Below are 115,393 nucleotides of genomic sequence, written 5' to 3' on the forward strand. Positions count from 1 at the left end.
TTACTCAGGAAGCATTGACTAGGCTTAGAGATTCAATGATCCTACTGAAGAAGCATTGTCTGGTCTTAGTGATTTAGTGACCCTGCTCAGGAAGCATTGTCTGGACTTAGGGATTTAGTGACCCTTCTCAGGAAGCACTCTCAGGCTTAGTGATTCAGTGACCTTGCGCAGGAAGCATTCCCTGGGCTTTGAGTCAGTGAACCTACTCAGGAAGCATTGCTCAAGAAGCATTGTCTGGGTTTAGTGATTCAGTGATCCTGCTCAGGAAGTATTGTCTTGACTTACTGATTCAATGTCCCAGAGCAGAAAGCATTGTCTAAGCTTCTTAATTCATTGACCATGCACAGGAAGCATTGCCTGGGCTTAGGGATTTATGGACCCTGCTCAAAAAGCAAGGCTTGGTCTTAATGATTCAGTGACCCTGCTAAAGAAGGATCGTCTAGGCTTAGTCATTCAGTGACCTTCATCAGGAAGCATTGGTCTGGGCTTAGTAATTAAGTGAACCTCCTCAGGAAATATTGTATGGGCATATTGACTCAGTGACCCTGCTCAAGAAGCATTTTCTGTGCTTAGGGATTCAGTTACCCTGCTCAAGAAGCATTGCTTGGGCTTAGTGATTCAGTGACCCTGCTCAGGAAGCATTCTCTGGGCTTATTGATTCAGTGACCCTGCTCAAGAAGCACTGTCTGGTCTTAGTGATTCAGTGATCTTGCTCAGGAGCATTGTCTCGTCTTAGTAATTCAGTGACCCTGCTAAAGAAGGATCGTCTAGGCTTAGTCATTCAGTGACCTTCATCAGGAAGCATTGTCTGGGCTTAGTGATGAAGTCACCCTGCTCAGAAAGCATTGTCTGGGATTAATGATTCAGTGACCCTGCGCAATAAGCTTTGCCAATGCTTAGTGATGCTACTCAGGAAGCATTGTAGAAGCTTAGAGATTCAATGATCCTGCTGAAGAAGGATTGTCTAGTCTATTCTGTGACCTTGCTCAGGAAGCATGGCCTGGGCTTAGTAATTCATTGATCCTGCTCAGGAAGCATTATTTGGGCTTAATAATTCAGCGACCCTGCTCAAGAAGCATTGTTTGGGCTTATTGATTCAGGGACCCTGCTCAAGAAGCTTAGTCTAGGCTTAGTCATTCATTGAACTTGATCAGGAAGCATTGTCCTAGCTTAGTGATTAAGTAACACTGCTCAAAAAGTATTGTATGGGCTTATTGACTCAGTGACCCTGCTCAGGAGGCATTGTCTGGACTTAGAGATTCAACTACCCTGCTCAAGGTGCATTGTCTTGGCTTAGTAATTCAGTGACCTTGCTCAGGAAGCATTGTCTGAGTATACTGATTCAGTGACCCTGCTCAAGAAGCATTGTCAAGGCTTAGTGATTCAGTGACCTTGCTCAGGAAGCATTGTCTTGGCTTTTTGATTAAGTGACCCTGCTCAGGAAGCATTGTATGTGATTAGAGATTTCTTAACCCTCTTCAAGAAGCAATGTCTGGGCTAAGAGATTCAGTGACCCTCTTCAAAAAGCATTGTCTGGGAATATTGATTCAGTGACCCTCCTCAAAAACCATTGTCTGGGCTTAGTGATTCAGTGACTCTACTCAGGAAGCAATGTCTTGGATTTTTGATTTACTGACCTTGCTCAGGAAGCATTGTCTGGGCTTAATGATTCAGTGACCCTTCCCAAGAAGCATTTCCATGGCTTAATGATTTACAGACCCTGCTCAGGAAGCATTGTCTGGGATGAGTGATTCAGTGACCCTACTCAGGAAGCACTTACTCATTCAGTGGCCTTGCTCAAAAAGCATTGCCTGGGCTTAATGATTCAGTAACCTCCTCAGAAAGCATTGTCTGGGCTTAGTGACTCAGTGACCCTCCTCAAGAAGCATTGTCTGTGCTTAGAGATTCAGAGTTCCTCCTCAAGAAGCATTGCCTGGGCTTATAGTTGCAGTGACCCTGTTGAAAAATCATTGTCTAGGTTTAATGATTTAGTGACCTTGCTCAGGAAGCATTGTCTGGGATTAGTGATTTAGTGAACCTGTTCAGGAAGCATTGTCTGGACTTAGGGATTTAGTGACCCTTCTCAGGAAGCACTCTCAGGCTTAGTGATTCAGTGACCTTGCGCAGGAAGCATTCTCTGGGCTTAGTGAATCAGTGAACCTACTCAAGAAGCACTGTCTTTTCTTAGAGATTCAGTGATCTTGCTCAGGAGCATTGTCTCGTCTTAGTAATTCAGTGACCCTGCTAAAGAAGGATCGTCTAGGCTTAGTCATTCAGTGACCTTCATCAGGAAGCATTGTCTGGGCTTAGTGATGAAGTCACCCTGCTCAGAAAGCATTGTCTGGGATTAATGATTCAGTGACCCTGCGCAAAAAGCTTTGCCAATGCTTAGTGATGCTACTCAGGAAGCATTGTAGAAGCTTAGAGATTCAATGATCCTGCTGAAGAAGGATTGTCTAGTCTATTCTGTGACCTTGCTCACGAAGCATGGCCTGGGCTTAGTAATTCATTGATCCTGCTCAGGAAGCATTATTTGGGCTTAATAATTCAGCGACCCTGCTCAAGAAGCATTGTTTGGGCTTATTGATTCAGGGACCCTGCTCAAGAAGCTTAGTCTAGGCTTAGTCATTCATTGAACTTGATCAGGAAGCATTGTCCTAGCTTAGTGATTAAGTAACACTGCTCAAAAAGTATTGTATGGGCTTATTGACTCAGTGACCCTGCTCAGGAGGCATTGTCTGGACTTAGAGATTCAACTACCCTGCTCAAGGTGCATTGTCTTGGCTTAGTAATTCAGCAAGAAATTGCAAGTAAGAAGCATTGTCTGAGTATACTGATTCAGTGACCCTGCTCAAGAAGCATTGTCAAGGCTTAGTGATTCAGTGACCTTGCTCAGGAAGCATTGTCTTGGCTTTTTGATTAAGTGACCCTGCTCAGGAAGCATTGTATATGATTAGAGATTTCTTAACCCTCTTCAAGAAGCAATGTCTGGGCTAAGAGATTCAGTGACCCTCTTCAAAAAGCATTGTCTGGGAATATTGATTCAGTGACCCTCCTCAAAAACCATTGTCTGGGCTTAGTGATTCAGTGACTCTGCTCAGGAAGCATTGTCTTGGCTTTTTGATTCAGTGACCCTGCTCACCTTGCTAATAAATTGGCCTGGGCTTAATGATTCAGTGACCCTGCTCAAGAAGCATTGTCTTGGCTTTTTGATTTACTGACCTTGCTCAGGAAGCATTGTCTGGGCTTAGTGATTCAGTGACCCTTCTCAAGAAGATTGCCTAGGCTTACTGATTCAGTGGCCCTGCTCAGGAAGCATTGTCTGGGCTTAGTGATTCAGTGACCCTACTCAGGAAGCATTGTCTGGACTTAGTGACTCAGTGACCCTTCTCAAGAAGCATTGTCTGGCTTAGAGATTCAGTGGCCCTGCTCAAGAAGCATTGCCTGGGCTTAATGATTCAGTGACCCTGCTCAGAAAGCATTGTCTAGGCTTAATGATTCAGTGACCCTGCTCAGGAAGCATTGTCTGGGTTTAGTGATTCAGTGACCCTGCTCAAGAAGCATTGTCAAGGCTTAGTGATTCAGTGACCTTGCTCAGGAAGCATTGTCTGGGCTTAGTGATTCAATGACCCTGCTCAGGAAGCATTGTCAAGGCTTAATGATTCAGTGACGTTGCTCAGGAAGCATTGCCTAGGCTTAGAGATTCAGTGACCCTACTCAAGAAGCATTGTCTGGGCTTAGTGATTCATTGACCCTGCTCAGGAAGCATTGTCAGGGCTTATTGATTCAGTGACCCTGCTCAGGAAGCAATGTCTGGGATTTTTGATTCAGTGACCTTGCTCAAGAAGAAATTGTTTGGGCTTAATGATTCAGTGACCAATCCCAAGAAGCATTGTCTAGGCTTATTGATTTAGTGACCCTGCTCAAGAAGCATTCTGGCTTAATGATTCAGAGACCTTGCTGAGGAAGCATTGCCGGGGCTTAGTGATTCAGTGACCCTGCTCAAGAAGCATTGCCTGGGCTTAGTGATTCAGTGATCCTGCTCAAGAAGCATTGTCTGGTCTTAGTGATTTAGTGAACCTGTTCAGGAAGCATTGCCTGGGCATATGGATTCAGTGACCCTGCTCAGGAAGCATTGTTTGAGCTTAGTGATTCAGTGACCTTGCTGAGGAAGCATTGCCTGTCCTTAGAGATTCAGGGACCCTGCTCAAGAAGCTTAGTCTAGGCTTAGTCATTCATTGAACTTGATTAGGAAGCATTGTCTTAGCTTAGTGCTTAAGTAACACTGCTCAGGAAGTATTGTATGGTCTTATTGACTCAGTGACCCTGCTCAGGAGGCATTGTCTGGACTTAAAGATTCAGCTACCCTGCTCAAGGTGCAATGTCTGGGCTTATTGATTCAGTGACCTTGCTCAGGAAGCATTGTCTGAGTATACTGATTCAGTGACCTTTCTGAGGAAGCATTAATTGGGCTTAATGATTCAGAGAACCTGCTCAAGAGGTATTATTTGTCCTTAGTTAGTGACCCTACTCAAGCATTGTCTGGGCTTAGTAGATTCCTCCTAATGCTCAAGAATCTTTGTCTGGCCTTAGTGATTCCATTACTCTGCTCAGGAAGCATTGCCTGAGCTTAGTGATTCGGTGACTCTACTCAGTATCACTGTCTGGGCTTAGAGATTCAGTGATCCTGCATGGGAAGCATAGTCTGGGCTTAGTAATTCAGAAACCCAGCTCAGAAAGCATTGGCTTGGCTTTTTGACTAAGCGACCCTGCTCAGGAAGCATTGTATATGATTAGAGATTTCGTACCCTTCCTCAAGAAGCATTGTCTGGGCTAAGAGATTCAGTGACCCTCTTCAAAAAGCATTGTCTGGGCTTAGTGATTCAATGATATTGCTCCTGAAGCATTGTCTTGGCTTAGTGATTCAGTGACCCTGCTCCGGAAGCATTGTCTGGGATGAGTGATTCAGTGACCCTGCTCAGGAAGCATTGCCTTGGCTTAGTGATTCAGTGACCCTGCTCAGGAAGCAATGTCTTGGCTTTTTCATTCAGTGACCTTGCTCAAGAATAAATTGTTTGGGCTTAACAATTCAGTGACCCTTCCCAAGAAGCATTGCCTAGGCTTAGTGATTTACAGTCCCTGCTCCAGAAGCATTTCTGCTCCCTGCTCCAGTGTTTAGAGATTCTGTGACCCTCTTCAAAAAGCATTGTCTGGGAATATTGATTCAGTGACCCTCTTCAAAAACCATTGGCTGTGCTTAGTGATTCAGTGACCTTGCTCCTGAAGCATTATCTCGGCTTAGTGATTCAATGACCCTCCCCAGGAAACTTTGTCAAGGCTTAATGATTCAGTGACGTTACTCAGGAAGCATTGACTAGGCTTAGAGATTCAATGATCCTACTGAAGAAGTATTGTCTGGTCTTAGTGATTTAGTGACCCTGCTCAGGAAGTATTGTCTGGTCTTAGTGATTTAGTGACCCTTCTCAGGGTGCACTCTCAGGCTTAGTGATTCAGTGACCTTGCGCAGGAAGCATTCCCTGGGCTTAGTGAGTCAGTGAACCTACTCAGGAAGCATTGCTCAAGAAGCATTGTCTGGGTTTAGTGATTCAGTGATCCTGCTCAGGAAGTATTGTCTTGACCTTCTGATTCAATGTCCCAGAGCAGAAAGCATTGTCTAAGCTTCTTAATTCATTGACCATGCACAGGAAGCATTGCCTGGGCTTAGGGGTTTATGGACCCTGCTCAAAAAGCAAGGCTTGGTCTTAATGATTCAGTGACCCTGCTAAAGAAGGATCGTCTAGGCTTAGTCATTCAGTGACCTTCATCAGGAAGCATGGTCTGGGCTTAGTAATTAAGTGAACCTCCTCAGGAAATATTGTATGGCCATATTGACTCAGTGACCCTGCTCAAGAAGCATTTTCTGTGCTTAGAGATTCAGTGACCCTGCTCAAGTAGCATTGCCTGGGCTTAGTGATTCATTGATCCTCCTCAGGAAACATTGTCTAGCCTTATTGATCCAATGACCTTGCTCAGGAAGCATTGCCTGGGCATATGGATTCAGTGACCCTGCTCACGAAGCATTGTTTGAGCTTAGTGATTCAGTGACCTTGCTGAGGAAGCATTGTCTGGACTTAGGGATTTAGTGACCCTTCTTAGGAAGCACTCTCTGGCTTAATGATTCAGTGACCTTGCTGAGCAAGCATTGCCAGAGCTTAGAGATTCAGTGACCCTGCTCAAGTAGCATTGCCTGGGCTTAGTGATTCATTGATCCTCCTCAGGAAACATTGTCTAGCCTTATTGATCTAATGACCTTGCTCAGGAAGCATTGCCTGGGCATATAGATTCAGTGACCCTGCTCACGAAGCATTGTTTGAGCTTAGTGATTCAGTGACCTTGCTCCTGAAGCATTATCTCGGCTTAATGATTCAATGACCCTGCCCAGGAAGCTTTGTCAAGGCTTAGTGATTCAGTGACGTTACTCAAGAAGCATTGACTAGGCTTAGAGATTCAATGATCCTACTGAAGAAGCATTGTCTGGTCTTAATGATTCTGTGACCTTGCTCAGGAAGCATTGTCTGGGCTTAATGACTCAGTGTCCCTTCTCAAGAAGCATTGTCTGTGTTTAGAGATTCTGTGACCCTCTTCAAAAAGCATTGTCTGAGAATATTGATTCAGTGACCCTCTTCAAAAACCATTGGCTGTGCTTAGTGATTCAGTGACCTTGCTCCTGAAGCATTATCTCGGCTTAGTGATTCATTGATCCTCCTCAGGAAACATTGTCTAGCCTTATTGATCCAATGACCTTGCTCAGGAAGCATTGCCTGGGAATATGGATTCAGTGACCCTGCTCACGAAGCATTGTTTGAGCTTAGTGATTCAGTGACCTTGCTGAGGAAGCATTGTCTGGACTTAGGGATTTAGTGACCCTTCTTAGGAAGCACTCTCTGGCTTAATGATTCAGTGACCTTGCTGAGCAAGCATTGCCAGAGCTTAGAGATTCAGTGACCCTGCTCAAGTAGCATTGCCTGGGCTTAGTGATTCATTGATCCTCCTCAGGAAACATTGTTTGAGCTTAGTGATTCAGTGACCTTGCTCCTGAAGCATTATCTCGGCTTAATGATTCAATGACCCTGCCCAGGAAGCTTTGTCAAGGCTTAGTGATTCAGTGACGTTACTCAAGAAGCATTGACTAGGCTTAGAGATTCAATGATCCTACTGAAGAAGCATTGTCTGGTCTTAGTGATTCTGTGACCTTGCTCAGGAAGCATTGTCTGGGCTTAATGACTCAGTGTCCCTTCTCAAGAAGCATTGTCTGTGTTTAGAGATTCTGTGACCCTCTTCAAAAAGCATTGTCTGGGAATATTGATTCAGTGACCCTCTTCAAAAACCATTGGCTGTGCTTAGTGATTCAGTGACCTTGCTCCTGAAGCATTATCTCGGCTTAGTGATTCAATGACCCTGCCCAGGAAGCTTTGTCAAGGCTTAGTGATTCAGTGACGTTACTCAGGAAGCATTGACTAGGCTTAGAGATTCAATGATCCTACAGAAGAAGCATTGTCTGGTCTTAGTGATTCTGTGACCTTGCTCAGGAAGCATTGTCTGGGCTTAATGACTCAGTGTCCCTTCTCAAGAAGCATTGTCTGTGTTTAGAGATTCAGTGACCCTCTTCAAAAACCATTGGCTGTGCTTAGTGATTCAGTGACCTTGTTCCTGAAGCATTATCTCGGCTTAGTGATTCAATGACCCTGCCCAGGAAGCTTTGTCAAGGCTTAGTGATTCAGTGGCGTTACTCAGGAAGCATTGTCTAGGCTTAGAGATTCAATGATCCTACTGAAGAAGGATTGTCTAGTCTTAGTGATTCAGTGACCTTGCTCAGGAAGCATGGCCAGGGCATAATGATTCAGTGATCCTGCTCAGAAAGCAATGTCTTGGATTTTTGATTTACTGACCTTTTCCAAGAAGAAATTGTTTGGGCTTAATGATTCAGTAACCAATCCCAAGACGCATTGTCTAGGCATATTGATTTACTGACCCTGCTTAAGAAGCATTTCTAGGCTTAGTGGTTTAGTTACCTTGCTCAGGAAGCATTGCCGGGGATTAGTGATTCAGAGAGCCTGCTCAGGAAGCATTGCCAGGGATTAGTGATTCAGAGAGCCTGCTCAGGAAGCATTGTCTGGTCTTAGTGATTTAGTGAACCTGCTCAGGAAGCATTGTCTGGACTTTGGGATTTAGTGACCCTTCTTAGGAAGCACTCTCAGGCTTAGTGATTCAGTGACCTTGCGCAGGAAGCATTCCCTGGGTTTGAGTCAGTGAACCTACTCAGGAAGCATTGCTCAGAAGCATCATCTGGGTTTAGTGATTCAGTGATCCTGCTCAGGAAGTATTGTCTTGACTTACTGATTCAATGTCCCAGAGCAGAAAGCATTGTCTAAGCTTCTTAATTCTTTGACCATGCACAGGAAACATTGCCTGGGCTTAGGGATTTAGGGACCCTGCTCAAAAAGCAAGGCTTGGTCTTAATGATTCAGTGACCCTGCTAAAGAAGGATCGTCTAGGCTTAGTCATTCAGTGACCTTCATCAGGAAGATTGGTCTGGGCTTAGAAATTAAGTGAACCTCCTCAGGAAATATTGTATGGGCAGATTGACTCAGTGACCCTGCTCAAGAAGCACTGTCTGGTCTTAGAGATTCAGTGATCTTGCTCAGGAGCATTGTCTCGTCTTAATAATTCAGTGACCCTGCTAAAGAAGGATCGTCTAGGCTTAGTCATTCAGTGACCTTCATCAGGAAGCATTGTCTGGGCTTAGTGATGAAGTCACCCTGCTCAGAAAGCATTGTCTGGGATTAATGATTCAGTGACCCTGCGCAAGAAGCTTTGCCAATGCTTAGTGATGCTACTCAGGAAGCATTGTAGAGGCTTAGAGATTCAATGATCCTGCTGAAGAAGGATTGTCTAGTCTATTCTGTGACCTTGCTCACGAAGCATGGCCTGGGCTTAGTAATTCATTGATCCTGCTCAGGAAGCATTATTTGGGCTTAATAATTCAGCGACCCTGCTCAAGAAGCATTGTTTGGGCTTATTGATTCAGGGACCCTGCTCAAGAAGCTTAGTCTAGGCTTAGTCATTCATTGAACTTGATCAGGAAGCATTGTCCTAGCTTAGTGATTAAGTAACACTGCTCAAAAAGTATTGTATGGGCTTATTGACTCAGTGACCCTGCTCAGGAGGCATTGTCTGGATTTAGAGATTCAACTACCCTGCTCAAGGTGCATTGTCTTGGCTTAGTAATTCAGCAAGAAATTGCAAGTAAGAAGCATTGTCTGAGTATACTGATTCAGTGACCCTGCTCAAGAAGCATTGTCAAGGCTTAATGATTCAGTGACTTTGCTCAGGAAGCATTGTCTTGGCTTTTTGATTAAGTGACCCTGCTCAGGAAGCATTATATATGATTAGAGATTTCTTAACCCTCTTCAAGAAGCAATGTCTGGGCTAACAGATTCAGTGACCCTCCTCAAAAACCATTGTCTGGGCTTAGTGATTCAGTGACTCTACTCAGGAAGCAATGTCTTGGATTTTTCATTTACTGACCTTGCTCAAGAATAAATTGTTTGGGCTTAATGATTCAGTGACCCTTCCCAAGAAGCATTGCCTTGGCTTAGTGATTTACAGACCCTGCTCAGGAAGCATTGTCTGGGATTAGTGATTCAGTGACCCTGCTCAAGAAGCATTGTCTGGACTTAGTGATTCAGTGACCCTGCTCAGGACGCATTGTCTGGACTTAGGGATTTAGTGACCCTTCTCAGGAAGCACTCTCTGGCTTCATGATTCAGTGACCTTGCTGAGCAAGCATTGCCAGAGCTTAGAGATTCAGTGACCCTGCTCAAGTAGCACTGCCTGGGCTTAGTGATTCATTGATCCTCCTCAGGAAACATTGTCTAGCCTTATTGATCCAATGACCTTGCTCAGGAAGCATTGTCTGAGTATACTGATTCAGTGACCTTTCTGAGGAAGCATTAACTGGGCTTAATGATTCAGAGAACCTGCTCAAGAGGCATTGTCTGTACTTAGTGATTGAGTGACCCTACTCAAGAATCTTTGTCTGGCCTTAGTGATTCCATGACCCTGCTCAGGAAGCATTGCCTGAGCTTAGTAATTCGGTGACTCTTCTCAGTATCACTGTCTGGGCTTAGAGATTCAGTGATCCTGCATGGGAAGCATAGTCTGGGTTTAGTAATTCAGAAACCCAGCTCAGAAAGCATTGGCTTGGCTTTTTGACTAAGCGACCCTGCTCAGGAAACATTGTATATGATTAGAGATTTCTTAACCTTCCTTATGAAGCATTGTCTGGGCTAAGAGATTCAGTGACCCTCTTCAAAAAGCATTGTCTGGGAATACTGATTCAGTGACCCTCCTCAAAAACCATTGTCTGGGCTTAGTGATTCAGTAATATTGCTCCTGAAGCATTGTCTCGGCTTATGGATTCAGTGACCCTGCCCAAGAAGCTTTGACCTTGCTAAGGAGGCATGGCCTGGGCATAATGATTCAGTGACCCTGCTCAGAAAGCAATGTCTTGGATTTTTCATTTACTGACCTTGCTCAAGAATAAATTGTTTGGGCTTAACGATTCAGTGACCCTTCCCAAGAAGCATTGCTTAGGCTTAATGATTTACAGACCCTGCTCCGGAAACATTGTCTGGGATTAGTGATTCAGTGACCCTACTCAGGAAGCATTGGATTGACTTAGGGACTCAGTGACTCTTCTCAGGAAGCAATATCTGGCTTATTCATTCAGTGGCCTTGCTCAAAAAGCATTGTCTGGGCTTAATGATTCAGTGAACCTGCTCAGAAAGCATTGTCTGGGCTTAGTGACCCTCCTCAAGAAGCACTGTCTGTGCTTATAGTTGCAGTGACCCTGTTGAAAAACCATTGTCTAAGTTTAGTGATTTAGTGACCTTGCTGAGCAAACATTGCCTGAGCTTACAGATTCAGTGACCCTGCTCAAGTAGCATTGCCTGGGCTTAGTGATTCATTGATCCTCCTGAGGAAGCATTGGCTTGGCTTAGTGATTCAGTGACCCTGGTCAGAAACATTGTCTAGCCTTATTGATCCAATGACCTTGCTCAGGAAGCATTGCCTGGCCTTAGAGATTCAGTGACACTGCTCAGGAAGCATTGTCTGGACTTAGGGATTTAGTGACCCTTCTCAGGAAGCACTCTCTGGCTTCATGATTCAGTGACCTTGCTGAGCAAGCATTGCCAGAGCTTAGAGATTCAGTGACCCTGCTCAAGTAGCATTGCCTGGGCTTAGTGATTCATTGATCCTCCTCAGGAATCATTGTCTAGCCTTATTGATTCAGTGACCCTGCTCAAGTAGCATTGCCTGGGCTTAGTGATTCATTGATCCTCCTCAGGAATCATTGCCTGACCTTAGAGATTCAGGGACCCTGCTCAAGAAGCTTAGTCTAGGCTTAGTCATTCATTGAACTTGATTAGGAAGCATTGTCTTAGCTTAGTGCTTAAGTAACACTGCTCACGAAGTATTGTATGGTCTTATTGACTCAGTGACCCTACTCAGGAGGCATTGTCTGGACTTAAAGATTCAGCTACCCTACTCAAGGTGCATTGTCTGGGCTTAGTGATTCAGTGACCTTGCTGAGGAAGTATTAATTGGGCTTAATGATTCAGAAAACCTGCTCAAGAGGCATTGTCTGTACTTAGTGATTGAGTGGCCCTACTCAAGAATCTTTGTCTGGCCTTAGTGTTTCCATGACCCTGCTCAGGAAGCATTGCCTGAGCTTAGTGATCAGTTACCCTGCTCAGGAAGCATTGTCTGGACTTAGGGATTTAGTGACCCTTCTCAGGAAGCACTTTCTGGCTTAATGATTCAGTGACCTTGCTGAGCAAGCATGCCTGAGCTTAGAGATTCAGTGACCCTGCTCAAGTATCATTGCCTGGGCTTAGTGATTCAGTGACCCTGCTCAGAAACATTGCCTGAGCTTAGTGATTCAGTGACCCTGCTCAGAAAGTATTCTCTAGGCTTAGTGATTCGGTGACTCTATTCAGTATCACTGTCTGGGCTTAGAGATTCAGTGATCCTGCATGGGAAGCATAGTCTGGGCTTAGTAATTCAGAAACCCAGCTCAGAAAGCATTGGCTTGGTTTTTTTGACTAAGTGACCCTGCTCAGGAAGCATTGTATTGGCTTAGAGATTCAGTGACTTTGCTGAAGAAACATTGCCTGGGCTTAGTGAATCAATGACCCTTCTCTGTAAGCATTGTTTGGGCTTAGAGATTCAGTGATCTTGCTCAGGAAGCATTACCTGGGCTTAATAATTCAGTGACCGTCCTCAGAACCATTGTCTGGGCTTAGTGATTCAGTGACTTTGCTGAAGAAACATTGCCTGGGCTTAGTGAATCAATGACCCTTCTCTGTAAGCATTGTTTGGGCTTAGAGATTCAGTGATCTTGCTCAGGAAGCATTACCTGGGCTTAATAATTCAGTGACCCTGCTCAAGAAGGATCGTCTACGCTTACTCATTCATTGACCTTCATCAAGAAGCATTGTCTGTCTTAGTGATTAAGTCACCCTGCTCAAAAAGCATTGTCTGTTCTTACTGTCTCAGTGGCCCTGCTCAGGAAGCATTGGCTGGGATTAGAGATTCAGTGACCCTCCTTAAGAAGAATTGTCTGGGTTTATGATTCAGTGACCCTGTTCAAAAAGCATTGTCTGGGCTTAGTGATTCAGTGACACTCCTCAAAAACCATTGTCTGAGCTTAGTGATTCTGTGACTCTACTCGAGAAGTATTGTCTGGGCTTATTAATTCAGTGACCCTGCAAAAATAAGGTTAATCTAAGCTTAGTCATTCAGTGACTTCATCAGGAAGCATTGTCTGGGATTAAAGATTAAGTTACCCTCCTGAAAAGAATTGTTTGGGCATATTGGTTCAGTGACCCTTCTCAAAAAACATCGTCTGGGCTTAGATTCAGTAAACTTGCTCCTGAAGCATTGTCTGGGCTTATTGATTCCGTGACCCTGCTCAAGAAGTATTGTCAAGGGTTAGTGATTCTGTGACCTTGCTCGGGAAGTATTGTCATGGATTAGACATTCAGTTACCCTCCTCAAGAAGCATTATCTGGGTAAGAGATTCAATGACTGTTCAAAAAGCATTGTCTGGGCTTAGTGATTCAGTAACCTTGCTCCTGAAGCATTGTCTCGGCTTAGATTTAGTGACCTTGCTCAATAAGCATTGTCTGGGCTTATTGATTCAGTGACCCTGCTCAAGAAGTATTGTCAAGGCTTAGTGATTTAGTAACCTTGCTCTGGAAGCATCAAGAAGCATTGTCCGGGTTTAGAGTTTCAGTGACCCTGTTCAAAAAGCATTGTCTGGGCATATGGATTCAGTGACACTCCTCAAAAACCATTGTCTGAGCTCAGTGACCTTGCTCCTGAAGCATTCTCTCAGTTTAGTGATTCTACTCAAGAAGCATTGTCTGGGCTTATTAATTCAGTAACCCTGCAAAAGAAGGATCATCTATGCTTAGTCAAGAAGCATTGTCTGGGTTTAAACGCCCCCCCCCCCCCCCCCCCCAGTGACCCCCTTCAAAAAGCATTGTCTGGGAATATTGATTCAGTGACCCTCCTCAAAAACCATTGTCTGGGCTTAGTGATTCAGTGATATTGCTCCTGAAGCATTGTCTGGGCTTATTAATTCAGTGACCCTGCCCAAGAAGCATTGTCTGGACCTAGTGCTGAAGTCACCCTGCTCAGAAAGCATGGCCTGGGCATAATGATTCAGTGACCCTGCTCAGAAAGCAATGTCTTGGATTTTTCATTTACTGACCTTGCTCAAGAATAAATTGTTTGGGCTTAACGATTCAATGACCCTTCCCAAGAAGCATTAAGTCACCCTGCTCAGAAATCATTGTCTGGGCTTACTGACTCAGTGACCCTGCTCAGGAAGCATAATCTGGGATTAAAGATTCTGTTACCCTCCAAAAGCATTGTCTGGGTTTAGAGATTCAGTGACTCTTCAAAAAGCATTGTCTAGGCATATTGATTCACTGACCCTTCTCAGAAAACATTGTCTAGGCTTAGTGATTCTGTTCAAAACATTCTCTGGGCTTATTGCTCAGTGACCCCGCTCAAGAAGTATTGTTTAGGCTTAGTGATTCAGTGACGCTACTCAGGAAGCATTGTCTTTGCTTATTTCTTCAGTGACCTTGCCTAGGAAGCATTGCCTGGGCTTAGGGATTCAGTGACCCTGCTCAAGAAGTATTGTTTGGGCTTAGTAATTCAGTGACCTGCTAGGAAGCATTTTCTGGCCTTAGAGATTCAGGGACCCTGCTCCAGAAGCATTGTTTGGTTTAGTGATTCAGCGACCCTGTTCAAGAAGCATCGTCTAGGCTTAGTGATTCAGTGACGCTACTCAGGAAGCATTGTCTTTGCTTAGTGCTTCAGTGACTTGCCTAGGAAGCATTGTCTGGGCTTAGTGATTCAGTGACCCCTGCTGTAGAAACATTGTCAAAACTTAGTGATTCCGTGATTTTGCTCAGGAAGCATTGTCTGGGCTTAATGACTCAGTGACCCTACTCAGGAAGCATTGACTGGGCTTATTGATTCAGTGACCCTGCTCAGAAGCATTACCTGGGCTAAGTGATTCAGTGACAATTCTCAGGAAGCACTGTCTGGGCTTAGAGATTCAGTGATCTTGCTCAGGAAGGTGTGTCTGGGCTTAATAATTGAGTGACCCTGCTAAAAAGGATAATCTAGGCTTAGTCATTCAGTGGCCTTCATCAGGAAGCATTGTCTGGGCTTAGTGATTAAGTCACCATGCTCAGGAAGCACTGTCTGGGCTTACTGACTCAGTGACATTGCTCAGAAAGCATTGTTTGGGCTTAGTGATTCAGTGACTCTACACAACACATTGTCTGGGCTTAGAGACTCAGTGTCCTTGCTCAAGAAACATTGTCTGGGCTTAGTAATTCAGTGACCCTGCTCAGGAAGCATTGTCTAGGATGAGTAATTCAGGAAATATTGTCTGAACTTAATGATTAAGTGACCCTCCACAGGAAGCATTTTCTAGGCTCAGTTATTCAGTGACCTTGCTCAGGAAGCACTGTCTCGGCTTAGAGACTCAGCGTCCCTGCTGAAGAAACATTGTCTGGCATTATTAATTCAGCGACCCTGCTCAGTAAACATTGTCTGGGCTTAGTGATTCAGTGACCGTACTGAGGCAACACTGTATTGGCTTAGAGAGTCTGTTACCCTGATCAAGAACCATTGTCTTGACTTATTGATTCAGTGACCCTGCTCAGGAAGCATTGCCTGGGCTTAGTGATTCAGTGACCCTTCTCATGCAACACTGTCTTGGGTTAGAGACTGAGTAACCCTGCACAACAAACTTTGTCTGGGCTTAATAATTCAGAGACCCTGCTCAGGAAGCATTGGCTGGGCTTAGATAGTCAGTTATCTTTTTAAGGAGAATTGTCTGGGCTAGTGATTCAGTGACCCTTCTCCAGAATTATTATCTGGGCTTACTGATTCAGTGACCCTGTCCAAGGAGAATTGTCTATGTTCAGTTCTTCAGTGATCTGTCCGGAGTCATAAAATCGGAGGCACTTTTTTTACACAGAGAATTGTGAGGGTCTGGAATCAACTCCCCACTAATGTTGTTGAAGCTGACACCCTGGGATCCTTCAAGAAGCTGCTTGATGAGATTCTGGGATCAATAAGCTACTAACAACCAAACGAGCAAGATGGGCCAAATGGCCTCCTCTCGTTTGTAAACTTTCTTATGTTCTAAGTGCGTCACTAACTGCTCATCCCTCAGCTCTTTAGAGAGATTTGCTGCAGCTGACTCATGCTATTCTCCTGTCTGGTCATCTGGGGCGAGACAAGACCAAAGCTAGGTTTGTGTCACGGTTCTATTGGCTGGGGCTAGATGGTGACGTCAGGCGTTTTTGCGAACGTTGTGGGGAATGTCAAATGGCCAGCCCTAGAGCCATCCAACGAGCCCTATTGGTGCCCTTGCCACTAGTGGAAGCTCAGTTTGAACATATTGGAATGGATATAGTTGGACTGCTAGAGTGCAGTGCTGCAGGATACACTCACCTATTGGTCATCTTGGATTACGTTATCCAGAGGCTATTCCCCTCCGCTCTGCGTCTGCTAAATCTGTTGCCAATGAGCTAATGACCGTTTTTCTCTCGGGTAGGGATCCCCAAAGAAATACTGACTGACCAAGGCACCAACTTTATGTTCTGGCTAGTCTGCGGAACACGTACACTTTTGGGGATTAAGACAATTAGGATCTCACTTTTTCACCCCCAGACCGAGGGTCTTGTGGAGCGCTTTAATGACCCTCAAAAACATGTTGCACAGATTCATTGACAGTGACGTGCACTACCGGGACCAGCTGATTCCTCCCCTTTGCTATCAGAGAGGTACTCCAGGCTTCTACGGGGTTTTTGCCAATCGAGTTGCTGTATGGGCAGAGACCCCAGGGTGTACTTGATTTGGTCAGAGAGATGTGGGAGGAACAGCAGGACAATTCGACCAATACTATCCGGTATGTGTTGGACCTGCGCAAACTTCTTCAGTCTGTGGGAAAGTGGGCACATGACAATTTGCAGCAGGCTCAATGCAGACAGGAGACCCAATATAACGGGGGGGGCCTCGTTATGCACGTTTCAGCTGGGGGATAAAGTACTTCTGTCATTACCCAGCTCCGAGTCCAAACTTCTGGCGAAGTGACAAGGACCTTAGGAGGTTACACGCCAGATTGGGATGGTGGATTATGAGATTTGACACCTGGAGCAATGGAGAGTAATGCACACTTATCATATAAACCTCTTGAAGCCCTGGTTGCAACAGGAGGCTTTGATAGTGGCGCAAGCAGATGACATCACAGACCTGGGACCTGATCTTTCCGTGTTGGCGGAAATAGGGTCGGTACAGATTGCAGGTAATCTGGCACTAACACAGAAATGTCAGGCTCGGGCGCTGGTGGCAGAGTTCCTGATGTGTTTTCAGCCATCCTGGGGCAGACTCGAATACCCACCATCACATTGAAATTGAGCCAGGGCCACTAGTTTGCTTCTTACCGCATACCTGAGCGAAAAAAAGCAGGTGATAAAAGTGGAGATTAACGAAATGCTTAGACTGGGTGTAATAGTGGAGTCCCAAAGAGACTGGAACAGTCCCATTCGATTTTGCATTGATTTAGGGGCAAATTGGAAGTTTGATGCTTATCCTATGCCCCGGGTAGATGAGTTGCTGGAGCAGCTAGGCACGGCTCAGTTTATGACAACACTGGATTTAACGAAGGGGTACTGGCAGATACCCCTGACCCCAGAATCCATAGAGAGGATGGCGTTTTCGACTCACTTCGGGTTGTACCAATTTAGGACCATGCCCTTTGGGTTGCATGGAGCACCAGCCACTTTCCAGCAGATGCTGGATCGCATTTTGCAGCCGCTGCTTACATAGATGACATGGTTATCCACAGTCAGGATTGGCAGTCATCTGTGTAAGGTAGTGGCGGTGCTGCAATCCTTGTGGGAGGCTGGGCTCACTGCTAACCCAAAGAAATGTGCCATTGGGAAGAGTGAGTCTGAGTATTTGGGGTATCAAGTAGGGAGTGGCCAGATCAGACCGCTGATTGCTAAGGTGAAAGCCTTGGCTGACTGGCCGGTCCCTACAACCAAAACCCAGATGCGCTTTCTTGGGACTAGCAGGCTATTACAGGAAGTTCATCCCGAACTTCGCCACGCTTACTACTCCCTTGACAGACTTTACCTGGAAGGATGCCCCAAATATTCTTCAGTGGACGGAGCTATGCCAGAAGGCCTTTCTCGCTCTGAAGCGAAGGCTGTGTAGCAAGCCAGTGCTGTGCAGTCCTGATTTCAGTAGGCGGTTCACCCTGCAGACGGATGCGTCAGAGACTCAGGGCAGTGTTGTCTCAGGAGATACGGGGAAGCGAGCACCCAGTCCTGTACATCAGAAGGAGTGTCTCGTGGTAAAATGGGCGATCAAGTCACTCCGGTACTACCTCTTGGGGCAACACTGTCTGGCGCATGAATGGTACTGCAGGTAGGGGGTAGGAGTCTCATAGATCTGCCTGTCGGGCATGGCAGTGACACGGAGAGGTGGGGAAAGGGTGTGTGGCTTTCCCTCTCGGAGTGGCTGAGAGGCGGGCCTTCTGGGATTATGCTGTGTTCCCTCAGGCTGCCCATGTAGACAAATATGAGCCAGCAGAAGCAATATGAATAGACCAAGCGCAGAAAACCAGAACATAACGAGAAAAAGAGAAAATTATTTTTGCAGTGGGGAAAAACTTGGGCAGACCACGATTATTGCATAGGGTAGTGAGGGAATGGATGAGCGTAGGATGGAGACCCTGGCTGTGTGGGTAGCGACGGTCGAGGTACACGCTGCTGAGTGCAGCACCTTTGTTTTGTAGTTTTATTTTCCTTTTTTTTTGCCTTTTGTCCTTTGTGATTATTATGTTCAGGGCACTTGCAAGTACACCTGCATTGGACTGTGTACCTGTATTGGTATAACCGTGAAGTGAGGATTAAAAAAGGAACACAATAAAACTGGGCACCTGTGCAGTGTTTCCAATTACATCTTTCTACCTCCCGTGTCAGTGAATACCTACACCCTTCCCACACGTAAAGACATCTTCTCTGTATTTCAATAACTGCAGCAGGATGTTTGTGTGTGCTTGTGCTGTATCCTCCCCTAGGACAGTATTCAAAACAAAAGGATTCCTCTGGAGAACGCCATGGAGCCAGGGCTCAGACCTCCTTTCTTTCCCTGGTCTTCTCCTTCCCCCTCAGTTTCAAATAATGAAGCACTAATCCTGCAGTTTGACATTCTATGATCTGCAAGTCTTTCACAGAATTAGCACAATGTTTTTTTTTTTGCTGCAACAATGCTGTGATATAACAAATGTTGTCAGACCGAACCCTAGCTGTGCTCAACGATCACCTTAAACGGAAACACCAGAATTTCATAGAATTTGGAATCCGCCACTGAGCAACAGACAAAATGAAAACACAACTATATTTTTTGTATTTAAATTGTTTGCATTTGTTGGAAAACATGGATCGAGAATTGATTAGGGGTTTGCTACGCATGTGGACTGGCAGAGCTATACTGGTGTTTTTTTCTGAAAAGAGACTAATATTGCAGATAGCACTGTTTGGTTCAAATTGCATGTACTGCTAACCATTGATAGAGACGATGCGTCTACAAACTCTTGCCCAACAATGACTGCAAGCTAACGAGATAACAATGCTGTGGACTAGAAGGGAACAGGCTCTAAAGACTTCAGAGAGATCAAAAGAGATAATCCCACTGGCATCAACGGGGGTCGCAAGGAGATAACAAAAGGCAGATGTATGGACCTTTTGTCTCCAGGAGTGTGAAGAATGCACTGAGTTCAGAGGTTGTCACACTAGACTACACACACACATTAACACTCACACAATAAATTAAATTACCTTTGCAATTGGTTAAGTGTCAGAGAAAGGGGAGGTGGACCATCTATACAGAAGGGTATTTAATGTCATGCAAACATTGTAATGTTGAGTATTGTTTGTCCTGTACCTGGGACCAGACTCCCTGCATATTTCAATAAACCTGGCAACTGATTGAAGAAAAGGACTCTGTGCATTTTCTTGAATCTACTTACTCACCATCTATTTTTTAAGTTACTTCAGCATTTTATTAAGTTATTTCTGAGCAACACCTCTCACAAGTTAAAAAGGTTTGTACTGCATAAAACTGAGTTTATAGTCAAATGCAAACTGAAACTGCTACAAGCTAAGAGATTGGTGAAGAAAGGAATTTGTGTTCAATGAGTAGAGTGTGGGTTCTGTGCTGTCAGGAGTGCTCCTCTCACCTAAAAGGGAATGAACCCAACGAGTCCTCTTATCAATGAGCAGTTTGAATCTTTCTATCAAAGTTAAGAAACACAGTGTAATCCGGGAGACATGAAGCTGTGCACTGCACGTACAATAATATCCGTATCGATACAGCAGCTGCTTTGTGGCAAGGCAGGATCCCGTCGGCATGGTGTGGCCAACACACACACCACCTGCTATAATTACAGCACAACTACAGGAGCTATTTGAAGAGATAGAAAGTTATAACGTTGCTAAAGGTTTGGTTATCACTCCTACTGCACCATTTGGTTTGAAATTATTTTAGTTCTGCTTCCCTGAGTTTGGGACTGTATATATCCCCCATAACTTCCTCCGGCTGTAGGTAATAGTCGTCTGCTTGGTGGCAAGCCTCTACCACAGAGGGAAGAAGCTTGTGTGTGCAGCTGGAACTCCAGTGAGGGTATGAAAACAAACTGGACAGTGAGCCCAGCACACTCTGCTTCTGAAAACTGGTTGAATGCAGTAAGCAGACACTGCATGCTTCTCAATTGAATAGAAACACTCAACACACTGCGACTGGCTCTTTTTCAAATTGGTCAGATGGAATGGTTTATTTATATTCATCGTAGCATAAAAACAAACAAGATTAACACAGACAGTGAACCAAGGCCTCCCACACAGCATGCAAACCACCCCAGCTTAACATGTGAACATGGACTCTGTTTTTTGGTCCTTTTATTTATTTATTTTAAGAAACCCCATGTTCTTAATGAAATTTTTTTCCCCCAGTTTGTTTATTTATTATTTTTATTTTGAGCATAGTAAAAGGGCTGGCTGACGTACATTTTTCTTTGATATGTGGACAACTCAGTAAGTCTGTGTCGAAGAAGGCAGGAGAGAGAAATGAGCCACAAACACAACAATAATAACGGCAACAATAATAATTAAAAAAAAAATAATAATAAAATAAATCCATACAGGAAATAAAAAGGGCCGTGTCCCAATCGGACAGCAATGCAATACCGCAGTGGTGTCTGCGGTCTGGAGGCACTTTTGCACACAGCGTATCGACCACAAGGACTTTGGCAGCAGGAGGGGATGAAGCATGCTGGAACTGGAGATTTTACACAAGGAGAGGGGGTGGGGCTCATCATATACAGTAGAATTCATTTAGGCAACACATATTCGTACTGAACATGGAAGAAAAGGTGCCAGCCCCTCTCTCCCCTCGAGAGAGAGTGGGATATAGAGTTCAGGAGGCTTCATCAAAGAGGCTGCTTGGAGAGGCTGCTTGGATTTCTCCTCCTGAGTTCGAGCAGCCCCCCCCCTCCCTCTCGCTCTGGCTCCCACCTCACAGGTACAGCTCCTTGGCCTGGATGTGCTGCATCTTCTCCCTCAGGACTCGAAAGCTGGGCCGGACCAGCGGGTCCAGGATCCAACACTGCTTCATGATGTCGTACACCACGGGGGAGCAGCCATCTGGAGCATCCATCTTATAGCCCTTCTCCACCCGTGGGACCACGTCCTTGAGGGCCTGTAGGGGTAGAACACAGGTGAGTGGAGCTGAGATCTGCTCTTACTGCTGAGATGTACATCACAGCTCAGTGGGGCTGTGATCAGCTCTTACTCTGAAGTGCACATCACAGCTGAGTGGGGCTGTGATCAGCTCTTACTGTTGAGATGGATATTTTTCATACAGCATGGGCTCCCTCTACTGGCCACAGTGAAACACTACCCATAAAACTCTCTTGCTTGTACTGAAATGGGGAAACAAGGTTTAGTGGCACTGACAATACAGGCCATAGTTTGAAGTTCAATGGCAAACTGTGTGAAAGGAATACAATTATTGTATGGTAAAAAAAAAAACCAATAACCCACATCTTTATTTTTTGCCGTTGCACTTGAGATTTGTGGACATGGCACAGATACTCACAATCCTGGGGTAAGGCACTCGGCCGAAGGAGTAGATCTCCCACAGAAGAATTCCATAAAAAAAAAAAAAACCAATAACGGTGTGGAAATAAAAAACGCGTTGCACTTGAGATTTGTGGACATGGCACAGATACTCACAATCCTGGGGTAAGGCACTCGGCCGAAGGAGTAGATCTCCCACAGAAGAATTCCATAGCTCCACACGTCAGACTTTGTGGAGAATTTCTGCAATACAAACAGGGAAAGAGTTCAGTTATGGGGCGGGAGAGAGGGATAACCTTGCTGTGTTTGTTTACTGCCCAGTCCCTCAGCTCTAACCACTAGACCACACTGCCTCCCAGTCCCTCAGCAGTAACACCGGACCACACTGCCTCCCAGTCCCTCAGCAGTAACACCAGCAACACTGCCTCCCAGTCCCTCAGCAGTAACACCAGCAACATTGCCTCCCAGTCCCTCAGCAGTAACACCAGCAACACTGCCTCCCAGTCCCTCAGCAGTAACACCGGACCACACTGCCTCCCAGTCCCTCAGCAGTAACACCAGCCACACTGCCTCCCAGTCCCTCAGCAGTAACACCAGCCACACTGCCTCCCAGTCCCTCAGCAGTAACACCAGCCACACTGCCTCCCAGTCCCTCAGCAGTAACACCAGCCACACTGCCTCCCAGTCCCTCAGCAGTAACACCAGCCACACTGCCTCCCAGTCCCTCAGCAGTAACACCAGCAACATTGCCTCCCAGTCCCTCAGCAGTAACACCAGCCACACTGTCAAGGCTTGAATTTCATTTTTGTGTGCTGGGGAGATATGCTGCAGCCAATGGGGGGGGGGGGGGGATTCCAAAATTTGCTTTAAAATAAGCTGCTTTCAGGAGACTCAACAGCTGTTCATCACTGTGAGACGAGCACTCACTATTGCTTTTGCCATTGCCTGACATGAAGTTTTTGGTGCAGCAGAAGAAAGAGGTACTTTAACCAGCACTCCATTTCTTTTTTTAACTCTTACACTTTTTTTGCCTGTTTTTCACTATTTTCATTTATGTTTGTGTAACTACTGGATAGTTTGTACTGCATGCATGTAACATCAAACAAATGGCCACAAAATTTCCTTTCACATTATGTAAGCTACAACAGGAAGACATACTACATGTGGTAGAGATGAGAATATATGTAAAAACAATTAAATAAAAAAAATCATGTTTGTTCACTATACAGTGGATTGCAGAAGGATTCACCCCCTACCAATAATGTCAAATTTTGTTGAATTATAAATAATGTGTGCGCAGTATTTCAAACAAACTTTTTATTCAAAGCTGTAGTGGTTAAACTGAACATTGTTTATGAAGGAGTTTAAATGTCAGCAAAACCAGCAAAGGAAATGTACACAATGCCCCTTAAGCCCCTTAAGTCAGTACTTGGTAGAAGCACCTTTTGCAGCAATTACTGCTATGAGTCTTTTTGTATACGTCTCTACTAGCTTTGCACAGTAGGATGGTGAAAGTTTTGCCCATTCGTCACAGGAAAATTGCTACAGCTCTGACAAGTTTGTTGGGGATCGTCGATGGACTGCAAATCTTCAAGTCTCGCCATAAACTTTCAATTGGATTCAAGTCAGGACTTTGACTGGGCCACTCAAGAACATTAATTCTCTTTGTTCAACCACACTAGTGTGGCTTTGGCTTTGTGCAATTGTCCTGCTGAAATGTGAATTTCCTCCCTCAGAGTCTTGGCTGACTCAAACAGGTTTCCTCAAGGATTTGCCTGTACTTTGCACCATCCATTCTCTCCTCTATCCTGACAAGCTTCCCAGTCCCTGCTGAAGAGAAGCATCCCCATAACATGATGCTGCCACCACCATCTTGACATGTCGTATTTATTTATTTTTTTAAACTGTTTACTTATACTGCAGTGTACTGAGTATCTATAATGCTTCAAGATAGCAGCCAAGAATCATGTACGATAGAATAAAGTCTTGCTTAAATTCTTTTTATTTTAACCAGATTGTTGTAGCATTTGAGGCATTCTAAATTGGCTGAAAAATACAGTAGCTTGGTGTCTTAAAATATCTCTGTGGGATTTTCCCGCACGGAAAGTTGCAGATAAGCGCAAGCAACTTGAAAAATGCAATTCCCACGATCCTGCGCTGAAATTCAAGCCCTGCTGTCTCCAAGTCTCTCAGCTTTAACCTCTAGACCACCCTGTCTCCCAGTCTCTCAGCTCTAACTACCAGACCACACTGCCTCCCAGTCCCTCAGCTCTAACCACCAGACCACACTGCCTCCCAGTCCCTCAGCTTTAACCTCTAGACCACACTGCCTCCCAGTCCCTCAGCACTAACTGCCAGACCACACTGCCTCCCAGACCCAGCAGGAGCACTAGACCACACTGCCTCCCAGTGTCTCAGCTCTAACCACCAGACCACACTGCCTACCAGTCACTCAGCTCTAACCTCTGACCACACTGCCTCCCAGTCCCTCAGCGCTAACACGACACTGCCTCCCAGTCCCTAGCAGGAGCACTAGACCACACTACCTCCCAGTCCCTCAGCTCTAACCACCAGACCACACTGCCTAATTGTCCCTCAGCTCTAACCTCTAGACCACACTGCCTCCCAGTCCCTCAGCACTAACCGCCAGACGACACTGCCTCCCAGTTCCTAAAGGAGCACTAGACCACACTGCCTCCCAGTCCTTCAGCAGTAGCACTAGACCACACTGCCTCCCAATCCCTAAGCAGGAGCACTAGACCATCCTGCCTCACAGTCCTCGTCACCTTTTCCCGCAGTGCCTCCGGGGATGTCCACTTGACGGGCAGCTTGCCCATGTCCTGGATGGAAGAGGCCTCTTTGGTCAGTCCAAAGTCGCTCACTTTGGCGATGTTGTCCTCAGAGACGAGGACATTGCGTGCCGCCAGGTCTCGGTGGACAAAGTTGTTGGCCTCCAGGTATTCCATGGCTTCGCACACGTCGCTGGGGGACAGGGAGAACGTTATATACCTGTTCTACTAGCCAGTATTATTCAAAAACAAGACCCACCCTTAAGGTCACTTTGAGAAATAAAAGCACAATAAAGCTGTAGTTTAGAATACAGTACTAAATAAAAATGCATTTTTAGAGTTAGCAGTGATGTAATCAATGCAATAATTAGCACACACTGGTGTATGTGAACTTTCACACTGTAAACTGTATCACTATTACATTCCAATAGTACCAGTGCTTCATTTCTGTTTTATTGGATTGTTGTCATTGTTTGAGCCCCTCTGAAGTGATATTAAAGGGGTTACATTGTTCACACAACCCTGCAGTATTTTTGTATCCGATCAATTCTTATAAGCACCTGCTGTATAGAGCTGCTGTTTTTCAATTGGAGCTAAAAACCTGTTCAATATCTGAAGACTTGACACCTTAAGATGGCTGCTCCATTTAGAGGAAGTTGCAATACTCACAGCGAGAACTTCAGCAGACAGTCTGCACCCAGCACAGACCTCCCTCTAGACCGCAGGTAATCCACCAGACTGCCCTGCAGGGGAATAGCATTGAGACGAGACACACAAAGTGAACGACTGAGAACCAGCAGCACACTCACAAAGAAGCCCCAGTGACAAGATCACATTAACTGAGAACCAGCAGCATATTCACAAAGAGACACCAGTGACAAGATCACATTAACTGAGAACCAGCAGCATATTCACAAAGAGACACCAGTGACAAGATCACAATAACCAGGGGGAGAGTTTAGGCTTCACCACCTATGGGGAATTCACAAAACACCAAATATTTTATTTATTTATTTTTTATATAAATTTAGAGTGACCAATTATTATTTTTACTTCTTTTCCCCACAATTTGGAATGTACAGAGAGTCCCCACACAACACAGACATTCTGAGGGCATGTTAGCATCCTCTGATCTCACAGGCTTAAAGCCAGAATCACTTTTACAGAGCAATCCAGAGCAGAGGTGGGTGGGCTACCGATCCTGAAGAACAGAGACCAGCCCAGTGTATGGCCAGTAGGGTTCACTGTTGTGTGATGAGGAGAAGCAGTCTCTGACGGTTTCCCATCCCCACCCCGGGAGCAACAAAGTTCGGCCTCTTTGCACAGCCTGGATGCAAAATAGCGCCGTCCAAGCTGTGTGACTTATCCTGCGCTCCCAGTGGCAGCACTTTAACTGCATGAGACACTCGGGGACCCCAAAACATCAAATATTTTAAGATCAATGTAAACTTTGATCTAAATAGAGGAATTTCAAAAAGACTTTATAAACTCTAGGTGTGAAGAATGCACTTCTCTACACCCAGCACACCTGTCTGAAGGGAGTACTGCCTTGTATAAGCAATAGATTACAGCACCGTACCTATTGAGTTAGGACAGCTAGAGTATTGTCATCTGGAACATGTACATATTCAGTCCTGCCCTTCCCTGCCTTAGCGATGCACTGGAACTATTTAGAGACCTTCCTTACCTTGGCCATGTACTCTGTAACTATGAAGAGACCGCCCTTCTCCTCCACTATCACCCCCAGGAGCTGCACCAGGTTATTGTGTCGGAGTTGCCTAGAAGTCAGAGGGAGCACAGTTAGTGCAGAGACACACAGTCAGTACAGAGACACACAGCCAGTGCAGAGTGTAGGAACAATTCAATAATTTATAATTTTATATCTCTGTTGATTAGTTCTGTTACTAACAATATTTAAATTGATGTGTTCTAAAGCGAGAGTATTTACTATGAACACACATTCACGCGTAGACACAAGGAATGGTTAATCAATAGTGGCATTTTATAAAGTACACAAATAATAAACAGAAGTCAGAAAATTAAAAAGTAAATCTTTGCCTCTAAGCACAAAACACAATTCCAAAGCTCTCTCTACATTCATGCTTGACTAACCAGCAATTGAAATATGACACCGCCTGTCTACACACAAGCAGCAGTTTCAACAGCAAGCAAAAGCTGCAACGTAGCTAGTCCTCGCTCACACACACACACCCACATCCAATGCACAGAGTACATCTGAGATAATGCAGAATATATCACATTAAGCTTATTAATGGTATACAGATTAAGTACATGGCAAGATTACTTTTAAAAAACTTCATATAACAATATGAGGTAGATTACTTATAGTTACTTCATCAAGTTTCACTAAAAGTTATTTCACACGCAAAGTGTGCAAACTAAATAATTAACACTTCAATACGACTTGAATATGTTACAATTAATTCATTTAGTTCCATGAAAGGAAAATGCAACTGGAATTATACTCAAAGATTCCTTGAAGCCTAGACTTTTGGTCTGCTGGTTTGGAAACTCAGTCTGTTGAAGTGTCCAATACAAAACTCTCCTCTCTGCAACAAAGTCTTCAGTCCCATGTTGGCTCAAAAACTTGGCAACAAGGTTTCAGTTCTCGATAGAATCAACAAACAGCTACAACAAAGCCTCCAGTCCTCCAGCTATTGGGATCAATATTCTACTAACAACCAAACGAGCAAGATGGGCCGAATGGCCTCCTCTCGTTTGTAAACTTTCTTATGTTCTTATGTTCTTATGATAACAGTCGCTGTAAGTTTTATGGCAGTCTTCTCGCAGGGCCTCAATCTCGTTGCTTGTAGCAGTTGACTCGCTTGCAGATTGCTTCCTCGTCTTGGGTCCAGAGAGTCCCGTCTTGGTTCCATTTTTAGGCAGAGTCCCGGAGTCACAGCTTTGCTTAGCAGAGTGACATCACCTTGTTCAGCATTCGATGTGGAGCGCAACATGTACAATTCCGCTTTGATTTTTATAGTCTTTTTTACTCTGCTGATTGGACCCTGGCAAACATTAAGTCATGGTACAAGCTGGAATCACTAGTTCTAGTGATGGAAGATAAAGTTACCACTATTGTGATATATAATTCTCTGGCTGATTAATAGCTTTTAAGCTGTTATGTTGGAGAGTTTTTAATGTCTTATGTTTAAGATGTTTTTCTCAGTCTGAGCTTAATGCTCATGGTTTTCAGAGAAACTCTTAATCACTCAAAAAACAGACAATCTTTTATAATCTTTCTGTTCTTCCTCCATTTAGAAAATGTCATTTACACATGCTGCATAAATAATACATAGTGAATAAAAAAGTCAGTGAATAAAAACATGCAAAGCTTTGAGCACAGGGACATTATTTGCTTCAAAACTAAAAACAAACATAAAAAGGATTAATTAGACTACTAATACAGTGTTGCTATGTTTACTTTAAGCCATCTCCATGAAAAGCTTTAAAAAAAAAAAAAAAAAAAAATCAAAACAAACAGTAAATAATCTTCAACTGGTGTCTTTTTTCTTAACTTTTGAAGTCCCGCCTTCCTAGTTCTGCTTTCTTAATATTACACAGTACTCTGCGCTCTTTCTTGATGTTGCCAACACAACCAATAAGAAGCTTGGTTTGAGTACTGCTCAGGCTATTTTAAACAAATAAGCTTTGCATTTATGAAGCTTGCCTTGTTTAATTCAAATGCATTTAAAAACTACAAAAACACGTTGCCAGTGTTGGCCAACATGCTCACTATCATATAAACACATTGCACAAAAAGAGTAAAACACTAACTGGTGTACTGAATCGTCACTGCTACACACGCACCAAAAGGCTGATTGCTACAACACTTGCTTTCTGTTTCCATTGCAGATGCTATAACTGTTGCCAATGTCATTACTCTTGTGCCTACTTTTAATATTTATTTATTTAGTGAGGCGGTTAATTGATCAGGTTGGATAAGTGTCTTACTATACGTCTTGCATAGTAACCATGACCCTATCTGCACTCTGTAAGGAGTTATAAGCAAGAGTGGTCATGTCGGCCATCTTGGATTGACAAAAACTCACAATTTCAATAACTTTTGATACTCTCATGTTTCATAAGATCCCTGGAAAATTTCAGCTCAATCAGTCCAGCGCTTCTGGAGGAGTTGCACTTTAAAAATGTAGAATTCAAAAATGCCGGCTATGGGTCATGTTGTAGCACTAGCTCCATGAATGCAGCATAAGTAATTTGCTGCCTGCTGCTCTTAATTGAGTATCAGAATACCTGGCCAGGTTAATTTAATTATCTGTTCAACTGCTAAATAAGTAATTTTGTTCTCATTTTTAAAGTGGGCCTTTCAGATTCCATAAGGTAAAATTAGGTGAAGCTATTTCAATTTACTGTTAAATTTTGGTAAGGGGTTTATCTCTACTGGACTTTGTTTTAACTGAATGATCTTTTCCTTAATTTCCACATGGAAATTCGAATTAGATTCCAGTGTTTTGCTAATTGCCTTGGCAAAGGTCTTATTGGGCTTGATTTATTATTAAGTCTAAGTATCTTAATTGGTGGCTCTTTAAATAGCATTATTACTGCCTGGTGGGGAGAGTGGTTCCTTTTTTGCTGGGGTGATTCTTTTTTGGGTGTGGTTTTTGTGGATGCAGAGTGTTTGAAGAGGGAGGTTGCCGGTCTGTAAAGCAGAAATCAGGAAGCAATAATCTTTTGGTTATTAGAAACAGTGTATTTTCTCTAATCTGCCATTTTTCCAGTTTAAAAGTAACCAGTTATCTAATCTCCTGCCAAATTGAAACTATCCACATCATTCAAATTGTTTATTTGGAGTCTAAGAACAACAACAGCGACTAATCCATTTATTATCCAAATCATCGCCTTTTGTCTCCTTACCTGGTTGGAAACTCCAAGCATTACAGGACCAAGGAAGAACTGGGTGAGATCCCTTAATGGGGAGGAATCTTATTTTTTGCTACTGGATTATTTGGGCTGTTCTGACTGTTTTGGATTATTATCATTTTTGTTTATTTATTGTGGATTAACGAGCACCCAGCACAGAAGTCTCATTTTTGTTTTATTTTCTATAAGGACTCCGATGGACTTTACGAGTGGTAAACACTTTAAACAACATTGGTTATGTTAGGCTGTACATTACAGAAAGCTTTGATCTGTCCTATATGACTGGTATTAATGCATGTTCTGGTAAACATGTTGTATGGTTCAAATGCTGTCTGATTAAAAGTCATGTACACCAAATGTTTGATACATCTGTCTACAAGTATAATAATCCACACATATTCAATAATATCTGTTATTTGAATTCTGGTGTTGCCTTCTGGTTTAATTGTCTTCCTGTTTTCTATTTTTGTTGTAAACAATCCTTACTTACCCAGCAATTTTTCTTGGTTCTGTGGCGCAATCTTACTGCTTTGGAGAGTTATATTGTTCAGGGTAGTTTATTTGTATTTCCGTCACAAAATACTAGTTATTGGACGTTGCTTGAGGATTGGGTTTGTTACAACGTCACGTGATGTGTAATTGCACACCCCTCCTCAACATATGTGAGAAGTTTGAGGGCAATAACATCAATGGTTTTGTTGTTTTAGTGTCTTCAAAACGAGTTACTAAAAATACAAAATTCAATATGGCTGCCAAACTAGCCATTGCCATGTCACCATACCAAACTGCAAGCAATTTCGTGCAACGGTTTTCGTTTTATGGGCTGTTAAAATCATTGGCAGATAAGAAAAAACAAGTGCTAATACTATCATAAGAGGTCAAAGGTCATGGGCAACGACTGTTTTTGATAGAACATATGGGTTCCTATATGTGTTCCATTGTAACAGAGGCCCTATCTGGATTCTATAAGGAGTTATTGACTATTTTCAGTTTTGACCTCTGCCATAAACATGCCTGCCCTTAACAAAAAGTTTTTCTTTGAATAACTTAGATTAACCATTTATAAACATGTACAGAAAGTTTCAGAGCTCTAGCATAAGTAGTTTCAGAGTTTTCAAAATGACCAAAATTTTGCAAAAATCCAACATAGCCGCCAAACCATGTGACCTATGTGCTCCATTTTGGAGGAGCAAATTTTCAGGATCAACTTCCCATAGGTATCTACCAATGTTCCAAACGGCGAGTCTCTGTGTCTAATGGTTTTCATTTTATGGGCTGTTAAATTTACCATTGCATCGGAAGGAAACAAAATAATAATCTTTTGAAGAACAATAGGCTTCCAGCCATTCTGCTTGGAAGCCTAATAATAATAATAACTAGAACTGCAGGCACTTTTTCGGCTCCCAAGCCCCACTATCGGTACCTGTCTAAGACTGTTTAGTTCTCAATGAGCCAAGTTTAAAATCAGCAACTTCACCTGTTCCGCAGAAGATGATTTTGAAAGTTTTGTTTTTTTTCAAAAATGCGTGAGGCAGCCATCTGTTTAATGCAAGTTTAAGTCAGTTGTATTACATTGTCAAGGATGATGCTTGTCAACTTTTGAGTTAGTCAAGTAAACAGTTTGACAACAAGGCAGTTTTAAATTTGAGGCTTAAACATACACCCGGAGGCCATCTTGTTTTATAAAACATAACCATTTTGACATACTGACATTCCACGGTTACTGGGACAATAACTACAAAGTTTGGAGTTTGTTGGTCAAACAGTGTTCAAATAGCAGCAGTTTGCTGTTAAGGGCGTGTTTCAATAAGATTGTGGCAGCCATTTTGACATAAAAATGTATCGCAGAAACTTCTGCTTCGCAAAATTGATGCGGGTTTGGATGGTGTTGATATATGCCAAGTTTCAGATCAATCGCTTCACCGGTTTCCAAGAAGATTTTGAAAGGTTTTATCAAAAAATGCATCATGGCGCCAACTGCAAAGGAAGCAGCAGCAACATTTTTTCAGCATCTGACAGCCAATGAATCCAGCTTGTTACCTGCCACGTCAGAACCTGATCAGTCACACTGCTTCAAAGCAGCAGCAGTTTAAAGTTTTGGGAAGAAATAAAAAAAAAAAAAAAATCTTAATAGGCTTCCTAGCCTTTGGCTTGGAAGCCTAATAATACTTTAAGTGAATGCATTGTATTGCTTTATTATTTCTAAAAATCTGATGTGAAAAATTTGTGAAAAATGAATTAGAATTATTAAAGCCTATGAGCCACTGAATATTACTTTATATGTATTACATATAGTCTCAATCTTGACTAGAAATTTTGGTCTTGACTACACTGATTGAAAAACTAAAAGAAACATAATAAATTCATCAGGACTCACGTCATGACGGAGGCCTCAGCGATGAAGGCCTGGGCGGTGGCATCGTGCTTGATGCACTTCACAGCCACCTTATTCCCTCTGTAGTCTCCCAGCATCACATCTGAATCAAGAGAAAAAACACTCAACCACCTCCTATATCCAAGTACTGTTTCACATTGAAATAGAATTTGTGCCTTTTTACATTTTCCAGTTTAGCTTCTGAGCCTTACTGAAAGGCGGGAGGCCATGTCTTCAAGCTCACTGTTTAGAGAGGGAGTTGCTACAGAACACTCAGAGCAGATACATTCAAGGGCTAATAAGTACTTCAATAGGGATGTTGGATTCTGTTTCATTTCCTAAACTTAACATATTGTGAATTTTTAAAACTAAACATTTCTTGTCATAAACAATAACATCAGTGTTATTATTTATGACAAAAGTATACATATTGAATAAATAACCTGACACTGCACACACCCTACTGTATAAACACTGGAGCTGCCCTCTGGAAACAGGCATGCAGATCTTTAACACTGATTAAACGTTTAGGAAAACTGCAATCCCCACGTAAACACACACACAATTTTGTGTACAGCAGGGCACCCACCTCCGAACTCCCCTTTCCCTATGGGCTGCAACAGCTTGAGATCCTTTCTAACGAGAGCCCAGCCACCTGAAAGGGAGACAGCGAGTGTGTGGATTAACGCCGCAGTTCAGTGTGTACACATTACAAGGACGCAAACATCAGTGTTTGTATGGCAGTTTGAGAAGTTGGGGTACATATGAGACACAATAATGGGTACAAATTCTAAATAAATGTGAAGAGGTATGTCGGTAATGAAAATATCCTAGCCATACTGTAGATATAAAATTAGAGCCATCGGCATTATGATAAAGTAGACCATGCAGGATCCTAGCCTTAATGTAGATATACAATTAGAGCCATCTACATCATGATAAAGTAGACCGTGCAGGATCCTAGCCATACTATAGATATAGAATTAGAGTAATCTGAATCATGATAAAGTAGACTACTGCAGGGCTCCAGACTGTGACTAAAATGGTCGCAAATGTAACAGAAAAATGGTTTTGGGAACTGTTTTTTCAGGGTTAAGTGCCATTGGTGACTGTAACACAAACATGCTGCCTCCTTTTAAAAGCATGTGCCAATAATTATGAACGAGTTATGACACTGGTCTCTATCTATCTATCTATCTACATATATATAAAAACCACAGCATATCACGTTTTAATAAACTGAAGTGCGAGAAGAACGTTAACAATCTGATCGAATACAAATGCCTGTAATTGCAGAGGTGCTAAATTAACACCAACAGAATACACTAACCCCAGTTTCATGCAACAGTTGGGATGGTGACCAAACATGTGCAAGTCCTGCTGTGTAAAAATGTAGCTTCAAATGAACAGTTGCAATCAAGAAATTACATTTATGTGTTGCACACATGCCATTAACACAATGCCCTGGAAACTAAAAATAAAGAATAATTTTAACGAAGGGCTGTAATGCAGCAAAAAACTAAGTAAACAAAAAAGGAAATGAAAAGATTACCATATCAAGCTGTAAAGTTTCCTTTGTGAACTCCAATAAAACAACCTTATCTTTCAGCAGTCAAACCATAGAACATATTCCCCAACCAACACAAACACAATTTTAGCATCTGCTACATCGTCTTTAGCAACTGCCAAATATCCCAGATATAACACATTTAGTTACATTGTTTACTGTCAAGAGTTTAAGAATTATTTAATTCCTGAGTTAGTTTTAATTCCTTCAGCCAAAGAAACAGGCATGGTAATTTAAGATGCTACCATAATGAAAAACAATAAAGTAGCGTGAGTTTTGTACTAAAACAGGGTTGGCAGTTGCAGAGAAAGGTTTCTCTCAACTGACCATTTTAAGAAAGGTGAAAGAAGACCGCACATAAAAATACTTAGGACTAAATAGGAAGTGTACTGCTGAGGAAAAAAAAGACAGTAAAATTAAATGTAGCTCTCAGATTGTGCTGATGAAAATACCTGCAATATATGACAATGTGCTTCCTGTGGTGTATTTAATATCGTAAATAAAATAACTCACTCCAATTTAAATTTGTTTTACTGAAAAATAAACACTATCAAAAGAGCTGTATGTGTTACATGCTGTCAAATGAGGAGTTCACTGAGCACGGGCGCTGCAGCATGCTATTTCCATATTACAACTGCAAATAATGTAAGGTGTAGTCACAAATTCTATACACAATACTTGCAAAATATTTAAAATAAACATAAGAACATAAAGTTTACAAACGAGAGGAGGCCATTCGGCCCATTTTGCTCGTTCATCAAGGATCCCAGGGTGTCAGCTTCAACAACATTACTGGGGAGTTGCTTCCAGACCCTCACGATTCTCTGTGTAAAAAAGTGCCTCCTATTTTCTGTTCTGAACGCCCCTTTGTCTAATCTCCATTTGTGACGCCTAGTCCTTGTTTCTTTTTTCAGGTCGAAAAAGTCCCTTGGGTCGACTTTGTCAATACCTTTTAGAATTTTGAATGCTTGAATTAGGTCGCCGCGTAGTCTTCTTTGTTCAAGACTGAACAGATTCAATTCTTTTAGCCTGTCTGCATATGACATGCCTTTCAAACCTAGAATAATTCTGGTCACTCTTCTTTGCACTCTTTCTAGAGCAGCAATATCCTTTTTGTAGCGAGGTGACCAGAAAACCACAATATTCAAGATGAGGTCTTACCAATGCATTGTACAGTTTTAACATTACTTCTCAATTTAAATTCAACACTTTTCACTACATGCAGAGTTCATTGCAGTGATGCTGCATAAGAACATAAGAACATAAGAAAGTTTACAAACGAGAGGAGGCCATTCGGCCCATCTTGCTCGTTTGGTTGTTAGTAGCTTATTGATCCCAAAATCTCATCAAGCAGCTTCTTGAAGGATCCCAGGGTGTCAGCTTCAACAACATTACTGGGGAGTTGATTCCAGACCCTCACAATTCTCTGTGTAAAAAAGTGTCTCCTATTTTCTGTTCTGAATGCCCCTTTTTCTAAACTCCATTTGTGACCCCTGGTCCTTGTTTCTTTTTTCAGGCTGAAAAAGTCCCTTGGGTCGACACTGTCAATACCTTTTAGAATTTTGAATGCTTGAATTAGGTCGCCACGTAGTCTTCTTTGTTCAAGACTGAACAGATTCAATTCTTTTAGCCTGTCTGCATATGACATGCCTTTTAAGCCCGGAATAATTCTGGTCGCTCTTCTTTGCACTCTTTCTAGAGCAGCAATATCTTTTTTATAGCGAGGTGACCAGAACTGCACACAATATTCAAGATGAGGTCTTACAAGTGCATTGTACAGTTTTAACATTACTTCCCTTGATTTAAATTCAACACTTTTCACAATGTATCCGAGCATCTTATTAGCCTTTTTTATAGCTTCCCCACATTGTCTAGATGAAGACATTTCTGAGTCAACAAAAACTCCTAGGTCTTTTTCATAGATTCCTTCTCCAATTTCAATATCTCCCATATGATATTTATAATGTACATTTTTATTTCCTGCGTGCAGTACCTTACACTTTTCTCTATTAAATGTCATTTGCCATGTATCTGCCCAGTTCTGAATCTTGTCTAGATCATTTTGAATGACCTTTGCTGCTGCAACAGTGTTTGCCACTCCTCCTACTTTTGTGTCGTCTGCAAATTTAACAAGTTTGCTTACTATACCAGAATCTAAATCATTAATGTAGATTAGGAATAGCAGAGGACCTAATACTGATCCCTGTGGTACACCGCTGGTTACCACACTCCATTCTGAGGTTTTTCCTCTAATCAGTACTTTCTGTTTTCTACATGTTAACCACTCCCTAATCCATGTACATGCGTTTCCTTGAATCCCAACTGCGTTCAGTTTGAGAATTAATCTTTTGTGCGGGACTTTGTCAAAAGCTTTCTGGAAATCTAAATAAACCATGTCATATGCTTTGCAATTATCCATTATCGATGTTGCATCCTCAAAAAAAATAGGTTAACCATTCAGCAAGAGGCAACATACAGGGGAGTACAGACATTAGTTTTAATATCACTTTGGGATCTTAGCAAGTTGTTGCATTTTAAGAAGTTGAATATTATAGTAACCAACTTGCTCCTGAAGTGGCAGCCAGCAAATGGGTTTGGCGACCAAGGCAAAAAGCTTGTCTGCAGCCCTGCACTGTGACCTCCAGTCACCAGGAACATGGAGAAAGGTAAAGGTTACATAAGTGTGCATGCAGAGATGGACAGACAGCTCTATAAACAGCCAGATTCAGACACTCTCAATAACAGAACTACTGGATAAGCCATTCTATAGATGCATGTCAAAGTTAGACAAGGGAAAGAGAACAAGCACACCCGTATATCTGCAGATTCCAACACACACAGTAACTTATAGCTAAAGAATATCTGCCAAGATTCAAGTGGATCTTTAGTTCCTCTGGTACATACAGGAGACTCCACAATACCCATGTCTGGGGATAATGACACGCTGACAGTATATACAGCAGACTCCACAATACCCCTGTCAGGGAATAATGACACGCTGACGGTACACGGTTGTTACACAATGACAGATTCAATTAATCATAGCTACAAAATAATTCCATGATCCATTAGCTATACGGCTCTCAATAATGCAGTACTGGAAGAAACATCTGTTTAGTAAATATTTATTTGAGGTTAAAGACAGTTCTTAGTTCCTATGCCTCTCTCAGGATCTCTTTTACATTCGCACTTCTTGGGTCATTCCACCTCAGCAGTGTCTTCTGGATCTTTGCATGTTACTGGCTGAAAGCATGTCAGTCAATAGGGTGAGCAGCTGGCTGGTTAATGACAATTATGAAGTCATTAAAGGGGTGGGGACAATTTCATTTTCCAGGTGAAATGACCAACGAAGTGCTACACTAAGTGAAAGCACGGTTTGCAAACAGATTTCTTCCTCCAATTGTAGTACCAGATATAATGGCTTAAAATGAAATGATCTTTTTCTTTCAAAACTGCACATTTGAGACCTATAAAATGAATCGAAGTGCAGAACAGGTTAGAATGATCAAATTATTGTGGTGATACAGTCATGTGAAAAGAAAACCCTCTTCAGCTGTGTTAATAAACATGGTCTGCTACAAACAGGATATCCTGCACGCTGCACTGCTTTCCGCATCAGTACAGAAAATGATACCACAGATGTCGTTACTGGGGTATTTTTAAACGGGATCTGGTCATTTTCAGGGTTGAAACTCACCACACTACATTAATGGCAACTGCATCAGTAAGTTTTTACGGAACAAAAACTGAAAGAATATACAGGCTGATTTCAAAGCCAGCAGACAAGTCAGATATGGGTTTCTGCATTAATTAACACACGTGTTCCTGTTGTTGCTGTGAGTTACCGTGTGTACACCGACCTATATAAAACAAAACGTAGATGAAAATGTATTCTGCTGTACGTACATGGGCAATTCCACAAGTAGGTCACCCCAAAGGTTAATTTTTAAAAATCACCCTATCATGGTGAAATTACACTAATTTTACAAGAAATGCAGCTCACCCTCCTCTAGCTCCTCCAATTGAGGTTCCTCTAGCTCCTCGGGAGTCCCCGAGGCAGCAAGGTACAAGGAGTCATCCTGCACTGTCTCTAGTGCTGCAACAGCCGCTGGCACCACAGGGGGAGTAAGTGCTTTTAACATCTGGCTCTGGGCTGAGATGGCTTCCCACATGCGATCCATTTGGGCCTTAATAGCTGGTCACTTTGGAATGGCGGAGGGTAGCCTTCTTACGTCTCTGGGGGGAATGGGGGGAGGAGGAGGACTAGGTCAATGACGAAGACCGAGAGGGGCTTCTGCCTCTGTACTGTCATTTCCTGCTGCCACCGGTGGCGCTGACCACCGCGGTGAGGAAGACAGGTTCTGCAAAACGTTTGCTCCTGCGCTCGACCGATTGTCTGGAAAGCAGTGCACAGAACTCACACGTGGAGCAATTGTGTAAAGCTTGGTTGGCATGCTCAGCACCAGACACCGCACACATTCCTCATGCTTACCTCTGAAGGGATAAGCTTCTTGCAGGTTGTGCAAGCACGTAAGCCAGGCACTGTTACAGCAAGACTGTAGTTATGCGGATGATATTAACAGGCACGGTATAAAATACAGTACACTGCTACAGTGTGCTACAGTGCACTGTATAGTGCCATACACTAAAAAGCACAGACCAACCTGGTGAGGGCCACTGTATGGTATACACACTACAGCGCACGGTACGGTACAAGGGACACAGTACGTTGCGCGGTATGTTGCATGGTATGTTGCACATACAGTGTGGTACGGATGCACGGTACACAATACTTTGCACTGTGCGGTACGGTACGGTGTATGGTTGGTACTGGCAGGGCTAAACGCAAACTGTGAGTGATCAAGGCAGCAATCCTGGGATGCAATGCAAGAACCTGAGAGCGCCTGCTTACAGCTTTTCTCCCACTGACAAGCCTTCACAAAACGGTGCCGAAACTGGTCACAAGTAAAACTCTAACTGTTGGGCTAGAGCCTGTAAGTTAGTCTGTGCAGTCCGAGAGCCCTTCCAGGAGCGCAAGCTTGTACAATAAGCCGCGCGCACGGTACCTGGAAGGAATCGGTGTAGAAGGGTGAAAAACACAAATACAGCAATTTCAACCGCAACATATTTAACAATGTAGTTGAAAATTGCAATATGCCTGTAAAAAGATGAATAAAACTCCAAAGGGAGTTAAGGTAGAAAAGAGATATTAACTGATGTAAATAATACCGTGTTACCGATCTGCGAGTGCAGGGCAGGCAAGCTGAAAAAGAAAATGGCGTTGAGTGCCGTCCTGCAAGTAGCTTGTCTCCTGTGGGGGTGGAGACAGGCGTGCTGAAGTTGCGGGTGTAGATGCAGCTTTTGTAGAAGTGTTCAGTGGAATCAGGTGTAATAAGTTAACCCATGTGTAATGGAATACGTTTCGTACTTGAAAGGGAACTGACTTACTCACATCTTTGGTGTCATTTTGTTCATTACCAAGCTTTGTAGCTGAGGTGTTTTTACAGTTGTAAAATGCCTTTTGGACATTCTGAAAGGCTGTTCCTCGTGCGGTAACTTCACTAGCAGTGTGGTGAAAAAAAGCTTGCTCTATGTAACGTAGTAATGCTAGCCCCGCAATATCTTTTTCACAATAGTCAGGATTGTTTTGATATTTGTATTCAGTGCCCTTTATCAAAAATTAGTGTTGCGTCGTGGTTTTCGATTCATCAGGAGAAAGTCTGCTCATCTGGGAAGCGGTAAATAAAGCACTAGGCCTGGTCGTGCATATTTATAAACCAGTTAATTCCCGGGAAGCTGTGTACACCTTGGAGAAGAAGATAACAAGAATGACAGGCTAGTGAGTTCATCAAACACCCAATTACATGTTTCTGACTGAAGTGGAAACAACGATGAATCGATCAAACACCCAATCACATTTCTGATTAAACTGGAAACAACGATGAATCGATCAAACACCCAATCGTGTTTCTGACTGAAGTGGAAACAACGATGAATCGATGGAAGCGACAACGTGGGAGAAGTACAGGCGTGGAAAAGTGCAGAGCAGTTTAGAAGCAGTAAGGAGAAATTACATCTTTAATTGCTTTAATCAGAAAACACAGGACATTGGGCAAACACTGCAGCTCAAAGTCAAACAGCCGCGTGTGTTTTTCTGATAACAAACAAGCTGAAACTCGGAGCAGCTGATTCAAATTCAGCAGAACAACGTAGCTATAAACGAGGCAGTCTTCCCAGCAACAGCGAGTGGAAGCAACAGCGTGGGAGAAGTACAGGCGTGGAAAAGGGCAGAGCAGTTTAGAAGCAGTTGGAAAGCAGGTTGACGGCTGCAGAAGAAACTAAACTTCAAAAAAAAAAAAACCCATCAACATGGTCTTCAAGCCAGTAATCTGTGACACCTGCCTGATGTGGGAAATCCAAGAAAACCCAGCGGAGCTAAACCAAGTGTGCGTAAAGTGCCGCGCGATCCAGGACTTGCATAAACTAGTAAGTATGCTAGAAATGAAGCTGGAAGAAGTGAGACAGCAACAGGATCTTGAGAAGCTGGCACACCCACAATTCATGGAAGTCTGCATCACCCCCTCCTCCTCCTCTTCTGTCCTGCCTGTATAGGAAAGACAGGCAGGACAGAAGAGGAGGAGGGGTAGTGCTATACATAAGAAACAGTCTTGAAGCCCAGGGGTTAAACCTGGACAAAGAAAATAAAGCCGAATCAATATGGGTCAGAATAACGGACAAAAATTCAAAGGGCATAATAATAACAGCATGCTATAGACCGCCAGATTCAGACAGTGAGCAAAATAATCTCTTATACAATGACATTAGAAATGCGTGTAGCAAAGGAGAAGCCATACTAATGGGGGATTTCAACTTCCCCCATACACAATGGGAAAACCCGGTGGGTAGCACGAAGGATGAAATTGAAATGGTGGAAATGACAAATGACTGCTTCCTAACACAATTTGTCTAGGCACCGACTAGAGGGGAGACATGCCCTGATTTAGTCTTTTCAAATAACGAAGACAAAATAACTAAAACAGAGGTCAGAGAACCACTGGCAAACTCAGACCACAACATGGTCTTATTTGAAGTGTTTTTTAAAACCCCAAAAGTAATGACTAAAGCTAAGGTTTACAATTTTAGAAAAGCAAACTATGAAGGTATGAAACAGAGACTAACAGAAGTAGATTGGAGTAAAATAGAGAAAACATCCACAGAAGAAGGATGGTTGTTCTTCAAAAATGTAATACTAGAGGCGCAAAACAATTACATTCCTAAAGTAGACAAATCTAAATGTAAAACTAAATTGCCAAAATGGCTTAATAGATCAATTAAAAAAAATATTCAGCGAAAAAAGGCACTTTACAGAGCATCAAAAAAGGACCAAAAAGAAAGTACGCAGAAAGAGTACACAGAACTGCAAACGCAAGTCAAAAAGGAAGTTAGAAAGGCCAAGAGAGAAATAGAAATGAACAATTTCTAAAATTGTAAACCTTAGCTTTAGTCATTGCTAAGGGGGCTAAAACCAATTCCAAAATGTTTTTCCAATATTACAACAGCAAGAGAACATTCAAAGAGGAGGTTAAATGTTTAAGAGATACAAATGGCAAAATCGTAGATGAAGAAAAAAAAATAGCAAATACATTAAATGATTACTTTTCACAAGTTTTTACAAAGGAGGATACTGACAACATGCCCCACATGTCATCCAGTTCCTATCCAGTTATAAATAGCTTTAGCATAACTGAGGCAGAAGTGTTAAAGGGACTAGGAGCTCTTAAAATAAACAAATCTCCTGGGCCGGATGAGATCCTCCCAGTAGTACTCAAAGAAATGAAAGAAGTAATTTCCAAACCGCTAACCAAGATCATGCAGCAGTCTCTTGACACAGGGGTGGTACCGACAGACTGGAAAATTGCAAAAGTAATACCAATCCACAAAAAAGGAAACAAAACTGAACCAGGTAACTACAGACCAGTAAGCCTGACTTCTATTATATGCAAACTTATGGAAACTATAATAAGATCCAAAATGGAAAATTACCTATATGGTAACAGGGTCCTGGGAGACAGTCAACATGGTTTTAAGAAAGGGAGATCGTGTCTAACTAACCTGCTTGATTTTTTTGAGGATGCAACATAGATAATGGATAATTGCAAAGCATATGACATGGTTTATTTAGATTTCCAGAAAGCTTTTGACAAAGTCCCGCACAAAAGATTAATTCTCAAACTGAACGCAGTTGGGATTCAAGGAAACGCATGTACATGGATTACGGAGTGGTTAACATGTAGAAAACAGAAAGTACTGATTAGAGGAAAAACCTCAGAATGGAGTGTGGTAACCAGCGGTGTACCACAGGGATCAGTATTAGGTCCTCTGCTATTCCTAATCTACATTAATGATTTAGATTCTGGTATAGTAAGCAAACTTGTTAAATTTGCAGACGACACAAAAGTAGGAGGAGTGGCAAACACTGTTGTAGCAGCAAAGGTCATTCAAAATGATCTAGACAAGATTCAGAACTGGGCAGACACATGGCAAATGACATTTAATAGAGAAAAGTGTAAGGTACTGCATGCAGGAAATAAAAATGTACATTATAAATATAATATGGGAGATACTGAAATTGGAGAAGGAATCTATGGAAAAGACCTAGGAGTTTTTGTTGCCTCAGAAATGTCTTCATCTAGACAATGTGGGGAAGCTATAAAAAAGGCTAACAAGATGCTCGGATACATTGTGAAAAGTGTTGAATTTAAATCAAGGGAAGTAATGTTAAAACTGTACAATGCACTAGTAAGACCTCATCTTGAATATTGTGTGCAGTTCTGGTCACCTCGCTATAAAAAATATATTGCTGCTCTAGAAAGAGTGCAAAGAAGAGCGACCAGAATTATTCCGGGCTTAAAAGGCATGTCATATGCAGACAGGCTAAAATAATTGAATCTGTTCAGTCTTGAACAAAGACGACTACGCAGCAACCTAATTCAAGCATTCAAAATACTAAAAGGTACTGACAAGGTCGACCTGAAAAAAGAAACAAGGACCAGGCGTCACAAATGGAGATTAGACAGATGGGCATTCAGAACAGAAAATAGGAGGCACTTTTTTTTTTTTTTACACAAAGAATCGTGAGGGTCTGGAATCAACTTCCCAGTAATGTTGTTGAAGCTGACACCCTGGGATCCTTCAAGAAGCTGCTTGATGAGGCTGAATGGCCTCCTCTCGTTTGTAACCTTTCTTATTTTCTTATGATCAAACACCCAATCACATGTTTCTGACTGAAATGGATGCCGAAGTTTTCCCTGGTCTACACTGGTTTATAACTGGGCTTGCTCCTTTTAGAGTAACCTGTTTAAATTTTGAGCTGATTTGGGTTCTTTACTGAAAAATCACACAACCTGTTCATTGCTGCAGGGGCTTTGCTATCGAAATGCAATCATTTTCAACATAATTCTTTGCTTCTGACCAGCAGCTGACCAAATGCAGCCGGAATGGAGATATCCAAGCTGAGTAAAATCACAGAAATGTAAACATGTGTCAATCATACCTTTCAATCACACTTTCCTATTGGTGATTCTGCATTGCAGCGTCTCCGCCCCACTCAATCACGACATGTCATCAGCTCAGCTAGTCAGAAACGACTCAGACTGAACGTGTCATACCTGCTGTATTATTAACAGGCTTCAACGTGTTCCAATGAAAAACCCCAATCACATACTCAGAGTATATTACAGTATTCTATGAGTATAAATGTCAAAATGTCCAAAAAATTTTGATGAAGTTGTGAAAGACTATAGACGTATGTCCAGCAGAGACACAGTAAGGCATGTGTTTGGTTGCAAGTTTTTCTTCAGACTGACAGTCCGGGTGGCCGCTGACTGCAGACACAGGAATCAGGAAGCAGAGGTGTTTCTACAACAAGGACTTACTTCTGGAGAATTCGTCTTGAGCAGCCACTGTCCCTTCCATGAGTTTGGGTTTGATCAGTTTAGTACACAGTCCATCTGCATCTGTGGTGTAATGCTGGAGACAAAGACAAACAGCAGGGAATGCTTTATGATTACCTACTTCACCTGGAAGCCCAACACAATTACAAAGCCATGTGTTTGTACTTGTACTACATCAAATAATGAATACAGAAATAATTAAACACCTGGAATTATGAATTTCCTTATTTGAAATTAGAACCAAAAACAAACATTAAATAAATATTACAAAGAAGTTAAAATAAATAAATAAATAAATAAAAATCATACAAGTTGCTCAAAACTTCTACAACTGTAAAATGTACTGAAGCTAAGGAACGGGAGGGGAGGGGGGTTAGTATTTACAATGATTAAAATGTACTGACAGGTTGGATCTGGACCAAATGGAGAGAGAGGGTGAGAGGGGAGAGGGGCAGGAGGGGGACCCAAGACCTTACGGCTCAGAGGGGACTCACTCTCATTCCCCATTACATGAATTAAAGAACTTTGTTAACCAGAAAATGTAATGTTAAACACTGTAATTAGTAGTTTCCAGAGTCATTACTTGTGATTAGCATTTAGTAAAATACAAGAGCCATGGTCATACATACACAAATTAGAGATATCACCAGTATCACGAACAAGCAAAATCTCCTCTGTATCTAGAAAGTGCTCAGCGCTCCCTCCATATTTCACTATTCCATAACTCAGAAATTGGTCAATTCAGTCAGGCCTGTTAACAGTTAATTGTACAAGTACTATGCTTTGCTTTAGAAGCTAGTTCTTCCAAGATTTTCCAATGGTTATACTCTGCATTTACCATAGTTTACACTAGTTCCCATGTTTGATATACATCTCTCTGGGCTTTACAATGCTTTATAATTATTTCCCATGCTTTAATACACCCTGCTATGGTTTTACTATGGGAAATTTCAATAAGAGAAACCCATCCACTCATTTCAAAACCTTTATTGACAGAGGCATTCAAGATAAGAATCTGGATATGAATCTGCATTATTGGCTGTGTCACAGTTGAGAGGAATAGAAGGGCGTGGACCTATCGTTCGTGTGTTAGTGACAGAGAGCACATTAGCCCTTAAGAGGCGTACTGTATTAATGTGCAAAGCTAGTGGAACATGTGGTCTGATCATCAGTTAGAAACCACAGCCATGCAGATTGCACCTTTTTGACAGCACATCCGCAGACTACACAAATACAAGGCTCAGCTCACTGTCTCAGCAATGCTAACCCTTCAGTACACCCAGTTCCCCTTTCCTTTGCAGGCTATCTCTCTTTGTTGATTTGTAAACCAGAAGTCTTCAGTGTTTACTGCTAGAACTCATATGTTAAGATGGAAAAAAAAGAGATCCCAAAAAGCTTGGAAAGTTGTCTCTTCAACCCCATGACATCTTTGAGGTTAGGGTTAGAGACACTGAATGGGTGTGTGGGTTCTGATAAATACTTTTCAATAACATTATTTTTCATTTTTATTTTGGATTTTAATGGTAACAAAGTGATACACTGCAGACATATGCTTTCAAATGAAATTATCAAAACTATCCGATTTATTATTATTAATATTATTATATGAAAATGAAGTCAATTGTGTATGAAGAGAAATAAAAACTAACAAAATTAGCAAAAGTTCACCCAAAACTTTAAAAATCTTAGGTAAAACAAAGAAAAAAATAAACGATAAAAAGTTGTGTACAATTCTACTTATAGATTATGTTTGTTCAGTTACTACTGTTATTTGTTAGAATTAAACACACACAGAATATTTAGGTTGCTATTAGATGTGTGATTTTATTGTGTTGTGTAAAACACAGCTAATGTGTTACTGTAGCTTCAATTAGGAGAACGACGCATACTGTGATGTTGCTGCTCACCGCTTGTGTTTTCCAATGATCTTCTTCAGATCAGGATTGGTTTAGTGAATGCTCTGCATCGCAAGACAACCCCTTGAATCGGACACACACATACAGGTACACGCACAGCGAGAGGCACAGCGTTTGTAATCTCTCGCTCTCACCTCGACGAGCTGCATGAGGTTATCGAAGTACTCCTCCTCGTCGATTGACAGCTTGCCGTCGTGGTAGATGATGCGGTAGTGCTCCACCTTGCCCTCACAGCTCACGCACAACGTGTAGTCTCCGGGGTAGTTGGTGCTCTCGCGGACCAGGAAGAGGCCGATCTCGGGGGGATAGAGGAGCCGCTCTGCCTGCTCCCGTGGGATCTTCCCATGGAACCAGCTGCAGAGAAACACAGACACACACACACACACCTATCAATCCATACACAGAACAAGAGCTGCAGAGGAACACACACACACACACACACACACACCTATCCATCCATACACAGAACAAGAGCTGCAGAGAAACACACACACACCTATCAATCCATACACAGAACAAGAGCTGCAGAGAAACACACACACACCTATCAATCCATACACAGAACAAGAGCTGCAGAGAAACACACACACCTATCAATCCATACACAGAACAAGAGCTGCAGAGAAACACACGCACACCTATCAATCCATACACAGAACAAGAGCTTGCAGTGGAACACACACACACACCTATCAATCCATACACAGAACAAGAGCTTGCAGTGGAACACATGTACACACACACACCTATCAATCCATACACAGGACAAGAGCTGCAGAGGAACACACACACACCTATCAATCCATATATAGGACAAGAGCTTGCAGTGGAACACATGTAGACACACACACCTATCAATCCATACACAGGACAAGAGCTTGCAGTGGAACACACACACTCCCTTATCAATCCATACACAGGGAAAGAGCATCAGAGACACACACACACACACACACACACACACACACACACACACACACACACACACACACACACACACACACACACACACACACACACACACACACACACACACACACACACACACACACACACACACACACACACACACACACACACACACACACACACACACACACACACACACACACACACACACACACACTTATCAATCCATACACAGGGAAAGAGCATCAGAGAAACACACACACGCCTACCAATCCATACACAGGACAAGAGCTACAAGGAACACACACACAATCAATCCATACACAGGACATGAATAACACAGACACAAACGTCTATCAATCCATACATAGGACATTTGATATAATAATGCAATATTAAACAATAGAACTGTATCCCATTGCTAAGCTGCGTTTGCTGTGCTCCAGATGTGCTGCTAGTGCCAAGTGGACATCCCATGATGGTGTGACTGGTCTTCTAAACACAGTGTACTGTGATCTATTGTTTTTTCTCCAACACCGAACACCTCCTACAAATTCATATTCAGATTATTATTAACATCTTTATTATTTAAAGCACCACTACATTTTGAGTATATGTATTTTCATGTGTGTAGTTTCTGGGTTCTTTCACTTTTTATGGCGTACAATGCAGAAATGTCTTTGCATGTTGTATGGTGGTCAAGTTGGGTCACGACTGCTATTGCACCCGTGCCTCTGATCGGGTTAAACTGTACCGTGACCAACTTTGGGTAAAGTTTTTGCTGTCACACAGTTGACTATGTTCACAAGCACACTGCTGAAGAGCACATGAAGTCTCATTCTGAAGAGAAGGCAGTTGGTCAAACTTCATTAAAACACAGGAAATAAGTGATTGCACCAACTGTTATTTTAACCAGGGGTGCACTTTCTCATACAAGCTGTATTGTATTCTTCATTTTAAATCAACTACTTTTTATTTCCCCATGCACATTAGATGAGTGGGGTGGTCTTTTTATTTAACCAGAATGCCAGTGCATTCTAATGAAGCACTGCAATTGAATTTGTCTTTGTTGTTCAAGCAGCACCAGATGTGCTCTGGGGTTTCACAGCTTTAAGTGTATCCATTTCATTAGATTGCATCTGCTTTCCTTCTCTGCGGCTTTCTAATTCACTTTCAGCTTGACATGCTTGTAGCGCTGGGACAAATATGCCACAAGCTCAACACATGTATGGAATTTATTTTTTTTTCATATAAAAGAACTGAATCAAAAACATATTTTGCAAAGAAAAGTGTGAATTAAAGGCCAGTCTACTGCACAGAACATTAAGAGTTCATTTGAAGGGGGACCAGGCTAATTTTTTTTCTTTTTTCTCTCACACAGTATGAATTACACTTTTTTTTCCCCAGCTAATTAAAGAAAGAATACTCTTACAGTATTTGTTTCAATTTTGAAAGACTATCCGAAGATGAAAACCTCACTCAACTTTGCTTCCAGTGTTTCCAAATGTCTCTAGCAAACAGCACTAAAGATGCAGTGAGAGAGCAATAAGGACAAGTGTCTCCAGCAAACAGCACTGCTCAGGCAGTGCTTGATCAAGAAGGACAAGTGTCTCCAGCAAACAGCACTGCTCAGGTAGTGAGATCAAGAAGGCAGAGGAAGAGATGCAACCAGAAACTGGAACATTTAGATTCTGGGATTCCTAACGCACTAAAATATAGAAATGGCCCACCTGCAACTACAGGAAGTTTCTTAGCCTAAGATTGTGAAATGAACAGGCTGCGATGTGATTCCAGATGTGAAAGTGGTCACATCAGGACAGAAGAGGGTGTGCGTTTGACTCCAAATCCTCTACCCTCACGAAGATCACAAGAGCTGTATTTAGAACTGACAAAATCCATTGTGGCGACTGAATGATTTTAAATGATCTTATCGGAAACTTTTTGATGCAAGCTTCAAATAAACCCTTGAAGTCACAATTCATACAAGTTACAAAGTTCAAGGGTTAGTTAGGGTTGAGTGCAGGGTGTCTCTTATTGTATAAGACATGTTATCTTGCATAGTTTGGGGTCCTAGCTGCTCAAACTGTGTGACAACATGCATCATGATTCAATAGGACTTGTGTCACGTGAACAAAGACAACATGATCAATTACCATTCTGCATTATTCAAATATCATGTTTTAATATTCAAATGTTCTTTATTATTGAATTAGTTGAAAACAAAATAATCATTTGTACTATATTACTGTATTTACTAGATCATTTGCAAGATGTTTTTGAAGCAGAGAAACACCCTTCTGTACAGTATAAAGCACATTCTTTATTTCAGACCTTAATAATGCACTGGTTTCCCTTCCATGATATTCTTTCTGATAGTCATTTCCAAATCCAAGTATATGAACGAATACAAAAGTGTTCTCTTTTGCAGTTCAAGCAGTGTTTGATGGCCAGCAAGTAGCTCTGCAGTGATTTGTTTCCCAGTACAAGCCCCGAATACAAGAGAGCACCACCCATGGTACTCACGGCATGAGGCTGAGCTTGCTCCCTGATTTCACTCCTTCCCTTTTCTGCACGTAGTTCGCTGGGATGATGCCTTCCCGCCCCACAGTGTTTTTCGCTTTGTACCAGTTTGGGTCCTACAATAAAATATCAGAGAGGAAAAAATGTCAACTAAAAAAGAATATTAATAACAATAAAAAAAATTAATCAAGCAGAGAAGACTGATAAAGGAAGTAGCCGGAGTACAGACCCTCTTTTCAGTAGGTCATAAATGCTCACACAGAGTTGAAGCTGCACCACTGCTCCCTGAGAGGGGCAGGATATTTAGGATAGATTCTACAAACTCCCACTACATATTAACCACTTGCAAATCTGAGGGCTTCAGTTGATGAAAATGTGTCCTTTTTATTTTTTTTTATTAATTCTTACACCAACCAAGAGCCAAAACCAGGCCTCGAAACCCACCTAATATCATTTCTCTTGTTATCACCACACTGAACTGTCCCGGCCAGAATATAATGAAAAATGAGTGGGTACCGTCACACTCCAGTTAATAACTCATATTCATCAGATGACTGACACCACCCCACTTCACTTTGATGTAGAAAATAATTCCTTTACAAATGTACATGCAAGTAAGTTGTAGTAAAGCATGAAGATTATGCGAATAGAAATTGTATTCATTGCCATTTCAACACGCCTTTGTGTTTTAATGTGACGATCTCATGTTAATCCCACCCTCTGCATTGTCGAAATGCTTCACACAATATTCCAACTTCCATGCCATGTAGGACCAATAGCAATATCAGAGCATAAGAACAATAATATCTGAGCATAAAACAACTGAGACGTGGTTATACTAAAGCAATACAACAATATCTGAGAATAAAACAGCTGAGACATGGCTATACTAAAGTATACTACAAAGACAAATCTACCCCTTTAGTATGTCGTTAGCCAATCAGAGGGCTCCCTCAAATCATTCAGTTGCATAATGCTTATTTTGCCTAGTTCTGGGTGAACTCCTAATAAAAGCACCTCCTGGGACTGTCCCACGTATTGCACTGACCTTTTGAAGTGCTATTATAATGGCTGGACTGTGATAATACAAATAGATTGAAGTTTAAGAAGCAGTTTAAAGCACCCCAGTGTATTGGCTGTAAAGGTGCAGCCTTGTTATTGCCCATGCCCCTGGTTACCTTGGTGACTTCGATGATAGTTAAGACGTCTCCTTTGCTGAACGGCAGGTCCTGCTCGGCATCGCCCTGGAAGTTGTACTTGGCTATGCATTCTGTGCCAGCAGGCCATGTTGTCTGTGGACGAAGAGAGCACAATACAGTCACTACGGGGAGCTGGAGAGACAGGTCCCAGCAAACTGGAACAAAACAGGCTCAACTACATAACCTTTATTTAGACTAGGCCAAAAAAACAAGTGAGGAAAAAATGTTTGATAAACTGTTTTGAGGCTGAAATACTTTGTAGCAATACTAAAATAATCTAGTTTGACAAATGTTTCAAGTAGAAGTCCTTATTAGGGGTGCGTCGATAAGATTTGCCTGGGCCGATATCGATAATAACAGATAGTGCAGGTAAGCAACTGTAAACTACTAGAACACATAGTACCTATATTTAAACTGTTTTATAATTCGAAATGTTACAAAATAAACAGGTATTGTTTAAGAATAACTTTTACAACAGTCACACAAACAATAACTTTGCATTTGTACTAAAAGTTAATACTGTGACATTAACTTTTATGACAAACATTGTGTATTCCACCTATACTACGCAATGTCAACTACAACAACGTTTGTTAAATTCTTATTTTAAGCATATACAGATTAAAAATGCAGTACAACTGAAATTTAAATGGTTCAGTTAACCAAAAAAAAGTCATAAAAATCTTATATATCCTGTTGCAAAAGTCAGTCAAACTTGAATTTATTACTTAAAGATGGCACAGTAACAAGGTCCTTTTAATAATAATAATAATAATAATAATAATAATAATAATAATAACTTAAACCATCAATGTTATTTAGGATTCAACCTCAAAAATACATTAAAAAAAAAAAAAAAAAGCATCAGAATAATATTCTACTTCCAGTTCTTCGTTGGACTTAATGCAGCATTAAGTCGGTTCCGATGCACACCACTAAGCGATCCTACTGTTGTCTTCAGATTTTTGTAAAAAATTAAAAACACTTGCTGCTCTTTTGAGACATATTTACTGTGGTTGATCGCACGCTATACAGCACTGCAAGGAAAATTACTTCTCAGTATTCTTGCGTCACTAGTAAGCGCGCCAAAGCAAATGTTAAATTCTGTACTGGAAGAAATTCAAGCACGACTATTGGTGTACATTATCGACTAAAACAACAAAAACTACCGATAGGCGATTGTGATTTTTTTCCCTTATAATCGGTGCCATGCTGACAGGCTACCGATTATCGGTGCACCCCTAATCTTTACCAATGTCTTCTATAAAGACTTCTAGATGTACATTTATTAAATGACTGCAATGGTACAGTTGTTCCGGCCAGTCACTGTGCTAGTTTTTATTTATTTACTGTACTTATATAGTGCTTTTATGCAAAAGTATCGCAAAGCGCTATACAGTACTGTGACAGGGTAGGCTGAGTGTGTTCCTGCTTTCTGGCCTGACATCACCAGAGACAGTACTGCAGGGCAAAAAGACATGGCATGCACGGTTTATTTAAATAACAAAATAAAAGGTTTTAACAAGAAAACTGCTCACAGACCAAAAAGTTTAAACAAAATAAATCACAAACACACACAATACAATCCTAGGTCAGGCTGGGCAGTTGCTGTCACTGTTCCTAGAATGTTTGATTTATTTTTGATTTCCTCTCTTCTCTCGCTCTCCTGTACTCCCACCCCGAGTGCAGAGAGCTGCTGGCTTATATGCAGGTGACCAATTCGGGAGATGGCCATCTTCTGCACAAGTTTATTAATATGGATGGGGCTTCCCATCCACGCTGCAACACAATACCAAAAACAAACCACACAGCTATGCTGTCCCATATACTTTCAAACAAATATAAACAAACAACAACATGGCTTTCGCCATCATTTATATACAATAAATAAATCATAAACACAAAATACTAAACTGCACGGGGCGGAGGGGTACCCGTTCTAAAATAAACAAATAAATGTACAGGGCTCCTTTCCCTGTTACAAGTACATAGCAGAAAAAAAGAACAAACCACAATACATTTGTATAGCATGTCACACATATAACTGCCACAATCAGACCATATAAATAACATTTAAATAACAGTATACAGTACACAATACAAAAGCATCAATTTTAAAGTTACACTAAAACCCACTAAGATAAGAAAGCCATTTTATAAAAGTGCCTTTTTAGTCTTAACTTAAAACTGTATGGCCCCAACTTCCCTGACAAACGAAGGCGAGCATTCCATAATTTAGGGGCTCTACAAGAAAAAGCCCTCCCTCCTCCTGTGTTGCTTTTGTTGCCCTAGGAATAACCAGCAGCCCTGCATCCTGTGATCTCAGAGTGCGGTTTGGAAGATACAGGGTCAGTAACTCCTGCAAATAACTAGGTGCTAATCCATTCAGGGCCTTGTAAGTTAACAGTAAAATCTTAAAATCAATTCCATACTGCACAGGGAGCCAGTGTAAAGAGGCCAAAATAGGGGTAAAATGTCCACTTTTTCTGGTTTTAGTCATAATTCTTGCGGTGGTATTCTGAACAAACTGGTAAAACTGGCTTGCTCCTTTTGCATATTTGAAGACAAGCCAAAACACTGCAGATTGCGGGGCTTTCTAAGGTAAATGCCTGTGAACACAGGGTGTATTATTCAAACAAGATGCATTTCTGATAAACTCTCACCCTGCACCCTACATGACTGGAATTACAAGAACTCTGACATTAACAGAGGCTGCCAGGTCTTCAATGCAGTCCCTTTTACAAAGGTTGTCTGTGAATCAGGCAGGGCCCCACCTGTGTGTGTAACACAAACAATAGAACAGGACTGAGGAGTAAGACACAGTTTTAGTGCAGCTCATTTTTTCTTGCGGAGTCAAAGTCTGTTTTATCTTTACTAATATTTGTATGCTACCTCTATGATTGCTGTTACATTAAGTATGTCATGCAGCAGCATTTAGAAGTACGTATTCCTATTTAAAATACTTCTAAGAAGTCACCCTTTGATATTTTAATTGATTCCTTTCCAATTTCCAAAACAGGTTTTTAAATGTTTCTGTAGATCAATACTTTTGCTGTAATTCTTAATATCTATGAAATATTTGTATATTTTTGTATTATCAGTGGCATTCAACAATGCCTTCTGAATGAATAGCATTAGAATGAAAATGCTTTGAAATGGTAAAAAGTAGTAAACTGGTGTATCAGATAACACCGTGTAACACATTTATTTATTTATTTTTTTGGTTCCTGGGTAGTAAGTGTTATTTCCTAATTGCTTATGCCTTTTTGCTTTTGTGACCAGGACAGTGATATTTTGAAATTTACCTATTTTCCAGAACATTCCAGCTAGATTCAGTGCTGAGTAAACTTGGAGTAACTTCTAGAACTTTCCAGTAATATAAATAGTAGTATAAATACAGGGGCCTTAAGCCCACAAGTTCAGTTTAGTTCCAGCTGCCTAAGTGGATACATATCTGCATTTTTCTGAGATGGCATCAAGAGGCTGCAATGGTGGCATTCCTGATGGGTCTCCAAGGCGGTTTTATCAAGTTTCCCAGCTATCTTGCCTTTGGGACAGCAGGGACACCAAGGCGCACTACCACAGGCGGGACTGGCCACAGCGGACCGAGTTCTCTGTGGGGAGGAACAACGTCAAGTGGGAGCCACTGGTGGACCCCCAGAAGATGCTGATGCCACCACTGCACATCAAATTGGGCCTTATGAAACAATTTGTCAGAGCTCTAGATAAGGAGTAGGTAGCCTTCAAGTACCTTCAAGACTTCTTCCCTAAGCTGTCTGAGGCAAAGGTCAAAGCCGGCGTCTTCGTCGGACTACAGATAAAGAAGAATTCCCCAAGAAGCTCACTAGTAAGGAGAAAGCGGCTTGGAACAGCTTTGTCGCAGTGGTTCGGGGCTTCCTGGGCAATCACAAGGCCGAAAACTATGTGCAGCTGGTTGAGACTCTGGTGAAGAACTACGGCACAATGGGCTGTAGGATGTCCCTCAAAGTCCATATCCTTGATGCTCATCTTGATAAATTCAAGGAGAACATGGGAGCGTACTCAGAGGAGCAAGGTGAGCGCTTCCACCAGGATATACTGGACTTTGAACGCCGCTACCAAGGACAGTATAACGAGAACATGATGGGAAACTACATTTGGGGGCTGATTCGTGAAAGTGATTTACATTATAATCGTAAATCTCGAAAAACTACTCACTTCTAAATCTTTTGTAGTCATTTTTGTATTACTTTAGTATAAATACATGTTAATTTGGATTCATATGTTGTTTTTTTCTGACTTTATGTGAACGAAGACACACAAATTCGCTCGTTTTCTCATTGGAAATAGGTAAATTTCAAAATATCACGGTCCTAATCACAAAAGCAAAGTTTGTGGGGAATAATAGCCATTTTCTATACTTTTGAGGCATAAGCAATTAGGAAATAACACTTACTACCCAGGAACAAAAATTGTGTTAAATAGTGTTATATACAAACTTACGGAAACTAGATCCAAAATGGAAAATTACCTATATGGTAACAGTGTCCTGGGGGGCAGTCAACATGGCTTTAGGAAAGGGAGATCGTGTCAAACTAACCTGCTTGATTTTTTTGAGGATGCAACATCAATAATGGATAATTGCAAAGCATATGACATGGTTTATTTAGATTTCCAGAAAGCTTTTGACAAAGTCCCACATAAAAGATTAATTCTCAAACTGAACGCAGTTGGGATTCAAGGAAACACATGTACATGGTTTAGGGAGTGGTTAACATGTAGAAAACAGAAAGTACTGATTAGAGAAGAAACCTCAGAATGGAGTGTGGTAACCAGTGGAGTACCACAGGGATCAGTATTAGGTCCTCTGCTATTCCTAATCTACATTAATGATTTAGACTCTGGTATAGTAAGCAAACTTGTTAAATTTGCAGACGACACAAAAATAGGAGTGGTGGCAAACACTGTAGCAGCAAAGGTCATTCAAAATGATCTAGACAAGATTCACAACTAGGCAGACACATGGCAAATGACAGTTAAATGACACGCAGGAAATAAAAATGTGCATTATAAATATCATACGGGACCTTACACAAATAACACCAGAAGGGTAATAACAGTTACATGGTAATGCATTTAACAATATTGGAATTTGACAATAAGTAATACAACACAACGATAATAATTCAGCTTTCCCCTACCATATTTCTCACTGATAATTTACCCTCTCTCAGTCAAAATGACAAGTTTCTCAGTATCTAGAAAGCTTAGAGGGAATGCTGCTTATTGGATCATTTGCAAACATTTTGGATGATGATAAAGTTAGCAGTGGTACTTCTGCATATAAGGCTGTTTTGTTTTTTTTTTGTTTGAGGAATTCCCTTTTTCTGTTCAGAGTTGCCCAAAGTTATGTGCACCACTTCATGTAGGAAAATGAGTGGCATTCATATGTGTGTGTGAGAAAGGGGGCTATAAAGGGCTGATCTTTCCTTCCCAGTGTCATTGTGCCAGTGCTCATACCTGAATCCCAGACATGGTGAAGTTGATTGGGAAGTGGGTTCCTCCTCACGCCAGTCACAAGTCACCTGGTACCATCAGAGCTGAAAGACAGAAGCAACATGGTCAACACATCTGGAGACAAAGAGATGTGTGACACTGTCACACTACTAGACAGAGAAAGAAGGCATCCACAGACACACAGGTAACTGTGTCACAACACCTGGTATGCTAACAGTCACACTACTACACAGCTAAGAAGTACTAAAAAAAAACTAAGACGTCTACAGTTGATATAATTTTGTTATCGCAAAGTTCGGTGGTTCCTAGGCTACACTTTATTAAAAATGTCTAATTAATGAATGATATTAGTGGCAGCAGCACAATTTCTCTTCAAAATATCTGGCTCATTTTAAGGCTGCGTATAAATGCATTAGTAAGACCTCATCTTGAATATTGTGTTCAGTTCTGGTCACCTCGCTAAAAAAAGGATATTGCTGCTCTAGAAAGAGTGCAAAGAAGAGCGACCAGAATTATTCCGGGTTTAAAAGGCATGTCATATGCAGACAGGCTAAAAGAATTTAATCTGTTCAGTCTTGAACAAAGAAGACTATGCGGCGACCTAACTCAAGCATTCAAAATTCTAAAAGGTATTGACAATGTCGACCTGAAAAAAGAAACAAGGACCAGTGGTCACAAATGGAGATTAGACAAAAGGGCATTCAGAACAGAAAATAGGAGACACTTTTTTACACAGAGAATCGTGAGGGTCTGGAATCAACTCCCCAGTAATGTTGTTGAAGCTGACACCCTGGGATCCTTCAAGAAGCTGCTTGATGAGATTCTGGGATCAATATGCTACTAACAACCAAACGAGCAAGATGGGCTGAATAGCCTCCTCTCGTTTGAAAACTTTCTTATGTTCTTATAATCCATTGATTATACTATTCTGGTACAGTTACAGTACTCAACACTGGGCAAAATTACAAATTTACTGTACATGCGCCTTTCTTCAACTTTTCCATGACTTGAGAATTTCGCTTTTCCCCAGAAATATTCTGAAGATTTTCAAGCACCCTCAATTGGGACAATTCTCAGCACCATGCCGTACATTTAAAAAATAGCAACGTTCACTTAATGCAGTACCTGGTGTAACAGATAGGTGGCACCCTAATAGCAGACCCTGCCTTCTGGCCAGTGAAATGGTAGAGTTGCCGCTCAGCTCCATAATCCCTCACACTAAGAGACTTTGAGCCATTAGCTGTCTTTGTGTTGAGGGACTTCAGTGATGTAATGAGGCAAGTCATATTTACAATGCGCTGCTTTAATAACAGGTACAGTACCACCGTTTAGTTCATTGAAAGAGACTGAATGACTGTACTGGCAGTATACTGTACAAACTTAAACACCTGAAAAGCAGCACTGGTGCTCACTGAAACACAGCATGAAGCGCAATACATGATACACTAGATGAGTGATTCCATATACATTCTGTATTTTATTATTTTAATTAGATGTGATCTAACGGCGACACACTGACTTTTAGATATACATACATCTTTTCTGATTTTTATGTTGCTATTCATATCTTAAAATTACCCCTGAAACTGTCCCTTTTCATAAATCCTATTTTTCAATAATAAAAAAATTAAATAAATAATTTATATTGGTTATTACATAATTTACTTTAGTGGGATTAATTACTATTGACTGAAAAAGTTGTAGGTGATCTAAACTGTTACTTTCTAGCAGGGTTTTTTGTCCCTAGCTTTTTATAATATCCCCAGAAACATTTGTGATTGTCGTGGGAACCAGAAGTTATGTAAGAATAAACATGTCGCCACATGACAAAGGTCAAAGACTTCCTGCAAGATCCCCCACACACCTCTAACATGTCTAGAATGTGTTTCAAATTCTGAAACCTTTCTATTTTTTTTTATTTTTTATTTTTTTAACTATTTGGTTATAAAATGTGTTTCATATACAGACTAGTTGAACAGTCCACTGTTTATCATGATTTATCTATAGTCAGGCCCCATGAAGAAACCTAACTTGTCAAATTCAGAGATGCAGGAGGTACTGACAGCTGCTTAAAGAGTAGAATATATACATGCTGGTGACTGGATGGAAGTTCTTAAGAACATAAGAAAGTTTACAAACGAGAGGATATTCGGCCCATCTTGCTTGTTTGGTCGGTTGTTAGTAGCTTTTTGAAACTTCTTGAAGGATCACAGGGTGTCACAGGGTGTCAGCTTCAACAACACTACTGGGGAGTTGGTTCCAGACCCTCACAATTCTCTGTGTAAAAAAGTGCCTCCTATTTTCTGTTCTGAATTCCCCGTTGTCTAATCTCCATTTGTGACCCATGGTCCTTGTTTCTTTTTTCAGGTCGAAAATACCTTTTAGAATTTTGAATGCTTGAATGCTTTTTTTGTTGTTTTTTTTCCACAACACTGTTTCACTCTGTGGTTTACTCCCGTATTTCTCAATTCCTGTGAAATCTTTTTGGTAGACTTTATTGTTTCGGACAGTACGAGTCAACCCCGCCCCCAGCCTTACTTAGCACTGAGCCAGTACCAGATATCTTGCGAGGTCAGAGTTGCACAGTTCCGGCTCTTGGCTTTGCTCGACAAATTGACAAGTCTGAAACTAGCCGTACCACGAGGGCTCGGCTAGAGAGGGCTAGTGTGAAACTAGCCGTACCGTGAGGGCTCAGCTCGGCTCGGCTCCAGTGTGCACATGTGAAACTAGCTGTAACGTGAGAGCTTGGCTCGGCTCCAGTGTGCAAGTGTGAAACTACCCGTATTGTGAGGGCTCGGCTCGGCTCCAGTGTGCAAGTGTGAAACTAGCCGTACCATGAGCGCTCTGCTTGGCTCCAGTGTGCTAGTGTGAAAAGGCTATCTGTAGTGTGGTAGTGCTAGCTTTTCTTGTATAATGACCGATTTCACATTGCCTGGAAGTTAGTGTGTTGTGTTCTTTTTGTTTCCTCCTGAATCATGGAAACTTAAGCTTTCTGTTCATTCATTGTTATATTTACAACCAGAAATGAGTGTTCAATACACAGGTGTGCCCAATGCACAGTGTTGTTGCATAGTTTGTGGGGCTTGTATTAAAATACAATGTTTTTACGAGCGCAGTGATAAAGGTTTCTTTGATTTTATTTGTTTAGTTAACACAGAAACTAATGTTAAAAGTTATAATGGGGTAAAGCCAGATTAAAAAAAAAAAAAAAAAAAAGATATTCATAAATCAAAATGAACTTGTATTAAAAATGTATTTTCTTTCTACATTGGTTAATACAGATATGTGAACTAGATTGCACTCAGCTTTGTATGGATAGGATTTCAGCAAACAAACATACAATGATAAAACAGCATTATTTTAATAATGCAATAACCACAAACCAATTGACAACACACATGCTGGATTGACCTTTCTTCCCAGAGCGAAGAGTCCTGTAATAGGATGAGGAAGACGTAGCTACATATGAAGAGCTTGGGATTGGAAATATACAACTTGAATACATTTTAACAACTGATAGTTTATTGCAGTGTTACAATAGGATAAATATACACAAAAGTTGCTTGAAATGTATTTAGTGGCACAAATGGCCATGTTCGTATCGAGCCATACAACAGCATTTTTTAAAATGGCTGTATCAAAAGAGATGCAAAGGAAATGCATAAATGAGGCAAATAACACACATTCCACAGAGCAGTTGTTCTTTCTCTACAAAGTCATTTATTGTCATCTCTCTGGGTTGGTTTTACTGTCATAAGGTACAATCTTATTAAAAATGAAGGAATATTTGTTCATTCAAACATGAAAACCTCCCATTTGTCCAGGAACTATTGCCAATGAGAGTCTCTGTGATCCCAGCCCCGTATGGGCCATTTTACCTCATAAGCGCCGCACAGCTGAATATTGTAAATACATGGGCAAAGATGTTTAAGTACCAACACTCTAATTATTTCAATATTACTGATTTGGAATAAATGTTTTGACACCAGATGTTGACACCAGCCTGGATTCTCCATATTGGCAAATTGCCCACTCACAGTAACTGAATGGCATGGGCAATTGCCCACAGTGGAACACATCTTTCCAGTTCTGAACCTGCTAGACTTAACTAAAGAGACTGAAGAGCAGACAGCCTTCCAAGTACTGAGCAACTGAAACAACTACCCAGAAGCAATGGTCCCCTGGACTTGTGTAAAATACGGATACATGCTGTGACAATAGTTTCTACTTCTTCTTACTCTACTTACTCTACTTCTTTTCCTCTGAAGGGTTTCCTGAGTTTAAGGGGTTTGCACTAACCTAACACACTCAAGTTAATACCATTTATGGGCACAGGCATAAATTAATCTTACTTGGCCGTTTGTGGGCACGCGGACAAACACTGCCTTCCTGCGAATATACAGTGTGTGTGTCTATATATATTAACAGTCTTGCGCAGGGAAAGCACAAAAAAGGTCTTCTTCTGAATATGAAGAAAACTGTATTCAGGTCCACAGTGCCCGACGTCGATCTGAGAATAGAAGGCGAAAGGGTCGAAAGGGTGGCACAATTCGAACTCCTCGGCTCAGTGTTAACGGACAATGGCGATATCAAACCAGAGATCACCAGGCAGTTTGCCAAGGGGATACAAGCCATATTAGGCTTGACGAAACTCTGGAAGGACCAAAAAAATATCCACACAGACAAAAGCGAGGCTAGTGAGATCTAGTTCACCCAATAGCAACCTACGTGAGCGAGAGTTGGACGACAACCAAGACTCTAAGAAGGAAAATCCAGGCATCCGAAATGTGGTGCTGGAGGAGAATGCTCAGAGTCCTGTGGAACGAAAAGAGACCCAACGTAGAAATTCTTCAGCAAGCAGGAAATCCGATACCTCTGGATGGAACAATCATAAGGCAGAAACTGGTCTACCTCGGGCATATTACAAGGGGCAATCAACTAGAAAATGGGATGGGAATGGGAAAAGAGGTCGTGGAAGGCCCAAAACGAGATGGCTACAGGAAGCCAAGGAAGCCCTGAATATGAGTCTCCAAGAAATCCTACAAGCCACGAGGAAAGGTGGCACGGACTCTGTCATAAGGTCGCTATATATATATATATATATATATATATATATATATATATATATATATATATATATATATATATATATATACACATACACATATATACACACATATATACACACACACTACCAGTCAAAAGTTTGAGTACACTTGCTGGAAACTAGGTTTTATTCATAATTGACAATGTTTTTACATCGTATACTTTTCTGTAAATACTTGAAAATGAAAACACATGTTACAATATACAAAACAAAACATAAGGAGTACCAAAGCAATGTTCAAGAAAATGGAAAATTGTCTCTAAATCTTGGATTCCTCAAAATAGCCACCCTTTGCCTTAATAACAGCCTCACAAACACAAGGCATTCGGTTAACAGTTTCAGCAGGAAATCACCCGACATGTTTTCTCAGCTCTTCTGTAGCAATTCCCAGAGATGTAGGGCACTTGTGGGTAGATTTGCTTTGACTCTTCTGTCCAGTTCGTCCTATAAAAGTTCTATGGGTATTGAGGTCTGGAGACTGAGCGGGCCAGGTCATTAGAGACTGAGTTGTCCTTCACTTTCCTTCTTCTCCAGATAGTTCTTGCACAACTTTGAGGTGTGTTTCGGGTCATTATCTTGCTGAAGAATGAAGGACTGCCCAACTAGCTGCAATCCTGATGGCATGGCATGCCTCTGAAGTATGCTGTGATAGCCATGCTGGTTGAGCTTGCCATGGATTTGGCAAAGATCACCAACTCTGTCACCAGCAAAGCAACCCCAGACCATGACACTGCCTCCTCCATGCTTGACAGTGGGAACCACACATGCAGAACTCATGCGCTCACCCTCTCTGCGTCTTACAAATACTTGGCGATTGGACCCAAATATTTCAAATTTTCACTTATCAGTCCATAAGACCGACTTCCATTCCTCAAACGTTCAGTTTCTGTGTTTTTTGGCCCAGACGTCTCTTCCTCTTATTCTGCACTCTTAGCAATGGTTTCTTTGCAGCAATTCTTCCAGTTAGGCCAGCTTCACGCAATCTCCTCTGAACAGTTGATGTTGAAACACCTGTACTTCTAGTAGCATTTAGCTGAGCTTGTAAATCAACTACGTGTTTCTCTTCTCTGGTGAAATTAAATACATAGAGAGAAAATTTAATTCTAAATACTGAAATATATTATTTTTCTCAACAAGTCGGTGAAATTCAGAGCTTACTAACATAAACACTCCGCCTCTGCTCACGAATAATTGGACAGCTGTCAGATCTTTCACTTTCCCATTGGCTACTCACTCACCTTCAATTTTCATGCAGAATACTGTGAACGGCCTTTGTTTGCTTATAATTGGACAGCTGCATAAAACTTGGCAGATATCTGACTCTCCTAATGGTTAAACTTACTGCCAGTACCTGCAACTGAAACAGACAGTTTGTGTTTCACCCAGCTAACTTATGATTGGGCTACCACAGAGAAAATGTAGATATTCAATTGACTGATCGTATCACAGAGTACATACTAGCCCAGCATAAGCGAGCAGCACTGTCAATAGACTGCTTTGACGCTTTTGCTGGAAAACGCGTTTAAAGCTTTATTTATTTTCCGACACTCTGACCGCCAGAAATGTGTTCAGGACCCATAATTTAAGAACAGCTGCCGCGGGCATCACTGATGATCACTTCCTTAGGCTGTTTATACAAACAGCAGTCCCTGGTCTCTGAGGAGGAATGTAGCAGTGGTAAGCCTTCCGTCATGTAAATGTCGGGAATGCGCAACACTGGTTTATCCTGGTCAAAGCTGGTAGTGTAACTGGGCACACTGGTTCACAAGACTGCAGTGGAGGTCAAAGATCTGGTTAATGGTAGCAAAAACAGTCCTGTTTATTGTAATGAAAGATGGGAGTTTGTTCAATTCAAAAGGTGTTGCTTCCCCGCAGACTTTGCTAATAGGGCCGTTTTCTTTTTCAACAAGTTCATAATTAACATATTTTCTACAGTGGCTCTCAAAAGTATTCAACTGCCTTGGACTTTTTCACCTTTTATTGTGTTACAACATGGAATCAGAATGGATTTAATTAGGAGTTGTTGCCACTGATCAACACAAAAAAGTCCATAATTTCAAAGTGAAAAATAAAATCTACAGATTGTTCAAAATTAATTACAAATATAAAACAAAAAATAATTGATTGCATAAGTATTCACTCCCTTTGCTATGACACACCTAAATAAGCTCAGGTGCAACCAACTGTCTTTAGAAATCACATAATTAGTTGAATGGAGTCCACCTGTGTGCAATTAAGGTGTTTCACATAATTTCAGGTTAAATACACCTGTCTCTGGGAGGTCCCACGGTTGGTTAGTACATTTCGTAACAAAAACTACATCATGAAGACGAAGGAACATTCAAAGCAAGTCCGGAATAAGGTTCTTCAAAAGCACCAATCACTGGTAGGATATAAGAACATTTCCAAGGCACTGAATATCCTCAAAAACCGAGTATCTGGGCAAGAAAGGCACTAGTCAGGGAGGCCACCAAGAGGCCTATGGCAACTCTAAAGGAGTTACAGTCTTCCATGGCTGAGCTGGGACACACTGTGCATACAGCAACAGTAGCTCTGGTACACAAAACTGGCCTTTAATGGGAGAGTGGCAAAAAGAAAGCCATTGTTGAAAAAGCTCACATCAAATCTCGGGTAGAGTTTGCCTCTACCTTTGTGCAGAAGGCATGTGGGAGACTCTGAGACCAAGTGGAAGAAGATTCTATGGCCTGATGAGACCAAAATAGAGCTTTTTGGCCTAAACGCTAAGCGCTATGTTTGGCGCAAGCCTAACACCGCACATCATCCAGAGAATACCATCTCTACCGTGAAGCATGGTGGTGGCAGCATCATGTTATGGGGATGCTTCTCTGCATCAGGGCCTGGAAAGCTTGTGAAGATAGAGGGCAAAATGGATGCAGCAAAGTACAGAGAAATCCTGGAGAAAAACCTGCTGAAGTATGCAAGAGACCTGGGACTTGGGAGAAGATTCATCTTCCGGCAGGACAATGACCCCAAACATATAGCCAAAGCCACACTGGAGTGGCTTAAAACAAAGGTAAATGTCATGCAGTGGCTCAGTCAAAGCCCGGACCTCAATCCAATTGAGAATATGTGGAAAGAGTTGAAAATTGCTGTTCTCCCCATCCAACTTGACGGAGGTTGAGCAATTTTGCAAAGAAGAATGGGCAAAATTTGCATTGTCCAGATGTGCAAAGCTGGTAGAGACTTATCCAAATAGACTCATTGTTGTAATTGCTGCTAAAGGTGCCTCTACCAAATATTGACTCAAGGGGGTGAATACTTATGCAATCAATTATTTTCTGTTTTGTATTTGTAATTAATTTTGAACAATTTGTAGAATTTATTTTTCACTTGACATTATGGACTTTAATTAAATCCATTTTGATTTAATGTTGTAACACAATAAAATGTGGAAAAGTCCAAGGGGGGTGAATACTTTTGAGAGCCACTGAATATTGAATGCCAACATCTATTTCACATGTCAAGTGCAGACAAGTCTACCTTTTAAACTGTAAACTACTAACACCCCTGCATGTTAACACAGCACTCAACCCTAACCTGCCCTAACCTAAATCCGGGTCCGAAACTGAGTGATCAGTTGCACAACCCAATTGCTCCTGAAATCGCGTGTTAGAACGAAATTGGAAGAGAAGACAAAAACTGATATTTTCTGGGATACTGCCAGCACCTTGCAAAGGAGCATACGGACAGCTGGAAATAATTAATCTAAACGCATGGCTGAAAACATGGTACACACAGGAAGGCTTCACCTATCCTGAACACTGGACCACATTCTACAACAAGGACTATCTATATAGGCGGGACAGACTGCACTTAAATAAAAAGGGAACCAATCTTCTTGGAGAAAAGATCCTCGAGGAAGTTCAGAAGCATTTAAACTAGAAAGGAAGGGGGGAGAAATCAAAAAAAAAAAAAAAAAAACAGAAGGGAGACATAATATTAATATAATATTTGTGGGTATACACTGTATAGGAAAGACAGGCAGAACAGAAGGGGTGAAGGGATAGCGCTATACATGAGAAACAGTCTTGAAGCCCAGGTGTTAAATCTGGACAAAGAAAACAACGTCGAATCAATATGGGTCAGAATAATGGACAAAAAGTCAAAGGTCATAATAATAAAAGCATGCTATAGACCGCCAAATTCAGACGCCAAGCAAAATAATCTGTTACACAATGACATTAGAAATACGTGTAGCAAAGGAGAAGCCATACTAATGGGGGATTTCAAAAATGGGAAAAACCATTGGGGAGCATGACAGATGAAACTGAAATGGTGGAAATGACAAAGACAATTTGTCAAGGCACCGACTAGAGGGGAGGCATGCCTTGATTTAGTCTTTTCAAATAACGAAGACAGAAAAACTAAAACAGAGGTCAGAGAACCACTGGCAAACTCAGACCACAACATGGTCTCATTTGAAGTGATTTTTAAAACCCAAAAAGTAATGACTAAATCTAAGGTTTACAATTTGAGAAAGGCAAACTATGAATTAATGAAACAGAGACTAATAGAAGTAGATTGGAGTAAAATAGAATTTTTTTTTTTCTTCCTGTCAGTGCAGACACACTGAGCAGAACAGACGTAAGGAATAAAAACAAATTTCAATGGTGTCTCGGATTGCAGCCAGCTCCACTCTACATGCACTCCACTGTGATAGAGCCTGCACTGCAGCCAGCATCACTCTACACAAGGATAGGCTTCTTCATTTTAAACAAAAATGTAATTGTGACATACTGACAACATCCATTTACCCACAGACAAGAATACATTCAATAATGGGTGCCAAAGAAGGTCCTCTGCAAGTTTCATCACAATTGGACAACACTATTCTACTATTTCCCCCAGTGAGCAAATCATTGAATGATGTTCCACTAGTTACCATTGTAGGAACCCATATTTTAGGGTATTTTAAAGGTAGAACAGACTATCATTTTGCTCAGATAGTAAATGACTAGCTCCCATACAGCTCATTCAGTCCCCTACTGCAGGGCGTGCTTTTGACTCCGTCCTGTGGCCAATGCCCGCAGCGGAGGTCCCACCCTGCTGTGTTATAATACAGTACATACAGCCCATTATCCCAGGCAGCAGTTGTCTCCACAAAGCCAGTATTGTGCAATCAGACCCCAGTCAAGGTTACAACCCAGCTGGCATTAAGATATGGAAATGGAACCTGTTCTGTATGCAAATCCCCCTTTTAGAAGTACAATGCTCTGGAAACAGCATGTTCTCTGTCTGCGCCTGACAGGCCCATTACCACGTGCTCTCTGCCCTCCTTGCAGCCTGCAGAGCCCACAGACTGGACTCCGAGTTCAGTCACAGCAGTGGGGGAGACCATGCACACGCACACGTACGTAGACACATTACATTTAGAGGGCTTTGAATACACAACTACAACTAGGAAAACAAAATGACGTCAACGACTGCCACAATTATCTCCTTATCTAATACAACAGTAGGTTGCTGCTTGTGAACATTAAAAAAGGGACATCAAAGGGATTCGCTTATCATACCGTGTGATTTATTATGTATGGTGACATGTAGCAATGTCCTTTATAAAAAAAAGATCTTTTTTAAAAACATTTTTTAAAAAGTGATGAGAATCCTTTATAACCGCAGAGATTTGCCCAATAAGTTAGGCGATTGGAGAAAATCGACTTCATCTAAATTAAAATAACAAAATCAAGAGATACACTGTAGAGGAGCTAGTCTATTGGTGAATTAGGAATCAGAAAAGGTGGCACAGCACTGAAAAGGGTGAAGCAATACTGCACAACCAAACAGATTCTTTACAGCAGCAGCACACTAACACAAGCAAACAGATCCTACTGTGCAGCAGCACAGTAATACATGCAAACAGATCCTCTAGGGCAGCAGCACAGTAAGCATGTTTCTTCTAGTGTGGAACTTGCAATATCATCTAGGTAAGTCATCCAGTACCTCAAATACTCATCAGGGACTGGTAACTAGTAACACTGACCAACTTACAGCACAAAGCTGGCTGTGACATGAAACTGCATAAACTGCGGAGATGTAAAGAAGTCTGTTTCTAACTTGAGACTATCTCTAATGGTTTTGAGCCTCAATGAATCTTTGCTACATTCAAGTCCAGGTTTTTTTTTTTTTTTGCACTTTGATGAATAGCTCTGGAGTAAAAACTATGAAAATGGTCTCCTGTTTACCCCAGATGACCTCATGATCCCATTTCCACAACTCCACTGTGTCTGTTTTCAATGAGTGCTCCGATTCATACAGGTATTGCAGGGCTGTGGTGTGTGAAAGTACTACTAAAGTAAAACTTTATCCAAACCTAGATTATCACAGATCCATTTTGTTATCAAACAGCCCCTTGGTAACCTGTCAGCCCTGCCCTCAACCTCTTATTTACATACAGCATCTTATATATTTAAAGGTAAAGGGGAACTGTAGTAGTAGTAGAGTACTGTATGTGTTCTCTGCTTTGATTGGGAAAGTCAAACAGTTTCAGTTACTGTACTCTATTATCTGAGCAATCTGATCATCCAAAACACCTCCTGGTCTGGATCAGTTTGGATAATAGCAGTTTTGCTGAACCATTAACTTTCACCCAGAAGTATCTGTAAAAGAGACTTCCTCAAATGGAAACTCTGCCAATTCAAAGTATTGCACCTCACAGTAAGAATGCAGTAACACTGCTAGAGCTGCACACAGTTCCCATGGCCTCAGCCTGACTCTACTCCAGCACTGAGATCCTCACTTTTCTGAATACCAGATACAAATTACTGTGTGTCGAGCCTCCAGGGAGCAGGACACACAGCCAGCGTGTACAGTACAGGGAGCGGGACGTACAGCCAGCGTGTACAGTACAGGGAGCCCCCAGGGAGCAAATGCACCGACGATAATCTCCAGGCCTCTCATCCTGTCCAGCCTTCAGGTTAGTATACAGGATTTCTCATATACGGAAATATTATCCTTTTTACATTAACAAAGCTTTTAATAGCAGTTTGCTACAGTAGTTGACTTTTACATGAATTAAATTGCCGACAGGAAAAAAAATTCCTTCACTCAATTTTTGTTAACAAAGTATCTCAGGGCTTAACAAATCTCTTGTGGAATGGTTTGTAAGCATGAAGAAAAATGAAATGTTTGAAAAAGATATGCATCATTGATATAGTTAGAGGCTAAAACATGTGGTGGTGAAAATTATTTTATTAGACAGCGGGAGTAATGCAACTTTACATAGAATCATAGTCTACTGTGTGTGTGCCTAATTTGGTTGCATATACGACCAAAACAAGCTGTTTGTGCAATCATCAATTTTGTTTTAGGCACACGTGTGCAACCAAATGCATTCACGACCCGATCAGAAATGTATTTACAAATACCAGCTCACTTGAAAAACCAAAAAAAAAGGTTTTCCAGATAAGTGTTTTTATTATTGAGTTTTCCCTTGGGATTGTAGTCCTTTGTTTAATTATTTGCATGTGCATTGCTAGCATGGATCTAAACTCCATATTCCACACAGCCCTGGTTTTACCAGTAAGTGTATGCTTTGACCAGTGTTCTGTACTCACAAGCCCATTTCACACACTGGCTTGCTCTACCTGGATCACTACACAATTTCACACTGTTTTTTGAAGAAGCAGGATCGACCTGGGTATCAGAAGCAAGTACACAAAAAAAAAAAAAAAAAAAAAAAAAAAAAAAAAAAAACATTTCTTCATCTCTGCTGCAATCTGGCTCATGGGGAGTCTCAATCAACATAAATATCGCTGAACAAAATACAACGAACTGACTGGCAAGTTCCTTGTAGAAGTGAAACCTTCACGCAGGCGTGGCTGTTTGTTAATTCATCTGCTTACAAACGGCCATCGTGTATTTTGTCTTGCCAAGGGTAGGGGAGTCAGGGAGAAAGGTGCTATGGTTTGCAAGACAGTTACAGGGCATTAAGAACCCAAAAACATTGTATAAAACCAAAAAATACATTAAAAATAGCTTTAATTTCTGGATGCTGCAGTTCAAAGTTGAAATGAGTTTCTCCATTTAAAACAACTGAACACACCTCTCAGTCTCTGCTTGAGTGGGGCACATGACTGAATGCTCCGAAAACGAGGAGCCAGTAACTGTAATGAGCCCCTCCTGTCAAGAGGAACACTCTCCCTACCAGCTGGACCAAAAAAATACCCAAACTGAAGCGAACTGAACGAGCGTGCTTTTCAAATGAAACAACCCCAGCAGATCTGTAAACCACGAGCATGCTTTTCAGATGAAACCCCAAACAGTTTACTTCCTCTGTGCAAAATACAGAGGAGACACAGGAAGGCTCCCTGATCAACAGGAAGACAGGCTAGTGAGAATGCTGCTGGTACAGGAGGTACTGGTAAGGTTGTTTTTAAAGGCTTGGTTATACGCTTTGCTGAAAGCACATGCCATACTGTACTTGCCTACCTGCTTTCAGATGGGCTGACAAAGCTGACAGATCTACTGGATGATGCAGCTTTCAGCTTCACATTGGTTTTCTTCACAGCAGTATTCCTTGTATTTCCAGTCCTACCAGTGATTTAAGAGCTACGAATCACACTTCCTTCCCTAAGTACAGTTTTTGTAAATTACAGTTGCAAGCATTGCTTTTTTTTAACCTGTTATGACATTTATACCTGCATTTTTCATTGGTGGTGTGAAAAGTTCTCTGCCCCACATTACACAGCACTCAATAATACATTCCTTTGTTAACAACCTACTTATTGTACAATACACAGTAAAATAAACTATGAACTTATGTACGTATTCAAGGCTTGAATTTCAGTGCGGGACTTTTTTATTCTGGTAAATTGACGTGCTTATTTAGGAACTCTACGATTTGACTGGGGAAAGATAACGTAGGGTTACTGGAGTTCACAAAAACCCCAGTAACCTTTTCACTTCCTTTTTAGCTTAATTATTGAGCTCATTGCTTTATTTAAATCGTTTTCTTTGTTAAGTTTTCAGGGCATTTTGTTAACACTAGAACAGCTATGGGACTAACGAGATTTAAAATGTAAACAAATTTGCTTACTGTCAATGCAATTGTCCGTTAAAAAGCAAGAAAGAAAATACCAAAAGAAAAAAAAAAAAAGGACACCCTCATTGCATTGAAACCTGTCAAAATGACTACCATGGCGGTTCTAGTGTTAATGCACGTCTATTTTTGTTTTTCGTTATTCTAGAACATAAGAAAGTTTACAAACAAGAGGAGACAGTTTGGCCCATCTTGCTCGTTTGGTTGTTAGTAGCTTATTGATGCCAGAATCTCATCAAGCAGCTTCTTGAAGGATCCCAGGGTTTCTTCAACAACATTACTGGGGAGTTGATTCCAGACCCTCACGATTCTGTGTAAAAAAGTGCCTCCTATTTTCTGTTCTGAATGCCCCCTTGTCTAATCTCCATTTGTGACCACTGGTCCTTGTTTCTTTTTTCAGGTCGACATTGTCAATACCTTTTAGAATTTTGAATGCTTGAATTAGGTCGCCGTGTAGGCTTCTTTGTTCAAGACTGAATAGATTCAATTCTTTTAGCCTCTGCATAACGGTACTGAAATGTGTTTTCTTAAATTATAAATTAAATAACAACAAAAAAGGAATATGCATAAAGAACATGGCCATACTGCTCTATTCCATACTTACAGTTTGTATAGTACAAGAGGATTTATTTATTTTGCAGACTACTTGAAAAAGAATTGAGACTAGTTAGCAGTATGTGTGTAAAGCAAGTAATTTAAATGTATTCAAAGAAATACAGATGCTTCGTATTTTGTAATTATGTACTGTTTCGAAGTACATTTAAATACCTGAATAAAATATGTAAATAAAGCAGGAGGAAAAAAGCTTGCAGTCCCCATTTTGACAGACTTAAATAAAGGTATCATGTTTTGCAACTACTGGATGGTAATATAAGGACCATTTCGTTAAGATTATTTTTTTCCACCTGTGTGCTAGTAATTTTTTTCATTCTTGCTAGAATCTTGCTCTTTTTTAAAGTCTGTAGCTTCCTTGTGTTGCAGACCATATTCCACAGTGCAAAAAAAAGACAACTTGTTATTTTTTCTTTTTATTCAGTTAAAAACAGTAATTGAAAAATAACAGCTACTATCATGATATCGTTTCATCCTTACCTTGAACACACAACTACAAACTGCAGTCCCTTACCTTGAACACACAACTACACTGGTGAATAGAACACTGGAATGAAGTTTTTTTTTTTTTTTTTTTTTTTTTTATGAAATTAACACTAGGCAGTCATTTTGGTGGTTTTTGGTTTTAAAATGTAATTTTCTCCAGTCGTGTAACACACATGGGTCTGCACATTCATGTACCTTTCTGTCCGTATGTATTAAATATTCTCACAAAGCATGAAACACGGGAGTGCAGAAATAAAGGAGATATATTACATTATACCTAAAAGCCCCGGGAGCAGTCACATTGAAGCCCACACAGAAAACAATTGTACAGTAATCCCTCGCCAACCGCGGAATTTATGTATACTTAGTTTTCCTTTTGTATACCAATTTGCCAAACGTGGCATATAGATTAGTGTATACGTGGTTTTGCATGGAAACATGATGCATCTGCATTTGCTATCGCACTCCCATCTTGCCAGCATCTCCCCCTACCAGTACCAGCATCATCTCTTGTTTTGTTTCATGTACTAGTCATAGTAGTATGCGCATGCAGTCTCATTGCTCTGTGTTAACTTAGGGTATTTGTCACAGTCAACAGCACCCGGGCCTTCAACTCTAAGGATTCAAGGTAAATAAAACATTACTTTTTATTATGTTATAATTGTATTACTTTTTACATGTTACATTACCCAGTATGTTACAGTATTTGCATTGTTTTTATGTTACTGTGTTTTTCATTTGTGTTTAGTGAAGGAAAATGCAATTTAGATAGGCTTTGATAAGTGTAACCGCGGTCGTGGAGAACCTAACTGCTTATTTCCCATAAGCTCTAGTATTTACCAACCGCAGTTTTGCCAACCACGGGGGTTTTCAAGAATGTAACCCCCGCGGTCGGCGAGGGATTACTGTATTGCGATTAAACAGAACTATTATTTTTATTTACCAGTCCGCAAGGTGTTTCGCTGTAATTAGATTAGTCTCTACTCTCTGAGTGAATGACTGATAGTCTATTGCTTTTCAATCAGCCTTTTCAAAGGATGGCGCCTGCTTGCCAGCTGTGCTGTTTTGGTCAGTCGATTAGCACCATGACTAGTGAAAATAAATACCAGACCATAGAGTTTTACAATGCAAGATAATATGGAGTTGATGTTTTGGATCAAATGGCACGGAAGTATTCAGTGAAAGCTGGCTCCCGACGGTGGCCTGTTCAGGCGATTTACAATGTATTATTATCTATACTGATTGTGAACAGCCTTAGACTCAAGGTAAAGGAATACCATTTTGTCAAAAAAAAATAAATTACTTTTTTTTTTATAACTTCTTGTCTTGTGTGTTTCTGTAAAATGTTTTCTTCTAAGTTTATCTACATTGTTCAGTTGCTTCTGCGCATCTAATAATAAACTGATTGCTGTTGAAGTTAAAAATGTATTGCTATTGTTTCAGTTTTACAAATACATATACACACACCGATGTTTGTGGCGTACTCAAATTAAAAAAAAATTTAAAAAGAATTAGAACTGTTTCTCCTTTCGTTACACTGTTTACAGTGTTTTGAATACAGCTGTCAGAAAGACTGCTGCGGGGCTTCTAGGTATGAGTATACCTCCGGTCCTTCTAGTGTAGCTACAGCGTGCATACTTGTGGGTGTTTGAACCTGCTTTACTATTCCAGCACAAAAGTAAAACTGTTTACTGCACTACTTCAAGCAAACATTGCTGAAGTAAATAGTATAATGAAAACATGACTACAGACCAAATGAAAGCTGCAAACAGAGCATTTAGGGACCACAGGTGCACTGCTAACTGTACAAGCTTTTGGTCCCTTTCAAATATTTAGGCTATTAGTTTTTTTTTTTTTTTTTTTTTTAAAAAGAAGGATACGATTGATTACAAAACCATTCTCTGCAAATGTTAAGATTAACTGAACAAACATTTCCTGAAATGGAAAGCTATGTGTCAGGAGTCTGAAAGCCATCAAATTCAATAATATAGTACACTGCTGAGGATCTTTCTATGAAATCAGTGTTGATCTGAGGTCATCTGGTATAGGGAAAAAAGAGATGTACATTGTGTCCTTCTCAGAGCTGGTGGGGTACAGCATGGTGCTAATGTTGTACGTTAGCATGACATGGTTTTGTACCGAAAGATATCCTCATTATTAAAATGAGTCCTTGGGCTGCAGTGCTGCACTGTAATGCCATGAATAATTAAGAAAACATGCTGGCATTGAGAGTTATCTACATAACTTTCAATGAGACCCCTGGCCCATCACTCACTCTCATCCAACAATGGGGTGTGTACACTAGTGCTTATTATTATTAAAGGTGCCAAGTAATGACAGTGCTGGACAGCCGAGGGAGGAGTGTTTAGATTAGTGTTCAATATTATTAAGGTACAGGGTAACGACAGTGCTGGACAGCTGAGGGAGGAGCGTTTAGATTAGTGTTCAATATTATTAAGGTTTTGGGTAATGGCAGTGCTGGAGAGCTCAGAATGCGGTGCTGGTTCTCACTACTAAGGTACAGAGTAGTGCTGTAGAGCTCAGAATACAAGAGTTGGAATTCTAGAAAAAGCTGTTGTATTGCATCAGCGAGTGTTATAAAAAAAGTGAACCTTTTAATTGGGGTGAGGTTGCATATCAGCCTTGTATCAGAGACATTGCAGGGCAGACTAAAGCAGGTTGGTATCTTGACATTTACATCCTCTGCAGACAATTCAGATAATAATCAAGCAATGCTTGTGTTTGCACCGAAAAATGCAAAGCTGCAACTCTGAACTTAGCAAGGAAATGCATCAGTCTGTGCCTCAACCACAAGACCATGAAAATTAATTTCCTTTTTCATGTCTTCTTCACTGAAGCTTTGTTTGTTCTGAAGTTCCATATGAATATTCAGAATCAAGTCTTGGTTAAAGCCTGGACATTGCAGGGGTTTCACAGGACACCTCCAGGCATCGAGTGGAGTTCACATCACCCTAGACCAGTGGTTCCCAAACTTTATCTTATTTCGTACCCCCTTCCAGATTTACCAGCTGTCCACGTGCCCCTACCAGCAGACAGGGTTTATTTTAACCCCTTTAATGCCAAAGCATTGTATTAAATGTATACATTATAATACACATCTACACACATAACATACGACTATAATAATAATACATTTAATGTACGTTTTTAATTTTAATATACGTTTACTTAAAAACTTAAACAATGGCTTAATAATACTACTCACCATTAATGTGACGGAAGAGCTTGTTTGTTCAAGCATAGGCGCATAATGTTTGGCGTGATGGGGGATATCTTGAGTCGTAAGTTGTTTTCTACAGAAAGACGCTGACAATACTTTGATTTCACTGCAGTGAGTGACAAAAATCTGCTTTCACACAGGTAAGTTGTAGCAAACGGTATCAAAACTTTTACAGCCTTGTCCGACAATTCTTCCGTTTTGTCCCTGGTGTCAAGGTTTCGCTTCACAGGCTGAAAGTCTCTTATCAAGTCAGTAGTCGCCAGTACCAGCGCACTGAAATCACTGGCGAGACAAGACAACATTCATTAATTCGCTCATTGATCTTTTTTATTGTACCTGTCTTTAAATCATCTGTCCATTTGCACTGGCAGATATTGTTATTTTGTGTGAAATATACGAGTTCACTGAAAGAAGAAAAAAACAACTTTGTTCTCAAATTTGTTCTGTGGTTAGGCAACTGAAACCGCGCTGTACGATGACTGGCGGTGGAGAAGGCTCTGCACGTCATGTACGTCTCTGTGTTCTCATTGGTACATCTTGAATTAAATGAACTACCTCGTTTAGCAAATCCCGACAGAGTTTAGAAGCTTCATCTTAGAAGCCTATTAAGAAAATGAAAAAAAAAAAAAAAAAACGAAAAACATAATCCACCATTACACAATTTCTTCCACGTACCCCCCCAGAGATCTCTGGCGTACCCCTGGGGGTTAGCGTACCACAGTTTGGGAACCACTGCCCTAGACCAAACACAGAGTGGATTCCATACCATCTGACACCAAACAGAGTGCAGTCCATGCCACCCCCACACTAAACACAGAGTGGAGTCCAAACCATCCGACACCAAACAGAGTGGAGTCCACGCCACCCAACACCAAACACAGTGGAGTCCTTGCCATCCCACACCAAACACAGAGTGGAGTCCGTACCACCTGACAACAAACACAGAGTGCAAGCCATGCCATACAACACCAAACTGAGTGGAGTCCATCCCACACCACACAGAGTGCAGTCCATGCCACACCAAACACAGAGTGCAGTCCATGCCACGCCAAACACAGAGTGCAGTCCATGCCAACCCATACCAAGCAGGCCAACACAAGATCAGGTGTGGGACCTTCAGTTTTTTTTTTGAGTCCTGGACCCTCACTGGGAAACCGTTTTGGAGAGCCCTGAAGCACTTGGTGTAAACAATGGAAAATAAATAGAATACACTTGCAGTGAATATGTAAGCTTGGTGGGATTGAGCGCTTTGAATGCACATCCAATTTGCATGTGAGATAGAGATATATCTGTGTATGCACACGTGTGTGCATGCGTGCGTGCGTGATCAGAGAATGGAGGTGCTGGGAATGCTGTCGGAGAACACTTGATTTGCTGATTGTTTTTTCCTCTGTACTACAATTGTTTCATTTTTATCAAATGGGGTTTAGGGGTCAGAGTCTTCACTTATGGTTTTATGCAATCAGCAACTATTGCAGCACTTTGTGGCTTTTCTCCTGCAGCATGCCAACACCCCTCAACATCCGGGCACTCTGCATGCACGCACGCATACACATACACACACTACATCAACAACTGTACTCCAAGAAAAATACTATTATTTTTTAACAATATAAAAAAGATCCAATACTCTCTTGACACCTCCACCAACTCACACACTCAAACTTTCAGTTTGTTTTTTTGTGAAGAAATGTAAAGATAAGCTAAGCAGGGGTGTAATGGGCTAATTTGTCAAGGTTATTAGGTTGGAATGAAGCTCAGAAATCCCTAGTTTAAAGGTATTCACTTCGGTTCAGATAATTGTGCTCTGTGCCTTGTGCATATTGTCTGGTACAAAGCACACATATATATATATATATATATATATTAATTAGGGCTGTCAAGCAGTTACATTTACTGCGATTAATCTTGCAAAAACATTCTTAGTTAATCTCTGTTTTAATGGCATATTAAATTGATACAATTGCTACATCCACCTAATTTAAATTTGTTTTATTACTTATTATTATTATTATTATTATTCTGTAAATACAACTTAAAATGTATTGATTAAACCAACCAGGAAATATACCCATTGAAACCATGACCAAAATTTACTTGGGGCAATAATTTAGAAATTACAAATACAGCCAACACAATAAAACATGCAGTTCAGGCTGCATACAGAGATGAGAAAACATAACAAATAGGAGATCTGTTTTTACGTGACTGAACTTCAATTTTTTTTTTTTTTTTTTTTTTAAATACAAATATAAACATGTAGCTACAGTAAGCACTTCTAAGAAATTAACTTAATTGTGAAGAGAGCAGAAAAAAAAAACATTGTCACCATATCCAAAAACTGCAAACTAACAAGAAAATTGGCAGGCTTTATGCACTAAAAAATAAAGCCAAAACACAAAACCCCCCAAAAAATGCAAGCTACTCCAGTGGTGTAATTAGGCTTGGAAATGTGGGTGGGACGGGCAATGACCAAAGATCTGACCTTACAGGAAACAATTTACACTAAATCAATTAACCCTGAATAAACCAAGTGTGCGTAAAGTGCCGCGCGATCCAGGATTTGCATAAACTAGTAAGTATGCTAGAAATGGAGCTGGAAGAAGTGAGACAGCAACAGGATCTTGAGGAACTGGCACACCCACAATTCATGGAAGTCTGCATCACCCCTAACAGACTGAAAGCCACCAGGGAGATAGAAGGTCAGAACAGCTGGGTTCAGGTAGGCAGAAGCAGGGAAAAAAAGAAACTTCGTCAAACACAACCACCAGAAATCAAAACAACCAACAGATTTGAGTCACTTCAGAATTTTGATGAGCAGAACCAACAACAAGAGAATGAAAGGAACAACATCCAGGACCCTATTGACAGTGGTGACCAGACAGCAAAAAGAAGGGAGGTCATGATTGTTGGGAACTCCATATTGAGAAACACAGCAAGTTCAATTCGCAGTTTGGACCCCCTTACTACAACAGTGTGCTGCCTTCCGGGAGCCTCGGTCAAGCACATCACTGAAAACGTGGACAGGCTCCTAGAACGAACAGGAGACGACCCGGTAGTAGTCGTCCACATCGGTACAAACAACATTGGAAGAGACAGACCAAAATCCCTGCAAAACAAATTCAGAGAGCTAGGAAGGAAATTAAAAAAGAAAACCAAAACTGTGGTATTTTCTGGTATACTACCCGCACCTTGCAAAGGACCATATGGACAGCTGGAAATAATTAATCAAAACGAATGGCTGAAGACGTGGTGCACACGGGAAGGCTTCACCTATCTTGATCATTGGACCACATTCTACAACGAGGACTATCTGTATAGACGGGATGGACTGCATTTAAATAACAAGGGAACTAGTCTACTTGGAGAAAAGATCCTCGAGCAGGTTCGGAAGCATTTAAACTAGAAAGGAAGGGGGGAGAAATCAACAAAAAAACAGAAGGGAGACCGCATCAAAACAAGAACAACAACTCAGGTAAGACAACCATTAAATGTATTTATCTAAATGCTAGAAGTATCAGAAACAAAATTCTAGAACTTGAAGCTACTGCACTAACAGGTAACTATGATGTGATAGGTGTTACAGAAACTTGTTTATCTGAGAGTGATGGGGACGAATATAATATTTGTGGGTATACACTGTATAGGAAAGACAGGCAGGACAGAAGAGGAGGAGGGGTAGCGCTATACATAAGAAACAGTCTTGAAGCCCAGGTGTTAAACCTGGACAAAGAAAATAAAACCGAATCAATATGGGTCAGAATAACAGACAAAAATTCAAAAGGCATAATAATAGGAGCATGCTATAGACCGCCAGATTCAGACGGTGAGCAAAATAATCTGTTATACAATGACATTAGAAATGTGTGTAGCAAAGGAGAAGCCATACTAATGGGGGATTTCAACTTCCCCCAAATAAAATGGGAAAACCCGGTGGGTAGCGCGAAGGATGAAATAGAAATGGTGGAAATGACAAATGACTGCTTCCTAACACAATTTGTGAAGGCACCCACTAGAGGGGAGGCATGCCTTGATTTAGTCTTTTCAAATAACGAAGATAGAATAACTAAAACAGAGGTCAGAGAACTACTGGCAAACTCAGACCACAACATGGTCTCATTTGAAGTGTTTTTTAAATCCCCAAAAGTAAAGACTAAAGCTAAGGTTTACAATTTTAGAAAAGCAAACTATGAAGGTATGAAACAGAGACTAACAGAAGTAGATTGGAGTAAAATAGAGAAAACATCCACAGAAGAAGGATGGTTGTTCTTCAAAAATGTAGTACTAGAGGCGCAAAACAATTATATCCCTAAAGTAGACAAATCTAAATGTAAAACTAAATTGCCAAAATGGTTTAATAGATCAATTAAAAAAAATATTCAGCGAAAAAAGGCACTTTACAGAGCATCAAAAAAGGACCAAAAAGAAAGTACGCAGAAAGAGTACACAGAACTGCAAACGCAAGTCAAAAAGGAAGTTAGAAAGGCCAAGAGAGAAATAGAAATGAACATTGCTAAGGGAGCTAAAACCAATTCCAAAATGTTTTTCCAATATTACAACAGCAAGAGAACATTCAAAGAGGAGATTAAATGTTTAAGAGATACAAATGGCAAAATCGTAGAGGAAGAAAAAAAAATAGCAAATATATTAAATGATTACTTTTCACAAGTTTTTACAAAGGAAGATACTGACAACATGCCCCACATGTCATCCAGTTCCTATCCAGTTTTAAATAACTTTAGCATAACTGAGGCAGAAGTGTTAAAGGGACTAGGAGCTCTTAAAATAAACAAATCCCCTGGGCCGGATGAGATCCTCTCAGTAGTACTCAAAGAAATAAAAGAAGTAATTTACAAGCCGCTAACCAAGATCATGCAGCAGTCTCTTGACACAGGGGTGGTACCGACAGACTGGAAAATTGCAAACGTAATACCGATCCACAAAAAGGGAAACAAAACTGAACCAGGTAACTACAGACCAATAAGCCTGACTTCTATTATATGCAAACTTATGGAAACTATAATAAGATCCAAAATGGAAAATTACCTATATGGTAACAGGGTACTGGGAGACAGTCAACATGGTTTTAGGAAAGGGAGATCGTGCCTAACTAACTTGCTTGATTTTTTTGAGGATGCAACATCGATAATGGATAATTGCAAAGCATATGACATGGTTTATTTAGATTTCCAGAAAGCTTTTGACAAAGTCCCGCACAAAAGATTAATTCTCAAACTGAACGCAGTTGGGATTCAAGGAAACGCATGTACATGGATTAGGGAGTGGTTAACATGTAGAAAACAGAAAGTACTGATTAGAGGAAAAACCTCAGAATGGAGTGTGGTAACCAGCGGTGTACCACAGGGATCAGTATTAGGTCCTCTGCTATTCCTAATCTACATTAATGATTTAGATTCTGGTATAGTAAGCAAACTTGTTAAATTTGCAGACGACACAAAAGTAGGAGGAGTGGCAAACACTGTTGCAGCAGCAAAGGTCATTCAAAATGATCTAGACAAGATTCAGAACTGGGCAGACACATGGCAAATGACATTTAATAGAGAAAAGTGTAAGGTACTGCACGCAGGAAATAAAAATGTACATTATAAATATCATATGGGAGATATTGAAATTGGAGAAGGAATCTATGAAAAAGACCTAGGAGTTTTTGTTGACTCAGAAATGTCTTCATCTAGACAATGTGGGGAAGCTATAAAAAAGGCTAACAAGATGCTCGGATACATTGTGAAAAGTGTTGAATTTAAATCAAGGGAAGTAATGTTAAAACTGTACAATGCACTAGTAAGACCTCATCTTGAATATTGTGTTCAGTTCTGGTCACCTCGCTATAAAAAAGATATTGCTGCTCTAGAAAGAGTGCAAAGAAGAGCGACCAGAATTATTCCGGGCTTAAAAGGCATGTCATATGCAGACAGGCTAAAAGAATTGAATCTGTTCAGTCTTGAACAAAGAAGACTACGTGGCGACCTAATTCAAGCATTCAAAATTCTAAAAGGTATTGACAGTGTCGACCCAAGGGACTTTTTCAGCCTGAAAAAAGAAACAAGGACCAGGGGTCACAAATGGAGTTTAGAAAAAGGGGCATTCAGAACAAAAATAGGAGACACTTTTTTACACAGAGAATTGTGAGGGTCTGGAATCAACTCCCCAGTAATGTTGTTGAAGCTGACACCCTGGGATCCTTCAAGAAGCTGCTTGATGAGATTTTGGGATCAATAAGCTACTAACAACCAAACGAGCAAGATGGGCCGAATTGGCCTCCTCTCGTTTGTAAACTTTCTTATGTTCTTATGTTTTTATGTTCTTATGAATACATCACATTTCTCCTGTAAACTCATTTAAAATGTTTGAAGTACTTGAATGCACTTTAAAAAGCTACCGAGAAAACAGTAATATTGCATTGTAAGCAATCATTAAATAAAATGAAAGTTAGTAAATGACTTCCCATTACCTAGTTGGTAGGGATGGGAATTTTAAACGTTTAAAATGTACACACTCTAAAGAAGTGGTAAAACTTTTAATAATCTACTTCGACGTATAGCCGGTCACTTGACAAATGTCACCAAAAGAAATTGTTTTTGCACTGATTTTATAATTTATCATCAGTAGTCCGTTGCATACGATACCTCTCTAGGGTCACAGTGAGGGCAGATAGTATAAAAAGGAAGGGGTTTGGCAATTGCCTCCAAGTAGCTTTTCTAATTGGCGCAACAGAAAGATTGACACTGGGGCGGGTTTTATTCTCGGTTGATCTGGTGCTTCATTGGTCCATTGTGTGTGTTTATGCATGTAGTAGGTGTGGTATGGTATCAATTCCACAACAGGGATAAATAACGTTAATGACCAGTGTTTTTTTTTCAGAGTTTGTTCTATTACAATGGCATCTCTAAACAAAGGATGCCATGTTTGGAAGTATTTTGAGGAACAGACCAGAAAACCATGAAATGTAAATAATTATGCCAAAAAAAATTGCCATACCACAAAAATACTAGTTCAATGCTTCACAGTTTGAAATGAAAACATTCAGTATTATTGTGGATGGAGTTACTGATGGCAATAAAAAGCAAACATCCATAACAACATTTGCTATAGATTTGGCCAAACAGGGTGTGATCACATTATCCCCTATGAGGACAGTGCGTGTGAATCGTGAATGCAGCAGTTTTTAAATCAATGTAAGATTATCCTAATAATGTGCCGACCCATAAAACAATAATAGCAAGGCTGGAAAAACTTAAAAGAAAACCGTGCTGCAGCTGTTCATACAAAACTTTCAAAAGGGAGAAAAAGTTGCAATTACCACAGACTCGTGGACTCCATTCCCCAATCTTCCCATAGGTGGAAGACTTACAAAATAATAACACTACGGCAAAAATCTAGTTTCCCCTGCGTGGAAAAAAAACGTTTGGATAATGTCATTTTTCTGAATGATTTTTTTTTTTTTTTTTTTTTTATACAAGTCATGCCGTGACAAAGTCTAACTGTGGTAGCACACTTTCTGATTTGTAAATGTAACGAGGTCATTTACCTGCAAAGCAAACATGAATCAAGCATTTTTATATACACAATACACAGAAATGCATTGTGTTATTCATTCTACTCACCCATTCGAACATCATGATTAAGCCCAGTTTGTAAGGTTTTGAGAGTCGCCGGAATGGATTTTTTTCATTAAATGTGAATTGTAGACTAGTATGATTTCTCAATAAATGAACAGTCTCTGTACAATTAGCAACACCGACATTCAGCAAACTGGATAGCTGCATAAAAACATTTGCATCTCATGTTTCTGTTTACCGATGCATTACCATATGCTAATAGGACCGTATTAAAGGAACAGAAGGAAGGCAGTGTGCTGGACAGAGGCGAGTGCATGTTTCCACACTCGTCTGTTGGGCATGGGAATATGCTATAAACGTCACTATGATATGCACGTTATGAAAACAAAAAAAGAGCCTTATTGCTTGTATGTTTTTGCTGCAAATTGACTATGGTGATGCAGTGTTTAGGTTTGCATCACCATCAACTTTAGGTAAACTGGACTCGCTATATCACGCAGCATTGAGGTACATTACAAATACAAGATTTAATACTCATCACTGTATATTATACGATTTGGTAGGCTGGACTTCTTTGGCTTTACGCAGGTTGAAGCACTGGTATATTCTGGTATATTAGGCTATTCAATGTAAATTATATGAATATACTTATTTAAATGAATACCTTATAGCTTCCCATAGTAACCAGTCTCAGATCTCATTCTTTTTTGCATTTTAAAATCCTAAATGTGCGTACTGATGCTGGTAAAGGATCCTTTGCTTATTATACCCCATGGTCCTGGAATGAGTTCCAGTCCAAACTAAAGCTGCAGACCCAGATATCTTTATTGCAATTTAAGAGTAAACTGCATGATTTCGTGACAGAGTTGTAATTCTTTTAAATAGTTGACTACTTTTGTGTATTTTGATTATTGTTTTAAATGCGATTTGCCTGTGTCCTAATTGTATTTTATTGTGTATTGTTCTTGTTGTCCGATTGACTTGCTGCTAATGGGTAAGTGGGTATTCTGTATCATGTTTTCGGAATACTGGTATCCAGAATATAGGCAGATTCATCCGGAATACCCTGTTTACATGGCATGGAACAGCTATTCAAATTTCCCACTATTCCGAATACAACTGAAATCCTGACAGAACAGGACAACTGGAACAGGTACCCGGATAGCAATATGGATACAGTCAATTGCACCTACCACGCGAGGCAGGTGCAAGACCTCATAAAAACCCCGGATTTATCTCCTCCGTTTGCTCTGGTACTGGGGAATTTATTATGTTCCTCAGCACGTCGCAGCAACGCGGTTATGAACCTGTCGAGGTGGCTGGCTGATCCCCACTGTATCACTTGCCACCTTCTGGAAAGTCCCAGTAGCCAGGATACACATACAGACAGAAAATACCAATTGCTCAGACAAGGCATGACTCTGCAGGTTTGTTCCGGCCAGGTCATCATGCAGCATATGGCATAGATGAGTCGAGACGATACCTGGACACTATTTGCTCATTGCTGAGCTCCTTATAAATGTGTGCAGAGGCCAGGTACACCCTTTCAGCATATCTTCGCCTATGTTGGAGTTGCTGTTGCTGGGTCATTCACATCCACACGTCGACCCACTTTTTCCCCATTGCTGCCTGTTTGTAGTCAGTGCTGGTATGGTAGCGTGCGTGGAATTGACACAGTCCTTTTACAATCCTTATTCTGCGCATCACAAACCTGGTTTTGTGCTTGGAACATACCTTCGAATATACCAGGAATATACCAGGATCACGCATATTGTCAGCCACTCCCCCCATATTGTGCAATGCATACATTTTATTTCTGCACAGTGCAGAATTGACTGTGACGCGCAAAAGGACGTTTCGAATATGGCAACTTGGCACAACGGCCATTTGCGACGCGCAAACCTTTTGAATATTGGGCCCACAGAATATTATCCTAACAACTACTTCCACAAAAGCATAATCAAGTGCATGACTTGTCTTGCCTCGTCTGCAGGGGGTTGCGAGGCTCTCAGTTTCTCTGCAACTGAATGAGCGGGTCAACAAGTATCATTTTCACTTAATTTAAAGAGAATGGTTTAGATCAGTGGTTCTCAACCCGCAGCCCAATCGACACAAAGCTGTGGCCCATGTGATCCCGGCAAAAAAATAATAATCTTGACATAGTTTGTTAGAGTGGAGCAGTTGAGCAACGTAAGAGAGAGAAAATGGATCGGATTGGTGTTCACGGTGGGAAATGATTTTGCATGACTTCAGAAAGCAATGAAAGTAAAAAGGCAGATGAAGGAAAGAAGCATCGCATTTTGGCAGTAGAAGGCAGAAAGGTACAAGATGACTGGAAAGAAATGTTTGCAGTTATAGACAGAGATGGGAAGCTGTTCTGTTTATTATGTCGTACGGCCCTCCCTGCATGCAAAACGTACAATGTAAAAAGGCACTTTGAGACAAAAGGTACCGCTCGAGGGGATGCTCACTATGGGACAGGCGATAGCCGCGCAAACACCGTTCCCCTTCCCTACGCAGATGCAGATGATCCCCTTCGGAGTCACCTTGAAGGCGCCCAAGTTTGGCCGAGCGGGGCTTTGTGGAGCTAGCGGAGACTGTAAGGGCTCAGCAGACCATGCTAGAGGCCCTACTAAAGTCGCAGGGCAGACTGCCCCCTACCACCGGGAAGCCCCAACTTCCAGAGTCTCGGTCCCCATCCCCACTACCTAGACCTCCTAACCTAGGCGAGCTGTCCTTCACGGCGTTGAGATCAGATGTCTGACCCAGCCACTTCAGTCAGGCAAGCCACAGTGGAGGGATCTTTACCGCCCTTGCCGCATGTGTTGCAGGGGGAAGAGTTCCGGGAGCTAATGCAGCATGCAGCTGCAGCCACTGACGTTCCCTGGCCAGCAGAACATGAGGGAAAGTGGAACAGCTTCCTCCAGAAAAAAGGGCAACCACAGAAAGTCCTGCCTTTGTGCCAGGACTTCCTGGAATTGGTGCGCTTCTCCTGGAGCAACCGGGCGTCTGCACCCTCAGCCTCCAGAACAGGAGAGTCTCTGCTGCACACTGCAGAAGCCCAAGAAGCGGGCCTAGACACATTCCCCACTACTGAGGATACGCTCACTGTATTGGTGCAAGGTTCCACCTTCACCAAGGGGGATAAGGACCCAACCTGTCCGTCTAAGCCTTGCAGGACAATTGATGCCATGCTAAGAAAAGCGTACGCATCGGCAGCGCTGTCGATTAGAACAGCGAACGCCATGGAACTTTACCAGACCCAGTTAGCAGAGAGGCTGCAGGAAAGATCCACAGAGGCAGACACAGGGGAGCTACAGACAGTGTCAAAGGCGATGATTGAACTAATAGGGGAGTTAGGCCAGGCATCAGGGAGGTTGCTGGCGGTGATTGTGGCCGCTTGCCAGCATTTGTGGCTGACACAAGCCAAGGTCGTGGAGTCCAAGAGGGTGGCGTTAATGGATGCCCCAATTACACCGGGGCAGACATTTGGGGCGACCTTTCGCCTTCTAGATTATCGTCAGTGCCCAAGGTTTGCATTCACAGCCTGCTAGGGCAAAAGGGCCTGAACACCGCCCTCCACCCCAGAACAAACAGGCAGGCAGAGGCAGAGCTGGCGGCAAGAGACCACAGCCGGCCAGCGGTAATCGGTTGTCTGGCTGAAGACCGAGGTCGGGACCTAAGAAAGACCCGCCCCATCCCAAGCCCAAGGGAGACCGGCCCTGAGGCCCCGGCTACCACCAAACCCCTCCACAACCGGACTGATCAACGGCAACGACCCATGGCAAGGCTGCACCCACGAGTCCTGGGTGCTATCGACAGTGAGACACGGATATGCTCTACAATTTCGCATAGGCAGATGCGATATGCTTGGCGTATGAACAGATGGACTTCCCATTACCGGGGGACATTAAGGCCCATTCTACCAGGAGCCAGGCAACTTTGTGGGCTTTCCTTCATGGCGCCTCCTTAGATGACTTATGCAATGCTGCTACATGGACAGGTAGTCCGACATTTGCACGATTTTACCACCTTGATGTTGAAAACTAACCGAGACCGTATCTCGGATCTAGGGTGTTGCAGGCGGCATGCCCTTAGGCGTCATGTAGGCTCCGAGGCTATCGCCGTGGGGCCGTATGGTCGGTAATCTGGAGCCATGACAGCTTTGGTATAGCTTCCCATTCAATTGAAAAGGAACGTTATGGTAATAACCGAACATTCCGCTAAATTCAATTGTTTCTGTAACAGATGGAGATGATTGGTAAACATCGGGGACTAGTTGCTGAAATAACAAAGGAGCAGCCAAATCTGTTGTCATTTCACTGTATTGTACATCAACAGGCTCTCTGCAGCAAGTCAGGAGACAGTGGCATGAAGGACATAATGGACACAGTTGTGAAAGTAATAAACTTAATCTGTGTTCGACCCTTACTACATCGCCGTTTTGTTTCTTTGCTGCAAGAAATTAACTCGTCATATGCATATGGCGATATACTGTTACACACAGACATTTTACGTTCCCAGGCTTGAACTGGAAGAAGAGCTGTCAGATTTGCAGGGACAGTGAGCAACTTCCACAGCACAGCATGCAAATTATGTCCAGGAATTATGGAAATGTGTTGCTGGACAAAAAGGTGGAGTTTATTTCTTTCCATGCTCCCTGCTTTTAAATGAAATTATAATGAGCAATTTAAACCATGGCCATTTCTTAATTGAATTATATTTTCTGACTACTAAGAAATGAGCTCAAAACTATTTTTCTAGCTATACAATCCTTAACAGAAACTGATCACTTTACTGTGTAAAGGATGTAGTCACTACACTACACACTGTTGGTTTCATAAAAGACATTCTCTTTAAAAAGACAAGCCTCTTTTTAAAATCTTGGAAATAACACTGAAGAATTAGAAACAAAACAATTGAGAGGATTAATTGTGTGTTTACATTAAAAGGGAGCTATTTAAATTACAATTAGGTAATACATAGCAGTGAACCTGTTTTAGAGCAATGAGTCAATCAACACGCCTCTCAGTGTTTCCTATTTTATCCTGGTATTATTATAACAATTTAAATGAAGCAATAAGCTCAATAATTACACTAAAAAGGAATTGAAAAGGTTACCGTTTATTTTTTTTTTTGTGAACTCCAATAAACCTATGTTATCTTTCCCCAGTTGAACTGTAGTGCCTAAATAAGCATGGTAATTTATGATATAAAAAACAAGAATTAAAAACGTATAACATAAAATAGAGGAATCAGATAGTCAACAAAAAACAACACATTATTCAAATTGTCATATTACATATTTAAGGCAAGTCAAGTTTATTTTTCCATTAAAAAGTGCTCCTAGCAGGGGGCGCTATTTAACATGCTAAGTGAGTAGACGCATCTCAAGTTACCTACAAAATCAATTCTTAATTACTGCAAACCTACTGTATTAGTTAATTATTTCAGATTTACTACATTACAAAGTTATTAGCACTTTCTACAATGTCAAAAATCAAGACCAAGTGAGCTCCGGCTGCAGAGACCTCTGAAACCAATCAAGTCGGCACGGTTGAACATAGGACAGACCATGCAGCTGAAGATGGCAGTGATTTGTCCCTGGCCACGCTGGCAGCCTCGATGTCTAGTATCCACCTCCTGATTGAATCTTTCCGAATTGAGACTTGATCCTCCATCTCATCTTAAAACTACGATTGAAGGCTATGGGAACTGGGTGCAAGAAGTGGAGAAATCTCTCAGTGATGCTGCTGCCTTGGAGAAATATGCTCCACTTTCACCACCGAAAATACAGCCATAAATTCTAAAATTGGATGATCTGGAATGCAGGACCCGTAGACAGAATCTACGTGTGCTTGGGATACCGGAAGGTAGTGAAAGGCAACAACCGACAGCTTTTATGACTAACTTTTTTATAGAACTTTTTGGGAAAGAGAAGTATGATAGCCCCTGACACTGGATACAGCACACCGGTCCCTTGCTCCGAAGCCACAATCTGGAGAGAGACCTCAAGCCATTATTACCAGAATCCATCAATGTCAAGCGAAAGAGTGAATCTTGCGTCTCGTCTGAGAGGATGGCCCCTTTCACTATCATGGAAAGAGAGCACACATCTTCCCTGATTTAGCTCTAAGGTTTTGAAATACCGAGCAGCTTTTGGAGGGGTTAGTTTTTTCAAATAACGAAGGCAGAATAACTAAAACAGAGGTCAGAGAACCACTAACAAACTCAGAACACAATATGGTCTCATTTGAAGTGCTTTTTAAAACCCCAAAAGTAATGACTAAAGCTAAGGTTTACAATTTTAGAAAAGCAAACTATGAACTATTGCCAAAATGGTTTAAAAGAATTAAAAAAAATATTCAGCAAAAAAAGGCACTTTACAGAGCATTAAAAAGGGACCAAAAACAAGTCAAAAAGGAAGTTAGAAAGGCCAAGAGAGAAATAGAAATGAATTTTGCTAAGGGGGCTAAAACCAATTCCAAAATGTTTTTCCAATATTACAACAGCAAGCGAACATTCAAGAGGAGGTTAAATGTCTAAGACATACGCATGGCAAAATCATAGATGAAGAAAAAAAAAAGCAAATATATTAAATGATTACTTTTCACAAGTTTTTACAAAGGAAGATACTGACAACATGCCCCACATGTCAACCAGTTCCTATCCAGTTTTAATTAACTTAAGCATAACCGAGGCAGAAGTGCTAAAGGGACTAGGAGCTCTTAAAAAAAACAAATCTCCTGGGCCGGATGAGATCCTCCCAGTAGTACTCAAAGAAATGAAATAAGTACTTTACAAACTGCTAACCAAGATCATGCAGCAGTCTCTTGACACGGGTGGTACCAACAGACTGGAAAATTGCAAACGTAATACCGATCCACAAAAAGGGAAACAAAACTGAACCAGGTAACTACAGACCAGTAAGCCTGACTTCTATTATATGCAAACTTATGGAAACTATAATAAGATCCAAAATGGAAAATTACCTATATGGTAACAGGGTCCTAGGAGACTGTCAACATGGTTTTAGGAAAGGGAGATCGTGTCTAACTAACTTGCTTGATTTTTTTGAGGATGCAACATCGAGAATAGATAATTGCAAAGCATATGACATGGTTTATTTAGATTTCCAGAAAGCTTTTGACAAAGTCCCGCACAAAAGATTAATTCTCAAACTGAATGCAGTTGGGATTCAAGGAAACACATGTACATGGATTAGGGAGTGGTTAACATGTAGAAAACAGAAAGTACTGATTAGAGGAAAAACCTCAGAATGGAGTGTGGTAACCAGTGGTGTACCACAGGGATCAGTATTAGGTCCTCTGCTATTCCTAATCTACATTAATGATTTAGATTCTGGTATAGTAAGCAAACTTGTTAAATTTGCAGACGACACAAAAGTAGGAGGAGTGGCAAACACTGTTGCAGCAGCAAAGGTCATTCAAAATGATCTAGACAAGATTCAGAACTGGGCAGACACATGGCAAATGACATTTAATAGAGAAAAGTGTAAGGTACTGCATGCAGGAAATAAAAATGTACATTATAAATATCATATGGGAGATACTGAAATTGGAGAAGGAATCTATGAAAAAGACCTAGGAGTTTTTGTTGACTCAGAAATGTCTTCATCTAGACAATGTGGGGAAGCTATAAAAAAGGCTAACAAGATGCACGGATACATTGTGAAAAGTGTTGAATTTAAATCAAGGGAAGTAATGTTAAAACTGTACAATGCGCTAGTAAGACCTCATCTTGAATATTGTGTGCAGTTCTGGTCACCTCGCTATAAAAAAGATATTGCTGCTCTAGAAAGAGTGCAAAGAAGAGCGACCAGAATTATTCCGGGCTTAAAAGGCATGTCATATGCAGACAGGCTAAAAGAATTGAATCTGTTCAGTCTTGAACAAAGAAGACTACGTGGCGACCTAATTCAAGCATTCAAAATTCTAAAAGGTATTGACAGTGTCGACCCAAGGGACTTTTTCAGCCTGAAAAAAGAAACAAGGACCAGGGGTCACAAATGGAGTTTAGAAAAAGGGGCATTCAGAACAGAAAATAGGAGGCACTTTTTTACACAGAGAATTGTGAGGGTCTGGAATCAACTCCCCAGTAATGTTGTTGAAGCTGACACCCTGGGATCCTTCAAGAAGCTGCTTGATGAGATTTTGGGATCAATAAGCTACTAACAACCAAACGAGCAAGATGGGCCGAATGGCCTCCTCTCGTTTGTAAACTTTCTTATGTTCTTATATATCTGACACAACAGCTATCAAATGCCTAGCCGATATTAGAAGCTGGATGTCTCAGAATTTGTTCCAGTTAAATTCCGATAAGACAGAAGTCTTACTTTTAGGCTTTAACAGATGGACTTGACAAATATTGATCTAGGTATGCTAAAATCAAATGTAAAATCTGAAGTGAAAAACCTGGGTGTTATCTGCACTTTCTTTTGAACCAAATAAAATACATTACTAGAGTGTCCTTCTATCACTTAAGAAACAATGCAAAAGTTAGATCATTCTTGTCCTTGGACAATGCACACAAATGAGTACATGCTTTTATTTTTTCTAGGTTAGATTACTGTAACACCTTATTTTCTGGTCTTACAAGTCATGCTATATCACGCCTACAGCTAGCGCAAAATGCTGCTTAGAATGCTAACTAGAACAAAAAAAAGGCTCACATTATGCCTGTGTTGGCATCATTGCATTGGCTTCCTGTGCATTACAGAATTGATTTTAAAATTCTAGTACTAGTTTTTAAAGCACTGAATGGACTATCTCCACATAATCTAAATGATATGCTAATTCCTTATCAGCCTGAACGCACTCTGAGATCTGCAAATGCTGGCCTTTTATGTATTCCGAGGGTGAATAGTGAGGATGGGAGAGGCTGCTTTCTGTTTTAATGCCCCCACACTCTGGAACTTACCCCCTTTTATCAGAGATTCACCTTCAATTGCAATCTTCAAATCTCGATTAAAAACATACCTTTTTAATATAGCTTTTCCATAACATTTTTATGTTTTATTCTGAATTTTATTGTTACATCAGTTTTTAATAACTGCACTCTTTTCTTACTGTTTATTATTGTATTGTTGTATTTTTTTTCTGTATGTAAAGCACTTTGAATTGTATTGTACATGAATTGCGCTATACAAATAAAGGTTTATTCTTCTTATTATTATCATCTTTATGTATTATTTACTATTTTGATTGGACCTGGAGTCACTCAGTTATGCAACTACATTAATGATTTAGATTCTGGTATAGTAAGCAAACTTGTTAAATTTGCAGACGACACAAAAATAGGAGGAGTGGCAAACACTGTTGCAGCAGCAAAGGTCATTCAAAATGATCTAGACAAGATTCAGAACTGGGCAGACACATGGCAAATGACATTTAATAGAGAAAAGTGTAAGGTACTGCACGCAGGAAATAAAAATGTACATTATAAATATCATATGGGAGATACTGAAATTGGAGAAGGAATCTATGAAAAAGACCTAGGAGTTTTTGTTGACTCAGAAATGTCTTCATCTAGGCAGTGTGGGGAAGCTATAAAAAAGGCTAACAAGATGCTCGGATACATTGTGAAAAGTGTTGAATTTAAATCAAGGGAAGTAATGTTAAAACTGTACAATGCACTTGTAAGACCTCATCTTGAATATTGTGTGCAGTTCTGGTCACCTCGCTATAAAAAAGATATTGCTGCTCTAGAAAGAGTGCAAAGAAGAGCGACCAGAATTATTCCGGGCTTAAAAGGCATGTCATATGCAGACAGGCTAAAAGAATTGAATCTGTTCAGTCTTGAACAAAGAAGACTACGTGGCGACCTAATTCAAGCATTCAAAATTCTAAAAGGTATTGACAGTGTCGACCCAAGGGACTTTTTCAGCCTGAAAAAAGAAACAAGGACCAGGGGTCACAAATGGAGTTTAGAAAAAGGGGCATTCAGAACAGAAAATAGGAGACACTTTTTTACACAGAGAATTGTGAGGGTCTGGAATCAACTCCCCAGTAATGTTGTTGAAGCTGACACCCTGGGATCCTTCAAGAAGCTGCTTGATGAGATTTTGGGATCAATAAGCTACTAACAACCAAACGAGCAAGATGGGCCGAATGGCCTCCTCTCGTTTGTAAACTTTCTTATGTTCTTATGTTCTTAACTTATAATTCGTACAATTGATTAATTGCAATTCGATCACCCAATTTTTTAAATTTTCAGTAACACGCTCCCTGTTTCAGAGTTAATTTTTTAATTTTTTTTAAAAGAAACACAGTACATGTTCATTGCTTGGTGTGCTGGCTTACATTTACGGTATAGAGTACAACTGTAATGGATAAAATAATATTAGCTTGTAATTTTATTTGTGCTGGACACTGGGTCTGAGTTACACTTCCTTAATCTGCTTTGATTTTATGTTTTTTGTTGTTAAACCTCTAGCTATATGTCTTTAATCACCATGTTGTTTGCTTGCTTATTTATTTATTTATTTATTTTTCTTCTCAGGGCTTTGGATCTCTGGAATCAACTCCCCAGTAATGTTGTTGAAGCTGACACCCTGGGATTCTTCAAGAAGCTGCTTGATGAGATTCTGGGATCAATAAGCTGCTAACAACCAAACGAGCAAGATGGGCCGAATGGCCTCCTCTTGTTTGTAAACTTTCTTATGTTCTTATTAAGCACACTGAACTTAAGTACTGTCTTTCCTACTACTATAGCCCTCAGTTTTGAGACTTGGTTTTGGTAATAATGATACTACTATTACCTACTCAGAACTTCTGTATGACATTTAACTGATACACATACTTTGTAATCTGCGTTTTTGTGTGCGTGTGTGTTAGGGATGGGACGATATGAAATTTGCACGGTATAATAACCGTTAAAAAAATACCGTGGTAACCTTAATATCACGGTATACAGTACATAATGCAAGTTATCAAATAAAGGCTCAAATGAAGACTAATGTAAATCACTTAAATTACTGTAATTCACAAATAAAACCAACAAAACACACTTAATTTCATGGAATGATTTAAACATTTGGTATTTAGTATTAATGCCAAATAACTTTTTTTATAAAGAATCAGAATAATAAGAATAAATAAACTAATTGTACACTCAGTGTTATACTACAACAGTATTACGGTCTATTATTTGCTCAAAATGACATGGTGCTGTAGTTAAAACATTTTAACGTATAAAATTAAATAAACAAATAAATAAATAAACACGTTGTTTACCTGATGGCAAACAGAATCGGGAAATGATCAGTCTTTTGCTAAAAACACAAACATGTACCCGTAGAGGTTACTATAAGAGCAGAGATGAGTCGTTTATTTTTTTCAACCGGATAAATAAAATATGTATAGCAAAAAAATAAAGTATTTTAATACTAAAACGTGTTATTGGATTTACATTTACGACATTGCACAAGCTTCCAATAATTGTTACACATGGAGTTTGTAAAAAGATTTCTTCACTTACCTAAGAAAATTGGAATACTGTTACAACTAGTTTAAACAAAACTACGTTGATAATAAGCAGGCTATCCTGCTGCGCGGGTCTGTGCTAGTTTTGTTTGAGACATCGGTCGTGTTCTTATAGTGCAGATTTCCGCAGTTCTGCACAGTGCTGCGCAGAATCTCGGAGATGCGCTGCAGACGTCACTCAACACCCACAGAAATCTGGGCAGATTCTGCATAGCGCAGCGCAGGTTTGAAATGTTACTGTGGGAGGCTGGCTGCGGCTGTGAACCAAAGGGACGATGCAAAGATCATGAGTGACCTGCTAATCGTAATGCAAATAACCACTAAAACTACTGCTGCCACCTTGTGTGCAGATGCAAACAACATTTTATCATTATACAGTGAAGCAGTGAACAGCCTTGTCCACGCTATAAATAAATCAATTAAAAAAAACAAACAAAAAAACAAAACATAATGTACTAAATCTGTGATAAGTGATGTATAATTTTACAATAAAGTTAATCTTTATCTATTACATTAAATTGACTGTTGATAATCCAGCCAAATATAGCACATTGAAAAGGTGTGCTGAGCTGCAAGGTTTGGAGAAGGCGTTTCTCTAAAAGCTGTGTGTGTTCTCAGAAAGACAGCAGCCAAGAGCAACTGGCGCAGCAAGCTCTGGGTAACAGAACGCAACAATTGAAACGTGTATTCTGAGTCGTTGACCATTTCCTTCAAAACCATTATCAAAATACAGTATCAGTTCACAAAAAGATCTTCCTCAGACACTTTGCTAAGGCTGCAAGAACCATCGCTTGATTTAGAAGAAGCGTAGTACTCAAAGAAATGAAAGAAGTAATTTACAAACCGCTAACCAAGATCATGCAGCAGTCTCTTGACACAGGGGTGGTACCGACAGACTGGAAAATTGCAAACGTAATACCGATCCACAAAAAGGGAAACAAAACTGAACCAGGTAACTACAGACCAGTAAGCCTGACTTCTATTGTATGCAAACTTATGGAAACTATAATAAGAGCCAAAATGGAAAATTACCTATATGGTAACAGGGTACTGGGAGACAGTCAACATGGTTTTAGGAAAGGGAGATCGTGCCTAACTAACTTGCTTGATTTTTTTGAGGATGCAACATCGATAATGGATAATTGCAAAGCATATGACATGGTTTATTTAGATTTCCAGAAAGCTTTTGACAAAGTCCCGCACAAAAGATTAATTCTCAAACTGAACGCAGTTGGGATTCAAGGAAACACATGTACATGGATTAGGGAGTGGTTAACATGTAGAAAACAGAAAGTACTGATTAGAGGAAAAACCTCAGAATGGAGTGTGGTAACCAGCGGTGTACCACAGGGATCAGTATTAGGTCCTCTGCTATTCCTAATCTACATTAATGATTTAGATTCTGGTATAGTAAGCAAACTTGTTAAATTTGCAGACGACACAAAAGTAGGAGGAGTGGCAAACACTGTTGCAGCAGCAAAGGTCATTCAAAATGATCTAGACAAGATTCAGAACTGGGCAGATACATGGCAAATGACATTTAATAGAGAAAAGTGTAAGGTACTGCACGCAGGAAATAAAAATGTACATTATAAATATCATATGGGAGATATTGAAATTGGAGAAGGAATCTATGAAAAAGACCTAGGAGTTTTTGTTGACTCAGAAATGTCTTCATCTAGGCAATGTGGGGAAGCTATAAAAAAGGCTAACAAGATACTCGGATACATTGTGAAAAGTGTTGAATTTAAATCAAGGGAAGTAATGTTAAAACTGTACAATGCACTTGTAAGACCTCATCTTGAATATTGTGTGCAGTTCTGGTCACCTCGCTATAAAAAAGATATTGCTGCTCTAGAAAGAGTGCAAAGAAGAGCGACCAGAATTATTCCGGGCTTAAAAGGCATGTCATATGCAGACAGGCTAAAAAAATTGAATCTGTTCAGTCTTGAACAAAGAAGACTACGTGGCGACCTAATTCAAGCATTCAAAATTCTAAAAGGTATTGACAGTGTCGACCCAAGGGACTTTTTCAGCCTGAAAAAAGAAACAAGGACCAGGGGTCACAAATGGAGTTTAGAAAAAGGGGCATTCAGAACAGAAAATAGGAGACACTTTTTTACACAGAGAATTGTGAGGGTCTGGAATCAACTCCCCAGTAATGTTGTTGAAGCTGACACCCTGGGATCCTTCAAGAAGCTGCTTGATGAGATTTTGGGATCAATAAGCTACTAACAACCAAACGAGCAAGATGGGCCGAATGGCCTCCTCTCGTTTGTAAACTTTCTTATGTTCTTATGTTTGCAGTTGAAAAAAATGCGTTAACCGGATTACGATAATTGCAGTTTAGAATAAAAGAAACAGTATTAATACCGTAATGTACCTAAACCGCGGTAAACCGAAAAACCAGTATACCGACCCATCCCTAGTGTGTGTGTATATATGCATGCATGTATGTATGTATGTACGTATGTGTTGGGGCGCCTCCATCGGGGGAGCCAAGCAGGCCACGGCCCCTGTACTTTTCTGATGGGGGGAGAGTATATAGTTTGACCCCCTTACTTTTACTTTGAAAAAAATAAAGCTGCCAATTTTTTTTTTTATGTCCTCAGTGTAGCGACGTGGCGCTGTTGTGTATTAACGTGTTTTTTTTTTCTTAAACGGTGATTAACTTAAATGGGAAAGGAAAGCAGAAGGGAACATGGGACAGGGTAGCGGTGCGGTGACGTCAGGCCAGATGCAGGAAGAAAAAAAAGGAAAAATACTGCAGTGCAAAAGGCGCAGTGTGCGCTGATTTTATTTTTAAATACAAAAAATAAATAAAATATTTTAACAAAAAACCCAGTGCTCACAGAGCAAAATAAAAATTAAACAAACACAAACCTCGAACACAAACACAGGTCAGGCTGGGCAACCGCTTTCACTGACCCTGTGCTTAGTTTGGATTTTAAACTGCTCTCGCTCTCTGCAGGCTTTTATATTAGTGACCGAGGGATTAACTAGCTATCAATTATCTACATAATCCCTCGGTCGCATTCTGCACGGGTTTTTAATGTGGCTGGGGCTTCCCATCCACGCTGCAAAACAACACGGCTACGGCATCATACGTACAAGTAATAAGTCATAATAAAACACAAAATACTGTAGCGACCTGAGACCTGTAGGGAGCGGCATCACTAGAGACTGGTTAATTGTTGTCTGTCATGAGTTTGTCCATGATAGGTGAATGTGTTCTAAGGGAAGGATACCACACCAGGGGAGTTATGTTAGGGGAAGGGTGTGAGAGCTAGCGGGATGGCAGGGGACAGCAATGGGGAGGTGTTTGGGGAGTGTGTGAGGAAACAGGGGAGATGCATGTACATAGTTTTGGCTGTAACCGGGTCCCTCCCCCCCGGATAGAAGTGGTTCAGTCAGGAGGGATCAGGTTGGGATATAAAAGGGGGGTGGACGTGACGTGAGGGGAGAGTGTGAGACAGTGTGGGTTTGTGGAATAATTGCAGAATTACAGATTGATAGTGCCTTGTCAAAAAGCCAGAGAGTAGTACAGGCAGAAAGAGAGAGAGAGAGAGAGAGAGAGAGAGAGAGAGAGAGAGAGAGAGAAGGACAAGACAGACTATAGGAAGATAGCTCAGAATGGGGTTTGTTAAATTGACATGGTAACTGATATCATTGTGAGATGCAAATACTAATCGATTCAGATGTAAACAGTGAGAGAAAGTAGCATGTAAAGGTTTGCATGACCATGTTGTTTTACTGTTAAGAAACAAGCCTGCAGTAATTTGTATTTAGATACATGCGTCCAGTTTTGTATAAAATGAAACTTTGCACATTTCTCAAAATATCCTACTTTAAGCTATGTAAAAAGTTTTTCAACATCTGTCCATACTTCCTTTAAAGCTGCAATTAGCATTGTTAAACCATCTCTCTTTCTTAATTACATCATAGATATCTGGCAAATGAGATAAAACACTTTTCCTAGCTATACATTCAAAAAAACATATCTGATTTACTGTGTTAGAGATGGAGATATAAAATAATCCTGTTTGTGTATTACTTGAAAAAGTAATCACATATGACAGTGAAAGTAAAATACGCGCGCACATTGTAGCATTCATTGTAAGACGCAGGAACACGAGTGCAGTACTTACTTGTGTGTGTTTCTCTTTACTGTTTTAGTGTTAGAAATATGACTCTTTCAACACAAACTAAGTTCAAATATTTTAAGTGTGCAACATATCACTTGCTGGACTACTGGCAGCGTACATTTCCAGTATGGACAATTTTAAATACAACTTCTTACAGATCCCGTCATGCTTAACCAGCAGTAGAACAGCAATAAAAAACATGCACTGTTCTTGCTGAGTGCTTTTAAACCTTTGTCTGTTTGCTCAGCCAGGTGGCTGAGAAAATGATACCAGGGTTTAATTGTTTTATTTGGCAAAAAATGTATTTCTTGACAAGTTTTGTTCTGTGTATTATCAACAAGTTATATAACTATTTTGTTTCTCAGATGCCTACTTTGATGAGTGACAGTTAAAGGGTTAATGTTTATGGGCATGTTACTACAGTGGAAGGATATGCAGATTTGTGATGTTACCCTCCTGTATGTCATACCTCAGCTGCATAGTAATAGAAGCGCAGGATAAAGTCAGGTGCTTTGCATTGATCTGTATAGAATTTTGCTAGCAGTAAGAGCTGCACTTGTGTTTGCAACATACAAAATTAAGGGATTTTATGCACAGATCTAGTGACCCCCCTCCCAATTTTTATCTGTGATGGCACCTCTGTATGTGTGTGTGATAGAGATTTTTTTTATCATAGTATATATATTTATATATATATATATATATATATATATATATATATATATATATATATAGCGAATATTATATATATATATATATATCTATATATCTATATAAATCGCTCTCAATGTGTTTTTTTTTTTTTTTTTTTGGCTCTTTCGGCTGCTAGATTTTTTATTCTATAGCAAGATAACGTTCTGTGCTTTAATCAAACAGCAGTTTCCCTATCGAGATTCCGCTCACAGATCATCCTGGTAAAAGGCGTTTCATTGGTAATGCAGTGATTTCCGGGGTGACATACACGTACACATTGCTTGTGACCAAATCCCGCGAGGATTGCCCCGTGTAACACCCCTGACAACTCGAGCAATCATATCTAGACAGTGCGCTGGTATGTCACATGACTGTGTCTGCTCACTGAAACGAAGGGTAAAATGGACACTACGACAGCCAAAGTGTACACTTTTATATTGAAGGCAATGACTTTTTAAACAAAGTTACAGACTGGAATTACAAGCTACTGTACTCTGCTCTGCTCACCATGATTCATATTTTGTTATCTCGTTAACTTTATTAAATCTTTAACGTTATTTCTAAATCCAGGAAAAAAAATTCAAATACTATAGCTATTATCACTGACTCAGATTTAGAATGTAGCATGTTAACATTGCTTTTTAGTGTAGATATACTATTTACATGCTCGCTATATGGCCTTAATTATACGACCAAATACTGATTTAAAAAAAATAATCAAACTGCTGCTGATGTTATTTCTAAATAAGGAACCAAGATTTCAATTAACTGTTGCAACTGAAACAAAACAAACTTTATTGATGCGCTTTTTTTGGATGGGGGGTGGGGGGGTACTGTGTTCTTCAATGAATAAGATATAGCCAGAATACTGGATGCAGCATGCCACAAATAGGTACTGTTTACTGTTAGCTGTTTGCTGATTCTAAGCGCCACCCCCTAGGAACTCCCGGTCACGGTCAGCAGTGACATATAGGGCACATCCGCGCAGAGCGCTTTTACTGGATGCGCCATTCGGGAGCCCCCTTTTTCTACAAATTTCTAGAATATTTTTTTCACTTGGAAGTTGTGGGGTAGGATGTGTAGATACATGAAAAAAAAATATTTTAATGCATTTTAATTCCAGGCTATAAGGCAACAAAATGTGAACATTTTGAAAGGAACTGGTGACAATTACGCTAAGTTGACACGGAGCAACGAGACCACATGCGCATACTACTAGTGCACGAGACAAAGCTAGAGATGATGCTGGTACTGGTAGGGGGAGATGCTGGCGAGATGGGAGTGCACAAGAATACACATGATGGCGCGGAAGAAAATGTGGATGCATCATATGTTTCCGTGCAAAACCGTGTATACACAAATCTATATGCTGCGGTTGGCAATTTGGTATACAAAAGGAAAACCGTGTATACATGAATTCCACGATTGGCGAGGGATTACCGTATAATATATGTGTGCGTATATGTATAAGTAAGGGTTTGAAGCTTTATATATGTGTTTCCTAGGTCTGTTTATTGTGTATGTACGAGCATGAGTATCTGAGTGGTACTCAACTTGTGCAATATGCACAGTTCTGATATTGCAGTTTTTTGGGTGCGCGTACATCTCGTTTGGAGCCGAACAATCGGTCTTTAAATTGTCGTGGAATTATTTTTTATTCACAAACACCTATATGTCCGTGCGTTTTGCAACTCTTCAGTACTCCAAAAAGGGGGATATGTTTTTTTATCCAATATTTATTTAATTTTCACCCTTATCAGTGAATGGTAAATAGAAAGGTCTCTACGGGTGAGCGCCCTATTAACTTTATCACCTGGAATGTTAAAGGGCTCAACCACCCAGCTAAAAAATAAAGTACTAAGCCATCTTTTACATCTAAAAAGTGTGTATAGCTTTCCTCCAGGAAACCATTTTTGCACTACTGATCAATTCCGTTATTGTAAGTGGGGTAAGGTGGGGCAGCCGTTCCACTATAAATTTCATTCCAAATCTAGGGGGGCAGCAATATTGATTCATAAAGATATCCCTTTTACTGTTAATCAAGTCATGGCTGACTCTAATCATGGAAGGTATGTGATCGTAACAGGCAATCTCTGTAATACCCCGATCACTCTGGCCAACATTTACGCTCCCAACTGGGATGATAGCCAGTTTATTTCTAAATTACTTTCTTCTTTGCCAGACATTCACACCCACCTTTTAATCCTTGGAGTTGATTTTAATTGTGTGCTCAATCTTTGTCTTGATCGCTCATCTACAAAACCTGCCTCTCTTTCCAAATCGGCCTTAACCTGTTGTTCCTTCATTGACCACGTAGGACATACTCCCTGAATATGATAACACATCAACATGTATTAGAAATGTAATTGGATTCACTAATGAAACTGTATGTCTTGAGAAACAGAGCAAACTGCTGTGTCTTGAAGGGGGCCTCTGGTTTGCAGACATACTGAACTATGTGACCTACTGATTATAGGACTGGCGTCTGAACTGGATTAGGCTGAGCAGACAGTTGAATTATGCATCGATAATTCAGGAGGTGCAACAACAATCGTTTTGACTTAAGGAAGACAAACTAGCGATGTCCCGATGGAAAAGGACATTAAAACATCGAAGGACTTGGAGTTTAAAGAGGCAAGATACACAAATGACCTCATGAAAGCAGCCTATCAGCAGAGTGAAAAAGACTATAAAAATCAAAGCGGAATTGTACATGTTGCGCTCCACATCGAATGCTGATCAAGGTGCTGTCACTCTGCTAAGCAAAGCTGTGACTCCGGGACTCTGCCTAAAAACAGAACCAAGAGGGGACTCTGACTGAGAATGGACCCAAGACGAGGAATCAAGCTGCAAGCGAGTCAATTGCTACAAGCAACGAGACTGAGGCCCCGCGAGAAGACTGCCATAAAACTTACAGTGACTTATCAGACAAACCAGTCTGGGTCTGCTGTACACCTAAAACCACAGTATCCAAAAGAAACCGTGTCCTGTTACCTGCGTAGCTAAAAGATTCAACGAAGAGGACAGAGCAGACGGGCACTGTTGTGGATCCTATACCAAGGACTGGAGACTCTGTTGCAGCTGTTTGCTGATTCTATCGAGAACTGAAAGCTTTGTTGCCGAGTTTGATCCAAAGTTTCCAAACCAACAGACCAAAAGTCTAAGCTTCAAAAGAACCGTTGAGTATAATTCCAGTTGCAGTTTCCTTTCGTGGAACTAAATTAACTGTAACACATTCAAACTGTATTGAACTGTTAATTATTTAGTTTGCACACTTTGTGTGTGAAATAACTTTTAGTGAAACTGATAAAGTAACTATATGTAATCTACCTCGTACTGTTGTATGAAGATCTTCTTTAAAAGTAAAACTTACCATATACTTAATCTATATACCATCAATAAGCTTAATCTGATATATTCTTAAGGTCGTCTGCATTATCTCAGATGGACTCCGAGCTTGGATGTGGGCGTGTGTGTGTGAGCGAGTGACTAGCTACGTCATAGCCTGCTCATGAGGTGTTAGGAGACAGGCGGTGTCATATTTCAATGGCCTGCTAGTCAAGCATGAATGTAGTGAGATGTTTGGAACTGTCTTTGTGCCTAGAGACCAAGAGATTTATTTTCTAAACTTTTCCGATTTCTGTTTATTATTTGTTTACTTAATAAAATCCTACTATTGATTAACCATTCCTTGTGTCTGCGCGTGCATATGTGTTCATAGTAAATCCTCGAGCTTTTGAACATGTAAATTTGAATATTGTTAGTAAGAGAACTAATCAACCCAGATAAATACTAAAATGATCAATTATTGAATTGTTTCTACAACCAGTATAGGGTATCAGACCCATTGAGATTTGTTTCCTACTGCTAGGGACAACTCTTTCTTTTCTCCTGTCCACCACTCTTTTTCCCCGCATAAACTATTTCCTGCTAGACAATTCCTTCTTTCATTGTTTAAAACGTGCTCCTATCAAAGCATTGTGATCTCTGACCATGCCCCTGTATCAGTAGAGCTATCCTTTCCTGACTGTTCTTTTTCTACTAAGACCTGGCGGCTAACCCCCTCTTGCTTTCCATGGAGAATTTGTCCGGTTTATTTTTCTTTGAAACTAACTCCAGCCCAGAGATCTCCAATTCCACTTTATGGGAAGCCCTCAAAGCCTTTCTGTAGTTAAAAAAGCAACAATCTGCCAGACTTTCTGAACTCGCTGACCTTATTTTACAACTTGACAAGCATTCTTCCCCTACACCTACCTCTAAGGAAGGTTTTCAATTACAGACTGAATTTAACCTGCTCTCCAATAAGTATGCTAAGCAGCTACTTCTTAAATCCTGTCACACTGCACATGAACTTGGAGACAAAGCCTGTAAACTCTTAGCCCATCAGGCTCACCAATCTGCTGCCACATGCTTAATTACCCAGATTAACACCTCTGCAGGCCCCTCAACGGTCAAGTCACAAGACATAGTGAATTTGTAAAGTTCTATACTGCACTTTATACATCTGACTCTGTAGATGATCCTTCTTTATTTAATTATTTTTCTTTCATAACCTTAACATTCCTACTGTCGACCAACAGTCCAAATCCGCTCTGGAGGAACCAAGCTCTCTCACAGAGATAGAACAATCAATCCATCAGATCTATGCAAAATGGCAAATGCCCTGGTCCAGATGGATTTCCTGTGGAATTTTCCAAGAAATTCTCTGCTTCTCTTTCCCCGCTGCTTTCTTCTGTTTTCAGAGATTCATTCTCTTCAGGACTCCTCCCTCCTACACTTTCTCAAGCTTCTATATGTCTTCTACTGACGAAAGACAAGGATCCCCTACACTGCGGTTCATACAGGCCGATCTCTCTCCTCAATGCTGATTTTAAAATCCTCTCTAAGGTCCTGGACCGTCGTCTCGAACAGGTCCTTCCCTCTTTAATCTCATTAGATCAAACTGGTTTTATACAGGGAAGAAACTTTTTAATTTAGGCAGCTATACAATATAATTTACTCCTCCTCATCCAAATTGTCCCCAGAAGTCCTTGTGTCTCTTGATGTTGAAAAAGCGTTTGACCGCGTCGCATGGAATTCTCTTTGCCACACTTGAAAAATTTGGCTTTGGCCCTAATTTTAGATTATGGATTAAACTACTATATGCATCTCTATCCGCGTCCGTTTGTACTAATACACAGTCTGAGTACACCCCACTCCGTCGGTGGTCAAGACAAGGCTGCCCCCCCCCCCCCCATGACCTCCTCCTATATATTACAAACCCAATCTCTTCACTTCCACATGTTTTTCAATTTTGGACCAATTTGGGACACACTGGTTACAAACTAAACTTACATAAAAGTGGACTATTCCTTATTAATACATCTGCCTCTCACCTATCCTCTACACTGCCCCTTTAACCCTTCTATTATGTTCACAATTTAGGTACATGTGTAATGTTTTGGGTCATATTGACCCGATGCAATTACAAACTAATTTAATTACTCTTAAATTGAATACATTTTTTTATTTGGAAAGATTTTACTCTTTTCTGCTCTAAGTCCAGGAACTGTGACAAAACTGCTTTGATTGCCAACCTGGGAGCTTCTCATTTTGGAATGCCTTTACCAGCGAGATGCTGTTGCAATACTGAGTGAAAATTAGGCTCTGTCTTGTATAATACATGTACAACAAATATGTTAAAATAACAAATTAAAGATTCCTGTACACAATTCCTGTATACAAATCTCCATATATAAATGCCACGGGTCACAATGACCCTAAACATCTTAATTGTAAACATGACCTGTTCTAAAAAAAAATAAAAATATCAAAAGGTTCTGTTTTCTGTATAAGTTCATGACCCCAACTTAGGAAAAGTCATAAAATATTATACAGAAAAATGTATAGAAAAATAGCATTTAAGCTAATTGGAACAGAGTAGGGTCAAATAGACCCAAAACCTAACAGGAGAGTTAAGAAGGTGTCTGGTAGTTAATACTTATTAGGCATATCAGTCAAACCTGCAAGTTCCTTCCTCTTTAAGGCTAATTTCACACCATTGCTTGAATGCAGTCGACACAATTTTACCCGCTAGTCTGCTCTACCATTCAATTGCTGGTCGTATCAACCTGATTAAAATGAGTGTGCTTCACAGATTTCTGTATCTCTTCCACAATATCCCAATTTTCATTATCAAAAGTTTCTTCAATTCGCTTGACAAAACGATCTCTTCATTTTTATGGGGAAATAAAGTTCCTCATATTCAAAAAGTGTTTCTTCAAAGACCGAAACATTTGGGTGGTATGGCTTTACCAAATTTTCTATTTTATTATTGGTCAGCCAATATTCATAAAGTCATGTATTGGACAGAACACAACTCTGATAACAGAAGCCCGTCTGGGTGGATCTGGAAGCCTCCTCCTGTCGATTATCCTCCTTATCTGCCTTGGCTTGCTCTTCCATCCCAATAAGGGCAAGTCAATTTAGCTCCAGTCCCATAGTTCAGCATACTCTTAAAAATCTCAATTTAGACGACACTTTGGCCTACAGAGAGTCTCCATACTTACTCCAACCACTCTAAACCACTTATTCATACCCTCTCAAATGGATACAGCTTTTCAAATTTGGCATTCAAACAGGGCCAAAGCAGTTAGAGACTTGTATTTCAATAATGTGTTTGCCTCATTTAAAGCAGTTAGAGACTTGTATTTCAATAATGTGTTTGCCTCATTTAAAGCAGTTAGAGACTTGTATTTCAATAATGTATTTGCCTCATTTGAACAGCTCTCAACTGAAATTTAATTTACTGCGTTCACAATTTTTTTCACTATTTACAAATTAGACAGTTTACCAAAAATGTAGTCAATTTCCATCCTTGCCTCCTCTAACCCCTCATATCTGATATCTAAAATCTACAACATTATTTCTGACTTGAGTCCTCAGTCATTAGCAACACTGAAGACAGGGAGCATTACTTTTTCAGATGACCAGTGGGAGTCTGTCCTAGCTCATGTACATTCTTCTTCTTCCCCTTGTGTTAGGCATGTGCTGTCCAATTTAAAATTCTACATCATACTCATCTGACTAAAGAAAAGCTAGCTAAAATATATCCAGATACTGACCCAGCCTGTAATAGATGCAAACAGACTCCTGCCTCTTTAATCCTCATGTTTTAGTCCTGTCCCAGAATGGTTACATTTTGAAACTCTACTTTTGAATCGTTTTCCCAAATTTTTATTTAAATATTGACCCACTTAATGCAATATTTGGAGTTCTACCAGCAGACACAGCCCTACAAAAAACCCAATCTGATGCCATAGCTTTTTCGTCTCTACTGACGAGGCGTCTGATACTTCTGAACTGGAAGCAAGTTGACCCACCCTCTCATACACAGTGGATCAAAGAGGTTATGCAATATCTTAAATTGGAGAAAATTAAGTTTACATTAAGTTTCACAAGGTGTGGTTGCCCTTCATGGAATACTTTGAGAAACTACACATCCAAACTTGAACACAGGTCAACATATCCCTTGTGTGTATATGTTCCCTTTTTGATATTTTTTTTTTTTTTTTTTTTTTTATTTACTTACTTTCTTTTCCTCATGAGTCAAGGAGTATTGTTGTATCATCTTAGGATTTATTGAATATAATTATATATTTATTTATTATGTAATCATTACCTATGTATACTTACATATGTTTAACATTATTTTCATTTCTGTTCTAAAACTAAAAGCTGATAATAAAAAGATATTTTTAAAAAAGTGCTCCCAGCTATAAAGTTCTGCCGCCCGGCTGTAAAGAATTCCTGGGGAGAACCCTGATGCTTGCCATGAGCTCCACAGACAGAGGAAGAGAGCTTCATTATGAGACCGGCCCCTGAAACAATGTCTTCATTATCTCCCTGAGAGCATCCGACTGGGGCTCCTCGCTCAGCTTGCACTGGCACGCTGACGTGTGTTTGCCTCTACATCTGCCCAAGTCACACAGGCTGCAAATCAGCATTAAAAACGTCATGCCCAACACCGATTCCCTGTCTCTCCATTCTAACCACTAGCTCTCTCCTGTTACCCTGTCATGTTGCAAAGCAGCACACTGTACATGTTCTAGGGATGTGCTTTTGGTACACTTAAATGCTATGAAGATGTCAGCATTTAAATGTTTAAACAACATCCACACACACCCCCACACACTCTCTTTATATTCCATTCTGATGTATACTGACAGCCCTGGTTAGTATTTTCCACACAAAGAACCCCAAAGTAAGCAAATAATGTTTAACACCGCAAAGAATTAACAAATTTAAAAACGTACACACCAAAGTATATATTGAAATTAGGGCTGTCACTTGATTGAAATTTTTGATCAGTTAATTTATGAGCATTAGTGGATTAACTGGTAGATTCATCCATGCACATTTTTAATAAAGGTAATGATCTTATAGTGGTTGTCCTGAATGTAATACTAAAAAAAAATACCAATGGGAATTGTTCTTTTAACACATTTGTTTTATTATTTTTTTAATCTTTTCATTTTCATTTGAACTAGGAGGCTAGAAATCCTAAGTAGAAGGCAGGGGGCTATGGGGATCCTCCATGGTAACAACCTCCCCCCCTCCCCCAGTTTCAGTGTTTTACAGGGGTCTAAATCCTGCATATCCTGGGCCTAAATACATGCCTTAATAGGGACATGAAATAAAAAAAAAAGTGGAACTTTTTTTTTTTTTAATGATTTTAGGCGTCCAGAGTTAAAGAGCAAGTAAAAGTTATTTATAACATATTATATTTTATTAACATATTTTGTAATTTTCATATTTTTTTATATCTATATATCTACATAAACACACACACACACACACACACAGAGTACCAGTCAAAAGTTCGAGTACACTTGCTGGAAACTAGGTTTTTCATAATTGACAATGTTTTACGTCGTATACGTTTCTGTAACTATGAAAAGACATGTTACAATATACAAAACAAAGGAGTATCAAAGCAATGTTCAAGAAAATTTAAAATTGTCTCTAAATCTTGTGTTCCTCAAAATAGCCACCCTTTGTCTTAATAATAGCCTCACAAACACGAGGCATTCGGTTAACAAGTTTCAGCAGGAAATCATCCGACATGTCTTCCCAGCTCTTCTGTAGCAATTCCCAGAGATGTAGGGCACTTGTGGGTAGATTTGCTTTGACTCTTCTGTTCAGTTAATCCTATACAAGTTCTATGGGTATTGAGGTCTGGAGACTGGGCAGGCCAGGTCATTAGACTGAGTTGTCCTTCACTTTCCTTCTTCGCCAGATAGTTCTTACACAACTTTGAGGTGTGTTTTGGATCATTATCTTGCTGAAGAATGAAGGACTGCCCAACTAGCCATAATCCTGATGGCATGGCATGCCTCTGAAGTATGCTATGATAGCCATGCTGGTTGAGCTTGTCATGGACTTGGTAAAGATCACCAACTCTGTCACCAGCAAAGCAACCCCAGACCATAACAATGCCTCGCCCATGCTTGACAGTGGGAACCACACATGCGTCTTACAAATACTCGGCGGTTGGACCTAAATATTTCAAATCTTCATCGGTCCATGAGACCGACTTCCACTCCTCAAACGTCCAGTTTCTGTGTTTTTTGGCCCACGCAAGTCTCTTCCTCTTATTCTGCACTCTTAGCAATGGTTTCTTTGCAGCAATTCTTCCAGTTAGGCCAGCTTTACGCAATCTCCTCTGAACAGCTGATATTGAAACATCTGTACTTCTAGCAGCATTTAGCTGAGTTTGTATTTCAGGGGCAGCTAATCGCCAGTTTCGCAGACTTGTGACTCGAATGAACTTGTTCTCTGATTCTGAGATTACCGTTGGCCTGCCAGACCTTGTTTGGGTCCTCATGAGTGCGAGTTTCTTCAAATTGTTTAATGGTCTTGGCCACAGCAGTTACAGACACTCGCAAAGCTCTTGCGATTTGTCTTAAAGATTGAACTTCATTTCTTAAAGTAATTACTTTTTTCTTTGCTTAACTGAGTGAATTTTGCCATTTTATGCTCCCTTACATTCAGGAATGACAAACTTGTGCCTATGCTACCTATATTTATGGTAATCACGGACCCTCACCTGTTAACAATAATTGGTGACAAAAGGTTAATTAGGTAACAGCTAGTTAACTCAGAGAACATCTAACAAAGACACTTTTATACTTAGGCCAGTGTTCTAACACCGTGTTATACACATTTCAGACTTTTAACTGACTTGTGCTTCAGACTGAAATCCCCTAGCTTTGGGTGACCATTTCATTGAAGTTGAGAAGATTTACATTTTCATTTAAAAAATTAAATTTTTGAATGTAATTCACTTACGATTATCAGCTTATAAGTACACATATCATACAATGAAATATTAAGTGTTTATAGACATGTTTATATAGTTAAAAGCATAGACAATCATGAAAAACCTGGTTTCAAGCAGGTGTATTCAAACTTTTAACTGGTATTTATATATATATATATATATATATATATATATATATATATATATATATATATATATACACACACACACACACACACACACACACACACACACACACACTCTCAAAACTATTCACATTTTATTGTGTTACAACATAGAATCAAAATGGATTTAATTAGGAGCTTCCAGCAGGACAGTGACCCCAAACATATAGCCAAAGCCACTCTACTTTGCTCCGGGGGATATTCAATGCCTTGGAAATGTTCATATATCCTACCCCTGACTGGTGCTTTTAAAGAACCTTATTCTGGATTTGCTTTGAATGTTCCTTCATCTTCATGATGTAGTTTTTGTTAGGAATGTACTAACCAACTGTGGGACCTCCTAGAGACAGGTATATTTAACCTGAAATCATGTGAAACACCTTAATTGCACACAGGTGGACTTCACTCAACTAATTATGTGACTTCTAAAGACAATTGGTTGCACCAGAGCTTATTTAAGTGTATCATAGCAAAGGGCGTGAATACTTATGCAATCAATTATTTTTTGTTTTATATTTGTAATTAATTTAGAAATTTGTAGATTTTATTTTTCACTTTGACATTATGGACTTTTTTGTGTTGATCAGTGGCAAAAACTCCTAATTAAATCCATTTTGATTCCATGTTGTAACACATTAAAATGTGGAAAAGTCCAAGGGGGGTGAATACTTTTGAGAGCCACTGTAAGATAAGAAGCAGTATTAATTGGCAGTAAATTTGAATACAGAAAAGGTAAGCCATGAGCTGTGTTTTGTTTTCTATTTTTTCATGTATTCCATTTGTCTTTTGTACAAAAAACAAGACCAATTTTCTAAAAATATTCAGGGAACCACCAGTCCTTACATTTATTTTTAGTCTTTCGAGATTCTGAGTATGCATACTTTCCCATGATGCCATTTCTCATTAACTAAAATCCGAGAATGCGCAAGTGCATTAATAAATAAATACATACATACATAAAAATGCGCTTGCGAAAACTGATTTCGAACACTGTTTATTTTATAGTTTTCAGAAGTTCGGTGGTAATTTCTGTAACAATGTGATTTCTTAGTAGGTTGTAATATTTTTTTCAATTCTGTAACTCTTGATTAATTAAAATAAATACAAATCCAGGTTTAACTAACTTAAGCATAACCGAGGCAGAAGTGCTAAAGGGACTAGGAGCTCTCAAAATAAACAAATCCCCTGGGCCGGATGAGATCCTCCCAGTAGTACTCAAAGAAATGAAAGAAGTAATTTACAAACCGCTAACCAAGATCATGCAGCAGTCTCTTTACACAGGGGTGGTACCGACAGACTGGAAAATTGCAAACGTAATACCGATCCACAAAAAGGGAAACAAAATTGAACCAGGTAACTACAGACCAGTAAGCCTGACTTCTATTATATGCAAACTTATGGAAACTATAATAAGATCCAAAATGGAAAATTACCTATATGGTAACAGGGTCCTGGGAGACAGTCAACATGGTTTTAGGAAAGGGAGATCGTGTCTAACTAACTTGCTTGATTTTTTTGAGGCTGCAACATCGATAATGGATAATTGCAAAGCATATGACATGGTTTATTTAGATTTCCAGAAAGCTTTTGACAAAGTCCCGCACAAAAGATTAATTCTCAAACTGAATGCAGTTGGGATTCAAGGAAACACATGTACATGGATTAGGGAGTGGTTAACATGTAGAAAACAGAAAGTACTGATTAGAGGAAAAACCTCAGAATGGAGTGTGGTAACCAGTGGTGTACCACAGGGATCAGTATTAGGTCCTCTGCTATTCCTAATCTACATTAATGATTTAGATTCTGGTATAGTAAGCAAACTTGTTAAATTTGCAGACGACACAAAAGTAGGAGGAGTGGCAAACACTGTTGTAGCAGCAAAGGTCATTCAAAATGATCTAGACAAGATTCAGAACTGGGCAGACACATGGCAAATGACATTTAATAGAGAAAAGTGTAAGGTACTGCATGCAGGAAATAAAAATGTACATTATAAATATCATATGGGAGATACTGAAATTGGAGAAGGAATCTATGAAAAAGACCTAGGAGTTTTTGTTGACTCAGAAATGTCTTCATCTAGACAATGTGGGGAAGCTATAAAAAAGGCCAACAAGATGCTCAGATACATTGTGAAAAGTGTTGAATTTAAATCAAGGGAAGTAATGTTAAAACTGTACAATGCGCTAGTAAGACCTCATCTTGAATATTGTGTGCAGTTCTGGTCACCTCACTATAAAAAAGATATTGCTGCTCTAGAAAGAGTGCAAAGAAGAGCAACCAGAATTATTCCGGGCTTAAAAGGCATGTCATATGCAGACAGGCTAAAAGAATTGAATCTGTTCAGTCTTGAACAAAGACGACTACGTGGCGACCCAATTCAAGCATTCAAAATTCTAAAAGGTATTGACAGTGTCGACCCAAGGGACTTTTTCAGCCTGAAAAAAGAAACAAGGACCAGGGGTCACAGATGGAGATTATACAAAGGGGCATTCAGAACTGAAAATAGGAGGCACTTTTTTTACACAGAGAATCGTGAGGGTCTGGAATCAACTCCCCAGTAATGTTGTTGAAGCTGACACCCTGGGATCCTTCAAGAAGCTGCTTGATGAGATTCTGGGATCAATAAGCTACTAACAACCAAACGAGCAAGATGGGCCAAATGGCCTCCTCTCGTTTGTAAACTTTCTTATGTTCTTATGTAAATAACAAGAATGTATTGGCATTTACTTGAACAATGTAGCTTGAAAGTTAAAGTCCAGTACATAAGTATCAAGTAAAGGGTAGGCTATATGAAATGGTAAAACATGGAAAGGACATCAAATGGAAAGAGTAATGTTGAACCAAAAAATCACTTTGGTCTACAAATTACATTTATTCTGCATATACAACTGGTTTTGGTTATTTCTTATTCATTTTATTAATACAGATTAGCACAAACCAACATACCACTTCCTTTGGACGAGCTAGCATAGGAAATCTGGAGAAGATTCCCTTTTTGTCTGATGGCTGCAGTCTGCCACAAAACACTGCAATATACGACTTACTAGCTTTAATTTCCATTAAATTATAGTACGACCACTTACTGTAGAAATCACATTAATGTTTATGTAGGACCCTGGAAAAGGATACACGTAATTAACATAGATAATATGCAGTCTATTTAAAACTTCCAATGCTTAGTACTGTTGTAGCTCAATATAGGAGTCAACTACACAGCTGGTGAGTGCGTAGGAGTACAAAGATTCAAAGCAACCCGATTTGCATTAATGGGTTCAGATATTTCATATTCGATATAAATTATGTTGTAAAAAAAAAAATATGCACGGTTAAATCAGTAAAGAATCAGTCTTTCTAACAAAATGACAGTCCATACCTAAAAGGAGGAATTTAAGCTTCTGACAACAGGATTCAACTGAAGTCACAAAAAATAACTGGCATGTACTGAAATACTAAAACAAAAACAGCGCTTTGTTTATAATCAAAGTAGATGAACCGTTCAAGAAAAAGCAAAACTAGGTGAAACAAATTACTATGGAAATCAGGTAACCCTATTTTTGATGGCAATGAGAGACTTTGCACTCAAACAGAAGAGGCAACACATACATTTAGTTACAGCGACTGAAAGTTTGCAGTACAAATTATGAATAGCAATAAGTTGTGGCATTACTCACCTCCACTGTCATTTGTTTTCGGGGGGAGGGCGTGACATAAGTGTAAATCAATGATCGATTTGGTAACCGCTTCATCGTTCCGCTTTTATCGCTTGTAAGCTCGAAACTGATTGGTCCATCACGATTCACAGGGTCCAAACACAATGTCCTCAGAAGGAACATTTTACTCGACTTACATACTTAAATTGTGGAAATTCCCATTATTTTACTAGAAGAAAATAAACAATTATTTGCAATACTATTCACTGAAACATACAAGCACTGGAAAAACTTTTTGTTTTAGTAACTACTAGGCGACTCATCTTGAAAAGTAGATGGCAGTTTTGCCTGCTCCCGGTATTGTAACCAATTCACTACCCCCTCAGAAATCTGTATCCCCTGGCACATTGCATATGCATAAAAAGAGACTGTCCCACAGCATCGCCCTTAGCATTCCCCTGCTACGTTAGGTGACATTATCTGCAGACACGGAGTGAACTTCACCAATTCACACAGTTTGGCATTTTTCCATACTTTTTCCAGAGTAGCGTATGAACCCTGCTCAAAGGCTTACCACTTTGAATTAAACAAGACTTTTCGGTTTTCAAACAAAGAAAAAACGACACTATTTCTAAGAGGAGACTGGGTCACCCAGGGTACACAGATACTTCTGAACACGCCTTATCTTCTATCAGCTATCATTCATTCATTCATCCAAGTTGTTATTCCAGTGTAGGGGTAAAGATAAGCTGGTTGGGTTCTTCTCATCCAAACAGCAGAAGCTGAACCCTGCTGCAGTCCCTTTAAATCAAGTCTATTAAATCAAGCTCAGGGTTTCACCCAAGACTACATGATGTTATTAGACTGATGCAGTAGATTACAACAGCTTTCTATATATTTAGGCCATTGGTATTTAGATGATTAAAATAAAACTAAATATAAACCTTTATTTATGTATCAAAAGAAACCCTCTCTCAAGGAACCGGAGCTGAACTTCATGTACATGGTTTTTAATATTAACATTAAACCGGGGTCTCATTTTGACATTTACTCAAGGCTGAAATGATACCATGCGGTACTTACCGTATAAACCCATACAGTATATGAATCAGTCCATGGTGATTTCCCACCCAAACAACCTCCCACAACCTTATTGCTGCAAGCCTTTAAAATAATTTAATCTATTCAGTCTTGAACAAGGAAGACTACGCGGCGACCGGATTCAAGCATTCAAAATTCTAAAAGATGACAGTCAACCCAATGGACTTTTTAGACCTGAAAAAAGAAACATGGACCAGGGGTCACAAATAGAGATTAGACAAAGGGGCATTCAGAACAGAAAATAAGAGGCACTTTTTTACACAGAGAATCATGAGGGTCTGGAACCAACTCCCCAGTAATGTTGTTGAAGCTGACACCCTGGGATCCTTCAAGAAGCTGCTTGATGAGATTCTGGGATCAATCAGCTACTAACAACCAAACCAGCCAGATGGGCCCAACAGCCTCCTCTCGTTTGTAAACTTTATGTTTAACAGCCTGTAGTGAAGTCAAATTAATTAAATTAGCGGGGGGTTGCACTGTAGCAAGCTGAGCAACATCTCCATGCGCACAGCTCTCAAATTAGGAGGATGGAGAACAATAAGCTTTTTATTTCAGTGACTGTAGAGCTAGGACGTCAATGTGTAATACCGCGACTACTAGTGGCTCTAGTAACATAAGAAGTTCCTGGTTTTTTGTTTGTTTGTTTGTTTTTACGACTGTTTCCATGCAACAAACAACTGAGGTTGTCAGAAAGGACTGTGCAATTTTGAACAGAAAGCGGGCAGCAATGTAAATGGCCAACGTATTCTAAACCTAGCAGCAAATGCACGCAGAGGTACAGCCAAATGACCGTACCAACAACACTGCGATACGAATACATCGGCTGCGCAACGAGAGATAGTCCCAGCAGAGAGAATCGCAGGCCAATACCATCAACACTTCTTTTAAACAGCACCCCGAAGGAGGAAGTTACAAGAATGAATTTTTAATAGACATACATAAATACAAAATATACAACACAATGATAAAGTACGCAGTATAAATGTATACAGAAGCAAGATGTACAGTAATTTACCAATATGTTATTCTGTATCCTTTTTAAACCAAACTGCATCATTTTTAGGTGGCATCGTAGCGTGTTTTACAATTAGTTTCCATTACTAAACTCATACAAATATCCTGTCAAGGTCCAGTTTACAGTTAAAAAGCTTGTGTAGCACGATCACAAGCATTTTTCAATTCAAAATACAGGCAACCCAGCCCGGCAAGATATATCAACATCGTACACAGCATAGCACAGGCGAGCTATCAGCAAAGGGACCCTAACAACAGCGGTGCAGAAATAAAGACGAATCTGTTCAAACTGAGCGGCAACGATTCTTTGTGCACTCACCTTGTATTGGATTTATTGGAAGCTGCGTTGTAATTCCTTTCCTTCGGGTGTAGAAACAAGTAGATACCAACTCCTTGTTCAAGATGTTACGTCTGGGTAGCTAGTCCGAATACAACGTCTGAAGTGGGTCTTAATGAACAAATTATATTTGTAATTACAAAATATACTATCTGTCTCCAGAAAGCGATCCACAGTATCGCAGAAACAAAATAGAAAGTCAACTTTATTTTTTAGATATAATGTTCTCTCAGCGATTCGATTGGTATCTGTAAATAATCTACAACGCTAAGAAGAATAAACAACGTGCCGCTAGCTCCCAGTGCAGCACAAAGTCAGAAAGGGGCTGCTCTGTGTTGATCTCCACAGATATAGTTGTATCTCGCAGTTATCCAGTTATATTGTTAAAATATTATCCCCGCGCAGACTAACCTCTAATTTGCAAGCACAGGCCTCCAAGAAGAGGAAATAGTCCGTTCATGAGACAGCTTGAATGCGCATGCGCCTCCACGGAGCCGCGCACAGAGGGGAGACGGGCTCTTTCCCTACGACAAAGCGAGGAGTGCCCTCTGGTGAGTGCAAGTGCAGAGGCACGACTTCTCACATATTTTCATTTTTTTTGTAATATTAACTGTTTGATTGTCGTGTCCAAGAAATTCAGTCTTGTTCTCTATATAATGTAAAGTATTTCTAGGTTAGAACAGTAAGGATCTTTCCCCAAATCTGCCTATTACAAGACGGTTCAGTTTGACACAGCGCAGACCCTGTGCTTACGCTAGCATCTCCTACCCAGCCCGTATCTGCCTCATCCACTTGTATTGCAAAGGTATGTTCTTCTGGCGATGCGTGTTAATTTTTTAAAATACTGAAATATGTATTGTCGGTCTAGTTGAACAGATAGCACGGCTACAAGAACGTTAGTCTCAAACACATATACAGTGTCCTGCAATTAAAGCATGAATTAACAGGA

The 115,393-nt window shown here is 40.5% G+C and overlaps 1 protein-coding gene across 1 annotated transcript; it reads right to left on the reverse strand.

The window, feature by feature from the left end:
- Positions 1–21,177: 21,177 nt before the first annotated feature.
- On the reverse strand, positions 21,178–114,941 carry LOC121294689 (tyrosine-protein kinase CSK). The gene is made up of 14 exons (XM_041218676.1): positions 114,856–114,941; positions 114,427–114,555; positions 55,432–55,511; positions 49,912–50,025; positions 48,737–48,849; positions 45,439–45,658; positions 43,371–43,464; positions 32,458–32,523; positions 31,872–31,971; positions 26,280–26,370; positions 25,262–25,335; positions 24,590–24,785; positions 21,960–22,046; positions 21,178–21,423 (listed from the first exon to the last, which is right to left on the reverse strand). Exons 3-14 carry the CDS (start codon positions 55,444–55,446, stop codon positions 21,241–21,243), a joined length of 1,353 nt encoding a protein of 450 aa, XP_041074610.1. The 5' UTR covers positions 55,447–55,511; positions 114,427–114,555; positions 114,856–114,941; the 3' UTR covers positions 21,178–21,240.
- Between the last annotated feature and the right edge of the window lie 452 nt (positions 114,942–115,393).

The sequence above is a fragment of the Polyodon spathula genome, chromosome 19 (genome assembly GCF_017654505.1).
Source record: "Polyodon spathula isolate WHYD16114869_AA chromosome 19, ASM1765450v1, whole genome shotgun sequence".
NCBI lineage: Eukaryota > Metazoa > Chordata > Actinopteri > Acipenseriformes > Polyodontidae > Polyodon > Polyodon spathula.

What these genes read in the sequence shown, in the direction of transcription:
- LOC121294689 (XM_041218676.1), bottom strand. An exon ending in TCAAGACGAATTCTCCAGAA is followed by an intron (nt 32,524 to 43,370) that starts GTAAGTCCTTGT and finishes TCTCCCTTTCAG; the next exon opens with GTGGCTGGGCTCTCGTTAGA. An exon ending in TTACAGAGTACATGGCCAAG is followed by an intron (nt 25,336 to 26,279) that starts GTAAGGAAGGTC and finishes ATTCCCCTGCAG; the next exon opens with GGCAGTCTGGTGGATTACCT.